The sequence below is a fragment of the Peromyscus eremicus genome, chromosome 17 (genome assembly GCF_949786415.1).
Source record: "Peromyscus eremicus chromosome 17, PerEre_H2_v1, whole genome shotgun sequence".
Lineage (NCBI taxonomy): Eukaryota > Metazoa > Chordata > Mammalia > Rodentia > Cricetidae > Peromyscus > Peromyscus eremicus.
In genome coordinates, this window is record NC_081433.1 from 8,627,071 (window position 1) to 8,765,059 (window position 137,989).

At 44.6% G+C, this 137,989-nt stretch overlaps 5 protein-coding genes across 8 annotated transcripts in view; 4 read left to right on the forward strand and 1 right to left on the reverse strand.

Moving 5' to 3' along the window:
• Cfap97d2 (CFAP97 domain containing 2) overlaps positions 1-2,296 on the forward strand; it is a 16,291-nt gene extending 13,995 nt beyond the window's left edge. Inside the window, exons 2-3 of the mRNA XM_059244195.1 lie at positions 1,035-1,115; positions 2,174-2,296. Of these exons, the coding sequence (XP_059100178.1) occupies positions 1,035-1,115; positions 2,174-2,296 (204 nt within the window). The remainder of the gene's footprint in view (positions 1-1,034; positions 1,116-2,173) is intronic.
• A 28,240-nt stretch (positions 2,297-30,536) lies between these two features.
• Positions 30,537-57,326, forward strand: Cdc16 (cell division cycle 16). The gene is made up of 18 exons (XM_059244915.1): positions 30,537-30,717; positions 31,900-31,954; positions 32,043-32,140; positions 33,655-33,693; positions 34,000-34,140; positions 35,836-35,995; positions 36,835-36,926; positions 37,977-38,110; positions 39,188-39,267; positions 40,575-40,624; positions 41,418-41,491; positions 42,259-42,384; positions 44,691-44,843; positions 46,935-46,998; positions 49,319-49,380; positions 51,529-51,664; positions 53,322-53,412; positions 56,797-57,326. The coding sequence occupies exons 1-18, from the start codon at positions 30,670-30,672 to the stop codon at positions 57,054-57,056; spliced, it is 1,863 nt and encodes a 620-aa protein (XP_059100898.1). The 5' UTR covers positions 30,537-30,669; the 3' UTR covers positions 57,057-57,326.
• Positions 57,327-59,200: 1,874 nt separating this feature from the next.
• On the forward strand, positions 59,201-78,571 carry Upf3a (UPF3A regulator of nonsense mediated mRNA decay). 2 transcript variants are annotated; one of them, XM_059244916.1, is made up of 9 exons: positions 59,201-59,425; positions 59,746-59,852; positions 61,345-61,451; positions 62,995-63,093; positions 63,231-63,341; positions 67,275-67,330; positions 67,419-67,574; positions 69,729-69,862; positions 72,181-72,735. In XM_059244916.1, exons 1-9 carry the CDS (start codon positions 59,225-59,227, stop codon positions 72,476-72,478), a joined length of 1,269 nt encoding a protein of 422 aa, XP_059100899.1. In that variant the 5' UTR covers positions 59,201-59,224; the 3' UTR covers positions 72,479-72,735. The 2 variants fall into 2 exon arrangements, with proteins under 2 accessions (XP_059100899.1, XP_059100900.1); XM_059244917.1 differs by lacking the exon at positions 72,181-72,735 and adding an exon at positions 78,391-78,571 and having other exon boundaries at positions 59,202-59,425.
• An 8,953-nt stretch (positions 78,572-87,524) lies between these two features.
• On the forward strand, positions 87,525-100,367 carry Champ1 (chromosome alignment maintaining phosphoprotein 1). 3 transcript variants are annotated; one of them, XM_059244268.1, is made up of 2 exons: positions 87,525-87,625; positions 97,852-100,367. In XM_059244268.1, the coding sequence occupies exon 2, from the start codon at positions 97,896-97,898 to the stop codon at positions 100,296-100,298; it is 2,403 nt and encodes an 800-aa protein (XP_059100251.1). In that variant the 5' UTR covers positions 87,525-87,625; positions 97,852-97,895; the 3' UTR covers positions 100,299-100,367. The 3 variants fall into 3 exon arrangements, with proteins under 3 accessions (XP_059100251.1, XP_059100249.1, XP_059100250.1); XM_059244266.1 differs by having other exon boundaries at positions 87,531-87,648; XM_059244267.1 differs by having other exon boundaries at positions 87,531-87,648; positions 97,855-100,367.
• A 4,625-nt stretch (positions 100,368-104,992) lies between these two features.
• Positions 104,993-110,285, reverse strand: Coprs (coordinator of PRMT5 and differentiation stimulator). The gene is given in 5 exon segments (XM_059244745.1): positions 104,993-105,306; positions 105,309-105,392; positions 105,850-106,059; positions 107,877-107,943; positions 110,154-110,285. Coding segments are annotated over 5 exon segments (513 nt in total). The 5' UTR covers positions 110,223-110,285; the 3' UTR covers positions 104,993-105,223.
• Between the last annotated feature and the right edge of the window lie 27,704 nt (positions 110,286-137,989).

The window sequence follows — 137,989 nt, forward strand, 5'->3', positions numbered from 1 at the left end:
GGCTGACCCCTGATGTCCTCATTCTCTGGCTACTTCTTTCTCTTCCACATTTCTCCTCCTATATCTTCTTTCTGCCTGCCAGCCCCGCCTATCCTTTCTCCTGCCTTGCTGTTGACCATTCAGCTCTTTATTAGACCATCAGGTGTTTTAGACAGGCACAGTAACCCAGCTTCACAGAGTTAAACAAATGCAACATAAACAAAAGTAACACACCTTAAAATAATATTCCACAACAGCTATCTGCCTCTGCCTCCCGAGTGCTGAGATTAAAGGCGTGTGCCATCACCACCGGCTCTGCTGTCATTTTATTTACTTGGTTGGTTTATTTTTCTGTTTAATTTGCTTTGTTATTATTGTTGGCGGTATCTGCCAGGCCAAGTGCTCTAACACTGAGTCCCACCCCAGCCTTACTGTGAATGGCCATTTTAGAGACATGTTTTGAGTGTGTCCCTTGGTTGGCAGGGTTCCCAGCTCTGTCACCTGCAGATCATCAGCTGATAGGTCCTAGGGTCAGTGATGTCACCAGGGATCTAGAACATAAGAGATTCCTTTTACTGCAAACAAAAATACACGTAGCTCTCATGAATATAATCTGCCACCATTTAAAAGATACACTTTCCCTGTGTTGTGCGTCCCCTAATAGAAACTCTGGAGGAGTTGTTTTGTGGTCAGTCCTGGTATAGGGTACTTCCTGAGCACATTGCTGGGGCTCACACAGCCCTGCAAGTTAGTCACATGGCCTGGCCTGCAGGAGAGTACTTGCCATACAGTGTTGGGCAGAAACGACTGGCTGTTACCACTTCAACAAACCTCATTCTGCATCCATGTGATCCTCTATCCTACCACAGAACATGGGCTCACTTCTGAGGGTCAGCTGGTCCCTCCCAGTGTTGCTGAAACCCAGTCAAACCATGAACCTCGGGAGAGCTTCCTGCTGGGGGCTCTTTGGAATCTTTGGTACAAGGTCCTCATGGGGATGTCAAAGAACCTGCTCAAACTGCCCCAGGAGTCTCACTGCCCACTCTGTGCTGCAGGTCCAGAATGCCCAGCCACTAGTGGACACCCACCCACCCCAGACTTACAGCCACCTCTACCTAAAGTTCAAGAAGCTGAAGGTATGTGCCGCCTCCTCTACTAACCACTTTCCCAGCTTACAAGGGGATATCAGCTCAGAGCCCTTGGACTGTGACTGGACAAGCTCTTTGGCCTTGTCAAAAGCAAGGTGTCACCTAAGAGGCCAAATGAACTGACCCTGCCCCAATGGAGCTGGCTGTTGACTGTACCAGAACCTTCCCTGATATTGCCCCATAATGGCACAGATGCAGACATAACTTTAAGGTGATTTGTACAGTGAAGCTCCAGATTATTAATTAGCATCGTTCCTTTTCATTTTTTGGCCACTTCCAGATTTGTACTTCTTGAAGCGTAGGCCATGGGTGAGAGTGAGCCACACACAGTCATGCATGCAGTGATCCCCCGAGGCAAACTGAAAGTGAGTAACACTGTGAGTCAGCTGAAGAGCAGCTGAGCAAACCAGCGTGTCACCCAGTTTAAAAGCAGGGCTTTTAAAGAGTGGCCCCACCACTCTTTAAACCATGAGCCTCAGGGAGAGCTTCCTGCTGGGGGCTATCTGGAATTTTACAGCAAGATGGGAGGAAAGACAGGAGAATCCCTGGAGGCCTGTGGGCCAAGGAGTGTGGCCTATCTCAAACAAAATAGACCATGAAGGTGGACAGCCAAGGATGTCCTCTGACCTCTACAGGCATGCTGAGGCATGTGAACACATACACACACACACACACACACACACACACACACACACAGAGTGCGGGAGGCTATAGGTATAATGTTTTCTTCCCTCTGGAATTAAGTATACACTTCTGAGCAGCATAAATATCTCCTGAGATAATTTCCTTGCTAGTATGGCCACTGCATGTCAGTTTAACAGGAGACTTAAATGCACAAGATACTATATAGCTCCTTGCTGCTGCAGCCCCATCCCAGTGTATTTCAACCCACAATGTAGTGGTCACCTGCTTCTGTCCCGGTGCCTAGGATTATGGCACACCTTGCTAGCTAGCCGCTGCTGACATCTCGGGGGACCTATGGCATGTGGCTTTGAAAAGTATGTCTGGAGGAACCTTGTGCTACTGAGGGGTCCCTGTGTCCACAGATGGAGGAAGAAAGACTCTCCGTCATCGACAGAGACAACTGTCTACTTCTGCAGAGGGTGGCCTCTGCCATGAGAACCAGGGGACAGACTGACAGCAGAAATAACTTCACACACAGAAGGTAACAGAAGGGCTCTTGACATTGGCCTTGGCCAGCCCCAGGATAGGCCTGGGTTCAAGGGCAGGGGACATGGGCATGGTGATACAGAGGCAAGGCATGCTTTCTTATCACAAGAGCCAAATTCAAAGTGCCCACACACTCCCTGACTCCAAACTCTCCTCGAGGCTCTGAGGTATATCAAGGCACAAGAATGGACCCAGGGTGACAGTTGCCCAGCCACATGCCTGCTGTGTACCATAGAACCTTCGAAACCAGCATCCTCACAAGGACCAGGCAAAGTGGAGGCTGAAGAGCTTTTCATTTCACAGTGGGGAAACTGAGGTACAGTGAAGCTGCACAACAAATTTGGCCAAAATTGCCATCACTGTGGAGGGTGCAGGGTGTGTCCATTTTGCGGAGCACCTGACAGTCTTGCAAAGTGTCAGACCCATGTCTGGAAAAGACCAAAGGGCTCAGACCTGATGCCTGGGTGAGATCATGGCTGTCCCCTTTATGCTGGCAGTGTTCTCTGAAACCTGTGATTTCTTCCAGCTTGGAATTCTGCATCCCAAGAGGATAAAGGGCAGCAGGTCTCCATGTTCCATGAAACCACCCTCTGAACACTCTCATGAGTCCTTTCTCCTCACTCGTGCAAGAGCAGTGCTCCGTCCTTGGTAGTCATACACCCTAGGAGACCTCTGCAGTCTCCCCGTTTGGATGCAGAGTCGTGCTGGGGACTGTACAGGGCCACAGTGATGCAGGCCTTCCTGCTGATGCTCCTGGACTTAATCTTTAACCCTTTAGAGCAGTTTCCAGATTCATATTAAGCTAAACCACAGGCAAGGACCAGGCACCCAAGCCGTCAACTCAGGGAAGAGACAGAGGTGCCATGAATGGATCGTTCATCTAGGGGATCCTCTGTTTCAAGGACACAGAAAACTACTTGATTTAGATAGTATAAATACAGCTGGCTAGCTTCATAAGAAAGAAGCAAAAGCCAACATTTTGAGAGAAACTATACAGTCAATAACTAGAGATTCTGTCTTCATTGAGATACATTTGGCACTTGGTAAACAATATCTTACAGTGAAGGTATACCACTTGATGGATTTGATGTCACACACCGAAGCCCGTCTCTTTAGTGAAGATGGTGGCACATGATTCTTGCCATGAAGATGGGACACACAACCCTTGCTCCCAACTCTTCTAGTGACAGTCAGGAATCCTCATGACAGCCAGGCCCTGGAGGTTGCACCAGATGTGGTTGGCTCTCTTACTGTATGCATGTTCTGCAGAATGACATTGGTTTATTTTCTTGTTATTGCTGTTTGGTTTTCGAAGACAGGGTCTCTACATAGCTCTGGCTCTCCTGGAACTCACTAGGTAACCCTTGAACTCACAGAGATCTTCCTGCCTCTGCCTCCTGGGTGCTGGGATTAAAAGTGGGGGCCACCACACCTGGCTTGATTGACATTGTTGAGTATGTTGTCGGGTCATCCTTGGGCTGCTGAGTGGCACCCTCTCCTATAGGCCACACCCTGTCCATTCACCTATTGATGAGCATTTTGGTTTGTTATTGGTTGCTACTAATAAGGTTACAATGATCATTTAGGTTAAAAACAAAAAACCAAAAGCAACTTAGACCTGTGTCTGCAGAGGTCTACCAACAACTCAGTAGAAAATAGAGAATTCAGTCAAGCCACCCCGAGAGAGACCCCCTGAAGGAAAAGGAGGGACTCCTTGAACATGCACCCCAGAAAAATTGATGATAAACATTGAACAAGAGCCAATCATTTAAAGCAGAGGTTCTCAACCTGTGGGTCATAACCCCTTCAGGAGTTGAAGGACCCTTTCCCAGGGGTCACAGATCAGATATCCTGCATATCAGATATTTTCATGACAGTTCAGAACAGTAGCAAAATTACAATTGTGAAGTAGCAACGAAAGAATTTTATGGTTGGGTGTCACCACAACATGAGGAGCTGTATTAAAAGGGGGTCGCAGCGTTAGGAAGGTTGAGAACCACTGATTTCAAGGTTTTGTAAATTGTCATGAGGACATGTAGCACATGAAGAAATATTTAGTCTAAAGTATCTATTGCAGCAAGGGAAGAAGCTACAGTTTTTGAACTGTGTCCCACCCCAAGCTGGTTCATGCAAGACCCACCTTGGAGGTTGTGTTGGAGCTAAGGCTGGTTCTACACACCCGCCGACCCCACCCCCCCACCCCCACCCCCGCTATGATCTAAAATATGCGCCTCTGCCTGGTTTGTAGCATTTAGCACTTTCAAAACAGACTAGATTCTTCATACCTCTGTCTGTCATGCTTCTCCACATGGCCGCTGGGCCTTCCTCCCCTTCTTGCTATCAACCCTCCTCTCCTTTCAAGACTATTCAGCGTTGCCTCCGCCTGCCACCACTCTTCTCTAGCAGTATGACATCTTTACCTTGTGAGCTCAGTGCCCACTCCCCCCAGTAGACAAAAAGCATCCTGGTATATAGATGGGGAGCAAGGGTTTGTTGAATGTTTCTCAATGGGAAGCAAATGAGAGCCCTGACATTACCCAGAGCCCAGCAGGCCTGATGATCCACGGGCTCCTTTTGTGAATGTGGAGTGAGCTTTCTGTTCCATAACTCTTGGCTGATGAAAGAATGTGTGTATTCCTTCCTGGAGTCTAAACAGGAAGACCAAAGAACAGGCGCACATGAAAGAAAGCGCAGAAACAAAACAAAGTCGTCCTGGAAAGACTCCCAAGCTCAGAGCCCTGCTATGGAGCACAGAGACCGTGGGAGGACTGGGCTGCCGCCGCCAGACGTCCCTGCAAAAGCAGACGCACCTGGAGGAAAGGTATGTGCGGTTCTTGTTGTAAATATACAGCTATCTGAAATTCTTCACTTCGTCAGACTCATCGCACACAGATGCACTGGGTCTTCGCTGCCCGGTGCCTTGGGTACACTTGTCAGTGAATAGATGGCTCGGGTTGTCAAGGGCATAGTGAAGCCTGGGCACTTCTCCTCCAGGGAATTCACCCATCTCTCTCTCTTCCCAGACTTACAAGGAGATAAAAATGAGTTCAGCTGATTGGTTACAGGTTCAGGAGCTAGGGAGAGATTGGTGAAAATATAACTTGGCCAGACAGTATGCTTCCAAACTCGTTTTGTAAATACCTAAATTAGCTGTTCTACACAGAATCCAGGACAAGGGGAAAAAAAAAAAAAAACCTACAACCTGGAAGAGTTTGCTAGAAAATTGTAACTTTTCCTCTTCGCCTAACCCAAATCTCTGGCAAGCTCATCATTCTGAATGAAGGACAATCTAATTCCGACATCATTATTTTTACAAACATCTCAATGAATCAAAGAAGTTAGGGGTTTTAAATCTTCACTCACTGTCCTTATCCATGATGCTGTTTTCAAAATCAAGTCTATTCTAGGGAAATGTGTAGATACCAAACTAATAGTAAGAATTCCAGGACATAGAGCCTGCTCTGATTAAGCCCCAGTCCAAAGATTCCACCCCACAGACACCCTCCCATGACACCTGGTCTTTTAGTCCTCACTGTGCCTATAGGGACTGAATTTGGCTCATATTATTTCCGGTCATATGACCTTCCTATTATTTGCCTCAGCATTTCTTCTAAATTCCTGAGGCATTAGGACAAGTATTGCAAAGATGTACAATAAGAAGCAATTACTAAGTAGAAAAACACTAGGGAAATTGAGTTTGCTTTCTAATTGACATAGAGAACCTGAATGTTTTGGTTCAAACCTTGATTTGAATTACAGAGCCCTGGCATTTGCTGCTGTAGAGAGTAAGGCACTGGCAGCATGGGATGACTAATTATGAAGCAGTGCTCCTTCTCAGATGTCATAGACGTGATCGATGGAGCTGTTTGTGTATACTTCTGTTTATTAGGTGGATCTGTTTGTTCACACAAGCATGCTTTCTGTAAATTGCCCATTTCATTCAATCACATGTCTTGAAATCATTCAATGCCAGGACATAAAGGTCTTTTCTATGTGGCCTTTTTAGCACTTAGTATTTTTGTTCATATATACCTTAATTTATTTATACAGACCCCAAGTTATAAAAAAAATCTGATTATTTTCATTATTCTAAGTGAAACTGTGATAATCACCATAGTGCATGTATATCTGTAACTTTCATTTCTAGATGTAAAATTGTTCAATTGAAAGATGAGCCCAGTAGATACCACTAACTTACTTTCTAGAACATTCTAGGTACTGCCCTCCATTCTTGGTACAGAGCATTGTTTTCTCATACTCTAGCCAACATTGGATGGTATAGATATTTTAAGATTTTGGACTATGAATTTCTGTTTATGTCCTTTTATCTAATTCCCCTGGATAGTTCTTTAAGTTATTTTCAATATGTCAGTATTTACCTTTTTTTCTATTGTTATTGTCACAAGTATTCTTTCTCCCACACTGAACATGTCCCCTGGGGTTATATTTTAGTGGTAAAATCTGCCAAGTTTTTCTCTATGGCCTCTCTTTAGTACTCTTCTAAGGGTGTGACAGTGTTTTCCCATATTTTTTCTTAAATCTGTAATAAACATGGAATTTTTATACATTGTGTAAATTTGTTATCAAAGGATTTTAATTTTTCTTTAAGACAGAATTTCACTATGTAGTTCAGGCTAGTCTTGAACTCGGATCCTTCTGCCTCAGCCTCCCAACTGCTAAGATTACAGGCATGCATACCCTGCCTGGCTTCAGAAAAAAAACAATGCGGAGCATAGTGGTGCACACCTTTGCAGGGGGAGCTCTGTGAGTTCAAGGCCAGCCTGGTCTATAGAGCAAGTTCCAGGACAGCCAGGGCAGCTACACAGAGAAACCCTGTCTTGAAAAACCAAAAATAAATTAATTAATATTTAAGAACCCACTTTAAAAAAAATTAGATTGCTACCTCTGCTAACCTTTATTTAAGTCTTATTATTAACGTTTCTGCATTGGTTTTATTTAAGGTAGCCTTTAAGGACAAAGATGAATTTTGCTTTTTAGCTGAGTTCGGAGCTTTTACTTGCTAAACACTATGTGTGCTCTCATTTCTGATTCTTCCATTTGTTTACACTTTGCTATTCTCCCGATCTTTTCCTATTGTTGATTTTGAGGGGTTATTTTTTGTTTTCCAAGGAAAATGTTTAGAAAATACTTGGAAGTAACACTCCATTCAACCCTTCCATGTTTGCATGGACTGTCTCGCTCTCCCCATAAAAGGAATTGATAAAGCTGATGGCCAAGGGAGATGCTAAGAGACAGACAGAAGGGAAGGCTATTCTGCTTGGAACCGGTCCCCTGCAGCTTCCACCCACCGTCCACACTCCCTGTAGGATGTTGCCAGCTTGGCTCACGGGCAAGTAGAGCCTTGCAGGGATTCCTGGGGTTGCTTCAAGGGCAACCCCCACCTCCTCTCCATCAACCCCACCTCCTCTCCATCAACCCCCACCTCCTCTCCATCAACCCCACCTCCTCTCCATCAACCCCAACCTCCTCCTCTCCAGCATTCAGCTCTGGGCCTATGGGTGCTTTGTCAGTGGCTCTGGACTTTTCCTCTTCGTGAAAGACAGGAAACAGCTGCCACTGCCTTAGCCTGTGGTCGAGAGGCAGCTTCCTGCCAGGAGCCTTTCAATCCATCATATGCATTTCCAGGACCTCCACTCTGTGTGTCCGTGGAAGAGAGTGAGGGACCTAGGGCTCCGGGCTGCAGCTACCTCAGCCCTAAGCCTCTTCCCAGTTTTGGGATGCCTTGCTCTTAGGTGACTTTGCTCTTTGTTGTTGTTGTTTTGGTTTGGGTTTGATTTTGTTTGAGTAAGAGTCTTATCCTATAGTCCTGGCTGGCTTGGAACGTGATAGACCAGGCTAGCTTTGAACTCACAGAGATCTGCCTGCCTCTGTTTCTCAAGTGCTAGGATTAAAGGCATGTGCCACCATGTCTGATGGGTGCCCCAGCCTTTTATAGAAGTAAAATAATATACAAGTAAAATTATGTTATCTGAAAGTGGCAGGTGTAAAAATGGAAAGGACTCCATTTTCTAGGATTAGAAAGCCCAGAAGGCACCTTTCTGGCCGACCCACTTGGTCGGGAACTTCTATTGGCCTTCTACAAACTGGACTTACCTTGAGCCTCTCATGGGCGTGCCAGAGAAGAGCACCCTCTCCCAGACACTGCAGCAGCTTCTCCCTCAGAGCTGCTTGCTTCCTAACTCCAAAGAGAGCAAATGCCGTGCTGTTAGGAAGGTATCTACAAGATCATCTAGGAAAAACCATTGGCCATCCTAGTGCTTACTGGGGCCTACCTAAATGGAAGCACAGGGCCTCTACAATGCACACACAGACACCAAAAAACACACGCACACGCACACACACATACACACACACGTGTGTGTGCACACACATAACCACAATGAGAAAACTAAACAGATGAACTACCCCTCAGTGGTGGAACAGTACACATGCTCCAAGTTCTTCAAGACAGCTCCATGGTTTCAGACAAACACTCAGTTCTCAGCACACACAGTAAAGACAAATGGGTCTCAGCTCCTGCACCCATGTCAGGGTTAAGTGAGCAGCGTTTGCAAAGGGACTATAAGGTTCCTGATTCTGGAAACAACACATTTCAGCTTCTGTCCTTCTTCATTACATGCTTCTATCATATGAGTCAAAACTGGGGTTCAGGTGACACCTAGAAACCAACTGTCAGTTTGCTGATTTGGTGTAAGAAAAGACTCTACAGCAAAATTGAAGTCGCAGAAATTATCATCTGACTACACGTACATCCAAGGAAGATAGGAAGATACGCAGTGACCAACGTGCACATGAAAAGATAGCCAGTGTTCCTGGGGAAGTGGGAATCAATTCCACAGTGAGATACCCTTCACATTCACCCTGCTAGCTGGAATGGCAGATGACAGCGTGTGCTTGCAAGGTGTGCGGAGAAACTAGGAGGCATAGCGGTGATCCACTTACTTTGAAAACATTTTGCGGGGCTGGAGAGATGGCTCAGAAGTTAAGAGCACTGGCTGTTCTTCCTGAGGTCCTGATTTCAATTCCCAGCAACCACATGGTGGCTCATAACCATCTGTAATTTGATCTGGTGCCCTCTTCTGGTGTGTAGGCAGAATACTGTATATATAATAAATAAATCTTTAATAAGAAAGAAAGAAAGAAAGAAAGAAAGAAAGAAAGAAAGAAAGAAAGAAAGAAAGAAAGAAAGAAAAAGAAAGAGAAAGAAAGGAAGGAAGGAAGGAAGGAAGAAAGAAAGAAAGAAAGAAAGAAAGAAAGAAAGAAAGAAAGAAAGAAAGAAACAAAATAGTTTGCTGGTTCCTCTAAAAATTAGACAGCAATTCACACCTAAGGAGAAGAGAATTGGAACTGCAAATCATCATGAAACTATACACACACCTGTGTCTGGAACAGCATTATTAACAACAACCAAATGTCCATAAACTGATGAGTGAGTAAACAAAATGAGCTACATCTGCACAATGGAATATTATTCTGCCATTAAAAAAAACATGAGGTCTGGCATTGCTACATCATTGCTGGAGCTTAAGGACATCGGTGAAAGAGCCAGGTGCAGAGTGGCCTGTGCATGAAATGCCCAGACAGGCAAATCCTAGTGGCAAAAAGACCAGTGGCTATTGGAAACTGGGAAAGGACAATTGGGGGAAAATAGTTATGGAATATGGTTGGGGAGAGTTAGTGATTAAAATGTTCCCAAATTATACCATACATATATTAATATCTCCAAACATCTAAAGTATTCACTTTAAAAGGTGGGTTTTAGATACAGAATTACTGTATTCCAGTCAAGTCATTATGAAAAAAAAAAAAGACATGAGCAGCATGGTGGCACACCCTGGGAGGTAGAGGGCAGTAGGATCTGGACTTCAAGGTTAACCTCAACCACATAGAAGTTCAAGGGCAGCCTGGGCTATATGAGATCTTGTCTCTACAAACAAACAAAAAGCCAGACACAACAATGAAAGATTATCTAGTACATTCTAAATAAAAGACTGTCAATTGAGGTTCTCTGTCCACTGTGCATTCTAAAGAATTGGCATGTTTTTCTGTTCCTGCCTGAAGAAGATGACTGTGGCGGCATTTTCGGTACCACAGGAGCTGAAACTGATGCCCAGCAAGGATACCGCTTCATCTGGATGCCCAACCTGAAGGGATGAAGGTTCAGAATGCAAACACCCTAAGAAGCCCAGGGCCCAGGAGCTCTAAGGAGGCCTTCCTGTGCTCTCCCTGGGGTCAAGCTGGCTTCCGTGTGCCTCCAGAGACAGCCATAAGGGCTGTGACACAGCACTCATGACCTTCGCCAGATGACACAGCACAGCTATTTATTGCATTTCTTGGACTGATAACCAAAAACAAAACATGCAGAGTAACTCTGAAAGTGACTGGATTTTGAATTAGACTGTCTTTTCTAGCTATTAATACTTTTTCTGAGTTACCATGAGTTTGAGTGGCTGTGTGTAATTCCCTTAAAAACTCTGTGACTGTCACTTTACCTAATATGTAAATAAATCAAATTTGAGAACCTTTCACCCAGATCCAGAATACATGACCCAAAAAATAAGGACCCAGCAAGTCTTGCGGAGCAGTTAAGGAGTGTCTAAGACTGCTCAACCTGCGTATTTTCCATTTTCAAGTTAGATCACATTGAAACTATTTTTTATGACTAGTTTACTGCCTCAAGAAGTAACTAAAAAAAATGATGCACACTTTCACCTATTCACCCAGCAAAGTCCTGGGGGGGGGGCCTCAGAAGTGAGGAGGAAGCATGCTCCATGTAAGCTGGTAGCAGCTCTTTCTGAGGAGACGTCTATTTATCTAATTATTCTATGTGTGTGTGTGTGTGTGTGTGTGTGTGTGTGTGTGTGCAAGCTCATTTCTTTTCTTTATGCCCAAACCCTTTAACGTATACTTAGACGTCAGTAGCAAGTCTAATGCTGGCTCCCCAGACTAGAAAGAACCTTCAATACAGAACCTCAGGGCCTTCGGTACACCACACAAACACCATCCTTAAATCACGGAGCTTAGGGTCAGGCAGGATGTGGCCTTTACCTCTTTGGCTGTGTTGCTGGACATTGTAAACTTCTCATCTGAGCCACAAGTACTGCAGGAGTCTGCCTCAGGCGACATACACGTGGACTGTACACACTGTAGCCATGACCCAAGATCCTCCTTAACCGTCTAGATCGCTGTCAGGTATGACAGAAAGGTGACCTCTTAGCAGCTTACAGGCGTCACCTTTGCACCTGCTCCCTAAGGTGGCACCTGCCTGTGTCCCTGCTGCCTCCACACCCTGGGGAACAGAAGGTTCCCAGGAGCACTTGGTGGCATTGTCTGCTCTCAGTGCAGTCTGTCACCAAACTAGAAGAGTTGCCATTTGATCACATGAAGATTCTTCCTGTTCTCCTCCTGCCACTCCAGAGAGTAAGTGGTGGATAAGGACTGCCAAATCATTCCATAGAGCCAAGGCTGAGGCGAAGCCTTCCCATTACAGGAGGACTTCTGCCCTTTGCCCCTCTGAACTTTTTTTTTTATATAATGAAGGATTTTATTTGTTTTCCTTGCCCACCTCTTTGATCACTGCCTTATCAGTCAGCATTCCTCACAGAAATTATACAAGGTTGGCCTCTGTCTACAGCAGGACAAGGTCACCATAAAATAATTTTCTCACTTTAGGCTATGCAGTACACCTAGCCCCTTTGGCTGCCAGTCAGGGTCCTAAATGCGAGAAGACCTTCTGGGGTTTTGATTGGCTCAGCTGGGTGAAGAACCCAGGCCTCCCAGTGCTAAGGCTGTGTGCCTTCTTCCCCTTCCAGACACGACTGGCATGCCCAGAGGTAGGACTTGCTCAAAAGAGAAGCAGACACCTATGAACTGAAGTCCCGTCATGCTGAGAGGATATTGCAAAACACAAAAGCCTGGAAAGTACATGAAACAGCTGGGCAGAGCCTAATGCTCAAGATGGCCGGCACATCTGCCCCGCCTCACACAGGCTCGGCAGCTCGGGAAGCATCTTTCTGCCAAGTGATGCCATCTCTTGGTTTCTAGGGAGCAAGGTGCTTCTTATAACAGTTTGTCTGTTTTCTCCATTGTATCTAGACAAAACATGGTAGACACATGAAAAACACTTCTGTAAGAGCCAAATTAGTTTTCAGGTACCCAACAAGTAGGAAACCACAGCTAACACTGACCCTTAGAAGAGAGCTCCAGAGGAAGAACTAGCAGCACTTTGGCAAGACCGACGGAATACGCCATTAAAGTCCGTCTTGATTTTCAGATCTGTGATCTGGACTTCGAAACAACTTTTTCTTGTCTGTGGCATAACCGAGTTTCTGTCTGAGGCCAAAAACAATGGTGGTAAACCAGTGGCAACATGCGACGAAGATGTGGGAGCCCGCAGAGACCTTCCAAACATCACGGGCCATTACCACTGTTCTTGGCTGCCCATCAGAACTTGATGGTAACGCCCTGTTGCTGAAGACACCAGGTACATTGGTTACATGACATGTAGAAATCTAGCTAGAACTGAGTTGGGAGCTTCCTCCTCACTGGTTAGCTTTCATAGAGCTAGGAGGTGCTATGCAGGCTGTTGGGGGAGAAAAGCCACCAACAATCTTACCCCGTTATAGAGCTTGTGAGCCACAGTTAGGATCTACCAGGCAAGAGTGGCCTGACTGTTATAGGGGCAACCAACTGCTTTCTGATTGGTCTGAGTATGCGTCACAGGACAGAACTTGCTCCAGGTGCTATAAACCTTATCAAGAGCCTGGGATCAGGGAGGTACAGCTGTTATGTTGAATGGCCATGTTGTCAAACTGCCTTCGAAGTATGTTTCTATCTACAGATTTGTGCTACCCTTGTCCTTGTTCAGAGAAGTTTCTTACTGCAACGGGCAGCAATGGAAACGGAATCCTAATTGACCAAAGTGCAGAGAATGAACGATGGTGGCGTGCGTCTCCCTAAACAGAACGTGTACATCGGTTACTCCTAGGTTCAGGGAGCATCATAGGAGGGGTAAAAATACCGTGAGAGCCAGAGGATGGGAGATGTGCAGTAAAAGACATTTTTGGCCATGATGTAACTGCACTCATGAACTCACTACAGCTGTGGTTATCTACACAAGACCTGCATGAGATTGGGCCAGGCAGCATTTCATCAGGGATAGGAAAGGGGCCTCTGAGGCCCCAGCCTTCCCTTAAGGTCTACTGGGAATTTATGGCTGCTGGAGTGTTGTTTTTCTTTCGTGGAGTAGCTCCCGTGAGTAACTTCCCGTGTGTGCTCAGGAAAGTAGCTCTAACTCAACAAAGTGGTTCACACGCAAAGACAAGACATGAAAGGAAGCTGGAGGGATGGCTCGTGGTTAAGAGCACAGTCTGTTTTTCCAGAGGACCCGGGTCCTATTCCCCGCACCCACATAGGAGCTCACAACCCTCTGTATCTCCAGTTCCAGGGGCTCAAACACCCTCTTCTGCCTTCCATGGGCACTCTGCATGTGGTTCAAGATATGCATAACACTAACACACATAAAACAAAAATAAAATATCTTTAAAAAAGAGGAAAGTAGCAAGACTTGTTAGGAAAAAGGGTTTCAGTAGGAGAGAAAGAGGGATGAGAGAGGATAATGGGGGGATAAAACCCCTCAAATGTGTGTGTGTGTGTGTGTGTGTGTGTGTGTGTGTGTATGAAATTGTCAAAGAATAAAAAATGTTTAAAAATTTAAAGAATATATCCAGTCACCAAGTGCACCATTTGCTGAGTCAGGGCCCTTGGCAGCATTAGATATGGATTATTGTGAGAGTCTTCAAACTATGAAATAACTTGAGATAACCTTAGATTTCCCACCAATCTTCATGGGATCACAGTCAGGAAGCAACATGGTAAGATCATCCATCACCCAGTTTTCATGCAAAGTCCTATCTTCGTATCACAGCTCAAACCTGACAGAGTGCAGTGGGGTGCCAGCCAAAGCCACACTGTTCACTTTGCTTTGGGTTTCTGTCTGCAGGTCTGCATGGTAACTCACACCATTGGCACAATGTACGCTTTCTGTATAGTCAAGAACAGAACTCCCCTGTCAAACAGGATGCCTACAGTCCTGGTAACGGTCATTGGTGCTTATCTCCAGGACCCTGCGGCCTTTGACTATAGTGATTCCATCTTTGCTCAGAGGTCTGGTCGCCTCATTTTCCAGCAGAGTGGACTAGCCCGCCCACTCTGCCTTTTGTACTGTCACACTACAGTCTACAGGGAAGAGGGCTCCCTCCAGTGCAGACGCCATCCACAACCTGCCAGGAAGAGAGAGCAAGCACATGGCACACCTCGCTCAGGACAGTCCTTAAACATTCAGTATGTCTCTGTTCTCACCTGCCTCTATGTGTCCGCTGTTCCTCTCTCTCTCTGCCATTTGACAAAGACTCCCTCCCAATACTCTTGGTAGTTCTGCTTCTGCCCCCAGCTTACATCTCAAACTTAACAAAACCAAACGCTAATGCTAAACTGGTCCCTCACCCTAATTAGCAGTTCAGCCACCGTGTTTCCTGAACAGGGTACCTTGTGGGTCCTCCACCACAATGGAGTTGCTAATAAAGTATGTGCTAACAAAATATAACAAATATCTGAGGTGGCAATAGTGGGGCTTGGGTGAGAGTCCATTGTTAATAAATCAGTTTTTATCCATATTACAACTCAATCACTTGGTATATACCAAATTTTCCAGGCTTAACTCCTAATACAGGTGTTTATGGCATGTATTGGGTGTGTTTGTATGTGTGATTTATGTATGTCATGCATGTGTTCTGTGCAGCATTTATGTGTTGTGTGTATTGTACATGTGTGGTATATGTGTTATGTGGTTTATGTACTATGCAGTATGTGTAGTGTGGTGTGGGCAGTACAGAAATGTGTGGTGTATGTGTCAATGTGACTGGTGTGTGTCTGGTGTGATATGTATGCTTAGTGAGTATGTGCTATGTAATGTATGTGGTGTGGGGATATGATGTGTGTCAGTAGATGTTGTGTGTCTGTAGTATGGTGTGGCATACATGTGGTATAGGCTATGGTCTATGTGATAGGAAAAATACGTTGTATGGTATATGTGTCAGTGTATATGGGATGTATTTGTGGTAAGGTGCAGTGTGTGGAGTGTGGTGTATGTGGAGGTGCACATAATATAGGTAAGGATAGTGTATACGGAGTATGGTGTGGGGAGGCATAATGTGGGTGGTATGTGCAGTGAGTGTGTGCAGCATGAAGTCTGTCATGTGTGGCATATGTGATGTGAAATTTTTTAAGGTGATCCATATGTTATATGTGGAGTGTGTGAGGTGTGGATTTGTGGCATGTGTAGTGTAAAGAGTATGATGTCTTTGTATGTGGCATGCATGGATTTAAGGGTACAGTTTATGTCTGAGTACACCTCAGTGATTTTAAGTGTTTTCTAATAGAACCCAGGACCACCAGCCCATGGGTAGCACCACCCACCATGGGCTGGGCCCTCCCACATCCATCACTAATTAAGAAAATGCCCTACAGGCATCTAATGGAGGCCTTTTCTTAATTGAGCTTCCCTCTGCTCAGCTGACTCTAGCTTGTGTCAAGTTGACATAAAACCATCCATCACAACTGACCCTTTGCCAACTTGACAAATGCAAACACATCACTGTTAAGCCACAACCTTTCCCTTTTCATTCATCCCCAAGATCTCACACTAAAAACACAAATAACTTTAAAAGTCCCACAGTCTTCACAAATTCAGACACATTCAAGTTCAGTCTCACTGGGCTGTCTCGTCCAACCTTGCTGTGATAGGGTGTGCCTGGTCTTGTTGTGACATGTTATATTGTGTTCATTTGATGTCCTGGGAGAGCTGCTCTGAGGGTAAGCAGAGGGGGTGTGGATCTGAGGAAGAGAGGAGGTGTGAGGGAAGTACTAGTGGGAGGGGAGGAAGGGGAACTGGAGTTGGGGTGTAATATAGGAGAGAATTATTTTTAAAAAAAGTTCAGTCCCTTTAAAATATCCAATCCCTTTTAAAATCCAAAATCTCTTTTAAAAGTTCAAAGTCTTTTGACTATGGACTCCTGTGAAAATCAAAATTAAGTTAAATACTTTCTTACTTCAGGAGGGGAGAGCCAGGGCACAGTCACAACCAGATCAAAGCAAAACCAAGCTCCCAACAGTGTGAATAATGCAATGCCCAATGTCTGGGATTCACTCACAATCTTCTGGGCTCCTCCAAAGGGCCTGGGTCACTTCTCCGGCCCCGCCCTCTGCAGCACACACAGCTTGTCTTCCAGGCTCCAGATGACTCCACAGCTGCTGCTGTTCTCGGTGGTCACCCCATGGTCCTGGCATCTCCAAAATGCTGGGGTCTTCTGCTGCAACTGGGCTGCACTTTCACCAATAGCCTCTCCTGGGCTCTCTTCAGGGACACCAATCCTGCCACACAGTGCCATGCCTCAGCTGCTCTCCATGACCCCTTCACACCTTCAAAACCAGGACCACCTGGGTGACTCTTACACTACCAAGTTCAGCTGCTAGAACAAGGTAAAACCTTGGCCGCCTCTGGAACACGGCTTCTGTGTGTGGACTCTCAGGAAACATTCCAGAAGATTTCACCTCAGTGATGCTGGTTTCTTCTTAGTTACCGCTAATTTCTTAGCTCGAGCTGACCATCATCTAGTCTCCCAGCAAAGCAAAGGTTTCACCTTAGGAGTTCTGGTGTCTTGTTAACCACAGCTGATTCTTCAGCCCCAGCTGACCAGAACCACGGGATCTTAATTCAAAATAACAAATGGCCCCATAGTGTCTTTTTTTTTTTTTATTGGTTTTTCGAGACAGGGTTTCTCTGTGTAGCTTTGCGCCTTTCCTGGATCTCACTCTGTAGACCAGACTGGCCTCAAACTCACAAAGATCTGCCTGGCTCTGCCTCCCGAGTGCTGGGATTAAAGGCATGCACCACCACTGCCTGGCCCCCATTAGTGTCTTTAAACTTCCCTCTGAAACTTCACAAGCCAGGCCTCCACTGTCTGCACTGCCCTCAACATTCTTGTCTTCCAAGTTCCCACAAAACAGCTCACTGAGACCTCAACACTCGTGGCTTTCCTAGTCGAAAGTTCCAAAGTCTTTCCACAATCTTCCCCAGAACACATAGTCAGGTCTCTCGCAGCAATCCCTACTCTTTTGGTACCAGTTTGTCTTAGGGTTACAACTGCTGTCATGACCAAAGCAACTGGGGGAGGAAAGGGTTTATTCAGCTTACACTTCCACATCAGTGTTCATCATCAAAGGAAGTCAGGACAGGAACTCAAACAGGGCAGGAACCTGGAGGCAGGAGCTGATGCAGAGGCCATGGCGGGGTGCTGCTTACTGGCTTGTTCTCCTGGCTTGCTCAGCCTGCTTTTTTATAGAATCCAGGACCACCAGCCCAAGGATGACCTCACCCACAATGGTCTAGGCCCTCCCCATCAATCACTAATCAAGAAAATGCTCTACAGGCTCACCTCCAGCCCATTCTTATGGAGGCATTTTAATTGAGATTCCCTCCTTTCCAGTGACTCTAGCTTGTGTCAAGTTGACATAGAATTATTCAGCAGGATTTGGATGTGTATAATCACTTTGTGTAATATAATACCTGTGAGGATGTCTCTTTGGGGTGTGGGGTACATGATCAGTATGTGTAGTACAGTATTTGGGGCTATCTCTGTGTTGTATATGATCAATGTGTATGGTATGGTATCTAGGGGAGATTTCAATGCTGTGTGTTTGTGATCAGTGTGTAGTATGGTATCTGGGGGTGTCTATATGACATATGGATTTGTATGATTGGTGTGTGTAGTATGGTATCTGGGGGTGTCTAAAAGGCATTTGGATTTGTATGATCAGTGTGTGAAGTATGGTATCTAGGGAATGTCTATGCAGTATGTATGATCAGTGAGCAGTACTATATCTACGTGTAAGTGGTTTGCCTCTGTGGTGTATGGTATATATGACCAGTATATGTAGTGTGGTATTTGTGGTCAAATGTCTATGTGCTGAGTGATGTGTATAACCATAGTATGGTTGTTCGTGTGTATGAGTTGGTGTGTGTGTGTGTGTGTGTGTGTGTGTGTGTGTGTGTGTGCTCTATCAGTGCTAGTATAGTACCTGTGTGTATGGAGGTCTCTGTGGCCTATATCTTGGTGTGTGTGTGTGTGTGTGTGTGTGTGTGTGTGTGCTCTATCAGTGCTAGTATAGTACCTGTGTGTATGGAGGTCTCTGTGGTATGTGATGTGTGTGATTAGTGTGTACAGTGTGACATCTGTGTGTGTGTCTCTTTGTGATGTATGTGATCAGTAGGTATAACTGTATCTGTGTGAGATGTATTTGTGATGTGGGTTATTGATGGGCAGGACCGTATCTGTGGGGGTAGGGGTATTTGTGAGGTATGTAATCAGTGAGTTGTACCATATGTGTGGAGGGCCATTCTGTGATATGTGTGTATGGTATGGTATATGTCATGTATCTCTGTGTGAAGGTCTTTGTGGTGTGTGTAATCAGCATACATGGTGTGGTGTCTGGGGTGGGGGGGGAGGGCAGGTATCTTTGTGAAGTTTGTGATCAGCATGGCGGCAAGGGTTATCTTTGTGTAAGAACAGTGTATGTCCTATAGTCTCCCTAGAGGGTATGTTTTGTGATGTGTGTGATCAGTGTGCAGAATAGAATAGTGTCTGGGGGTTGTCTTTGTGTGGGAGTAGTGGTGTGTGCGATCAGCATGTGTGGTATAGTATCTTCAAAGGGGTCTATCTATGATCACTGCATAATACTGTATCTGGGGGGGCACACCTCTGTGGTCTATGTAGTGTGGTATAATACTGTATCTGGGGGGCACACCTCTGTGGTCTGTGTAGTGTGGTATAATACTGTGTCTGGGGGGCACACCTCTGTGGTCTGTGTAGTGTGGTATAGTACTGTGTCTGGGAGGCACACCTCTGTGGTCTGTGTAGTGTGGTATAATACTGTATCTGGGGGGCACACCTCTGTGGTCTATGTAGTGTGGTATAATACTGTGTCTGGGGGGCACACCTCTGTGGTCTATGTAGTGTGGTATATGTGTATGGGAGTCTTCGTGATATGACCAGTATGTGTGCCGTGGTATCTGCGCGGGAGCAGGGAATACCTATGTGGTGTGTTATAAGTGTGTGTGGTAGTGTCTGTGGGGAAATATATATATATGGTGTGTGTGGTCAGTAAGTGTGGTACGGTATTTTTGAGATGTACTATGTAGTATGTTTGATCAGGGGGTAGTCCTATATCTGGGGAGGGTCCCTGCGGTGTGTGTTATCAGTGTATGTACAGTATTTGTGGAGTGTCTATGTGGTTAGCTGTTCCATATATATTTATGCCTTTTTCAGTGATGCGCTGATGTCATTTTAGAAAATCATTTAGCACTGCTTTCCACCAGCCATAACGTGTCTTGGCCTAAAACGTCAGCTGCTCTAAACACCATCCACTTCCCACAACCAATCCTTGGTTTTGCATCAGTGCAGGGAACCTCTCAGTGTGGTCCAAAGAACCTGGCCTTCAGGCTGTATGTCCCAGCCAGGTCTGGTTTCTTTCTGTCCCCAGAATGCACTGGGTTTTCTATCACTCCCTCCTTGGATGGACACAAATAACCCTTATATTTTCCGTTCTGTTATTCCTCTCTCACTACCACACACCCCATTACTTCATGTCTATGCCCTGTGGCCCATGACCCAACCCCCTGAGACGCTTCCATTTTTTTTCTATTCTGCAGGGCTGCAGATTTTGTGGGTCACCACTCCTGGAGAGGACTGGCACTCACAACTAAAAATTCTGTAAGAATGGATGGATAACAACACCTTATATTACAAAGTGCTTTCCTGAATTTGCCGTCAAAATCAGGACTAGTGACGACTGACTGATAACAAAGCTTACTTAGGTGGTGTGTCACTCGGCTAATTTGATTTGTTCAGACAGGTAACTAGCTTTTTAAAAATGCTTTTCTGAACTGGCTTTTGCGCCGACACAGCCTCAGGGGTGACCAGACTGGTGGTCTTTGCAAATCTGCTGTGAGAGCATGTATACAGCACCCATCATCATCATCATGGCTTACTAGGATAAAAGGAGCCCTTTGTTATTATTTGGTTTTGCTCTGTGTTGGGGGGTTTTGATCTTTTTTCTATTGGGGGGCCCGACACCCAGCTCCCAAGAAAAACACACAGGGAGATGAATTCTTACTTATGAATGCCTGACCTTAGCTTGGATTAGTTTCTAGCCAGTTTTTCTTAACTTAAATTATCCTGTCTACCTTTTGCCTCTGGGCTTTTCCCATTCTCTTACTTCTGTAAATCTTACTCTTACTCCATGGCTGGCTGTGTGGCTGGGTGGCTGGGCCCCGGAGTCCTCCTCCTTCCTCTCTTGCTCCTAGATCTCTCCCCTCCCAGATTTCTCCTTCTATATATTCTCTCTTCCCACCAGCCCCCTTTTCTCTTTTTCTCTCTCCTGCCTTGCCATTGGCTGTTTAGCTCTATTGGACCATCAGGTGTTTTAGTCAGGCACAGTAACACAGCTTCACAGAGTTAAACAAATGCAACATAAACAAAAGTAACAAGCCTTAAAATCATATTCCCCAACAGCCCTTTGCTTCAAGGAAGGCACTGTGCTATGTCTAGATGGTGTGGCCTGCTCAGGCACTGCCGCAGTTCCATTGGCATGCGGTTTCAGGACGGCAGGGGAATGAAGAGACTAGTAACTCTGCAGGATCCCCACAGCCCAAGAGAATTTCACCTGGACAGACAGCTACCACCACCCCACCAGGGCATCATCCCCAAGAAGTGTGGAGAGGAGAGGCTGCTGGCTAATCCCTGAGGTCCAGGCTGACATTCCTAAGCATTGTTAGCTACAATGTCCTCTCGGCCGTGTGTGTCATCAGGTTAAGCCCAGGAAGCTTAACCCGGGGCTCACATCACAAGAGGGACAGAATATTCTGGGACCTGTTGGTAGAAGTTTTAATATAATCAAGAGCACTCTGTGTGCTGTCAGCGGTGACTCGGAAGCACATGAAGTCCCGATCCAGTCAGCCCCCTCATGCGAAGGCTTGCCCACAAGGCCAGTGCCCCTACAAGATGGCAAGAGTACCCAACAGAATGGTCCATGGAAATGAACTGAGATGCTTTTCTTGTAGGGATGCTGGTCTCTTTGAAGCATCTTAAGATTTTTGAAAAGAGGTGTGATGAAGACACCTCTCATCCCAGATGAATCTGGGATTCTGGATCTCTGTGAGTCTGAGGCCAGCCTGGTCTCCATAATGAGTTCCAAGATAGCCAAGGTAAGGTAGAGGTTTTGTAATGAGACATTCAGAGATTCCGTTGTATCCAATCCAGTCAAATGTTACGTGGTCTCAATGAAATCACGGGAAGGACTCTGTTTGCCACTATCGGAATCAAGAAGGGGAAAGAACTGCGTAATCAATGTGCTCTCAAGATATGTTTTCCCTTTGACTGATGTTTGCAGCAAAGTTAATTGAAGACAAATTCGTTTTAAATGTATGAACTTCAAACATATCTAGGAAATGTCAGCATGATTCAGCTACTAAGGAATTATACTCCAAGCTAAATTCACCATTTAATCTTGCCTTTTCAAAAGTGAGTTGGGGACTGGAGTGACGGCTCAGCAGTTAGTAGCACTGAGAGTCCTTTCAGAGAACAGGGTTTCCATCTCAGCACCCGCAGGGTGGCTCACAACCCTCTTCAACTCCAGTTCCAGGAGACTCAATGCCCTCTTCTGGACTCTGTAGGCACTGCATGCACATGTTGGAATGGGCATACATGGAAGCAAACACCCATACACATAAAAATAAAATACAAATACGAGTCTGACCTAAAACATTAGATTACATGTGTAATCTTATCCATTACTTATCAAATAAGAGGCAGCTGGGACACGGGGTTAATTTTAAATTTCGTAGTGAGAGTCTAGAGATGGCTCAGCAGTTAAGAGCACTTGTTGCTTTCACAGAGGACCTGAATTAAATTCCCAGCACCCACTGGGTGGCTTACAGACATTTGTAACTCCAGTTCCAGAGGATCCATGACAGTTCTGGCCTCTGAAGGCAACTTCACTTGTGTGCACTCAATACACACACACACACACACACACACACACACACACACACTTAAAATACTAAAAATAAATGTTTTTTAAAAGAGTAATTTATCACAGCAACGAGAAAAGAAAATAAGACAAGACTTTTCTCGATTTTCAGCTGTAAATCTGAAATGTTCTAGGAATCTCACCAGAAATTCTGTTTACAGTATGAAAGTGCATGTCCCAACCTCCTTTGGGAAATAGTAATCCCATCTACCACACCTCTGGAGTTACTTTATAATCTTACTCATCACAAAGAGGAAAGAGGGGACTGGAGAGATGTCTCAGCAGTTAAGAGCACGTCAGGACCCTTCCAGTAGGTCCTGAGTTCTATTGCCAGCAACCACATGATGACTCACAACCATCTGTAATGAGATCTGGTGCCCTCTTCTGGCACGCAGGCAGGATACTGTATACATAATACATAAATAAATCTTTTTTAAAAAAAGGAGGAAAGACTACCTGGGAAAGTTTCTTAGCAACCCTTTGAGATGTAAATTTAGTGGTTACTAACAAGGTATTATATGGTGAGCACTAAGAGGCACTTAAGTAACTCTCTGAGAAACCCACACTGGTGTTTCCAGGTCATTATTCTTTCTCTACATGCCTTTCTTTCCATTTTGAATAAATTGGGACTCTGATTCTTAATAGCTCGTCCTGAAATTCTTTTCTGGATTGAAGCCAAGGATCCAGTTTTTATCTGACCTGAGGTCTGGTTAAAAGAATTGAGGCAGCACCAGGCAGTGGTGGTACACGCCTTTTATCCCAGCACTCCGGAGGCAGAGGCAGGTGGATCTTTGTGAGTTTCAGGCCATCCTGGTCTACAGAGTGAGATCCAGGACAGGCACCAAAACTACACAGAAAAACCTTGTCTCAAAAAAAAAAAAACAAAAAAAAAAACAAAAAAAAAAAAACAAACCAAACAACTGAGGCTATTGTGGGCAACATCACAAAACTATGCCTTCGTCCCTGCCACCACCAATAACCTGGTCAACTCCTGCCTGACTGAAGTTCTTCTTGTCAATCTGGTCGCTATCATTTAGTCCAGGGAGAGACAAGCACAGTCAGAACAGAGACTGTGAATGGAAGTGAGTGGGTGGATTGTCAGGAGTCCAGCTTTTCTCTCGGACTTGTTTGTAAGAACAATTACTTTCCATATGAATAACATTACTGATTACAGTATGTTATTGTTTGTTTTTACTTTTTTGGGGGACCCACCACCCAGCTCCCAAATAAATCACACACAGAGGCTTAGTCTCAATTATAAATGTCTGGCCTCAGCTTGGCTTTTTTCTTGCCAACTTTCCTAAACTTAAATTATGCCATCTACCTTTTGCCTCTGGGATTTTCCTGTCCTCTTACTTCTGCAAATCTTTCTCTTACTCTATGGCTTGCTGTGTAGCTGGGTGACTGGGCCCTGGAGTCCTCCTCCTTCTCTGGCTACTTGTCATTTCCCTCCAGATTTCACCTATATATTCCCTCTGCCTGCCAGCCCCACCTATCCTTCCTCCTGCCTTGCTATTGGCCATTCAGTTCTTTATTAGACATTAGGTGTTTTAGACAGGCACAGTAACACAGCTTCACAGAGTTAAACAAATGCAACATAAACAAAAGTAATACACCTTAAAATAATATTCTACAACATTTCCCTCTTTTTATCTAAATAAAAATAAAGGTTTTAACTTTAACATAGTAAAACTACATATAATAAAAGCAATTATTGAGTAAGAATTACATTTACAATATTCTATCCAATTGTAGTTAGCATATTCAGAGAAAATAATGTATTATCTATCCTATCTTAGTGAATACAAAGTTTTATAGCTAATTTACTTTCTATCTAAGGAACACTGCAACTGTAAGCATCTAGTCTTTAACTCTATCAAAGGCCCCAAAAGGATATAATATTACTTGAGTAAACAAAAAAGTTCATTGCAAACAACTTCCAAAACTCTAGAAATGACAGAGACATCTGACTGCCTAGACAGTCACCCAGAGTTCCTTGGCAATGTTGGGGCATCCATTTTCAGCCTACAGGCCCATACTATCTGGCAGACTTTTCAATGAAGCAGGAATTTTGAAAGACTGTCCCATGTATATTGGCAAAGTTTGTCAGTCACTTTCCTCTGTGTCCTGCAGAATGTCTGGCAGTTTCTTCTGTGAAGCAGGAACCCTGAAGGACTATCCTGCCTTGTTTTGGCAAAGTTTAGCAGTCACTTTCCTGTGGGGCCTGCATGTCCAGTTTATACAACATACCGTCAATTAGTCCAGGTAAGAGCAGCTTCTTGCCCAAATAGCTAGCCTTGCCACATTGAAAGCAAACTCCATAAGGAGTTTCTTCGATGCCCATCATCTCTGAAGTGAATTGTTGCTGCCAGGAACAGATGTGTCTCACTGTCATGAAAAACCTTAGGTTAACAAAATATTTTAAATGCCATATTCTGTAGGTCTTTGAAAGGTTTGAAAACCATTTATCTATCTAAAATATATCTCTATATGATCTTGTAAACATACCTAACATATCTACAAATTTGATTGTTATAGATAACTAATTACTAACCTATGTTTTTTTATTATCTTGAATAGTTTATAGTAATAGCTTTCAAAAACTAGAACTTTTCCTTACATTTTTAAATGAACTGCATAGGTACAGTACCTTAAACAAGAGCAGAAACATATATACAGTGTAAAAAATAACTTTAATTTTTATCAATATATTATATTCCCCTAAATGATAACTGTTAGCATTTAAGCATCACCTGTCTGGCCCCTTGGGAACCTTGCCAGTAAGCAGCCAGTACCTTGGCCTGCTCAGGGTCCTGACAACGTTATCCTACATACCCCTGTTTATGCATGCGCCAAGCCCCCTTTAAGCGGTGGGTGCCACCCACCTTTCTCTCTCCCTCTCTCTCTCTCTCTCTCTCTCTCTCTCTCTCTCTCTCTCCCTCTCTCTCTCTCTCTCTCTCTCTCTCTCCCTCTCTCTCTCTCCCTCTCTCTCTCTCTTCCCACAAGATTGATTCTGTACCTCCTCTCTTCCCCTTTTTCCGTCTCTTCTCTCTTCCTCTTCTCTCATCTCCAGAGTTGAACTCTTTGTCTCTTCTTCCCTTCCCTCGATAAACTCCTCCACGTGAACACTGTGTGCACGGTGTGAGTGACTGTCCACTGTGTCCCTTGGCTCCAACTCACCAAGGCTGCCCCCCTCACCATTTTTAAATACAACAATAACAAACATCCATAGCCCAAAAAATAACCAAAACCATCCACCACCCCCTGCCCAACTCTTGGGAATGTGGACATTGTGTTCTCCATACTGCTTCCTGCTGTCTGTGGACAAAGGCATCTTTAGAGTCCCAGAGAAAAAATTTGAGATAATGGCCAAGTCCTGGGAAGACCAGCTATAATCTTTGTTGATGGATATCACCTGTCAAGGTTCAGGAGGTCTCCCTTGATCCAACCTGATCTATATTATTCCTGAAGGATTAAACAGCCTCTTGTCTCCTGTGGGAACAAAAGCAAAAACTCTTCTCCAAAGCACTTTTTGATTTCCATTTGAAAAATACATTTTTTTAAGTTAAGACAGCCCTAAAGTATCTAGGTTGGTTCAATCTGGCAGACCTGTTCACAATTTCGTGTCTCTTAACAGCTCTTTTTGCTTATCAACATTCAAAAAATTCAAAATCAACACAATAATATACAGGATCCAGACTCCTTGTGTATTTCCCATCTTATGTGGCTTTTTCTTTTGTATTACTTTTACTCTCTCTTGAAAGACTTTATTATTTTAAAAACTATTTGTTTCTTTCTATGACTGTCCATACCCTTTTTCTTACTTTAAGCCTACATACATTGTAAAACACACTAGAACCTATTTAGAGGGGTTTTTTTCCATCTGGACATCTTTTACTGCATATCTTTTAGCCTTTTTTGACCTTATGAGCAAACTTTAAACTGCTAAGCAACACCTGATCCTTCATGAGGCTATCTGCGCTGGCTCCACCCGTCTAAAGCTTGAGGCCATCAGAGGTGTGTGCCCAGGAACTGCATTCATCCTTTCTAACTATAGGAAGCGGTTCTTACTAAGTTTGCTGTTTTTATTTAGCACTGTTGGCTGAGAAGCAGCGCCTTTTAAAGGAGACTTGTCCTTTTTCTTTTTTTTTTTTTCCTTTTTTTCAGCTTTCTCAGGACCTACATGGAAATTTGGCACACATTGGTATGCCAAAATGTTGTTGTTTGTTTTATTGCTCATTTACTCTTTGAGGGGGGACCACTACCCAGCTCCCAAATAAATCACTCACAGAGGCTTATTCTCAATTATAAATGCTTGGCCTTAGCTTGGCTTGTTTCTTGCTAGCTTCTCCTAACTTTAAATTATCCTGGCTACCTTTCGCCTCTGGGTTTTTACCTTTTTCTTACTTCTGTAACCTTACTTTGTTTCTTAGGCCATGGCTGGATGGATGGCTTGGTGGCTGGACCCTGAAGTCCTCCTCCTTCTCTGGCTACCTCTTTTCTTCTTCTCCTCCCAGATTTCTCCTTCTATATATCCACTCTTCCTGCCAGCCCCACCTATCCTTTCTCTTGCCTTGCTATTGGCCATTCAGTTCTTTATTAGACCATCAGGTGTTTTAGACAGGCACAGCAACACAGCTTCACAGAGTTAAACAAATGCAACATAAACAAAAGTAACACACCTTAAAATAATATTCTACAACATCATCTCATTAGAGTGTTTTTGCTGTGTGATGTATGGCAAATGTGTTGCTGATTAATCAATAAAACACTGATTGGCTGTTGGCTAGGCAGGAAGTATAGGCGGGGCAAGGAGGAGAATAAAGCTGGGAAGTGGAAGGCTGAGTGAGAGAGACACTGCCAGCCACCACGATGAGAAACAGCATGTGAAGATGCCGGTAAGCCACGAGCCATGTGGCAAGGCATAGATTAATGGAAATGGATTAATTTAAGCTGTAAGAACAGTTAGCAAGAAACCTGCCACGGCCATACAGTTTGTAAGCAATATAAGTCTCTGTGTTTACTTGATTGGGTCTGAGGCTGTGGGACTGGCAGGTGAGAGAGATTTGCCCTGACCGTGGGCCAGGCAAGAAAAACTCTAGCAACATGTTTTGGTCATGGTGTTGCTCACAGCAACAGAAAGACAAACTAGGATAGGTGCCCAAACACTTTTGGCATTTCTGGCCCGAAAAGAAGCAACACTTTTGCCTTCCGGTCAAGGACCAGAACAGAACTGATAGTTTATAGGTCCCTGCCCTAAAACATCTTGACCAGTTTTTAACTCCAGGTCTCATCACTACTACTGAAAGGAAAAGAGAAGTTATAATGCCAACTCGGGGAGCTCAATTTTTTTCCCCTGGAGGAAATGGTCACTGTATGAATTTAGTTTGTCCAGAGAAACAAGAGGAAGGAGGTGGGGAAGAAGAGAGACTTATTAGAAGAAATTGGTTCACACAGTTATGAATGTTGGAAAGTCTTGCATCTATAGTCAGCCAGCTGGAGACCCAGGAGAACTATGATGGCTAATCTTGATTGTCAACTGGTCTGAATTTCGAGTCACCATGGCAACAAATCTCTGTGAAAATATTTCCAGAAAGAATTAACTGAGGAGAGAAAACTCATCCTGAATGTGGGTGGAACCATCCTATAGACTGGGGTCTTGGACTGGACAAAAAAAGAAACAAGTAGGGGGCTGGAGAGATGGCTCCGCACAGTTAAGAGTACTGGCTGTTCTTCCAGAGGATCCGGGTTCAATTCCCAGAACCCACATGGCAGCTCACAATTGTCTGTAACTCTAGTTTCAGAGGATTTGGCACCCTCACAGCAGACATACAGACAGGCAAAACATCAGCAAAACATCAATGCACATAAAAATAAACAAATCTTTAAGAAAAAAGAAAGTAGAGCTGAGCACCTGCATTCATTTAGCTCTCTGCTTTCTGGCTGCAGGTATGTGACTAGCTCCCTCACACCCTTGCCACCACACCTTCCCTACCACGACAGAGTACGTCCTCTCAAAGTGTAAGCTAAAATACACCATTTTCCCCTTAAGTTGCTTCTTAAGTCAAGTATGTGGTCACAGTAAGAAGAAAAGTAATTAACACAAGAGCTGCTGATATAAGTTCCAGCCCAAGCAAAAGCTGAGTCCAAAGCAAGGAGACACTGACATTCCATCTAAAACAGCCGGGCAGAGGTTGAACTGAACTTACTCTGCTTTTCCATCCTATTTAGCCTTTTAATGGGTTGGATGTGGAGGCCCACCCACATTGGAAAGGAATTCTGCTTTCCTCAGTTCGCTGGTTCAAAGTTAGTCACATCCAGAAACACCCACCCAAATAAACTTAGAGCAGTGTTTTCCAAATATCTAGGCACCCAGTGGTCCAGTCCTTGAGCATCATAGCCCCTCAGGCAAGAGATAAAGGATTCATTTGAACTGCACCCTAGCTTAACCTAATCTGACAGATGTGACAAACATTCAGGTGTTGTTGACACTGGGGCACAATGATGTCATCTACAAAGTTCACCCTCGAGGACTGCACAATCGAGTTACAAACAAAACAAACCACCTACAAATTTCATAATGTTTTAAGGAAGTTTATAATCTTCTGTTGGGACACGTTCATAGCTCCCCTCTGTCACATGGGACCCATGGACATAAAAAAAAAAAAAAAAAAACAAGGTGGGTTCTGATGAGGAAAGAGACATCTCGGAATCAAATATTGCACTTTCCACTTTTTTGCAGGAAAGGAGATATATTTGTAAGTATGCATACATATAAAGTACAAGGAGGTAGCAGAGAATGTGCTAGGTGGATATGTGCAGTCATTGTATCGGGGAGACAAGGAAGAAGAGGGACTCCGTAGTACTGAAGTCTTTACAGAGAGATCACTCATGGGAAACTCACACAATTCAGGAAAATACAGGAGTGGCAGATGGGGCACCTTAGTATTCTGTAAGTGTAGGTTTATACTTCGTACGGTAGAAAGGCATCTGCAACACATATTGCAAATAGCTCAGTACATACACACTGCTAATGGTTTCTTTGTTCCATGTTAACCCCAGCCCAAGCGTCTCTGCTGGAAGAATGAAGGTCCCACCAGCCTTGGGACTGCGCAAACCCAGCCGCACAGTGAGGTGATAATAAAGGAAAAATTCAGGACACATGTGGAGACACACACCAACATAACCTCAGGGGTAAGGCTGACCGTTTGACCAGAGAGGCAATACTAAGCTTTGGTATAATTGCCTCTGTTTCCACTCCTTATAAGGCTTCTTGGCTGAAGATGAACTGTAAAACAGGGTGTTAGAATGTTAATCCACTGCCTTCTCTGACTACTGGCTCTCTGAATAACATATAAAGATTCAATCCCCATCTCTGCTCTTTAGCATTGTGTTGACAGTACAAATTGTCTTTATAAAATTATTCTTTTCATAAAATGCATAGAAAAACTGTTAAGTGTGGTAAACTCTACCTTGCCACATACCCACCTCACGTTAACGAGTTAGATCACTACCTAAGAATGGAGAAGACAGAAAGGGAAATGTGGGGGGGAGTAGATACCCCTTAAATATTACATAGTCATACATATATGTATACATTCACAGAAAAGGATGCAGCCAACTGCTCATAGTGGTGAGAGCAGAACCTTGAGTGGTGACATTCTCTACAGTTCCGTTCAAAAGGCAACACACGTGCACGGAATGAAATTTTAAAAACACAAAATGCCCGGCGTGGCGGTGCACATCTGTAATCCCAGCACCCAGGAGGCAGTGGGTGAAGGGGACTGATAGTCAGAGGCCAGTCTGGTACACAGGGCCAGCTCTGGACCACCCAGGACTGCAGAGAGAGAGAAATGCCGTCTCAAAAACATCCCGGGAGGCCGGGGTGTAGCCACAGAAGCATCTCTTCCACTCCCTGAAGGCATGGGATCCCGCTAGATCCCCTGCGCGGCCTCCCAAACGGAGGCGTACGTGGTGGGCACACAGGCGGCTAGCACCCGGGAATACCACGGAACCAATCGAGTGGGCACACCCTAGAGGGGCCTCTTTCACAGGGGACTTCCGGGGTAGGGCCTGTGAGGAGCGGAAGTGCCGTGTGGCGCTCGGGGTCTGGTCCGGGCGGTGGTCGGCAGGCTTCGGTCCCTCGGCACCAGGGTGCGCGCGGACGGTCGAGTGGGTGTCAGGCGCCTGTGTTGGCCTCGCAGCCATGAACCTGGAGCCGCTGCGGAAGCGCGTCCGGCAGTATCTGGACCAGGTGCGCGGCGGGTGGCCGGACGCTGGGTTGCGGGGCGGCGGGGCCTGGCGGGGCCTGGCGGGGCCTGGCGGGGCCTGGCGGGGCCTGGCCGGGATTGCGCAGCTGCTAGCTCAGATCGTGCGTGGACTACAGAAGCGGGGTTGGCTTGGGGGGCGGGGGAGTGGGGTTGCATTGTGGCTTTGGAATGTGGCCGGACGACAGGATGTTTCTGAGAGGATTAGTTGTGGTTCTTACTTGGCTGAATATGTGTGAGTCGTGATACATGCAAGCTGTCTCCAGTTAGGACTTGAAACAATACCTAACACTACATCTGCAGCCTCTGCACCTCCCTCGAGTGGACCACAGGGAGTGTTTAAGGAAAGGTGTGTCTCTGGAGTCCACGTCATTGTGATGTCATTTGGGTTTTTGCTAAAATGCTTGCTCTCCCGATAGATGGGAAACGGAATTGATGTTTACTGATTTGGCCAGTTGTTTGTGCTTTGCTGGAAGGCTGCGTGTTAACCAGCAGTCAGTTTTGTGATTATTTTCTTTGGCACTGAGATGTAGAGAGGATAATGTGGGCCTGGTTTCCACTCTGGGGGCATCTGTTCTGAGCATAGTCTCAGCTCCATAAGGCTTCCTCCTGTCCACCTGTTTGGCAACCCTGTTCTGATTGTATCCTGGGGAACCGAGGCAAAGGCAGTAAGACCGCGATTAACACTTAACACGACAAATTCATGAGTGTCTTTCCGCTGTCATATTATTCTGTTAGAGTTGGCTGTAGGAGATGACTTGCCCATGGTCATTTGAAATATTTGGGAATCTAGTGCGCTATTAAATTCTACTTTGGGGTTCATTTTAGCTTATTGAAAGTATTATTACATAAATGTCAGTACCCTAGAGAGTAGATGACCGCACAATAATCGCTTAAATTATTTACTGTTTTGGATATTAGCTGATACATTTTTGGTAGTGTATGCATTAAACTGCTATCTTGAATTGTATTTATAAAGGTCTTACAGTGATAGACTAAAAGTCATACTAGCTGAGCTGTAACATACCAATAATTGATGGGCCTCTTGCTCCATTTAAGGGCTTACTGTAGTGAGTTGTTGGTTTTGTTCTACGGGTTTAGACTAGTAGGTATCTGTTCAGAACTGTGGGAGCAATGGCAATCACCCTGTGTTTGCTTTTTGTATGCAGCAACAGTATCAGAGTGCTCTGTTTTGGGCAGACAAGGTAGCTTCACTCTCTCATGGTGAGTGACATGCGATTTTTTTCCCCCTAACTAATCTTTAGAAATCTCTCCACGAACCTCTGACCACTTGTGTAATTTTGTCCCTTAGAGGAACCCCAGGATGTTTATTGGTTGGCTCAGTGTCTTTACCTCACAGCACAGTATCACAGAGCAGCCCATGCACTCCGCTCGCGAAAACTGGACAAAGTGAGTACTGAAACTGTGGGCCTCAGAGTGTCCCAACTGTACAAGACGTCATTAGGTTCTTTATTATTATTAATAATAATAATATTTTTTTTATTTATTTTACATACCGAGCACAGTTGCCCCCATCTGTGTGTCATCGTGTCCCATTCCCCCTCCCCCAATCCATTCCTCTGTCTGTCCCCAGTCAGAAAAGGGCAGGCCTCGCATGGGAGTCAACAAAGCATGTCATATCAAGTTAAGGCAGGATCAAGCTCCTCCCCCTGCATTGAGGCTGGGTGAGGCATCCCAGCATGGGGAATAGGTTCCCAAAAGCCAGCTCAAGAGCCAGGGACAGATCCTGATCCCATTGCTAGGGCCACCACAGACAGACCCAGCTACAGAACTGTCACCCACATGCAGAGGGCTTAGGTTGGTCCCATGCAGGCTCCTTATCTGTCAGTCCCACGAGCTCAGGTCATCTGATTTTTTGTTTTGTTTTGTTTTTTATTAATTTTTTTTTGCATTTATTTTACATACTTGTTAGGTTCCTATATTGGGTATGTGCTCTGTTTTTGAGTTAACATTCAAAAGAAATCAAGAGTTAACATTCAAAAGAAATCGAGTTTGTTTGTTTTTATGTGAAGAGATGGTTTTTAAATTTTTTTTGTTTTTATTTGTGGGGTGGGTGAGTGAGTGTGGGTGCCCTGTGAGTGTGTGTGTGTGTGTGTGTGTGTGTGCGTGTGTGTGCGCGCCCTGTGAGTATAGATGCCTCCAGAAACTAGAAGAGGACATTGGATTCCTTGGAACTGAAGTACCAGCTGGTTGTGAGCTGCCCTTTGTGGGTGCTGGGAACCAAACTTGGGCCCTTTGGAAGAGCAGCATGCGCTCTTAACTGCTGAGCCATCTCTCTAGCCCAAGAGAGAGTTTCTCACTCTAAATCTCAATCATTTATTTTCCCTCACTTGCCCACTAATCTAATTTCTAAGTTCTCAATATTGTGTTTTTGTTAGTTTGGTTTAAAATTTTGCTTTTAAATGTTATACTTGTTTATATAATCTGTGTGTCTGTCTGTCTGTGTCCATGTGTCTATGTGTGCAAGCACACACAGTCAGGCACCTGAACCACCTGTGGGATTTTGTCCTCCTTCCGTGTGGGTGCCAGGGCAAGCACCTTTACCTCCTGAGCTGTCCTGACAGCCCTGTTTGCTTGTTTTGAGATCAAGTCTCACTGTTTTGCTTAGTCTGGTTTCCAATTCCTGGGCTCAGGGCAGCTCTGCCTCAGCCTCCTGCATATTTGGGATTACAGGTGCACACTCCTTAGGTCCCCTGCACCTTAACATCTTTTTGATGGATATGGGCTAAAACATCTAAGGGTTTTTTTGTTTTGTTTTTTTAAGCTGTAAAGGAGAAATAAAGCTCTTTAGTTCATGTTTATAGTTTTCTTTTAAAGTATAGATGTATGTTATTTTACATATTACATGCACATGTTATACATGTGAAGTATTTGATTACTTTTTGACTTAATTTCTTTTCTAGTTGTATGAAGCATGCCGATACCTTGCAGCTAGATGCCACGTAAGTGTACTCAGTTCATTTATTTGGTGAAAATTTGACTTATATGAACAGTATGCATTCTTCATGGATGTGTGGCGGTTTGTGTTCTGGAGGCTGAAGCTTGGTGACTTGGTGGAACATTTCATAAAGAATGTCCTTTCCTTCAGTAGTATTTTCTATAAAATATTGATTCTTAATTCATAAAAAGCTGACATGCATGAAGAAAGTTGTAGTGTAGGCATTTAAATTTAAATAATGGATACAGTATTTATTGCCCTTTTAAAGTCTAGACGTAAGTGATGAATGGCACTTCCGTTGTCTTGGTAGTATGCCGCGAAAGAGCACCAGCAGGCTCTTGACATTCTTGATATGGAGGAACCAATTAACAGAAGGCTCTTTGAAAAATACCTGAAGGATGAGAGTGGCTCGAAGGACCCTTCCAGTGACTGGGAAATGTCACAGTCCTCGGTGAGTAATACAGTTAGCATGTTTCAGCAACAGCAGCGGAAAATGCCCGCATCACATGGCAGAAATTCTTCTACGTGTGTATGGTGCATACAAAAGTTACAGTTACCACTTGTGCCAACTAACGGAAGACTGGGACGTTTCTGACTGAGTGCCTGTTTGAAGCTGTGGTCTCATAGATGCCTGGAACCGCACACAGTGGGTGGAAACCTTCCTCTCCTTTCTGTGTTTTGTACATATGCAGGGGATCTTAATTAGCTTTGATTGTTCACAGAAAAGAATTTGCTATTTACTTGATAGCACATAATAGTGTCGTTTGCTATGTTTGAGTTTGTTTTATTCGTAATTCCACACAATTGAAACAGTTAATCACATACTTAAATTAACTTGGCTCATTACTCTTTAGCAGTTTATTGAGATACAGTTACACACATTGAAAGTGTATAGCCCGTGGCTTTTCATGTAGTAAGCCTGTGCCAGCCTTACCTCCAGCAACTTTAGGGCACTTTTATCATTCAGAGAGAGCTATACTACTTGGTTGTTACCTAATCTACCTGTCTCCCTCAGAGCATAGTTATGAGGGAGCTGGGATTGGTCACTGTGCTTTTCAGTAGGACAATGCAAAAATATTACACATCTGGGTATCTCTCCCCCTTCTTTCCTTTCTCTTCCTTTATTAATATAATGTACTTAGTAGTGTATTAATTTTCTGCTAGGAAATGCATAGATTTCGTATCTTGGGATTATTATTTTTGGGTCTTGTCTATTAACTGTTAGGAGTGCATGGCATACCTATAATGCATTATTTGTTTTATGAAGTTACTTTTTAAAAACACCTCAGAGAAAACTGCCCACGTCTAAGACTCTCTTCCAAAGGCCATTATATTTTAAATATTGATTTATGGATTTTTGCCACTTGTGGTTTTAGTTGACTATCGTGAGTCATCAGTGACTCAGTTAGCTTGTTTCTTAAGGTTTAAGGCCTTGATATGAATCAGACTCTACATTCTGTTGGCAGTAGGAAGCAAGATGACCAACACTACAGAGGTATCCACATATCCAGTCCTTACAGAGTTCCATAAATGAGATGTGTCCCTTTTTCACAAATGAGTAAAGGGAACCGGCCAAGACAATGATCAGCACACAGAAGCACATATAATTATCAGGGCCAGTTTGAACCAACTGGGGTCTCTGGGCTCTTCAGGCCACTGCTGACCTTGACCAGGAGCTCTCTTGCTGTCTGGGTCTGCTATTCCCTGGGGCCTTCTCATTTGTTTATGCATCAGACTGTCTTTCATCTTGATTTTATACATTCCCTTCTCACTCTGAACGCACATTGAGGGATGTGCCTAGAAGCCGTACTTCTGAAGTTACCAAGGCTTCATTGGATAGAGTCATCAGTGCTCAGTGTCCAGAGAAGACACACCAGAGAGGCTTTAGTCTAGCCTCAGACTTACTATGTAGCCCAGGTTGGACTTGAACTTGCCATCCTCCTTCCTCGGTTTCCCAGGGCTGGGATTCTGGCCTGCTGAGACTAACGCTTTGCCTTGCTGTTGTCTATGTGTTGGTTTGTGCTGCACTTTGGCAGTTGGGATGACACTGTGGACATAGGAAAAACTTCTCAGTCTTCTACTAGTGAATGTCTCTTAGTCAAAGTTAGTTTTACTTAGTGTGTATCCGGTTGTGTTTTCCCAACAGATAAAGAGTTCGATTTGTCTTCTCCGAGGGAAAATCTATGACGCTCTAGATAACCGCACCCTGGCCACCTACAGTTACAAAGAGGCTTTGAAGCTGGATGTCTACTGCTTTGAAGCATTTGACCTTTTAACGTCACACCACATGTTGACAGCACAAGAAGGTCTGGGAACTCCTGCGTTTGTTGTTGTTGTTGTTGTGAGGAATGGTTAATACTGTTTAGTTTGCCTTATTTTCTGAAATCTGTGTAATTGAGAGCAGGGTACATGATAGGCTGAAGCAGACCTGTGAACTTCCCTGATGCCTTCAGGTATGAAACATATCACGAACACAGTGTAGTGCAGTATCTGTTGCTGAGAGTCTTGGGGCTGTGGTGTCGTGAAGTCTTTTGAGGAGTGATATGAGGGGGACTTGTAAACCACGATTCCCTGATTGTCATCCCGGAATGTGAGAGCATTACATCAACAATCTCTAGAGTTGGGGCTCTGCACGCAGTCGATTTAAAGCTGCCAGGTGACTCTGACTTACCTCAGGACTGAGAGCCACTGATGATATGTGAAGTAGGTAATCAAGGGAACAGGAAAAACAGAGTTGGTATGGTAATGTGTTCATACCAGACATAGCCAAAATAGTGAGTGCCTCTTTAACCGTTGGCCTATTGGCAGTTCTAAAGACCTTGGGACAGGGTAGAGGTAGGAAAATGGCTGCTGGCATCTGGTAGAGGCCAAGGATCCCGACGACCCCCTGCTGTGCTCGGGTGCCTTGCAGAGAGAGCGGCCATGTGTCAGTATTGTCCTCCCTAAGGCCTGTGTTTTCACCTGACTGATGAAGAGGACCAGCTGGAGGGCTCCTGGCCTGGCTCTTCCGGTGTCCAAATTCTCTACTTTGATTTCATTTTCTCCTGGCTTGATCTACGTGGATAGCGAACTATAAAAGTATTTTCAATTTGCTGTTTTCCCTGTGAGTGTTTTGAAGACTTTTTTTTTCCTTACCATTTTTAAGAAAAAGAACTTCTTGACTCACTGCCTCTCAGCAAGCTCTGTGCTGAAGAACAAGAATTGCTCCGATTTGTGTTTGAGAACAAATTAAAAAAGGTAAAAACCTGAGCTGACGTTTCCCTTATGTAAATAACTTCCTTAACATTGGCCTTTTTCTTTCATTAGTTAATTTTGTGTATGTGCACATATGTGCATGTGTGTATATATGTGCTCTTGCCCACACATACAATGGGTGTATGCAGACCTGAGCTGAAGTTGGGGTGTTTTCCTCAGTCACTTTTCCACAGATTCTCTCATTGAACCTGCCTGTTTGACAGAGTAGCTGGCATTGAGCCTGCAACATTCACCTATTGCTTAGTGCTGGGATCACAGGCCTGTGAGCATGCACAGCTTTTATATGGGTGCTGGGGAGTGCTGGGATCACAGGCCTGTGAGCATGCACAGCTTTTATATGGGTGCTGGGGAGTGCTGGGATCACAGGCCTGTGAGCATGCACAGCTTTTATATGGGTGATGCGGAGTGCTGGGATTACAGGCCTGTGACCATGCACAGCTTTTATATGGGTGCTGGGGAGTGCTGGGATTACAGGCCTGTGACCATGCACAGCTTTTATATGGGTGCTGGGAAGTGCTGGGATTACAGGCCTGTGAGCATGCACAGCCTTTACATGGGTGATGCGGAGTGCTGGTATTACAGACCTGTGAGCATGTACAGCCTTTACATGGGTGCTACGGAATGCAGGAATTACAGGCCTGTGACCATGCACAACCTTACACACGTGCTTGGGATTGGAACGCAGGCCTCATGACTGCACAGCAAGTGTGTTGTGCTCAGCCTGATCCAGTTCAAAGAAATGGTTTATTAATGTAGCATTTGCCAAAATAGTCAGATTATTTAAATATATGAAAATGCTTCCTGAGTAGCTGTTTTCTAAACTTCTATGTGAAATATTTACTACTAAGGAACTCTGATGAAATTGAAAAGGGAAACTTCCTGAGAGGAGAACTACTAGAACCTGAAGTTAACCATGTTTTCAGGGCCTCGTGTGTGTCTCATGCAATGTCTTCACGTCTTAGATAAAACATGGATTCATTCTGCCTTTGGCTTTGTTATTGTTCATTTTATGTATAAATTTCTCTGTTTCAGTATAATAAGCCCAGTGAAACTGTCATTCCTGAGTCAGTAGATGGCTTGCAAGAGAATCTGGATGTTGTAGTGTCTTTAGCTGAGAGACATTATTATAACTGTGATTTTAAGATGTGCTACAAGCTCACTTCTGCGTAAGTATACTCACTGTTTTTGTGTAAGAATGTGTGGTTCAGTCCATAGCTGTCTAATTCACAGATGTGTGCTCTGACAGTCTCATATTAGTTGTTGATGGTTGAAGTGACCTTTACCATTTCTAGAGTACTGAACAAGTTGCTGTATTAAAGAACAGGTTACAGACACACAGTTATTGATATGTGTAGGCTTGCTATAGTTACTTGGGAAGAATATCCATGTCTGTCTTCCCAAGCCATCTGCTGACTCGGGAATGACAATTTCCCTGGGCTTACTCTACTGAAACATAGAAATTTATACATCAAATAAACAATAACAAAGCAAAAGGTAGAACCAATCCATGCTACCCAAGAGGTCATAGTTTGAAGATACCATTGTCCCATGGTTTTGTAAAACTCGCCATGTGTTACCATTGGCTCTGACAGTCCTCTGTCTTGCATATTCCTAGCTAAACCATCTCCTCCACATACTAGTTTTCCTTTGTACTTCTTCAGACATCTTAGCTAGATTACATTTTAGAGATTTTTGTGGCGCTTTAGTTTTTTGTTTTTGTTTTTCAATTTTTGAAATCACAAAAATACTAGTCAATAAATACTTGCGATCTATTTAAAAATGTATACTATATATTCTTTTTAACTAGTTAGTCTGTGTATTAAAATTCTGTTGATTTTAAAGTAAGTGGAAAGGCTAAAGTTTATTTTTATTCTTTTCAGCTGAACTAGTTGATAATTTTTATTTTATTTTGTGATAGTGGAGATTGAACCTAGGACTTGTTCATTTTTGGCAAGTGTTCTGCCCCTGAGCCCCAGCCCTTTATATTGATACAGGGTCTTACTGAGTTGCCCAGGCTGGCTTTGAACTTGTGATTCTTCTGCCTCAGCCTCTTGAGTAGCTGGTAATGTAGGTATGCACTGTGAGGCCTGGCTTCCCTTTCCTTTATAACCTAAGCATTGCTCTAACCAAAGTGAAGGGTTACAGGTTGCAGCATCATATGTGACATAACAACTAAGCCTGGTGGGTGATGAGGATGCCGTCCTACCGCCCTCCAGGTAGTAATGTGCTGCTTCTACTTTCAGAGTGATGGAGAAAGATCCTTTCCATGCAAACTGTTTGCCTGTGCACATAGGAACTCTCGTGGAGCTGAACAAAGCAAATGGTGAGGACTTACATCCCCAGTCCCATAATCTTACCAGCTGAGAGTGACCTCAGCCTCCTGATCCTTCTGTTTCTGCCTCCCAAATGCTGGGATTATCGGCATGTGCCACCAGGCCAGGCTTTAATGAAGCAAAAAAAAGAGCATTCTAAACATTGAAATTTTGTATTACAAATCCTGGCTACTTAAGATACAGCATAGCAGAGCCCCACAGCAGGAGTAATACCATCATCAGAATGACTGATGATCTGTTTCCTGGCAGAACAAAGTATTTCCCATCTCCCTGCTTCCTGTTTCCTTTTCTCAAATGTAATTTGTGGTTCAGAGTATATTAGCTTTATTAAGTGTCAGTTTTGACTGTTTTCCTTCCTGTCTTGTGTGTGTGTGTGTGTGTGTGTCTGAATTTTTGAGACAGGGTTTCTCTGTGTAGCCCTGGTGTCCTGGAACTCACTATGTAGACCAGGATGGCCTCAACCCCAGAAATCCGCTTGCCCCTGCCTCCCAAGTGTTGGGGTTAAAGGCTCTGCACTGCCTGGCTCCTATCTTTTTTTTTTCTTTTAGTATAAAATTACCATAGAAAAACAGATAAGTCAATATTTAGAAATTGGAAGGGCATAGATATTTTGCCTGTATTTCCCATGGTGTTTTTTTTTGTTTTTTGTTTTTTTTTTTTTTTTTTTTTTTTGAGAAACATTTAGTATATTGGGCAGTATATTTGCCCTTAAGTCTTGTGAAACTGAATAGTGAGTTTTGTCAAGAGGGGAAAAAAATCCAGAAAAGCTTCAACTCTAAACTCGCTGAGCTCTGTGCCCTGGGGGTGTCTCCTAGAAGCAAAGGTGTAGACTTCCTACCCCCAGAACACTAAGTCCAGAATGCATATATGCCATCATGAGATGCTAAGACATATATACTTCTCAAGAGGAAATTTTCTCACTTCTGTGATAAACATGAAAGTTTGGATAACAGTTTGATTATAGGTGACTGTGATACTCCATCCCAGCCTGTGGCATTAGATGCATGAGTTTCTCAGATGGATGTTTTAGACGAACCTCTGCCACACCTTAAGTGCTCAGGTGGGGCGTCTGTGCTCATGTGACCTACCATGTACCCTTAATCCACTTAGACAGTCTCTCAGCTAGTGCTCAGTGCCTGGATTGGGACTGAAGCAGGGTGTATACCAGGTGGATTTGTACTAGAGGGGAAGAAGGTTTGAGATTGTTGTGTGAGAATGGTTTTATGGGTGGAAGGCCAGATCTGAAATTCAAATTATCATATCAAATTACATTTTTTTTTCCTTTTTCCTAAAACAGAACTTTTCTATCTTTCTCACAAACTGGTGGACTTATATCCAGGCAATCCTGTAAGTAATACAATTTTTTTTTCTTACCTAAACTTTAAGAAAATATTTTGCTAATATATAGATAGTAGCTTATATTTTTAAGTTCAAGCAAGTAATGTTTATGTTAAAGCATTGAGACAGAATCTTCTTGTGCTGGAGATAATAGCAAACGGCTTTAATGTCTTTCCCGTGAAGCCATTTTTACTTACGTTAAATCGCTAATTTAGAGTAAAAACTTTTTCTCTGATTATAGAAGTATACATAGTCCTTTAGTATTCTGTACAGATACACAAAATTCTGAGTTCACCACTTGCTTCCCACTCCTAAGGATATAACTGTTCACAGCCTTCTGTGTGCATGTGTGAATCACCACTGAGCTCGTGTTGATTGCTCCCATACCTCCAGTGTCAGAATAGAGAGCTAAAGAGTGGGAAGTAGAGGCAGGCAGGAAATGTGTCCTTGTAGACAAAAGCGGCAAGCAGAGACTGAGCCTCAGACAAGAAACCAGTGTAGGGGAATCCAACTAACTGAAAATCAGAACCCAGCTAGAAGGCAAGGGAGAGCCAGGGTCAAGCCAGAACTCATAGGCAGGTGCGCTTAGGAGCTTGTCCTCAATAGAAGCCACCTTGAGAAACCTGGAGTATCTGTCCTTATACAGGCCCTCAGTAAATGTATGTGTGATCTCAGAGAATCCCTAATTCAGATGAAAATATGTGACCTGGGAGCATCTAACCCACCCTCTGTCTAGCCTACCTTATTAGATTCCAGTTCAAAGTTAAGCGTCTTTGGTTATAATAAATATTGAACTTTTTAGGTATCTTGGTTTGCAGTGGGATGTTACTATCTCATGGTTGGTCATAAAAATGAGCATGCCAGAAGATATCTCAGGTATGAATTTGTTTTCTTCTTCTCTATGTCGTGACCCTCTGATGAGAAGGGAATTCTTGCTCATAAGCTTTCATGCATAAGTGTAGGTGTGTTGAAAGTAGTGAGGATGAATAAATACTTCCTTGGGCCCGTTCTGTTCACGTGCATTGTTTATTTGTATGACTGTCCATTAGGGTGCTGTGTGGGGAGATAAAGCAGTGGTCCAGGCCTTGCACTCCAAGAGCTTAGATGTGTCTTTAGATGTGTTGTTTTATTTGTAAATGAGAACAGGAAACAGAATGATGCAGTTTGCAAGGGTTCTTGTCCTTTACACTGTCAGCCTTAGCTTTTGCTAATAGTGAAAACACATTCGACTCTGAATGAGTTAGGGTAACGCAGTGTGACCGTTGAGGAAGAGGGTTCTGGGAAGGATCTGCTGTGGTTTCGGCTTATCTTGCCCCGGGGTGCCAACATGGCACCTGGCTCAGAACAGGCCCATATCACGTGGCCATTTGTGCCACCAGTGTCACCCCGGTCACAGAGTGGGCTACTGCACGAGTAGTATTTGTAAGTTGCACACAGTATGCTAATGAGTTCAGCTACATTCTCTGAAAAAGCACAGGACTCCTAAAGTTTCTTAGAATGTGTATATTGTCTTAGTTTAGCTGCATTAACAATTGTACGTTTGTTAGTTTATTCACTTGATGTCATTAATGTTTTGACACCATCTACTTAGAAAGCTAAAGTTGGAGAACAAATACAGTACTTGAATATTGATTTTGTTTCAGCAAAGCTACCACACTGGAGAAGACCTATGGGCCTGCTTGGATCGCCTATGGGCACTCCTTTGCTGTGGAGAGCGAGCATGACCAAGCCATGGCGGCTTATTTCACAGCCGCGCAGCTGATGAAAGGGTATGCACCGCACAGCACCTTGACTAATGCCAGGGAAGGGTTCTGCTTGTGAAGGGAGGCGAAATTTCCCTTAGGAATATTACTGCCATTTGGTTCCTGAATTAAACAAAATTGTCAACACTTGTCCCTTAGGTAACAGTTTGTATTTATAAAATAACTGTGGCTATGGAGGGGACAGGATTCTCTTCAGTCAGTGCAAGAAAACTAGGAAATGAGACCAAGGGGAGAGGTGAACTGGGGAGCCCCCCCCCAGCCCCTTTTATTTACATGCTCATGAAGAATGGAAGTGTTCATAGTAAAATCAGGGTGTCTTATCTGTTACCAAGTTATTTGGTGTGTCTTGGTTGTGCTACAAAACTGCATTTGCTGGTATTTGAGGTGTCAGGATTGTATATGCAGGATCCAGTGATGGTAACTCTCTCCCTCTAATTTCTGACCGTTTTTGCTCTATGTGTTCTGAATTTCTGCTGGTTTTTAGGTGTGGTGTAATTACTGCGTCTTCTTGATCCACTGAGTTATTTACCACTACAGAGTGTCCCTCCTTGTCCCTGGTAGCATTGTCTGAGGGTCCATTTTATCTGGTACTGTGGTCACACCAGCTCTCTGATTTCTTACTTTCTCATCCTTTCAGGTTCCCTGGTAGTTCTGTGAAACTGACTGGTAGTTAGGGAGCTGTGTCCCTTGTAGTGTGTGAGTCGGTGTGTCTCTTGTAGACACCACACAGCTAAGTCATTTTGAACCAGCTGTCCGTGTGTCTGCTGTAGTGTGTAGTCCGTTGGCTTGTGATGTAATCACTGGGAAGCTGGAACGGACTTTCTGCCTGTCGTGTCTTTGTTCCTGCTCCGCATTCCTGCTTCCTTTTGTTAGATACTTCCTGTGTGTGCTTTACTTCTTTACAGTCACGTCCTCAGTGACTGTTGTGTGGGTGAACGACATCTGAAAGCAGTTCTATTCATTCATAGTTCCCTGAGACTGTTCCTGCCTACCTCCTGTGTACTGTGGCTATCATTCAAGTTATGTCTCATACCATCCATTACCACAGCTTGGAGTTTTCTCAGGTGTCTTTCAGCCATATTGAAGAGTTGCAAGTACATTTACACTGCCTTCTATTTGCCACTGTGGTTACCTCTACCAGACTCATTCAGTTTTGATTTTAAATATAAGTTACTAGCAGCATCCTTCTGTTAACACATATGGAACTTGCTTTAGTTTCTCCAGTAGATCTACTAGTGACGGAGTCTCTCTGTTATACCTTGTTCTCGTGGCTCCTTCTACCTATTTAAATGTGTGTATAAACGCTTTTACCAAAGGTTTTTTATTTCATTTGTTGTGCTTTTCGATTCCAAAATTGCTGTTTGGTTCTTTATTACAGTTTCCATTTTGGAGGCCCCAAGAGATGGCTCAGCAGTTAAGAGCACTTAATTTCTCTTGCAAAGACCCAGATTCAGTGTCCAGTACCTACATAGCAGCTCACAGCTGCTTTTAACTCCAGTTTAGGGGCATCTGATGTCTGCTTTTGGCCTTCACGGCTCCTGCACACATGCATACACTCAGTCACAGACATATATAAAATTAATTAATTTTTTTTTGTTTTGTTTTGTTTTTTTGTTTTTTTTTTTTTTCGAGACAGGGTTTCTCTATGTAGCTTTGCGCCTTTCCTGGAACTCACTTGGTAGCCCAGGCTGGCCTCAAACTCACAGAGATCCACCTGGCTCTGCCTCCCAAGTGCTGAGATTAAAGGCGTGCGCCGCCGCCGCCGCCGCCGCCGCCGCCGCCGCCGCCGCCGCCGCCGCCACCACCACCACCACCACCACCACCACCACCGCCTGGCAAAATTAATTAATTTTTTATTGCTATTCTCTGATGGGGCATTGTTCTTACATTTTTCATTAATTTTGTAGCATAATTTTATAAACATAATTCTTTGAATATTAAGCTAGTTTATTTAAAATATTATTTTTTGTTTTGTTTTTTAAAGACAGGGTTTCTCTGTGTAGTTCTGGTGCCTGTCCTGGATCTCACTCTGTAGACCAGGCCGGCCTCGAACTCACAGAGATCTGCCTAGCTCTGCCTCCTGAGTGCTGGGGTTAAAGGCATGTACCACCGCCACCCAGCCTTAAAGTATTGTCTTTTAAGTCCAACATTTCATCTTCTCTTAGGATGGTTTCTGTTGACTGCCTTCTTTTTCTGTTTGGACTATACTTTAGAATTAGAAAGAAGTAAATGATAGAATGTAAAGCTGACAAATTTCCATTGCATTACAAAGTTTTGGGTATTGAATATGTGAAACTTTCAAATATTTTCAGGTGTCACTTGCCAATGCTGTATATTGGACTAGAATATGGTTTGACCAATAACTCTAAACTGGCTGAACGATTCTTTGGCCAGGCTCTGAGCATTGCCCCGGAGGATCCCTTTGTCATCCATGAGGTTGGAGTGGTTGCCTTTCAGAACGGAGAGTAAGTACCAGAGACTTCAGCCCTTGAGTTGGCTCTTTGTAAGTGGGGCCTGGTCCCTGAAAGTGCACTGACCAGACTTGCTCACAGTGGATTTTTATTTTTAGATGTATTATTTTAAGAGGCAGAGAGGAATTCAAAAGTAGAAATTCTCTTCTTGGAGTCTCTTAAAACACTGAACTGTGTTCTGGTCCTCCTTTAATATGAGCTGCCACAGATTCCAGTACCCACGTGTGGCCTGAAGGCTTCTTCAGTCGTCTTGGTCAACTAGATGTTAGATTCATACATTTGAGAAAGTTTTTCACATTATCTTGTGATTAATTATTGTTAGGACAAAAAAATTAAACCACTTAGAGTAATCCAGTCTCTGGTTTACTCATAGTGGCTTTCTGTAGCTGGAATATCTGTAGAATAAGCAATTTGGAGTCATACTCAAAGAGAAAACTATACATTGCATTATATATTATACGTAAATGTAAGCACAGGTCTTCATCGTTGTGTTCTAAAATTTAGGTTATGGGGTTAGGAGAGGTGGCTCAGCAGATTAGAACATTTGCTGCCTTTCCAGAGGACCAGGGTTCAGTTCCGAGCACCCACATGGTGGCTTACAACCATTTGTAACTCCGCTTCCAGAGGATCCAGTGCCCTCTTCTGACCTCTGCAGGCACCAAGCATACACGTGGTGCACTTACATACATTCAGGCAAAACACTTAGATGCATAAAATAAATAAATCTTTGAAAAATTTTCAGTTAGGTTATGTAGGTTTTTTTGTTTTTTGTTTTTTTCCGGTTTTTCGAGACAGGGTTTCTCTGTGTAGCTTTGTGCCTTTCCTGGAACTTACTTGGTAGCCCAGGCTGGCCTCGAACTCACAGAGATCCCCCTGGCTCTGCCTCCCGAGTGCTAGGATTAAAGGCGTGCGCCACCACCGCCCGGCATTTTTTTTTTTTTTTTTAGTTTTTGAGACAGGGTTTCTCTGTGTAGCTTTGCGCCTTTCCTGGAACTCGCTTTGGAGACCAGGCTGGCCTCGAACTCGCAGAGATCCGCCTGCCTTTGCCTCCCAAGTGCTGGGATTAAAGGCGTGCGCCACCACCGCCTGGCTAGTTATGTAGATATTATAGAGAGGGTTTATGACTTTAAAGAAATAAGGATTATTACTTTATGTATATGAGTGTTTTGCCTGCATATTTGCATATCACACGTGTGCCTGGTGTCTACAGAGGCCAGAGGTGCAAGATGGTTGTGAGCCATCTTGTGGGTCCTGGGAGTTAAACCTGGATCCTCTACAATAGAAACAAGTGCTCTTAACTGCTGAACCAGTTCTCCAGCCCCATGGAACTTTGGAAGTAAATAATATCTAATGTATTTCCTCCTCAAATTTTGCAAGCACTTTTTCTGTGAATTGGCCTACAAAAATCCCTTGTTCCCCAAAACCAATACTCAAAGTGATTTTAACCTTAACATGTGGGATGTGAAAAGCCCAAGTCCCCTGAAACTTTGTTCCAGGCTGATCTCACACAGATTGTGCTTAGTGTTTTGTTTTTTGTTTTTCTGTAGTCTGTTTAGTGCTGTGGTTTTCAATGTTTTTGTCGCTAACTTTACTGTCTAAAATAATTTCCAAACTTACTGCTGCGTTTGGTGAGACCTAAGCAGCCATCATGTGCCTCCAAGGGAGTGTGCACTAGCCGAATGGTAGGTGAGTGGTTGTGCTTCTGGCTTAGGTTCAGGGTTAGTGAACCGACAGTGTGTGTTAAAGAAGGGTAGTCATGGTTTACAGTCTAAATACCACTGGTCACGAGACTGACTCTCTCTCTTAAATCCTGAACCTGTGCGATATTAATGTCATACGATTAGCTATTTGTCTGGCTCAATTGTTTCCTTTCTTTCTTGTTTCTTTTGCATTAAATTTTTTTTGAGTTATCGTAAAGTGATGAGTTTCATTATGGTATTGTGTGTATGTGTGTCAGTGTACTTGTTTTTATTCGTGGATTATTTTTAGCAGTTTCCATGTTATCTACTAGAGATATTCAGATTTTCCTCAGTGTTTATCCTTGCAATTTTAAATAACTGTTACCCCCGCCCCCTTCTATTTTAGATGGAAAACAGCAGAAAAGTGGTTTCTCGATGCTTTGGAAAAAATTAAAGCAATTGGAAACGAGGTATTGTATGTAATACCTGCACAGACACACGTAGACACCCCTGAGTACAGTTACTGTTGGACGTGGAAAGTGTGGGCGGGCTTCTCCTGGCAGAGAGCAGCCTAGTGTTTGACCTAACAAGTGACTGACGGTGTTATGCTCATCAGCTGACATTTAGGCCACAGAAAACAGCTCGTTCTGATTAAAGAGCAATTATTGGGTGTGACGGGGCAGCAATCGAAATACATAAGTGGGTTTGTTTTTTTAATGATTTCTGATGGTTGGTGGAAATGCTAGTCGTGTATTTGACATTGCTTCCTAGAGCTTCAGAGAGCTCCTCTTTGATTCAGTAAGGAATGCAGTTTGGCAGGAGACCCACCTCGGTAGAATTAGGTGTCATTCAAATTCAGGCCTTCTGTTGTCTTCTTGAATTAATGTGAATGAATTAACCTTCCAAGTGGTAAAGCTGTACACACTGGTTTTATTCATAAGTGGTTATTTTAAATGTAAGCATGTATACCTAAGAGGTGTGCATGTGGCTGCTCTTCTGATTTCTAGTTTCTTTAACTGGCCTTTCTAGTCTTACTCTGCCAGAGTTCCACACCCTGGTTTTAATTTGTACATTTGTGCTCATGGGCTCCCTTCTTTTGTGTTTGTCTCTATCTGTGACAGACTCAGTTTCATTGGGCTCCACCAGGGACAGTCTGCCTGTCCCCATAGGTTGAGCTCTCCTTGCTTTGGTCTTTTATTGTTTATCATTTGAACTCATAAACATATTTCTGTATGTTCCACAAGTATGTCTGTAAAGCATGTTTTTTCCTCAACTGAGTCATGGATAGTTCTGAGTAATACTAGTGTTTTTGTTAGAGTAGGTTTGCCGCTCACCGCATCCCATCTTTGAGACAATTAAACATCTTGCCGTCCACTGGCCCAGCAGCAGTAGCATCACCTGGAGCTGGTTACAAATACAGTCCTAAGATCTGTTAATACAAGTTACAGTTTTAGCAACGCTCTGAGTAGAGTTTCATGCATAGGAAAATTTGAGAAGCACATTCCTGAGCCACTCCTAAAAATGTGTTTTCTTTCATAGGCAGTTTGCAGTCTTACAGAAACTTAAGTATTAAGAGCATATTATAGTTGAAGTACCAGCATGCCAATTAAAAGCTATAGGAAAGGAAAATTCTGTTTTGCTTTAATAAGAAACTACATCAGATGTCATGCTAGCTAGAGGAACACTCATGCCTAAGAATCTCAAAAGGATTTTTTGTTTGCATGGACTGAGCTCCTAAATCTAGTCCTCAAAGCATTGGAAAAGGTGGGCCAAGTTCCTTTGTTTATTTGCTTAACATGTGTTTAATAAGTACCAGGCATGAGCATGCAACTAAGCGTCAGATACCATAAGAACTATTTCCATATTTCCTGCCCTCGGATCCACTGGAAAATACAAATAGGTAATTTGCAGCAGTAAAGCAATATGATCGAGGATATGAAGATACCACACGCAAGGGTTGTTACCCAAATGTGACAGTGTCCAGGAAGGGTTTGGGGTGTGTCACACACCCCATCCTTAGTAAGCAGACATTAGCTAGACAGAAAGAAGGAGCAATGTATTTCTGAGGCAGAAATGGCGTGTGCAAATATCTAGCTGATTCATTTTGTTTTGGATCTGACATTTCAGAGGATATCAAGAAATGGGGCAGGAAGGTTAAATGGGTTTTTAAAGGCCTTGAAAATGGTGTTGGAGAGTTGGCAAATTATCCTGGAAAAGGCTAATGTGAAGTTCCAGAAGAAGAATCCATAGCTAAGTCCGTAGGGTAGGTGCTCAGGCCAGCCTTCTGATATTGGGAAGCCAAGGTTCACACAGTTGGAATTGTGCCTGCCAAGTAAACTGAACAAGCTCTGGGGAGTCTTAGAAAGGCTGGGATGTCCTGTTCCATTGAGTGGCTGGTTGGATATTTGGGATGAGCTTGAATGACCAGGGAAAGATAAATTGATAAGGCACACTGAATTGGAAGTGCTGTAACATTTCTAGGCAGAAGTATTTAGGAGGCAGATGGCTATAAAGATCCAGGATTTCAAACTGAGCTCTGGGCAGCAAGTACACAATTAAAATGTCTTTGGCATGGGTGGACTTGGGACAGAATTGTGCTAGTTACAGTAAAGTGCTAGGGAGTCTCAGCTGATAGTGAAGAGGATTGGATGACCCAGCCGTGCTGCCTCTGCAGTGGAGGAGGCGCTTGCCAGGAAAGAGCCCAGCCTGTGACTTGTGGGATGTGAAGTGATTCAGTACAAACAAATTAGGCTGAACAGTGACGTGGAGCTTGATGTTGCTCTGTTTTAGGTAACAGTTGACAAATGGGAACCTTTGTTGAACAACTTGGGGCATGTCTGCAGGAAACTTAAGTAAGTGAAGTAGAGCATTTTCTGTTATATTCTTTGTGACTGAAAGTTGGTTGATTTTGAATGGCCTTTTTCTGTGTTTTTATTCCATGCTGTCCTCCAGTCCCTGTACTTGGCTGCTCAAATGCAGCAAGCACCGTCATCCCCTTTTCCTGCTTCAGTTGTAAACTTTTATTTTAGGAACATTCAGAAGTATAGCTATGTCTTTGTCTTTCTTCCCTTACATTAAAAAACTTCAGTGTTCAAAATTAACTTGGAAGCACCTGAGTGATGAAGTCTAATTAAAACCATACCCACATTCTGGCTTTGTTTCTCCCTAAGTTTCATGATATAATAACAGATGACAGTTAAAATGGGTTCTTTGCCTGGAAATGCACTTCAGTTAATAGAGTGCTTGCCAAGCATTTGAGAAGCCCCGGTTCGCTTCCCAGCCTTGCGTAAAACCGGGCATGGTGGCATGTCTGTAATCCAGTCCTAAGTAGGTGGAGACAGGCAGATCCAAAGTTCAAGGTCATCAAGGCTACATTGTGAGTTGGGGGCCAGCCTACAATACATGAGGGGGGCTGTTTTGTTTGAAGTAAGTCTTGGGAGCTCTAGATTGTTCAGCAGCTAGCAAGTTTGCCAGGAATGCCGACACACATCCAACACAGGTGATCTCTGGGACTCGGGGTATGAGCCAGGAGGATTGCTGCAAGGTTAAGGGTCAGCCTGGGCTATAGAGCAAAACTGTCTCAAAAAACCAGACAAATGGAAATGGCTTTGAGAAAGGCTTGAGTAGGAATATCCCTAAATATCCTGTATGTAATACAAGATAGTCTTGCCGCTAAAAATAACTGAAATACAATGGTGGAGGTTGGGCGGGGCAGGAGGGAGTTCTATTGGAGAATTTGAGTATTGACTATTCTTGAAGCACTAACATTTCCCAGACTTTAACTAAGTGTGAAACCTTTCCACAAAAGATTTTTACAGAGCAAATATTCCAAGAACTTTGGAAAATGCTATTCCAAGTAATTTATCTTTTAAAGTGTGGTAGTTTGAATGTAATTGCCCTCATAAACTCATAACGAGTGGCACTATTAGGAGGTGTGGCTTTGTTGGAGTAGATATGGCCTTGTTGGAGGAAGTATGTCACTGTATGTCACTTTGAGGTCAAGCTATGCCCAGTATCTCAGACCACTTCCTGTTTCTTCTAAGTCAAGATATAAGAACCCTCAGCTCCTTCTCCAGCACCATGTCTGCCTGCATGCTGCCATGCTCCCCGCCATGACGTTAATGGACTGAACCTCTGAAGCTGTAATCCAGCCTCAATTATTTTCCTTTATAAGATTGCCATGGTCATGGTGTCTCTTCACAGCAATAGAAACCCTAACTAAGACATAAAGTGAAACTCTCTTAGTTGTTTTTGATTGCCTGGGTATATATCAGGAAATATGGTGTGTGGTGAAGCTTGGTCTGAGAGTCGGGGACTTTCTGACTGGTGTCCCCTCAAATGGCACAGAGGACAGCTGCTTTATGCTGGAATTTCTCATCCAGCTAAGGGGCATGCCAAGAAATGAATGAATGGATGACATGCCAGAAAATGAATGAATAAACAAACAAGCATCCTGATTTGTTTTTTGAAACACTAGGTAGCCTTGGCTGTCCTGGTACTCACTATGTAGACCAGGCTAGCCTCAAACTTAAAAGATCTGCCTGCTTCTGCTGCTGCTTGAGTCCTAGGATTAAAGGTGTGCGGCACCATACTCCACAGGAAAATGTATTTTAAGATGTTGAAATCTATAAAAGTAAATATGGATTAGTTAACATTCTAGACTATATCTCTGAGGAAAGTCTGTGGATTCACAAAGACAAATAGGAATTTTTTTTCTTTTTTTTTTTTTAAGATTTACTTATTTATTATGTATACAATGTTCTGCCCGCATGTATGCCTGCAAGCCAGAAGAGGGCACCAGATTTCATTATAGATAGTTTTGAGACATCATGCGGTTGCTGGGAATTGAACTCAGGGCCTCTGGAAGAACAGCCAATGCTCTTAACCTCTGAGCCATCTCTCCATCCTGACAAATAGGAATTTTTTAATTAGCTCTTTTATTGTACCCAATAATTATTGTCTTCCCTCCTTCTCGTCTTCCCTGTGTCCTCTTTCAACAGAAAATACGCTGAGGCGTTGGATTACCACAGGCAGGCACTGGTGCTGATCCCTCAAAATGCATCCACCTATTCTGCTATAGGATACATCCACAGTCTGATGGGCAACTTCGAAAATGCTGTGGACTATTTCCACACAGTATGTCTGTAACTTACTTACATCTTACTCTGAATATGGTTAATATGTGCTCCTTGTTTTCAAAAGATCTTTCTTAGGCAACATTTTACTTATTTACAGGTTTAAACTTCTTTAGTAACCCTGTACTTATTCTTTTCTCTGCAAAGAAAGTATGCATATTCTATAGTATTCAGCAAATTAGTAGTAAATATGATGCTGGTCCTGCATATGCACTAGGGTATTTGTCATTCAGTCTCATCTGGATTTTGTCCAAGGAAGAAGAGCAGAAATTCCCATTTACATAAAAGCCTTTGAGAACTCCCTGTCTTCCTTCTTAGAACTTGTACCATTAACTCCGTGTTCCCTTTGGAGATGAACAAAAACAGTCCACACATTTATCACAACAAAGAGTCTTGTCTTAGATCACATACCTTACTTCATGAAGATCTGGAGCTTGAGGTAGGTCTTTTTGAAAGTCCATAAAAAAAGAGGGGGAGTGATAAACTGAGCTTTAATAAATAAGCACAATGACTTTATCATCATCTCCTCCTATCATTTTTGTACTCTTCTGTACCAAGTCGTTAAGTTTTTATTGGCACTCTGGTATATGCATTACATGCACACACACACACACACACACACACACACACACACACACACACACACAAATGAAATAAGTGATTTCCGTCTTCAGCCTAGGCAGTCGGCGTCATTTCTTCCTTACATGGGGTCCTGGTGGCAGCACACCTAGCTCTTCTTGAGTCTGGGTTTCACGAGCTGCAGATCCTGCTTTGCAACCCTTATAAAACACTCTCAGATTGCTGATTTGTCAAGAAACACAACCACACGGTTCCTAGGTTACCCTTACATAGTCTTCATGTGGTCTTCTCCCTCCTGACCATGAGCTACACCCTTCCTAGGCAGGGCACCCATATTACATCTGTGCCTGGTCATAGCAGCAGGAGGTACTACCAGCTGTAAGACACCATGGTTTAGAAACGTTAGAATTTGAGACCATGTGGGCCTTAGGCTCAGTTCACTAATGATGTTTGGAGAGACAGTAATATATGAAGCAATGCAATAGTTCTTTTCTTCTTTTAGTTTTTCAAGACGGGGTTTCTCTGTAGCCTTGGCTGTCCTGGAACTCTGTAGACCAGGCTGGCCTCAAACTCAGAGATCTACCTTCCCTCTACATCCCCAGTGCTGACGTTAAGGGTGTGCACCACCTGGCTACAATATTTCAAAGATAGATTCATTGGTGTAATAGGTTCATAACTGGTCTTCAAGGATCAAGTAGCAATTTTCAGGCTACATGAAGTCCTAAAGTTAGTCCTATGGCTATGGGACTGAGCTGGTCAGCTTACCCTCAGAAAGTTTTATGATCTTACATGATCTTTTGGATGTATACATTTGAATATTAATGTAAGTAGCCAATCTTTAATTCAGTTAATGCACAAGGTTCACAGAACTCTGAAGACACAAGAGTGGAAAAGTATGATGAACATCCCTGACCCTCACCTGCTGTTAGCTGTTACTAGCTCATGCCCAGTCTTGTAGCGAGGTACTCACCAGTACCTGTCTGCCCTATCCTGGACCCCTCAGAATGCTTCATGAAAGTATTTGCTAACAAAAGGGAAGGGATAACATTTTAGTAACCATGCTTGGTCTCTTTTGGCAGGCTCTTGGTCTTAGGAGAGACGACACGTTTTCTGTTACGATGCTGGGTCATTGCATTGAGATGTACATTGGTGATTCTGAAGCTTACATTGGTAAGATTAAATCCTTCTCCTGGCAGTGTGTTATACTCTGTCTGTCTGGTCTCTTGAAATCTCACCCAGTGTTTGAAATTTAAGAAATTTATTTGTCAAAATAGTGCAATACGAACGAGTTAGTTGCTCATTTCAAGTTGAGTACTTGCTATACATAGAACATTTGTGAAACATGGTGTACCAAAGAGTCAGTCTTATTACATGGTAGATGAGGGAATCACAGAGATGTTACTCTACAGCAAATGAATGACTTTATTCCTCTTGTATAATAATCTACATGTTAATGGAACATTAAGATGCCTTTTATTTACTAAATAGTGATTTATAATACTTTGAAATACTTTTATAATGATAAACAATAAGACAATTTTAAATACAATTGCTATACTTGGCACTTCTTTAGGAATAAGTATTGTGAGGTCAAGAGAGCACATTGAGGTTAAATGTTAGGATCTGGACCTGGAGGTAGGTAAAGATTTCCTTAAGAGACTTTAAACATGGAGAGGGGGCAATGATAAATTGAGCTTTAAATAAGATGCAGAACTAACACCATTACAAGAGAGAAAGGCATGCCAGTAACTTGAGGAAATGACTCACAGCACTGCATATCAGAAAGTTCATGTGTAGGCCGAAGGTGACGATGCCCCAGCGTGCAGAGAAACCTCGGGTGACTGTCCAGGCAGCTGGCTGTTTTTGTCATAACTCACATTTTTTGGAAGTCGCTTGTTTGCACTTCCTGTTCTACTAGGTAATATTATTTCCTCTCGAGTTTCTGAGGGAATTGAAGATTAGATAGTTATGTTTTTCCTTGTTAAGAAATTTCAGAAAAGAAACTCACTAAGAGGTGTAAAGTGTTTAAGTTTGAAAGACATCATAAGATAGTTTTCTGTTGGTAATACAAGATAGGATAGAAGGTAAATTAGGTACATTTTGGACTCACCAAAATAGGATAGATAATGGATATTTTCGCTGAATTTGTCAAATGCAAATGGACTAGACATTGTTGATGTATTTATTGCTTATATATATTGTATATAGTTATTGTACTTATTGTATATAGTTTTTTATATTAGTTATAAATTTTTTTTATTAGTCAAAAAAGGGGGAAAATGTGATATTTTATTTGTGCAACCTAATAAAGTTTATCTGAGGATCAGAGGAAAAAGCCAGACACTCTATTAAACATAGAAATCAGACGATGGTAGCACACACCTTTAATCCTATCATTTGTGAGGCAGGGATCTGTCTGGATCTCTGAGTTCAAGGCCACACTGGGAACAGAGCCTTAAATTCCAACACTAGTTAACCATAAAGGTTTGGAGGTCTGTACAGACAGACAGGAAGTGACAGAGCTGGGCAGGAAGAGGAAGTGATAATGTAGCTGAAGAGAGACAGCAAATGAGATAGCAGAACAGAAAGGCATATAGGCATGGGTGTACAGGAAGTAGGGCTCTTTTGGAAGCTGAGGGTCGGTAAGGTGAGGTTGGCTTGTGGCTTTTCCTATTCCTCTGATCTCAGCTTTAACCCCGATATCTGGCTCTAGGTTTTTTATTTAATAAGACTGTTTAGAAATTTGTCTACATCAATATCTAGAATAAAACAAAAATCCTGCAAGAAAAAAATGCATTAAAACTGGGCAAATATGCTGGAAGGGCAGTAGTCCGTGTCTGTAGTCTTACCACTTGGACTGCTGCGACAGGAGGATAGTATGATGCAGGTCAGCTTGAGCTACACATACAGTCGCAAATTCCACTGTGTGTGTGTGTGTGTCCGTCTGTGTCCTGCCCATGAAAAGGAGCAAACACTGGAAGAGTGGCATGTTGTTAGGAAGTACATTGAAGGTATTCAGCAACACCTCTTACCTGGGAATGGAGCTGCTGTTGGCATAAGAGGCCACCATGCATCTTCCAAGCAACTAGTGCTCTTAACCACTGAGCCATCTCGACAGTGTTGGTGAGGATGTGGAACAACTGACATTTCTGTGGTTTTGATTATGGTAGAGACAGGAATGAGTAAAATCTGGAAAACTATCCAGTGTGTTACCAAAGTTACCAGTTAAATATTGCTGAGTAATAGGCTACCCACATTCAGTGGTTTAATCAACAGTAATGAATGGTTGAGTTCTGTCGGTCACTTGAGTGACCTTCTCCTGGGCATTCTGGTTCATTATTCATGTGGCTGTGGTCAGCAGATGTATGACTGATTCTATAATGGGCTCACCAGTGGGTGGAGGACTTCAGCTGAGATGGCCAAGTCCTGAGATTTTCATCCAAGGCTACTAAATAGTGTAGGTGCTCTCCGATATTTGACAAGGAATTAAATTTCAAGACCTTGAAAGTTGCACATCATATTCATCATACTCTGTTCATCAAAACAAATCACATAATTAATCTCAGTCACTGTTGGAGGAAGGCTTATCGTAGGTCAAGGATGCTGAACTATATACATTTACACACACACACACACACACACACACACACACACACACACACACACACACTCACAAACCCAAGACCCAAGGTAAAAAGCTAACCACCAATAGTAGGCATCCCCTGTGACTTTGGGGGGCATCTGAGCTCCAGCTTCTATGTCAGACTTTTTGTTACTGTGTCAAAATTACTTGATAGAAACAATTCAGAAAAGTTTTATCGTGGCGCGGTTTCAGGAGTTCCAGGCATGAGGAAGCAGAGCAGATTACAGCCAGGAAGCCGAGGGAGAAAATGCTGTGTTTGCTGGCTGTTTCCTTCTCTCCCATCTGGGCCCCTAGCTTAGGGGTATTACTGCCCACATTCAGAGCAGGTCCTCTGCTCTTAACTATTCCTCCTAAACCTGCCTTTACAGATACACCTCAAGTGTACTTTACAAATCGCTGAGGTATTTCTCAACACATTCAGGTTCCAAGTTATAATCATTTACACTTACTGTTTTTATTTTAGGATGTTTATGTCATCCTCTGCCAAAGTACCTAGTATTGAAAGGTATTAGTATGAAATGTATAATGTTTTCAGTTATGTCAGAAATTACTGAACCTAATCTATCTGATTAGAGTGGCTCAAATATATATTAATCTTAATGTTTTCATAGACTTTGATATAGCTTGACACTATGCATCTGTTTCTATGGGTGACTGCCCAACATGGTTTAAGGAATGGAGTAGTTAGCTATGGAGCCAGGAAGGAGCCATGACTGACTGCATGGGCTTTGAAGACTTCTCTCAGCATCTCCTTTGAGAATGGTGGAAATGAAGAAGGAAAGGAGAGAAGAAGAAGGGCACCCCTTCTGACCTGTGTCCGTGTTCTTTAAAGTACAGTTGGGCTTCAGTGGCAGTAGCATAACTGTTAATGATGGAACTTCACGTTTTCTAATTATGGTGTTTCTTTTTAGGAGCGGACATTAAAGACAAATTAAAATGTTATGACTTTGATGTGCATACAATGAAGACACTAAAAAACATCATTTCACCTCCGTGGGATTTCAGGGACTTTGAAGTAGAAAAACCGACCACAGAGGAAGCAGGACTTGCACCTCTGGAAAACGCCAATAAAACTCCAGATTCCAGGCCTTCCTTGGAAGAAACCTTTGAAATTGAAATGAATGAAAGCGACATGATGTTAGAGACATCTATGTCAGACCACAGCACATAACTCAAGACATTGGTCCAGGACCTAGCCCCCACACCACCCCACACCCTACACCCCACACCCCGCCGCGTGCTATGTAGGTCAGTATTCCCTTGTATCCATGCTAGTCTTAAGAATTTCCCTCTTCCTAATGTGAATCCAAACTACATCTCTACGTTGAGGACCAGTGGCCTGAATTAAGAGATGAGATAGCACACCTTGGCAGCAGATGTTTGCTGATCTTGTGAACCTACAAAGTAGTCATACATAATGGAATAAAGATAGCAAACTGTTTATTGTGTCCTTTTCAATAAATTCATACTTTGAAACAATTTTTGAGAAGTTTCTGAGATAGTAGAGTGTATCAGCTACCTTTCTGTTGCTGTGATAAAATTCTATGATTAAGGCAACTTACTGAAGAAAGCTATTTCTCATAGTTTCAGAGGGCTGAGTTTTATTGAGACAGGGTTTCTCTGGGTAGCATTTGGAGCCTGTCCTGGATCTCGCTCTGTAGCCCAGGCTGGCCTCACACTCACAGAGATCCGCCTGCCTCTGCCTCCCTGATGCTGGAATTTAAAGCATGTGCCGCCATCACTCACTTCCCTGATAGTCTTTATGACCCTGTGATACTTTGTGAATGCCTCTATCACCTGCATTTCTCATTGGTATCTTTCATGTCCCCACAACAACTCATTAAGCTCTGAGTACTCAGTGGCTTTTCCAGCCTCAAGCACCAAACACTTCCACAATCCTCCAAATAACATGGTCAGGCCTGTCAGCAATACCCCACTATCTAGGACCAATTTCTATCCTAGTTTTCTGTTGCTGTGATAAAATACTAAGAGCAACTTGTGGCAGAGAGAGATTTATTTGCTCTTGCAGCTGTTAAGTCAACAATCCATCATTGAGGGGAAGTCAGGGCAGAAATTCTAGTAGGAACCTGGAGGCAAGATCTGCAATAGCGAGCACAGAAGAATCCTGCTTATTGGCTTATTTATTACAGCCAATAACCTGCTCTGGGTGGAACTGCCCACAGTGGGTGGACCCTCCCACATCAGTCATTAGTCAAGAAACTTGTCTGCATAGGCCAATCTGATGAAAGCAGTACCTCAGTTCAACTGAGTGATTGCGTCAAGTTGATATAAACTAATCAAACTAACCCGCAGTTTACAGGACAGTTAAGAGGGTGTTAGGTCAGACACACAGATGGGCAATCAATGCCTTTGTTCAGGGGGCTAAAGCTAGCCTGATAATTTTGGCTCTGAGTTTATAATCCAACTTTGTTTACTTGTGAAGTTACTATCCATCAGCTCTGTACAATCTAACATCTGGGTGTGGGGTTTTGTTTTTTTTCCTGACAACTCATCTCCACATTTTTATCAGCCTCTCAAACACACATTTTCTTCCTAATAAGGTTAACAGGCCAGCATAGCTTTTGGTCAGCATAACTGGCTACTCCAAACTGAGCAGGTTCAAACAGTGGGCTCCGAATCCTAGGCTTCCTTGGAACCATGAAATACTGGGGACTGCTCCTGCTCATGGGTTTTATAGAAGGCTGATGTTTGAGGCCTTGTACAGTTTTTGAGTCTTTGGCCTATTTAAAACGTCACATTTCAAGAGCGTCAGTATCAATACAGGCTTCACAATACAATCTGTAAATATATTTCTGAAATTTTCTCAGTAGAAAGGCGCTGTAACTAGAAACTACAGCCAACGGTATGTAAAATCTGAGCACATAGGAAAACTGTTGCTTGTAGGTCTATAGAAGAAAAATGTTTCTTAGTTTCGGTGCTGCCCCGGAGAGACTGAGTGGGCCAGAAATGGTTCCTGGGGCCTCCCAGTCCCAGACTATCATGGATGCATGCCGTCCACATCGCAGGTCAGCAGCCCACGGGATATCCGGAACGTGCGTTTGTTTTCCGTGCACAGTGTGACGGTATCGATTTCCTGTCGTCGCTGTCGGAGGATGCTGAGGATGTTTGGGTAACGGGTAACCTTGGGGCACCGCCAGCCTTCAGGGCCCGCCCGGCTGCCCACCCCCGGCGCAGGGCAGCATTGGCACCGCCCCTTCCCCCCGGCAGGCCCGGGGAGGGGACGCTGGACACCGAATGCCAAGGGAGGGGCTGCCTAGTCCTCGCGAGGCTTCGTTCTCGCGGTGGAGGCGGCGGTGGGAGGGCGGGCGGCCGGTGGGGATGCGCTCGGAAGAGGGGGCCGGAGGCCTGGGTGAGGCCCTTCCTGCGCGGGCTCCCAGCTGGAGGGAGAAACTGTCGGGCCCGGAGGCCCCGTTCCGCCGCGAGTCGCCGCGGAGGGAGTCGGCGGTGGCGCCGGCCCCGGCCTTCAGCGAGAGCGGGGCGGGCAAGCCTCGCGAGGAGAAGAGGACGGCCCTGAGCAAGGTGGGGGCGGAGCCTCGGGACCTCCCGCGGGGAGACTGGCCCAGGGCACGCCGCGGGGTGGGGCCAGCCGTTCTCGCGAGAGCACGGCTTTGAGCCCGAGGAGGGCGGGGCTTGAGGAGAGTGGGGCGGTGTGCTGGTGTCTTAGGGGCGGGGCCTTGGCCGCGGCGTTCCCATGGGGATGCGAGCCGCCGCCTCCCCAGGCAGGCTAGAGTCGGGGAGCAGCGGTGGTCGGTCTCGGTGGGCCCGGGGCCTGGGTGGGCCGAGCGGGCGGGCGGGCGGGCGGGCGGCAGCATCTAAATGACGAGCCATGGTCATCCCAGGTGGTCCTCCGGCGTCTGCCCCCCGGCCTCACCAAAGAGCAGCTGGAAGAGCAACTGCGCCCCCTGCCTGCGCACGATTACTTCGAGGTGGTGGCTGCGGACCTCAGGTGAGGGCTGCCGCGGGACACGGGTGATGGACTGAGGCGCCCAGGATTGCCATGTGTCCCCCTTCATCTGTCCCCCTTCCAGCTGTCAGTGCACGCCCGTTATGGATGGGCATATACAGGACCGTGGTGCGCCGGTGACACCGCACGTTGTGTCCTTTGTGTTTCCAGGCCTCCCTCCACATAGCTTTTAATAAATTGTATGATGAGAGAAACCAGAGTGCATCCCTTATACACGTGAGTCTGGAGTGTTTTCGCTAGTGAAGGACCAGGAATTGAGCCCGGAGAAGTGGAATTGCCACCGTGTTCCTGTGGGCAGCACCACCCAGTCAGACAGGTTCTCTGTCTGCATTGATTGGAGCAACGCAGGGCTGGCCTAACCAGCAGATGTCAGTGCCATTGAGATTCGGGATTTTTCACCATATTTTTATATCCTTTTATGTTTTCGTTTATGTCATATGCAAATTCCTTTGGGATACCTGTTTTTGTAAAAAGAGAAAAGAAAAAGAAAAATCGTCTTCAAATAAAAATACAAGTAGTTGTTAAACAGGTGGTTTTCGGATAGCTGAAGTTTAGAAAAACAGTTAAAACAACAGGGAGGGACTCAGGGTACAATCCCAGCCCCTCCTTGTAATTTGCACTCTCCCTACGAACAGACTTCTCTGACCTTTAACAGTCTCTGTGAAGTGGAATTGAAGAGTCCTACCTGTGAAAAGAAGTGTGGCTGAGAGAGAGAATGGTTTCATTTTTTCTAAGTACCAACGCACCTGAAACTGGCTTACCCATCTGAAAAGAACCTCATAGTACTACATCCTCATCCATGAAAGAGCCAAGATTAGTCTTCTTCTTGTTCTTGATGTACCAGGAATGACTAAAAATGTCCAAATGTTCATGGCCGTTGGGTGACTTCTGAAGTCTAGTATTTGTTTGTCTTTCGAGACAGAGTTTTCTGTGTAGCCCTGGCTGTCCTGGATCTCACTCTGTAGACCAGGCTGGCCTTGAACTCACAGAGATCTGCCTGCGTCTGCCTCCCAAGTGCTGGGACTAATCACCACTGCCAGGCTGAAGTCTAGTAATTTAATCTTAGTTATGTACAGTAGAGACGCTCCTGAGTAATCAAGGCTTCAGTTAATGGTTGGTTTTGTTTTGTTTTGTTTTTTGCTAAAGAATATCCAGATTGGAGCTGGATATTGGGAGCTGGGTAGTGGTGGCACACATCTTTGGTCCCAGCACTCAGGAGGCAGAGGCAGGTGGCTCTCTGTGAGTTCTAGGCCAGCCTGGGCTATGGAGTGAGTTTCAAGACAGCCAGGGCTACACAGAGAAACCCTGTCTCAAAAAAACAAAGACAAAAAAAGATTATCTAGATTGTTATAATTAGCTGAGAAGTGATTATTTGGCATAAAAAATATTTGCTGTATTAATAAAAGATAAATAAGGCAAAACTAAGGGAGTCCTGCAGTCTTTCTAACATTTTTATTGTTATCTCATATTTCAGTCTCTATCCTCATCTCTACTCAAGAGCATACATTAATTTTCGGAACCCTGATGACATCCTTCTGTTCAGAGATCGTTTTGATGGATATATCTTCATTGGCAATAAAGGTTAGGGCCTGTGTGTGTGTGTGTGTGTGTGTGTGTGTGTACACTCCTCTGTGTGTATATATGCCTCTGTGTGTGTACACTTGTGTGTCTATGGTTGTATATGTACACTCCTGTGTGTGTACACTTCTGTGTGTGTGTGTACATTCCTGTGTGTATATGTCTCTATGTGTGTATGTACACTTCTGTGTGTATACATCTCTGTGTGTATGTACACTCCTCTGTGTGTGTACACTTCTGTGTGTGTGTGCGTACACTCCTGTGTGTATACATCTCTATGTGTGTGTATGTACACTCCCTGTGTGTGTATACTCCCGTGTGTATATGCCTCTGTGTATGTATATACTTGTTATCTGTGTGTGTATGTGTGTGTACACTTCTCTGTGTGTGTGTACACTGGTGTATCTGTGTGTGTGTATGTACACTCCTCTGTGTGTATGTACACTTCTGTGTCGTGTTGTAATTGTGGAGACCAGAAGGCAGCTTGTCAGAGTCAGTTCTCTGCTTTCGGTATGGGTCGCAGGGATCTTCCTTAGGTCATCAGGCTTGGTAACGAGTACTGCTGCCCACTAAACCATCTTGCCAGCCCCAGCCCCTCCTTGTCCCTTGTTCGTTCTGCACAGTTGAGGTTAGCCCAAAACGTATTCCAAGTAAGTTCCACCTTTACCATCAGAGGAGTGCATGACTCACAAGCTTTAAAATGATAGTGCTCAGTGGGTTTAATTCTGAGGCAGAGGGTTCCATGTGTTGGTTAAAGTCTATTAATGAGAACATTTCTTTATATGTTCATCTTCCTTCCCATACAACAATAAAATCAGTTCCTGCTGCTTCCTTTTTCACCTTTTTGTTTGAAACAAACCTTACATAGATCATAGTACATGTCCTTGAAGTTTCCAAGCCCTAAAGCCCTGTGTCTCTTTTAAGCAAAGTAATTTCCTTGAGTCTCTATAACAGTTCAATAGTTGAATTGACATCTTAACATCAATTCTTTTTTAAATTTTATTTTTATTTTATGTGTATGTATGTGTCCATGCCTGAGTATATGTACATATACCATGTGTGTGCAGGTATCCTCAGAAGCCAAAAGAGGGCATCAGATTCCCTGGACGTGGAGTTAAAGGTGTTTGTGAGCCACCTAATGTGAGGTGCTTAGAACCAAATCCTGGTCCCATGTAAGAACAGCAAATGTTTTTAACCACTGAGCTCTCTAGCCCATAACATCTTAAAGTTAAAATAGTTGATTATAACAACAACAAAAACCCAAAACAACAACAGCAACAATAACTGAGTGGTGATACTTCCTTCATAAATTATTTGGAAGTAATATGGAGTAGCTGGGTTTTCTCCCTTTTTAAGGGAGCGGTTTGAGGTTGTGAGTGAGTCCTCAGGGCCATGTCATGTCAAAGTGTTGTTTCTTTGCCTCCTGCTCTTCCCGAAGCAGTTACCTTGATGACATCATCCTTCGACTCCATGTATGTTAGATCATTGTTTTCCAAAGTGAATATAGTAGTTTCACGGTCATCTTTGGACTCTGTCTCCATAAAAGGCCTGGAGTATCCTGCGGTGGTGGAGTTTGCTCCCTTCCAGAAGATTGCCAAAAAGAAGCTGAAGAAGAAAGATGCCAAGACTGGAAGCATTGAAGATGGTGAGCCCTTTTCTGAGCAGAATTATAAACCCACAGATGAAATGTGCTGATCAAACATTGCCTGCAGTTGGAGAGGGGGGGTGTACTCATTCATTCATTCATTGATTCATTTCATCCATTCTGTTTTAAATTTACAGATCCAGAATATAAACAGTTTCTGGAAACATACAGTTTGGAGGAAGAAAAAACCAGTGCTAGTCCTGAGACACTTCTGGGAGAGATCGAAGTGAGGACAAGAGAGCTCCTCGGTCTGTTTGCTCATTTCTTTATTGAGATGCTTATTAATGGATGAGGGTGAAATTTCTTTCTGTTACAGGCTTGATAGAAACAGTATTTTCTACTTTCGACAAAAGAGTGATAGGGCAGGGAAATACTTTTGAGCCTTTGTTGATAAACGCGATGTGTTTAGCGGTTGTATTTAAAATGACGACACTTCCAAAGACAAATGTGTGCTCTTGGCTGGGTCAGAGAGGAGCTTTTGTCACAGTGCTGACTGTCAGCAGCCGTGAGAGTACCTTGGGAGCCTCTGGAGACAAGACGTTTTGCTCAGAAATGAACCTGCTTTGCTGCTTCGGCAGAGTAGCAAGCCTTCCAAGGAAGCTAAGCAGTCAGTCAGTGAATAAGCGCAGCCAGCAGCCAGGGTCTGCTTGAACTCCATTCACGCTTCCTCTCAGAGTGGGGTGGTTAGAAATGTTTGTCTCCTGGAATAGGCCCCAGAAAATGCACGTGCAGACGTGGAACACCTTTATTTTCACCAGGCACACCCGGTTTAGTCTCAAACACACCTGAATGTTCCATTTCCGACTAGTCTCAGGATCAAAAACCTCTTCTCAAGGGGCTGGAGGGATGGCTCGGAGGTTAAGAGCATCAGTTGCTCTTCCAAAGGACCCCGGTTGGATTCCCAGCCCCTTACAGCCATCTATAACTGCAGTACCAGAGGATCCAGTGCCTTCTTCTGGCCTCTGTGGGCACTGCACACACATGGTACACAGACATGCATGCAGACAGAACACCCATACACATTCAAAAAAAAAAAAGATTTTAAAAAAACAAAACAAAACCCTTTTCTTGAGGCCTGGCACCCCTTATGTGTTCTGTTCACCTGTCAAGACTTGTATAACATCTCAGGTATAATTGGTTCGTTAGTCTTTACATGAATTCCCTGCTCAGTTTCCTCCCCCACTCCCATGGTTGAAATACATTGTCATCTTTGTAGTTACAGGAAAGAGACAGTAGAAATTGAGTATCTAGTGAATGAACAGACCACAGAGTCTGGAGCTATAGGAACAGAGTGTAAGCTCGTATAATTGAGAGATGTAAGAAACCCTAGTGTTGAGACTGGAGACCCGGATTCCTGTCAGGGAGTGGATCATTGCTCTGTCCACAGTGGGTGGGGAATGCCAGAAAGAAGCAGGGGACTGGCTGATGGCTCTTGCTCCCCGGGAAAGGCTGTTGTATTATGCTGAGCGTATGTTTTAGAGGTGAAATATTGGGGGAGGAGGGGATGGTAGACAGATTAGTGAGGGGGCTAAGGGGTAGAGAGAGCTAAGGACCAGAGATCTAAGACGAGCAGATGGCTAGTTATATATATATTTGCATATGTAATATGTACATATATAATATATACATAGAGAAGGTGGAGAAAGATACTTTGGGGGCAAAAATCGAGATCTGATTTCAAAACTTGTTATACTTGCAAAGTTAGAAAAGGCAAATTAGGTATTTTTAAAACTCACCTTCCAGCCCCCTCCTCCATCTTTCTTGGTCTGTTTAAGTGTTTCTTGTTACAGGGTCTGTCACTACAGGCCACTTTTGAGACATCGTTTTGTGGGTCAGATCTAGCTCTGTCCCTGCAGAGGGCCTCTGTCCTTGTCATCTTGGTGCCCGTTATATCGCCAGTAGTACTTACATATTGACACAAATGCCAGGCTGACTCTTAGCCCCCAGGCGTTATATTGCCAGTAGTACTTACATATTGACACAAATGCCAGGCTGACTCTTAGCCCCCAGGCGAGCGGTTCACTCACCTCAGACATGGACTCTGGAGGCTGCTGTAGTTGCTGCTCTGCTTCTCAGTTTGAATCTTCACCACGTCATTAATAGGAGTTGCCAATATTTTCTTAGCTTTTAACCTTTTGCGGAGTCTCGTGAACAAGCCTAACAAATAAGGTTTGAATAAGATTATAATAAACTCTCGTTGGCAGGAGGTCTTTGGAATGGACGTACCTAGGATTAGCTCTGAGACTTGGCACTTCATAACCTCAGCAAACCTCATCACCTCCTTGAGCCTTGTAAAATTTTGTGATACAGTAATTAGGGAAGGAGGAGGAAAGTGTATCCATGTTACTAAACTTTATCTTGGGATCCACTGTTTTGTTAGTCTGACAGCCAAAGTATCTCTTTGAAATGAATTCATTTCTGCCAGATTGGTTACTTCCATGGCCACAGCACCTACCATAAAGTGTGGGCCTCTGACCATGTCCACTCTCGAGGCTGAGTACCATTTGATCTGTCAAGTCAGGGTATCAGAAGTCCTTGGTTTGAATTAGGGGCCCACGTCTAGTGGCTTTCTCACAGATTTCTACTAGTTCCTGGACCTCACAATTCTGGAAATGTCATGCCAACTCTCAGGTGTATCCAAGGATTCTTCACAGACCCAGACGATTCCCACCTTCTCACCATGTCCTTACATGTGGAGGTCATGGAACTCCTCCCTTTTGGAGCTGGTCCCTCTGGTGACAGACACCTGTAGGCCTGTAACATGCTGGGGCACCTGACATACCAATCAGATATAAGGGATGAGGAGTAGGAGAAGTGATGTTAAGGTATGTTCTTTAGACAAGTGCAATGGGTGCTTTTGTTGGTCAGCAGTGCTGTAAGGGATCATTTTCTAAGCTTTAGTATTTGGAGTTAATGTCACATTATTCTGGTTTTACTGAGTATAAAAAAGATTGAATATCTGAAATGATAAGGACCAGAAATGTTCTGTTTGGGACTTTGGAATGTTTGTATATATGTAATAAAATATTGTGGAGATGGGACACAAGTCTAAAGATAAAATTGTGTTTTCTGTGTATTTTAAGCACATAGTGCAAAGGCAGTTTTATACATTTGTAATGCATCTCTGACTGACATATCTCATCACATGTAGACTTTTCCACTGTGTCATTATGTCAGTGCTCAAAACTTTGGTTGAAGGCATTTCAGATTTTGGATTTTTGAATTAGATTGGCATGTATTAAAGGCTCTGTGTTGTTGGGGCTGGAGAAATGGCTGGGTGGTTAAGAGCACTTGTTGCTTCTGCAGAGGACCCCAGCAGTTCCCAGTACCCACATGGCAGCTCACTACCATTACTAACCAGTTCCAGGGAATCTGACATCCTGTTCTGACCTCCACAGGCACCAGGCATAAACATGGTACATAGACATACATGCAGACAAACACTCATACAGATAGAGTGAAACTAAATAAACATTAAAAGAAAAACACTAAAAACTGGAAAAGCAAAAACTGGCAATTTGCATAGCATCAAAGTAAGTATATAAATGCTATTTATGATTCTTCAGAAGTATAAAAAGATGTTAGTAACATTTGAGAAGCTTAAGATTATTACACACATACTACTTTTTTTGCCAACTATGTGAGCAATATTAATGACTACTTGAAGAAAAAAGAATCTTGTGTCTTTTTCTTCACTGACACCGGTGCCCCCGTAAATAACCACTTACCTGTAGTCCTATAAACAGCCTAGTTAAACTCCCTGGGTCACCACACCACAACACGGAAGGTAGACCGTGGAAGTCGGGGGGTTAGCTGGGAAGAGAAAGGGGACTGCCGGAGTGGGAGGGTCAAGGGCTGGTCATGGAGTGTAAATGTGATCGAAATGCATTGTGTACATGTATGAAAATGTCAAAATGACCTATTATTGTCTATAATTAACATATGCTAATAAAACGCTTAAAAGAATGGCATGCTTACCATGTGCAAAATTATCAGTACCTCCAGATTACTTACATTTGTCATAATAGAATAAGAGTGCCCCTGGGTACAGTGCATGCCTGTGTAAATTTTAGAGATAGTATTCTTCCCCTAATTATTTTAATATTAAATTGGAAACAAGTATTTAAAATAAATCTCAATTTAGAAGTGATTTGTGATGTATTACAATTTTTGTTCTTTAGCCAGAAGAACCACACCTCTTTTGGAATATATTAAAAATAGAAAACTAGAAAAGCAGGTAGGTGTTGTTTTACCCGGTGACTATCTGTCCTGTGCTCGCTGGTTCCATCCACAAAATCTACATACGTGTTTGTCTATACCTTCAGAGAATTCGAGAAGAAAAGCGTGAAGAGCGGAGGAGGAGGGAGCTGGAGAAGAAGCGTTTACGGGAAGAGGAGAAAAGGAAAAGGAGAGAGGAGGAGAGATGTAAAAGGAAAGAGGCAGATAAGCAGAAGAGAACCGAGAAGGAAGTGAAGATTAAGGTAATATTGGGGAAACATTTCTTCTTTCCCCACAGTGTAGTTCTCCTAGAGTGATGAGGCCATCTAAGTATTTCAACTCTTTAAAAAATGATAAACATTTTCAGTTAATCCAGCCCTTTATCAGTGCTTTATACCCACTCTACAACAGTGGCCTCAGACGTTCCCCTAGGCTCCGGCGTCCTCACACAGCCCGCGTGTGCTGAAGCTGTGGAAGGCGTGAGGCTCTGGCCTCCCAGTGTGGAGTGGGGGTCACGGCACCCAAAGGGTCCCTGCCTTAGAGTCTCCTGAGAACTTCCTGCAGGGCTTCTCCCTGTCCTGCCTCAGCAGCTCAGAACTCAGACTCACACCCAAGGCTCAGCACTAGGCAGCCCCCGTCGCTTTCACCCTCATGTCCAGGTTTTCCCATGACTGATGCATTCATTCACACTGATTGAAGAGATTTCTCTCCTCGATATTGGTCAGCATTGGAGTCAACCCTTCTTAGGACTTTTTTAAACTGAGATTTCAGCCCGGCATGGTTTCACCTTACTCCACGGAAGATTTAAGGTACTTATTAGGGTTCTGAAGAACTGTACAATATAAAGAAAGTATCAACTATCATTAACTGTTACTTTTAATACCTAAGGAACATGTCTATGGTTAGCAAAGTCTGTGTGTACGTACTACATAGTGCCTGGTAACTGCAGAGGCCAGAAGAGAACATTGGATGCCCTGGAGCTGGAGGAGCCACATGTGGGTGTTAGCACCTAATCCAGGTCCTCTTCAAGAGCAACAAGTGCTCTTAACCACTGAGCCAGTTCTCCAGCCCCATGATATCTGTTGTTTTTAAAATTGCATAGTATCATAGTAGCAGTGAAGTCAGGGAACCTGACCAAAGCTGTAAGAGCAGAAGACTAATGGGCAGAGATAGTCTTCAAAAAGCTACTCTCAAGGGTGGAGGTGTAACTCAGTTGGTAGAGTACTTGCCTAGAGTGGGTTAAGCTGTGATTTTAAATCCCAGTACCACATAAACCAGGTGTTTTAGCATAAGCCTATGTTGCTAGCACTGAGAGACAGAGTCAGGGGGCTCAACAGTTCAAGGCTGGGCTGAGTTAGATAGCAAGAATTTGTCTCAAAAAACAAAAGGGTGGGGATGGAGAGATGCTCAGTGGTTAGTTAGGAGCAGGAGAGCCTGTGGGTTCCTGTGGTGGAGGCTTTCACTGCCACATAGACAAGAATTAGAAGACAAAGAAGGAAGATGCAGGACATGACAGAGCTTCCAAGGGCTTGTTTCGAATGACCTAGTTCCAAAATAATACCTCTAGCTGGAGACCAAGGGTTTAACACATGAATTTTTGGGAATATTTAATACTCAGACTGTAACAGTGACTATGAGATTAACTTGTATAGTGACTTCATGTAAGGACACTTTAATGTTGGCACAAGGACAAAACTACCTAATAGAGTGTTGCTCAGAATTAGGCTCCATTAGCAGGGTATGTGTGTACTAACATGTAAATCAAAATTGGATCACCGTGGAGACCCCCAGAGGTTTCCTAGTGAGATCTGAGCTTGCTTTACCCAGCAGAACTCCATAGGGGAATGATTGGACCACAGGTGTGGTTACCAGGTGTTTGGAAGGGTCTGCACTTGGCTGTGTGGTATGCTTTGATCTAGCAAGGGGGAGATCTTTTGCCCTGCCCCTTAGCATTGTTATAAAAAGCCCTTTTGAAGAGACAGAAGGGGCCAGTGGATTTTGATCCAGGCCCTCCCACAACATTGCTGTGTTTCTGTCTGTCTCCTCTCTGCTATCTTTCTATCTAAAAGTTTCTTATTCCTCTCCTCTCCTCATAGGAACCCTTTAAAAGGTGGGAGCTGGCCTCAGATCAGTAGTACACATTTTGTTTTATAGTGTTCTTTTGTTAAATTGGATGCCATTATTTTAACAATCCTACATCATTTTTCATAATTGTAAAGATTTTATTGATAGTGTCATATGTATTAAACCCAAAACAGCTGGGTGGCAGTTGTTCTTGTTTTTGATTTTTGGGCCTTCAACAATTCCTTTGCTATTCAAACATTTGAGCTCAATATTGGTATATATTTTTAATTATTTAACAATTTATTTTATGATATAGCATTGAGTAATATTTTATTAACATTACAATTTCTCAGCTTCTTAAAAAGCTGGAAACAGGAGAAGAAGCAACCACAGAGAAACCCAAAGAAAGAGGTGACTCAGTTGGTCCTGGAGACGAGAAGCAGGAAGCCCGGCCAGTGGAAGGCCTGCAGGAGACGCCTGGGGAAAGGTGAGCATGCTCTTGTTCCCGTGACTGCCTCCTGCCCCAGTGTGGAGTCACAGCATCAATGCAAGTTGTGTGCTCTTCACATTGCCCCTGGAGTATGCTAGCTTGTTTGTTTCTGCTGACCATGCCAGGAGTTAGTAAGCATCGAGTCAGCTGTCTCGGGTGCCTCTTCAAATGAGGAGCAGTTTCTGGGGCTTCCTTAACATCACTTGAGCGGCTTCCTTTTCCTCCATAAGACTTCCTTCCTGGATGTATGTCTCCAGGGTCTGCCTCTGAGTCTTTCTTTCTGTGTGGTTTGTACCTGGTCGTTGCTTCCCTCTGTGTGTTGAGGTTTCCCACACATTTTTATTCCAGCTCCCCTACAGTTAATCCGTGATTAAATCTCAGCTACCTACAACTACAGATTTCAGAGTCCGATCTTTTCGAGCTGGCCAGTTTTGGGAGTTTTGTTTGTTTCTGTGGTGGAGCAGTAGGCCTTCAATAGTGAAATCCCCTCCTTAGGTCTGTCTTTTGTTGGTCTTGCCTCTATCTTTACCTGCTCATGACACGGTTTCATGGGAAGAGCTCAGCTGTGAAGCTGGCAGGCGTAGCCCCCTGCCCTGACTATCTATCATACCTGCCGCACACACCCGGGCTTGCCCCACCTAGGGTTTCTGCCACTCTTGGAATCTCTACCCTTTGATTCGGGTTGGAGTATTTTAGTGTCATTGTTTATGGTACAGCAGTACCTGTTATTGTTGTCATAAGTCCTCACTTGTTCCCATGCCTCCCGTGTGGATAAGCCACAGAGGGGACATGGTGGTGGCTTGTACCCATGGTTCAGGGAAGCAAAGATTTCAAGAACCCCAAACCAAGTAGCCATGTGCTTACTCACTATTCACTTAGCCTTTAGATATGCCTAAGTCAGTCACCTGGCCTTATTAAACCTGAGTTCAGTCGGCTGTGCTTAGAGCAGAATAAAACTGTTGAGGCTGTGTCGCATGCACGCCTGGGAACCTAGACTGTCACTCGTTTAGTTAAGCTGTAAAGTGGGGATCGCATTGACTTTGGGAGAGTTAGGACAGTGTGTCTGCATACCTCAGCATTATGTCACTGCATACTTGTCATTCAGATAGAGTAGCAGATATTTGTCCATCTTTCCATGTCCTTTGTTAGATGCTTACTGTGAGCCCATTGCTGCTAACTCACCCCTGTAGTGATGGACTCAGCTCCTGTGCACCCCTGTAATGATGGGCTCAGGTCCTGTGCACCCCTGTAGTGATGGGCTCAGCTCCTATACACTCCTGTAATGATGGGATCAGGCCCTGTACACCCCTGTAATGATGGGATCAGCTCCTATACACTCCTGTAATGATGGGATCAGGCCCTGTTCACTCCTGTAATGATGGGATCAGGTCCTGTGTACCCCTGTAATGATGGGATCAGCTCCTGTGCACCCCTGTAGTGATGGGCTCAGCTCCTGTGCACCCCTGTAATGATGGGATCAGCTCCTGTACACCCCTGTAGTGATGGGCTCAGCTCCTGTACACCCCTGTAGTGATGGGATCAGGTCCTGTGCACCCCTGTAGTGATGGGCTCAGCTCCTGTGCACCCCTGTAATGATGGGATCAGGCCCTGTACACCCCTGTAATGATGGGCTCAGCTCCTGTACACCCCTGTAATGATGGGATCAGGCCCTGTACACCCCTGTAGTGATGGGATCCGGTCCTGTGCACCCCGTAATGATGGGATCAGGTCCTGTGCACCCCTGTAATGATGGGATCAGGTCCTGTGCACCCCTGTAGTGATGGGCTCAGCTCTTGTGCACCCCTGTAATGATGGGATCAGGTCCTGTGCACCCCTGTAGTGATGGGCTCAGCTCTTGTGCACCCCTGTAATGATGGGATCAGGTCCTGTGCACCCCTGTAGTGATGGGCTCAGGTCCTGTGCACCCCTGTAGTGCTGGGCTCAGGTCCTGTGCACCCCTGTAGTGATGGGCTCAGCTCCTGTGCACCCCTGTAATGATGGGATCAGGCCCTGTGCACCCCTGTAATGATGGGATCAGGTCCTGTACACCCCTGTAGTGATGGGCTCAGGTCCTGTGCACCCCTGTAGTGATGGGCTCAGCTCCTGTGCACCCCTGTAATGATGGGATCAGGCCCTGTGCACCCCTGTAGTGATGGGATCAGGTCCTGTGCACCCCTGTAGTGATGGGATCAGGTCCTGTGCACCCCTGTAATGATGGGCTCAGGTCCTGTGCACCCCATTCAGAGTCTAGAAGGGAGACAGATAATCAGCCATCTACCTACAGTTAGTTATTGACCGTTTGTATTGACTCACAGGTTACAGGATGGCAGTGATAAAGAGCAAAGGGACAAAAGATTTCGAGAGAAAGAACCTGAAACTCCAAGATGTCACCCAGATGGTTGCAGAAAGCACAACAGTCACTCTGAGTTTGCCAGGTTTTCCAGGAGGACCGAAGACGAACCCAAGTGGGGGAAAGCCTTTACCCAGGATAGAGGGAAGAAAGGGAGCCAGGATGGGGGTGTCCCTGTGGACAGGGCAGAGAGAACGAGCAAGGGACAGGAGTGTGACAGCCTGGGCCTAAGAAAGGAGCGCCTGGGGAACAAGGTTCTGTAGTCCCCTGGGCCCGTCTTCCCTGTCGATACGTGCCAAGAGTACGCAGTGTGCCTCTGAAGTCTCATAACGACTTTCCCCAAATAAAAGGAGACAAGAGAAATCTGCCTAGGTGTGTAGAGGTCCAGGGCTGCACTCTGTCAGCTCACACGCCCATGGGGGCTGACTTTGAAAGTCCATTTCTTCTAGAGTATTCTTGCTCTCCTGGGGTACACTGAACTTAAATTCAGAATAAAACATACTGTCATCTTTTTAAAGAATCAAGCTTCTATTTACCAGGAAAAATTGTTTAGCATAAATCATTTACTTGAGATTAATATTGTAAAATGTAGCTTTAAGATAATAAGGGAAACAGCATCTTGTGGAGCTCTCTTGGATGTCATTGACTAATAAATAGTCTCAGAGCCCGTGAGGCAGTTCTGCCTGAGTGTGAAGACGGCCGCGAGGTTCCCTTGAGCCCGGTGAAGAGATGTTTTTTTCAGAAGTGTGACGGTCACTTCTGTTTGGTCACGTGCTCCCAGAGACCCATTGAGAGGGTTAATGCCACTGGGTCCATGTTTAGATTGCTCGTCACTGGAAAGCCAATGTTTGGGAGCCAAGAGCTGAGGGGAAAAGAGTCAGATTAACAGAGGACTGCCATGCTGGGAGACCAGGGGCACCACCCCCAAAGCCTGTCTTAGGGAACTCAGGGACAGAGGTCTTTTATGGCAAGGGAAAGGAAGGATGGTAAGGTGGTGGACAGTGGGGTCTTGTCTTGTGGCCAGAACATCTCAATCAAACTCAGTGTCCTGGGGCTAGTACCTACAGTCTCCTCAGACAGGTGTGGACTTCTTCACTGTAAGTTAACCTCACATCAGTTTGCATGCTCTGTGTGAGCTGACATACAGAACTGAAGGCTAACAGTGAGTCTTCCTTACATGTTCTGAAGTTCTCTGGAGGTAGCCAGTGTTCTGGTTCTCGAAATGTTTCTAAAGGAAGATTATTTAGTAGTTAACATCTTAATCTTTAGCTGTAGCTTCCATTTAGGATGCTAGCAAAGGGATGGCTTTCCGAGGATAACTTCCCTGGAACAGGTATTGAGTGGCACTGTACTTCCGAGCCAGCCTCATGCACATGCTCACCGGGACTGGTGGCTCAATTGCCTCTGATTTGAGCATTTTACCAATGTGAACAAATGGCCACATACCAGAGACCTTGGAGTCTGGCTCTCTTCACTCACTGATTGCCTTTGGATCCATTGACGGCGCAGGGCACTGCTGACGGCCTTTTAAAAAACATATATATTAATTGATTATCTGTGTCCTATGGTGACATCCATTTTAAATGCTTTCGAGACCGGCCAAAAGAAGTGCCCAGAGATTCCTGGAGTCATTGTAACCTAGGGGACCCTAAGCATAACCATGGTCTATTGGAGAGAGGCATTCACCTGGCCTTTCAGCTGCTTCTGTTTGAACAGTGGGGTATTTGAGACCTGTAAATGGTGCTCACCAACTGTGTGCTCATTGATCCCGATCTGCTGTTGGGGTTGCTTTGGACACAGTACTTCGTTCCTATGAGGCCTGGCAGTGTGTTGTTTAGAAGGATCAGACTGCAGTCTCCATGTGTACATGCGGATGTCATCTGAGAGTGAGGCTAGCCATATTGGCTCCCAGAGCCCCCCATCTGCCTCAGGGATTCAGACCAGTGTCCACTTCCTACCTCAGGCCTTTTCCGTTCTTACAGGCCAGAGAGTCTTAAGCTGAACTCCTGGCAGGATGTACCAATAAAGTTATCCTCATGAAGAGGACACTGGACAAGGACCCTACCCCTACATGACAACAAAATCATCTTCATGAAGAGGACACTGGGAAGGGTCCCTGCCTGAAGTTGTCAGCTACCAGGGAACAGGGTCTGTCTCCCTCTGTCACTCCTTCAATGCTAGCTGACCTCAGGGACTGCTGTTTTTGGCTAGGGTGTCTTTGTGCCCTAAAGCAGTTGCTTGTCAGGTCTGTCAGTGAGAATTATAGATGTATGGGGAGACGTTCCCAGTTTTCATTTGAATTCATAAAACTATGAGGAGATGGCCTCCTGTTTGGATTTTTAGTAATTCCTTAACAAAGTATTTCTCTAAAGTTTCTGTTATTTCTTGTTTTCAGTCCTGGCCTTTTGACTCCTTGATAGTATCAATAATTTTATTCTAAACATAAACATCACAAAGGAGAACAGTTAGCTATCAGTGTCAATTGCTTAGCCTGGCAGTAAGTGGCATCTGGCAGTGGATTAAAGGGGTTTTCTCTTCTGTTGTGAAATTTCACATTTACTGTCTTTGAAAATAGTTTTTTACCTGCTGACATAATAGTGCTCACCAAGTGATCTCTCCATACTTCATGATTCTCCCGGCAGTGAGGTGCCTCTGGTGACAGAGACGATTGGGTTGATGGGGGATCAGGCTCTCAGTAGCCAGGAGGTGTCTCCAGTGTCCAAGGACGAGGACCTTTCACTGACAAACACTTGGTCCCCAAGCTGTAGTAGGTATGGCCCTTGGGCTGAATTCTGCTGGTGTGGGTAGATTCTGTAGAAAGAGGCGAGATGGGAGGGCATAGCTTTCTCCACACCACGCTGGTGAAAAGAATTTACTGTCTTCGTCTTTTATCACGGAATTCTTGTGTTAGTATGTTAGCATGTTTGCCTTCTATGAGAGGATGGGATTCCTACAGAAGCACTTTGGATTTCTGTTTCTTATCTTTGGAACTAAAGCCATGTTAGAGCTAAAAGTTGAGAATTGATCAACCATTTGCTCTGTGTTAATAGATTATTAAGACTACAAAAGGGCCAGGTGGTGGTGGTGCATGCCTTTAATCCTAGCACTGATAATAAACTTTCCTTTTGTATGTTTGTTTGTTTGTGTTGTGTTGTTTTCCCAGACAGGGCTTCTCTGTGTAGCCCTGGCTGTCCTGGAACTCACTCTATAGACCAGGCTGGCCTCGAACTCACAGAGATCCACCTGCCTCTGCATCCTGAGTGCAGGGATTAAAAGTGTGCATCACCACCACCCAGTGAAAATCTTATGGTTGGGGGTCACCACAACGTAAGGACCTGTATTAAAAGGTCACAACATTAGGAAGGGTGAGAACCACTACTCTTAATGGTTACATGTAAATTCAATTTCAATTCTTTTTATCTTGTCAGTTTAGTTAAATTTCGAAAAATGCTGTCTACTGTCTCTTGGTGAGTTTTTGCTAGACTCTGTATTTTGGTATAAATCTAGCCACTTCTTGCAAGTTGTCACCCCTATTTTAGTATCAAGAGAACATTTGTAAGATTCTGAATTTCTCCCAGAATACTTCACTGTTACACATCTAAGAACAGACAGCCATGTAAGTAATGTTACATCATAAAAGGACAAGTCTTGGACGGTTTAAACTCAGTTGTCCACTTGTTAAGGGGACAGCATCATCAGTGATAATGGCATTGTCATTTTTCAGTAGTTGTGTGGGACAGTCAGTATGAGTGAAGAGCGGTCTGCCATGAATTACTCTCTGAAGAGTCACAATGGCTATGGCCCTACATGATGAGGTCCAGGTTTTACAGGACTGCCACCATGCACGACAGTCTTGATAGAGGATTCTTGTGTCACTTTGGGCGTCTGGGGACTGGAGGCATTTCTTGCTAACTGCTGGTAGTTTAGGGCTCCTGGGCAGATGACAGAAGCCATGCTATTTTAAGTCAGGCCTTTCTTGAATTGTCTTTGCCTAGATTCATATGTGGAAGTCCTTATCCAATATGGCTGCACTGGAGTAAGGAAGTAATTCAGGTCACATATGCTTAGGACAGTGGTTTGACTGATTGATGACAGCGTAAGTAGAGATCAGAACAGGCCCCTCTGCTGGTGAGAACACAGTGAGAAAGCCTCCTCTGGCGCCACCAGGAGAGAGTTCAGCAGAAGCCACATTGGCAGAGCAGGAGTCCTGTGCAAGTAGGGAGTCTTTGAGCCCATCCCCCACCTCTAGCCTCCTGGATTAGTCATATGTTGCTGTGACACAAGCATCGTAAGGGGTTATTCTGGTTCACCATTCCAGGATACAGACTGTCACAGAGGGGAAGGCGTGAGGGCAGGATCGTGAGGCAGCTGGTCACATGTGTCCACAGTCAGGAAGCGCAGAGAGATGAGGGCTGATGCTAGCTAGCATCCTTTTGATGCAGTCCAGACTCAAGTCCTGGGAGCAGTGTTGTTGACCCGTCCCACCTCAGTTATCTAACCAAGATAATCTCTCACAGGCGTCACCAGGGACCCCTCTCAGGTGATTCTAGGTTCTGTCAAGTAGATAGTTAACATTAGCCACTGCACCTCCTCTCAACATGGGGACCTGCAGCTGCACTCCAGCCCAGTGTTAGGTCCAGGAGACCCCAGAGCGTTTCCATTCACCCACAGTCTCCCTTGTCCCTTGTTCATGGAGTGTCCCTCCATAACAGCGTGTTTATTTTCTGTGGGGCACTGTTTATCGGGTTAGCCTGTCCGTGAAATTAGTAAACTCCATGAAGTTCGGGACTGAGTTTTTCCGTGGCTGAGTGTGCCCTCTCCTCACAGGGTATCTAGCACCCAGAGAAATGGTAGTAGCTGCTGGGAGGTGAGGCATGAGCAGAAAGGCAGTGTCTTCTGGGCATACATCAGAAAACCTGAACAAATATTTGTCTTACAAATACTATGGGTTTTGTCTAGAATTTCTCATCAGCTGGATGTTTTTAGTTAAACCACTTAAATCTCAGTGAATTTTTGTGTGTGTGTGAGTGGGGATAGTGGGTGGAGACGGTCTCGTATATTCCTGGCTAGCTTCAAGCTTGCTGTATGGCCAAAGAGGTCATTGAACTGATCTGGCTTCTTTCCCAAGTGCTGGATTTACAGATGTGTGCACCACCATGAGTGGCTTTTTTAATTAATTTCTATTTTATGTGTGTGTGTGTGTAGCCTACATGTCTGTGTACCATGTGCACGTTTGTTACCTACAGAGGACAGAAGATCTAAATGGATCCACAGCCTAATCACACTGACTCAACACAAGTGTCTGAAATAACCAGTCCAATCAGGAATTTGAGACCTTCTTCTTTCCACACAGTTCTCTACTAGTCAACAGATAGCCCAAAGAAATACACGGGGAAATCTACAGTTAAAACTCTTGTACAGTTTCTTTTTTCTCCCTTCCTGTCTTTCCAGCTTACACTGAGTTCAGAACGATAGATTCTCTGTGTCTGTAATTGCCTTTGCTTCAAACAAACCTTCTTTTACTTTATGCTTTACACATTACATGGGGATATTTTATTTTTTAGACAAGCTCTCATTGTACCTTCCTGGCTGGCCTTGAACTCACCTCCTGAGTGCTGATATTAAAAGCATGGGTCACCATTCCCAGCCCCGCCCCCTTTTGTAACCTTTAGTAAAAACTACAATATTGTGTTTCCATCTGCTTATGCTAGGAGTTCTTCTCAAGATAACCAGTTCCTTTGGTCATGGGTTAACAGCAACAAAAATAGTGACATTATATGAAGTTAGAATCTACTTGCTTGTTTGTTTATATATATTTGTTTATTTTGGTTTTTGGGACAGGGTCTCTCCATGTAGTCTTGGCCAGCCTGGAACTCACTGTGTAGATGAGACCAGGCTGGCCTTGAATTCCCAGAGATCTGCCTGCCTCTACTTTCTTAGGGCTGGTATTAAAGGCATGCACCAACATGCCTGGCTTTTTGATGCTGGCTATTGAATCTACAGTCATTGTACATATTAAAAATGATATATGGCCACTGAGCTACAATCTCTGCCCAGAAGTGAAGGTTTTTTTTTTACGTCATTCCCTTCCTCCTTGATATTTATTCTGTATGATAATCAGCAAGGAAAAAAAAACCAAACATGTTAAGGGTTTACCTTTTGGAATTTCTTGCAGGTTTTGACAGCTGCCGAACATCATCAGAATTAAGAAGAGAGACTATCCATGTGATTATGTGGCCAACCAGGCATTTGAACCAACAAATCGTTTTCCCTGTCACAGGTTCAAAGAATAATCCAAAACTTTTTTTCTAATCAAATGCTTTGTGTATTTTCCCTAAAGATCAGAGACAAACAGACACTAGATTGTGACAAGCTAACACTTTTCCCACCTGCTCCTTAAAAACAGTAACAACAACCCAAACTCTGGCTTTTAAAAGCCATACACCTGTGCGCATTCACAGGGCTTTTTTTTTGGTTTTTCGAAACAGGGTTTCTCTGTGTAGCCTGGGAGCCTGTCCTGGAACTCACTCTGTAGCCCAGGCTGGCCTCAAACTCACAGAGATCCACCTGCCTCTGCCTCCCCAGTGCTGGGATTAAAGGCGGGCACCACCACCACCTGGCCACAGGGCTATTCTTATCCTTAAGGTAAAGCTGCATTCTCTCAGAGACAACTCTGGTCCCTGAAACATCCTTACTGTGTAAATGAAGTGATGGTGTCTTCAGGTCATGAAGCTCTACTGTCCCCAATAGTGGGTCTTTGAAAACACTGCTGTTCCCTTCAAATGCGATCTCACTGGGTGCCTCTTATGCACTGAGCACACAGTCTCAGATGTCACAGGGCCACACTTACAAGTAATAAGGACAGGAGGGCTGAGGAGGTGACTCTGGATAATCAGTGGGTGTTCTGATTCCTAGCATCCATGTAAAAAAAACTAGATGGGCATGTGTCCTGAGCTATATGGCCAGTGGCAGAGGTGGGGTAGGGGTGAAGGGATTGGAGATAAGGACTCTACAGAGCAAGCTGGCCAGTAAGATTAGCCAAATCAGCATGCTCTGGGTTCAATTGAACGACCTCACCTCAGTGTATTAGTGATCAAGGAAGATACCCAACATCAACCTTGGGCCTACACACATGTGCGAGTGTGCACCTGTGCACACGCCCATGCCTTAACCCAAAAGCCACATTGCGGTGGTGATGCTCTAATGACTATCCAGTATTCCTCAGGTTAGTATTCACAGTGTTGTAAGGAGTGGGGAGATAGCTTAGCTGGTAAAGTTCATGCCACGTAAGCACAAGGACTTGAGTTCAACCCCTGTAGCACGAATCCTAATTGGTCTTATTTTTTTTTTTTTTTTTTTTTTTTTTTTTTTTTTTGGTTTTTCGAGACAGGGTTTCTCTGTGTAGCTTTGCGCCTTTCCTGGGACTCACTTGGTAGCCCAAGCTGGCCTCGAACTCACAGAGATCCGCCTGGCTCTGCCTCCCGAGTGCTGGGATTAAAGGCGTGCGCCACCACTGCCCGGCCTAATTGGTCTTATTAATAAAAACCCAGAGTCAGATATCAGGGTGAAAGCTGAAAGATCAGAGAAGCAGAGCAGCAGCCACTAGTTCTTACCTCTATGAAATCCTCTGCCTGAAAGGGATCTGAGCTCCTGTCTCCTCCCTCCTTATATTCCTCTCTCTGCCCAGCCATATCACTTCCTGTCTCTACCTCCCAAGGGCTGGGATTAGAGCCATAAGATCCCAAGTACTGGGATTAAAGGTGTGTGTCATCACTGCCTGGCTATGTTTCTCTTTTAGACTGGATCAACCTTGTGTAGCCCAGGGTGGCCTTGAACTCACAGAGATCCATCTTCCTCTGTCTCCCAAGTGCTGGAATTAAAGTTGTGAGCCACCACTGCCTGGCCTCTATCGCTAACTAGTGGCTTAGCTCCTCCCTCTGATCTTTAAGGAAAGCTTTATTTGTTAGAGCACAAATAAAATATCACCACAAACCCCTAGGACCTATGTTTTAAAAAAACAGCTGGCATGGTTGTACACACTTGAATCTCAATACTGGGGAGGTAGGGTCAGGAAGAACCCTGGGGCTTGAGCTAGCCTTGCCTACTTGGCAAGTGCCAGGTCCCGGTGAGAGATCCCGTCTCATAAAACAAGGTAGATGGTGCCTGAAAAATGGTATCCATGGTTAATGTCTATCCCATGCATATACACAAAAACGTGCCATACACTTTTCTATAAAGTGCTTCCTCTTACCTTTCATCAGATCCTTAGAGGAATAATCCAAAAAATCACAATGATTCCACATTAGATTATCCATCAATATCTCTCTGACAAAATCAGTGGGACTGTGGTGTAGGAAAAAAACAAACAAACAAAAAACTTATTAGCTAAAACAGGCACCAGAGACCTGTGAGACGTCCTGTCAGGTAAAGGCCCCTGCCGTGCAAGCCTGACAGCCCTCCTGCTGGAAGGAGAGAAGACTCCTGAAAGTGGATGGGCGGGCCTTCAGGACACCGAGCCCCGTCTTCCTAATAATCACTTACCTTCTGTAGTGATGGGACTGGATAGGGAGTCCAGATCAATTAGGGTGTTGAATATAAACTGCCTTAGTGCTAATTTGGCCTGGTGGCTGTCTCTGCCCCCAGGGCAGGGTGTAGGACCTCTGTCATTCTAGGGAGCATTCCTAAGTGTGATCAAGGAAGTGTGACATCTCTTGAATGGAGATGTCAGAATGGATAGAGCCTGGGTCCCCAGTAGGGCATAGGAGCTTGTTGTTGTTTGTTTTATCTGTATGGGTATTTTACCTGCATGCATGTCTCTGCATGCCTGATGCCCAAGGAGGCCAGAAGAGATATCAGATCCTCTGAAACTGGAGTTTTCAGGTGGTTGTGAGCTATGATGTGACCTGGACCAGCAGGTCATTTTTCAGTGACAGGTTCCTGAGAAGGACCAGGGGATGAGAAGACAGGAAAGTTTGGACTCCGGAGGTCCAGCACAAGCTACTTCTTATGGCAAGCAAAGTTATTAAGAAGTGCAGCATCTTGCCGGGCGGTGGTGGCGCACGCCTTTAATCCCAGCACTCGGGAGGCAGAGCCAGGCGGATCTCTGTGAGTTCGAGGCCAGCCTGGGCTACCAAGTGAGTCCCAGGAAAGGCGCAAAGCTACACAGAGAAACCCTGTCTCGAAAAACCAAAAAAAAAAAAAAAAAAAAAAAAAAAAGAAGTGCAGCATCTTATATACTATTAGTAGGAGGGAATGGGCCCCGGTCAACAGAAAGCTAAATCAGTATTGGCAAAGAACACAGGATGTCTCAGACTCAGCTGCCTTAAGACCACAGCCCAAGGGGTGAAGCTGGATTCCCAAGAACTGAAACTTTTATCTCCTTTGAGGTCCTGCCTCCAACCCCAGACCAGACCTTACCAAATTTGCCACTGGACAAGGACTCAGAATAGGTTCTGTTTGTCCTTTCATCAGGGCCTCTGAGAAAGCCTTGAATTGGCCTGGCTCCCAACAATGTAGGTGCTGGGAATCAAACCCAGGTTCTCTGGAAGAGCGGCCGATGTTCTTAACTACTGAGCCATTTCTTGAGCTCTTCATTGTTTTAATATACCGCAGAACCTCGGCTCAAGCAAAACCACTCTGTCCACTGCAGTGTAATCCTCACAGTGGGGTTCTGTACTCGGCAGCAGCTGAGGTGCCTTCTGGGAACTTGTTATCCTCTGACCTGCCTCAGGACTCAGATGCTGTCAGTGGGACTTGAGGAAAGTTCCTGCTTGCCGAAGCACTCATTTTTTTTTTTTAAGAAAGCATTTAATTGAAGGCTTGCTTACAGTTTTAGAGGATGAGTCTATGATCATCATGGCAGAAAGAAGACAGGCATGATGCTAGAGCAGTAGCTGAGAGCTTTGTATCCTAATCTGAATACAGCAGGCAGAGAGAGACTGGACCTGGTGTGGGCTTTTAAAACCTCAAAGCTCACCCCCAGTGAACACCTACTCAAACAAGGCCACACCTCCTAATCCTTCTCAAACAGTTCCATTCTTCAGTGACTAAGCATTCAAATATATGAGCCAGTGGGGGCCATTCTCTCCCATCTCTCATTCAAACCATCACAGGCCATAAAAGGGGCACTCAGGGATACATTCTATTTACCAGTTTATCCTAAGAGAGCCAGATGAAGAGATAAGAGGTACATAGCATGAAGTATGGAAGCACTCATTCTTAAGGCCCTCCATTAACATATGACTGGTGCCTATTGTCAAGGTCAATGCTAGATTCCCCAACCTCCTGAACTGAAGCCACACCCAAGCTCACATGCTCCCTTCTTCCCATTTAATCCTATTAAATTAGTTAATGCGCAACTAACTCTAGAGTATAAAAGGTGTATGCCTTTTTTTTTTTTAAATGCTTTTGGAAGCCATCCAGATTTTGGATCACCCTCAGATCGTGCCCACCCACCTACCCCCACTCCACCACCAATTCCATATATCCACTTTGGGACCTGAACCCCCATCAAAGCAGGACTTACAGCAAACAAGGGTTAGATTTTTTTTTTGTTTGTTTTTGTTTTTTTTGTTTTTTTTGAGACAGAGTTTCTCTGTGTAGCTTTGCGCCTTTCCTGGGACTCACTTGGTAGCCCAGGCTGGCCTCGAACTCACAGAGATCCGCCTGGCTCTGCCTCCCAAGTGCTGGGATTAAAGGCGTGCGCCACCACCGCACGGCAAGGGTTAGATTTTTAAGTGCCTCAAAAATTGAAAACAAAGTGAAATTTAAAAATACAGATTAACTATAGACCCAAAGACAAATAGGTTGGAAATGACTAAAATATTAACCAAAAGAGGTGTTAATCCCAATGACAATAATAAAACCACTCCACATTTTGAAATAAACTTGATTTTTTTTATTGAGGTGTACCCAAGAGCTGGCCAGCAGTTGCCTCCTAAATCAGGTTAAAGAGAGTAGCCCCAAATTCATCTCTTGGGCCCCTTTAAAGAGTAAAATCAACAGTAGTTTTATAGAAGGGAGACAATGGAGCATAAGGAAATAAAAAAAAAAATCTATAAAAAAAATTATGTGATCACCATGTGATTAGGGAGGGGTCAGAGAGGGTCAAGGAGGGTGAGAGTATTCTCAGAAACAAACCAAGGTCATGGGTTGGGGAAGGTCAAATTCCAGGAAACAGAGCAACTCAACTCTCAGTAAATAGAAACTTATTTTTAAAAATACAGCATAATGACTCCTGTCTAAAAACGGAGTAAGGCAGGTTCCTCAGAGGAAGGTCATAAGTAACTAAGAAAGACAGTAAAATTAACAACACTAATAGTATGTAACAATTATAAACAATTACACACCCAGTATATGAAGCAAAGTAATGGTAGAACCCAAGGGAGAATTCTGTGTTAATAATTGGACTATCAATACCTTTTTACCTAAGAATGGGTAAAAATAGCAGACATACATACAAAAAGAGGGGACATGAACACAGTGAATAAAGAGATCTAAAAAACATGGACCAGCCAAAGGAGCAAACATTATTTTAAAATGCATATGAGACTTTTTCCAGGATAAAACGTTAGATGACAAACCAAGTACCAGTAGATTTTAAAAGAAAATATACATCATCTCAGACCACACTAGGATAAGATAGAAGCGATTTGAAATAAAACTAAAAAATTTACACACGTGGAAATTAAACAGTACAAGAGATTAAATTAGGAAATGCTTAGAAATGAAGGAAAAGAAAACACAACCCAAAATTTAAGGGCTGCTGCAAAAGCCGTGTCAAAGGAGAAATACGTAGCCATAAACACATGAAACGGAAGTCTGAATCTACAATTTAACTTTACAACTTTAGGTATTTGGAAAAAAAAAAAAAAGAACAGTGGATCTCTGTGAGTTTCCAGGACAGCCTGGTCTACAGGCTAAGTTCCAGGACAGCCAAGGCTGTTACACACAGCAACCTGTCTCAAAAAAAAAAGAAGAAGAGGAGGAGCTGGAGAGATGGCTTAATGGTTAAGAGCACTGGCTGCTCCTCCAGAGATCCTGAGTTCAATTCCCAGCAACCATATTGTGGATCACAACCACCTATAATGAGATCTGGTGCCCTCTTCTGGCCTGTAGGGACACATGCAGGCAGAACACTATATACATAATAAATAAATCTTTAAAAAAAAAAAAAAAAGAAGAAGAAAAGGAAACAAACTACAAGCTAGAAGCCATAAAGAATAAAGTTGAGAAAAATGAACTAGAAAAACAAAACCCAATAGAGCAAAAGACATTATTTGAAATTATCACCATTTTACCCATTTCCAAAGACTAAATGAATTTTAAAAAGTCCTCTGAACAACTCTATGCCAACAAACAGGAGAACATTGAAAGGGACACAGAACCTGCCAAGACTATATCACAAAGAAATAACATCGGAATAGACCTATACATAATAAGCAGGTTGAAATCAGTATTTAAAAAGCCACCAAACACAACAACTGTGGTCATACATATTTTATTGGTGATTCTAACAAACATAGCAAAATTGAAGAAAATTGTGTTGTTTATAATTTAAACACACAAACAATCTGGAGAGGAGAAAACATATCCTACCTAATTCTATGAGGTTATTCTGATACAAAATTGAGACAATCACATTATTTAAAAAAACAAAAACAAACTACAGATCAATGCCTAATATTATTAGGAGAGGAATATTGATGTCGAATTCCTCAACGAAATACTAGCATATCTAATTCAGCAGCACATTAGATGACTGTACCACAACTAAGTGGGACTTTTGTCTGGAAAGCAAAGATGGTTCAATATATACAAATCAATCACTACAATGCCGCCCGCGCCGGCCCCCCCCCCCCACGCCTTTAATCCCAGCACCCAGGAGGCAGAGGCAGGTGGATCTCTGTGAGTTCGAGGCCAGTCTGGACTACAGAGTGAGTTCCAGGAAAGGCTCCAAAGCTACACAGAGAAACCCTCTCTTGAAAAACAAAAAGAAAAAGAAAACAAAAAAAATCACTACAATGTGCCATATTGTTAGAATGAGCAAAAAGTCACTTAATTGTTTTAATTGATCTAGAAAGACAATTTACTAAAATTCAATTTTCATGATGAATACATTAGAAATGACAAAAAACAAACAAACCAAAAAAAAAAAAAAAAAAAACTAGGAATAGAATCAAACTATTTCAGTCCAAAAATCCACTTGTGAAAAGTCCATCACACTCAGTGGTGAAAAACTGAAAGCTTCTAATGTAAGTGACAGTGCAGAGTCTTGTTTTTACAATTTCTATTTAACAAAAGATTCTAGCTTGAATTTAGGCAAGTGTGATGGTTAATCTTGGCTTTCAACTTGACATACCTTAAAAGAGAGAGCGTCAATTGTGGAATTTTCTATGATGTTTTATGGACATGCTTGTGAAGCATTTTATTGAGGGCTAACTGCTGTGGGGAGAGCCGCTCCCACTGCGGGCTGTTTCATACCTGGACATGTGGCCTGAGTTGTAAGAAAGGTAGCCAAGCAATCCAGGGGAAACAAGCTAGGAATTTCCCCCATGGTCTCTGCATACCCAAGGTTCTTGACTCCAGGTTCCTGCCTTAAGTTCCTCCCTTGACTTTCCTCAGTATCTTACAAACCCTTCCTTCCCCAACTTGTTTGGTTAGTGTTTTATCGCAGCAACCAAGAAACAAGACAGGACATCAAGGAACCTTAAATTGAAATTTAAAAAGCCTCTGCTTTCAGGTTATACCATTTTATATGTCCTTGAAGATTCCAGACATGCACACACAACACTCTCAGGAGCTAATAAAATAAATTAGCAAAGTAGCAGGATATAGGGTCACAAATAAAACCAGCTGCATTTTTATATTCTAACAAGGAACCATATCCAGTACAACTAGGTAGGCAATGAGGTGGTATTGTGTTCCCCAAAATATTGTGCTCCCTAATAAACTTATCTGGGGTCAGAGACAGAACAGCCACAATATTAAACATAAAGGATAGGTAGTGGTGGCACACGCCTTTAATCCTAGCATTCCAGAGGTAGAAATCCATGTGTTCAAGGATACAGCCAAGCATGGTGACTCACGTCTTTAATCCCAGAAAAAGGAGCCTTTAATCCCAGGGAGTGAGGCAGAAAGATATATAAGGTGTGAGGACCAGAAACTAGCAGCATTTGGCCTGGTTAAGCATTTGGCTGGTTAAGCTTTCAGGCTTTGGAGCAGCAGTTCAGCTGAGAGCCATTCAGATATGAGGACTCAGAGGCTTCTATTCTGAGGAAACAGGATCAGCAATGGAACTTGGGAGAACTTTTAAGATTCCTGCTACAAAGCCCTGCTCCTTTTCACCTCATAGGTCCCCCAAATCTCGATTCTCTGCTTCTGTTAGACCCTGCTCTGCCCCACCCCATAGGCTTCCTAGGTTCTCCAGAATCTCACTTCCCTGAGTTGCCAGGTAGCCCTGCTTCTTCTCTACCCCATAGGCTTTCTGACTCTACCTCTAGCTTCTCAAGGATCTCCCAACCCCAGTGATTGACAAGAGTTGATTCCAAATGTGGAGAGAGCCACACCAGAAGGTGGTGGTGAAGAGGAACAACAAGAAGTGAGCTGACCCTTGGATGACTCAGTGAGGACAGTAGTGGATTCTCAAAAGTGTCAAGTGCTTTTGACCCCAGCACCTGGCAGGCAGAGACAGGTGAATCTCAGGCTACTTAACGAGAGACCCTGTCATTAAAAAAGTAAACTAACCAACCAAAAATCATGATTTTTTTTGTTTTGTTTTTTTTGTTTTTGTTTTTGTATCTGACAGCATGGGCTGCTTAAATGAGGAAGCCCTGGGTTCATTTCTATCAACATCCAAAACCAGAACATAAGAAACCAAAATAAAAAATAGCAAAAACTTAAGAAATTACATAGGTGTATTAAGTAATGTAAGCCAGGTCACTTCACAATCTTTCAGACAAACATTAAGAAGAAAGGCGAATGCATTGCAGTCGCATTGAAGGTGATTTCTGGAGTTTTGAGTTTGGAGCTAGGAAACCTGTTCACTGTCTTCTAAAAGCATTGTGTTTGTCTTGTATTTCTATGATGGACAGTATGCCAACGAATGCGTCCTTCATCAGAAGGAACAAAACAAAAGAGAAAAGAGAAAAGGGAAAGGAAAGAAGACGTGGAGACAGTAGCCAGCCCATGCCTGGGGTTGCACCGCCTGCGTCCCCCAGCCCAGCCCAGCCAGGGAACCTTCGGGGCCGGGGGAGGGGGAGACCCGGAGGCACGCGAAGGCACTTCCGGTGCGGGCGTGCGAGACTTCCCGGCTGGTCTTGAGTCCGGCCGCCATTGCCGAGGCCGTGTGGCCGGGCAGGCGTTTCCTGTGGGCGTTTCCTCCTCTTCACTCTAGGACACCTTGCCGGAGGGTGAGGAGCTGGCGGACGCCTCGGTACGGGCTGCAGGGTGCGGCGGGCGGGCGGGCGCCTTGGTGAGAGCGGGCGCCTTGGTGCGCTCTGCGCGGCCTGGAGGCCGGGCATACGGTGGGCTCTTCCTGCTCTCCGCCTCGGTGGCCGGTTTGTTTTTTCCCCTTCTCTGGTCGCTCGCGGTCTGGAACGGGTCTGTGTCGCTCTCGAATTTGCTGTAGGGCTACTACTCTCCGAAGTCCCCCAGGCTCGGTGACCCACAGCAGAAGCCACACCCCCGACGTGGACCACGAATAGGGTTAGCCTTGTCCAGGGGAGCCTTTCGGATGGTAGCAATCGAGCTCGGAGTTTCCAAGTAAGGGTCAACGCTTTGGCACTTGGCCGTGGAGTGTGTCAGCTGGTACCACTCTAGCGTGCCCTCACATTTAAACTGAAGGGCGCTCGGTGCCCAACAGCTCTACCCCCAGGTGAACAGATCGTGCTTGTCTGGAACATGAGGAACTCAGCGGTGAAGTTAATTTCTCTGAGGATCCTAATGGTGCACAGGTGATACGCACCTCTGCAGCATCAATAGCGGCCTCTCCTGTAAACTGTAGACGTCCTAAGTTAGGCTGGGCTTGCAGCTCGGCGGTGAGCGCTTGCTTAGCAAGAGCGTGGCCTTGGGTTCCATCCCGGCTCTAGGGAACAAAAAGTATCAGTCGTTACAAATTACCCCATAATTAACGCAAATTGTTAATAGAATCGGAAAGTATGTAGAAACGTGGGAGTTCTTCGTGGTTTCTGTTCAGTTTTTCTTTAAACACAAAGCCAGTCAAGTTTGTAACCTTAAAAAAATAAAATAGAGCCGGGCGGTGGTGGCCCACGCTTTTGATCCCAGCACTCGGGAGGCAGAGGCAGGCGGATTTCTAAGTTCAAGGCCAGCTTGGTCTACAGAGTGAGATCCAGGACAGGCTCCAAAGCTACACAGAGAAACCCTGTCTCAAAAAAAACAAAACAAAAGCTTCTCATAAAGAACAATGGTATGTAGTGTGTATGTAGACTAGTAGAACCAATGTCCTGGTTTGCTTTCTGTTGCTGTGATCAAAAGTAATTTGGGGGAGGAAATGGTTCATTTCATCTTACAGATTATAGTTCATTGTGGAGGGAATTGTGGGCAGGAACGCAACAGAAAACATGGAGTAGAGCTGCCTTCTGGCTTGCTCCCAGCCTCACAATTCGGCTCCCTTTTTTTTGTTGTTGTTGTTTTGTTTTTCGAGACAGTTTCCCTGTGTAATTTTAGAGCCTGTCCTGGATCTCACTCTGTAGACCAGGCTGGCCTCGAACTCTGCCTTGCTCTGCCTCCCGAGTGCTGGGATTAAAGACGTGCGCCACCGCAGCTCAGCTCGTTTTTCTTATACAGCAAAGGCCTACATGTCTAGGGATAGTACCTCCTATATCAATTAGAAATTAAGAAAATGACCCACAGACATCCACAACCAGTCGGAAGCAGTTCTTAAGTTGAGGCTCCTTTTCCCAGTATGTCAAGTTGACAGCCAGTATAGCTTACATAGCCAGTTAGCTTACATGTGTTTTGTGTTGATTTTTTTGGGGGGGGGGGCGAGGCGGGACTTTGAGACAGGGTTTCTCTGTGTAGCTTTGGAGCCTGTCCTGGAACTCACTCTATAGGCCAGGCTGGCCTCAAACTCACAGAGATTTGCCTGCCTCTCGAGTGCTGGGATTAAAGGCATGTGCCACCACACCAGGCTCTGTGTTGAAGTTTTAATATCAAAATATATTTTAAAAAGACTATCAATAAGGCTGGGCGGCGTGGCGCACACCTATAATGCCAGCACTCGGAAGCAGGTTCAGGTGGATCTCTTGAGTTCGAGGCCATCCTGGTCTACATAGTGAATTCCAGGACAGACAGAGCTATGTAGAGAGATCTTGTCTTTTAAAAAAAAAAAAAAAAAAAAAAAAAAAAAAAAAAAAAAAAAAGTATTAGGTCTTAGGAAGAAAGTGTGTGGGAGTAGAGGTGTAATAGATACCTTACAGTACCACTGCATTGAAGAATACTGTGTGGTCAGCTGACCAACAGCACCCGTGGTTAGAGCTCATACTGTAGTGAGTTATTTTTACAGTTAGTCTTAGGAGTGCTGAATCTAGACTGAAGCCTGGATGCATTGTTAGCAAGGGTTTCAGGAATCAGGCCTTTAAGAGTTACTTTTCCTCAAAGTATATGGAGTTGGGTTGGTGGGGAGGGTCTGAGAGGAGTTGGGGGAAAGCAAATTGTGATTGGAATATATTATACGAAAACAATTTATTTTTTCAGCTAAAAAGCCTGTAAGAATGTTAACAAAATTTAAAAAGATGGAGTTACTTTCAACGTTTTCCTCCTTTGTAAAATGAAGAGGTTGGGCCCATGTCCTCTATGCCATTTTGGTCCTGTATTGATTGCTAATTTCTCATTGTGGTACTACTTGATAAAACACTGAGTTGCAATTTATGATAAAGCATTTTATAAAACTATTTTCTAGGGCTGGAGAGTTGGCTCAGTTGTGGTTGATATATTGTGCACCCCAATAAACTTACCTGGGGGTCAGAACAGAAAAGCCACTATATTAAACATAAATGTTAGGCAGTGGTTGCACACGCCTTTAATCCTAGCATTCTTGGAGGCAGAGATCCATCCAGATCTGTGAGTTCAAGGCCACACTGGAAACAGCCAGGCATGGTGGCACAGACCTTTAATCCCAGGACTTGAGATCTCATGTCTTGCTTGGGAAAGACACATGCCTTTAATCTAAGGAAGTGATGGCAGGAAGCAGAAAGATATATAAGGCCTGAGGACCAGAACTAGAAACTTTTTAAGCTTTTAGGCTATTGAGCAACAGTTCAGCTGAGATCCGTTCGGATGAGGACTCAGAGACTTCCAGTTTGAGGAAACAAGATCAGCTAAGAAGTTGGCAAGGTGAGGTTGGATGTTGCGTGTTCTGTTTCTCTGATCTTTCAGAATTTACCCCAATACCTGGCTCCAAGTTTTTTATTAATAAGACCATCTAGCGATTCGTGTTACACTCAGTGATTAGGAAAACTTGTTCTTGCAGAGAACCAGGGTTCGATTCTCATCACCCACATGGTAGCTCACAACTGTCTGTAGTTATAGGGGGTCCCATGGGCTCTTCTGACCTCCGTGGGTACCAGGCACACATGTGCGCAGACATAAATGTGAGCAAAATATTCAAATACATAAATTTTTTAAGAAGTAAAACTTTTCTATATTATCCATAAGTTTTCCTTAGTGACATGTCTGTGGATAAGTGGTTATTTTAATACTGCTTGTCAACAGGTTTGCATATTTGCTAGGGTCCCCTCCCCCTTTCCTCTTTGCATTGCTGATGATTGACTCAAGCCTGTGGCCTTACACATGCTAGGAAAGTGCCCTTCCTATTTGTTGCATTAAGCCACACCCTGGCCTCTATTAGAGACTTTTAAAAATATTCTTGCCCGCTGTGAGGTGGTGGTGCACGCCTTTAATTTCAGGAGGCAGCGGTCAGCCTGCTCTACAGAGTGAGTTCCAGGACAGCCAGGGCTACACAGAAAAACCCTGTCTTTGTGGCGAGGGAGGAGTGTGTGCTTATCGAGAGCTGGGGACTGCAGGAGTGCCCTGGGTTTGTGCAGGTGATAACCTGAATTGCAAAGCTTGACTGCGCTGACTTTTCCGTACTAGACTGATCTGGTATCCTGGGATACCTTGTTTTGTCAGGTTCTGGTTATTTGCCTGGTGTTGAATAGGGCATTTTTTTTTTTAAAGATTTATTTATTATGTTTACAGTGTTCTTTTTAAAGATTTATTTATTATGTTTACAGTGTTCTGTTTGCATGTATTCCTGCAAGCCAGAAGAGGGCACCAGATCTCATTACAGATGGTTGTGAGCCACCATGTGGTTGCTGGGAATTGAACTCAGGACCTCTGGAAGAACAGTCAGTGCTCTTAACCTCTTAGCCATCTCTCCAGCCCTGAATAGGGCATTTAATGTTAGTGCTAAGTTTCCTCAGCTGTGTATTGGAGTTGTTGCTGCTTTTTTTTGTTTGTTTGTTTGTTTTTTTGTTTTGGAGACAGGTTCTGTGTATCTCAGGCCTGGAACACAATATGTAGCTGAGGGGGACCTTGAACTTCTGATCCTCCTTCAAGCTCTTGGTTCTCGAAACACAGGTCTTCCCTAGATTTAAAGTCTGAGTTTTAAGATTGGGGAGTTCCCAATCTCCACAGGACAGCGTTATGACTGATGAAATACTTTCTGAGCACAAGCTGCCAGGGAAATGAAAGGGTTAGGGAAGTGAACAAATGGATGGCTTGTCCTGCCTCTCCAAGAGCTGTGTGTGGCCTGGCGTGGAGTCAAGCTGAGATGACAGGTGTGACTGGTATGTGGGAAATCTGCATCTGACTGGGATCGAAGGGCCATTGGGAGGAGGTGGGGAATGTGCCTGTGCTTTCCGGTGACAGTCTGAAGAGTCGGGGTTCCATGTGACCAGCACTTGAGAATAGAGAGGAATTAGATGAAGGAACGACGCATGCCATGTTCAGATTGATACCGAACATGTCTAGGAGACTGAAGGAATTGGGAGCAAGCAGTGTACATTGACTGGGTTTTGAGTCTGGGAGGTGACTTAGAGGGGGTGGCAGGTGGGTGAGAAGAAGGGGGTGGGTTGCAGAATGGAGGTGGTGATGGGGAAGGGCTGGGGATGTGCTGTAGCTCGCCGGGTGTGCGCTGGCAGTGGTTGTCTGTGTGGCCAGATAGTGCTTTCCTTTCCACAGTGGGAGAAGGGCCCAGAACAGTCACTGCCAAGAGCTCTTCCTTTCTGTTCTTGGTCCTCTTGATGTCGTGCTCGAAGCTGGATGCCATTGATGGCTGAGGTGAACAGAATCTCTGTGGTCGTCTTTTTTCCCCATCACACCAGCAGTCTGAATGCTTGTCACAAATGTGGGTTAATATTTCCTGAAATGACATAAGCTGAAGTCAGAGGGGGAAGGTAAGAAGAGCCTAATTCTGCAGGTGTTAATAGTTCAAGATTGCCGTATGAAATTAGCTGATAGTATCACAGTTGGTGTCTTCCACAGGCTTGGGATCTGTTTCTGTAAAACCAGTGTCCAGTTGTGCTGGATTTGATCCGATATAGTATCACAGTCGGTGTCTTCCACAGGCTCGGGATCTGTTTCTGTAAAACAAGTGTCCAGTTGTGCTGGATTTGATCCAATATTGTTGGAGGAGTCCTCACTATGAAAGACAGGCACAGGAGTCTGTTATAATAAAATTGAGATTACCTTTTTTTTCAGGTTCAACTTCTCTGTTTATCTTACTATAGTATAGGCTGTTTTCTGTGACGTAGTCAAAAAGCATGTAACTTTCTAGCTGGAAAAGCTGCCATTGTGCTTTCTTTTTAGCTCTGAAAGCATTTGTTGAGGATTTAAAGATACTATTCTGCTAGAATTTATTTGCATATGCGATTTGTCTTTTACGTTTCTCGTTTCTCACCTTTTCAGCAGGCTTGTAAGCCTAGCACTCAGAAGGCTGAGGCACAAGGATGGCTGTGAGTTTGATCCTGTCTTAAAAACCAAACCAAACAAACAAAAAACCCCAATTTTGTCTGGTTTTTCAAGACAGGGTTTCTCTGTGTAGCCCTGGCTGTCCTGAAACTCTCTGTGCACCAGGCTGGCCTTGAGCAATTCATCACCAAGCCCAGCTAACTGCCTTAACTGCCTCCTCCTTCTTTTTGTTTTCCTTTTAATAATGAGAATTTTTTATGATTAGAAAAAAATTTAAAGTGCTTCTAGTTCTTGAGGAAAATGAGAAAAGCATATTCCTGACTCTGGCATTGTAATATTTGTGTGCTAGAGACACGAATAACATTCGATTGTCGAGTGTCTTTGGTACAGTTTCCACACTCAATTCTAGGGTACTGTGCACATCTGCGGTAGAATCTGAGAATTCTGTCACATGCTGTAAAGAACTTGTAAAAGTAGGAAGTTATTGGAGTATAATGGAGACTGTGGGGCTGGCAGGTATGGTAGTGGGTCTTTGCCCTTGGCCAGGAGAGTTGCTGGGAGAGGAGCACAGATGGAAAGTTGCCTCCTCCTTGGCTGTTGACTATTGCCACTTGAAGCCACATGAAATTATTAAGACAGCTTTTGTTTTTCCTCTGACGTCATCTAGTTTTATTGAATATTAGGTGCTGTAGTTAATGCGTTTTTTTTCTACATGTTTTCTTTGTGTTTGTAAGTTAAGGATCATTTTAGAGATGTTTCTCTAGTACTAAATTATTTGTTCTGTTTACAGTCTTTTTAGTCCTAAAAGCATTTTCTAAAAGACAATGTTAACTGCTAGCTGACCAAACCAATCAGGAATTAATGCTTTGTTAAAGAAAAGTATCTGTCTCAATTGTCACCTTTTTTAAAGCTTTTGATCAAAAAGCAAATGAGGTAGCACTAATGCAAGTAACAGAGATCAGTAATGGCACAGCAAAGCCTGACAGGATCCTTTCTTTAGTTCTGGCTCTTACTTGGAAGCCAGGAGGAGGAAGATTCCTGGGAGGTCAAGGCCATCCTGGTCTACATTGAGAGTTCCAGGGCAGTCCAAACCAACAGTACCAATAATATCTTAAAAATAGGACTTATCAAGTTAAAAATGTTATGAAATTGTTCTGTGCACTGTTGTTGAAATGAGGGCTATCCTGTGAGTTTTAAATGCTGCAGTCTGCTCCTCATTGAGGAAGGACATGGAAGGAGCATGGTTGCACCGTTAGCTCTGTCATAGAGCCTGTTACATGTGCTCAGCGGGGACTGGTCCTTTGGTAAATGGGGAATCTCCTTTAATGAGAAGATAGAATTGATTTAGAGACCCGGTCTCAGAGTGTTCCCCAGACTAGCCTCAGAACTCACTCTTAGGTTCAAGTGATCTCTTGCCCTTAGCTTCCTGAATAGCCGGGACTGCAGGCATATACTACTACACTTGACAGTGTGACTGAGCTTACTGTGTGTAATAGTTACAAATCTGTTTTACCAGTTGCTGGCTCCTGTGTTGCGAGTGTAACATGCCCGAGTAGATAATGAAGTATGGTGAGAAATAATAGTGAAGAAAATACTGAAAAACTGGAGTTCAGAATAGACATAAAATTCAGTAAATACTAGATGGATCATCACGCATTAAGTGAAGAAGGGGCTTGTATAGTCAGAGTGGAAACAGCTGACTCGGGATCCCTCTGTTAGTTTTTTGGCTGCGTTGTGTTCTTACCCTGCAAGGAAATGCCACGAAACACGACAGAATCCGCCAACAAAGAGTTTTATTAAAGATAAAGGGACAGAGAGTGAACAGGCCTGCGGGAAACACGTGTGTGGAGAAGAAGGAACCGGGAGCATGGCGCCTGATTTTAAAGGCTGGGCGTGGACAGATCGGCGTCACTACTACACGCAAGCACGTAGATCACATGGCCATGTTGCGCGCTTATGTGGCCAGTGAAACGTCACGCATCTCGGTCACGCGAGATGCCCTGACCTGGAAATGGCTATCCTGACCTGGGCCTGGCTAGGCGGAAGTGTCCGCCAGGCATATGCGAACACGCCTGACCGTGGGGGCGTGTTGTAAATCTTTCACCCTCCCTCCTTCTGCCAGGTAGATTAAAGATGCAGATTTAATGTAGATAAAGGTGGAACTCAGAGTTGAGCATTTACCAGCATGTGCAAGGCCCTGTGTTCGACTTGTAGCACCCCCCAAAACAGCCAAAATGTGGATTGGGGAAATCTCACACAGCTCTACCCTAGTTGAAGAGTTCTAGGCAGTTCTCCCCAGGGATCAACCCCCTAATTGGTTATCCAATATGAAGTGACCGGCCCTAAAAATATACATACATGATACACTAAATGGGCTTAGCAGTTGTATTTATATATTTATTTGTGTGGGGGAGGTAATAATTAAAGAAAAGGCCGTGAATTTGATACAGGGTGCGATAACACTGGAGGGAGTGTAAATATAGTGCATATCTATGAAATTTAAAAATGAAAAACAGCAAGCCAAAAGACAGAAGTGTTTAAAAAGAATAAAACAATCAAAATTAGAAAAAAACGTACTTAATGATTAAAAAAAATAATGGGGTAAGAAAGCATAACTTAAGCCAAGTGTGCTGATTTGTGTTGTGATCCTAGCATGTGGGAGGTCTAGATCTTGAGGCCTAGTGGCACCCACCTTTAATCCCAGCACTCGGAGGGCAGAGGCAGGCGGATCTCTGTGAGTTGAAGGCCAGCCTGGTCTACACAGAGAAGCCTTGTCTCGAAAAAACAAAAAGAAAAAAGAAAAGCACAATAAAGCCAGTGTGGTGGTTTATTCCTGTTATTCCAGTACTCATGAGGTTGAGGCAAGAGGATTGTCCTGAGTTTTCAGGTGGCTAGCCAGTGCTACCTAGCAACACCCTGCTTTAAAAAAAAATTAAAAAAAAAAAAAGGAAGTAAACAAACTCAAAGAAGAAAGGAAAACATTAAGTATCAGTAGTGAAGCCGGACGGTGGTGGCACACGCCTTTAATCCCAGCACTCGGGAGGCAGAGGCAGGCGGATTTTTGTGAGTTCGAGGCCAGCCTGGGCTACAGAGTAAGTTCCAGGACAGGTGCAAAGCTACACAGAGAAACCCTGTCTCAAAAAACCAAAAAAAAAAAAAAAAAAAAAAAAAAAATATCAGTAGTGAGATACTAGTTACCACCTATGTATAGCAAGGAGTTTTAATTTTACTCAGTTATGAGGAGTTGGGGAATTCTTTCTCATCTATACTCTTGGCATATTTTTTTAATTTAACCAAGTACTTTTTGGTTTTTCGAGACAGGGTTTCTCTGTGTAGCTTTGCGCCTTTCCTGGATCTCGCTCTGTAGACCAGGCTGGCCTCGAACTGAACTCACAGAGATCCGGCTGCCTCTGCCTCCCGGAGTGCTGGGATTAAAGGCGTGCGCCACCACCGCCCGGCATTAACCAAGTACTTTGAACCAAGTAATCTACTAGAAATATTCTCTACAGAAACACTTCTTTTTTTTTTTTCAAAAAAAAATTTTTTTTTTAATTTATTTATTTATTATGTATACAGTGTTTTGTCTGCACATATGCCTGTAGGCCAGAAGAGGGCACCAGATCTCATTATAGATGGTTGTGAGCCACCATGTGGTTGCTGGGAATTGAACTCCGGACCTCTGGAAGAACAGACAGTGCTTTTAACCTCTGAGCCATCTCTCCAGCCCCTGGAAACACTCTTGTATACAAAGACTAGAAGGGAATTCTCTGCTTACTCTCTATGTAAAAATGTCCTAGATGTGTTCTTAAAGCAGTTAGACACAAATAGGTTTGGTATGAGCCATGTGTGTAAAACACTGTGTACTTGTATATGTCTGGAACATTGCCTCAGTAACACGACAACAGGGGGAAAACAGCTTAAAATTGTAACCTCCGGGGCTGGAGAGATGGCTCAGCGGTTAAGAGCACTGTCTGTTCTTCCAGAGGTCCGGAGTTCAATTCCCAGCAACCACATGGTGGCTCACACCATCTGTAATGAGATCTGGTGCCCTCTTCTGGCCTGCAGTCATACATGCTGTATTCATAATAAATAAATCTTCAAAAAAAAAATTGTAACCTCCATAATGTTTCCTGTCTGACCGTTGCTGGGACGCTCTGAAGAGCAAGTGCTGTAGGATCTTACTCAGAAGCCTTTCTGACAGCTTCTCTGTTTTTATTCTTAGGATGGATAAGATATTACAAAAAGTGATAGAAAGTCAAGCCAGGTGAAACAACCTTTCCATAGCTAGACTTAATAATTTCCTAGAAAGGATCTAAAGTTTCTTCCTAGGTTAAGATACCTATCATCACCTTTGTGTCTTCACAGCTTGTAGATTCAAGATTTTAGGATCCAAGTGCAAAGCTATAGATAGTTCATTCTTGAGAAACTGAGAGTCCTAAACCTGGGCTAGAGGAAGTCAGTCAGTTGGTTTCTCTAAAAATGCAGTTTCTTCACCTAGAAATGAAAATGATCCTAACGCCATCATCACTCAAGTATTAGGTGAGATCTATAGAAAATAAAACTGAGTGCTGTGACTCGGGTCAGAATCAGTCTCCCTCGGTGCTCCCTGTTTCGTGCCCAAGCGGCTGCCGCCTGGACTTGAAGCTGCAGTGAGAGTTTACTCAATACAGTGTCTGCTGCAATAACTTCTCTCTCTGTGTTGCAGCAGGGCGGAAGCCTTTAAAGTGCAGCCATTTGCATTGACAGAAGATGGAAGTGTTTCAGGAACTGCACAAACCGTCGGTAAGCCTGGAGTGTGACCACTGTGGCTTCAGAGGCACTGATTATGAGACCGTGCAGATCCACATGGGCTCCATTCATCCTGAGTTCTGTGATGAGATGGATGCTGGAGGACTGGGCAAGATGATATTTTATCAGAAGAGTGCGAGGCTCTTCCACTGCTACAAGTGCTTTTTTACTAGCAAGATGTACTCCAATGTGTACTATCACATCACAGCCAAACATGCAGCCTCAGAGAAGTGGAGTGACAAGACAAAGGACCAGTTGAGCAAAGAGACCGAGTCTGTGAAAAGCCCTGCCCTTCCTGAACATCAGAGCACAGCCCTTGACTCAGCAGAAGTGAGGCCCACTCCGACCCTCCCCATAGAAACACAGAAAATTGGTCCGAGTTTGTCTCCAGAATCACAGAAATCTGGTCCTCCTGCTCTGGAGCCTCAGGACTCTGGCCTTGTTGTTTCTCCTGAGCTACAGGCCCCTTGCCTTCCTGCTGAGGCCTCAAAAACTGCTCCTGCTTCTTCCCCTGAATGTCTAGACCCAGCCAGCGTGGTTTCTGAGGTACAGAAACCTGCCCCTGCTTCCCCTGGGTCTGTCAAGTCTGCTCTTGTTAGCTCCAAACCCCAGAAGCACTCTCCCTTTGCAGACACAGGGGCTCCCCCTTCCGCCTTGTCTCCAGAGTCACCAGTTCTGGCCACATCCCCTGAGCCTTGGGGGCCATCCCTAACTGCATCTCCAGAGTCTCGGAAGCCAACACAGACTGCCTCCCCTGAGCCAAGGAAGCCATCCCCATCAGAGTCTCCTGAACTTTGGAAGCCATTCCCTGCCCTCACTTCAGAGCCACGGAGACCAACCCCAGCAGTATCACCAGGTTCCTGGAAGCCAGGGCCGCCTGGTTCTCCTCGGCCTTGGAAATCCAGTCCTTCAGCAACATCAGGACCTTGGAAATCATCTAAACCTGCTCCATCTATGTCGCCTGGACCTTGGAAGCCAATACCGTCTGTATCGCCTGGGCCTTGGAAGCCAGCTCCTTCTGTGTCCACTGCATCTTGGAAGTCTTCAGTCTCATCTGGTTCCTGGAAAACGCCCCCCACATCTCCAGAGTCATGGAAGTCTGGTCCCCCTGAGCTCCGGAAGACAGCTCTAGCTTTGTCACCTGAACACTGGAAGGCTGTGCCCCCGGTGTCTCCTGAGCTACGCAGACCAGGCCCACCACTCTCCCCTGAGATCCGAAGTCCAGCAGGATCTCCGGAGCTCAGGAAGCCTTCAGGGTCACCAGACCTTTGGAAGCTTTCTCCTGACCAGCGGAAAAGTTCTCCTGCTTCACTTGATTTCTCCGAGTCCCAGAAAAGTTCTCGCGTTTCCCCTGACCTCTGGAAGTCCTCCTTCATTACAGAGTCTCAGAAGCCTAGCGTCTTCCCCGAGACACGGAAACATGCTTCTCCAGGCTCATCGGAGCCCCCAAAGGTGGCCTCAGACATATGGAAGCCTGTCCTCTCTATTGATGCTGAGCCTAGGAAGTCCACACTGTTTCCCGAGCCCACCAAAACAGTCCTTCCTGCTTCTCCTGAGCCACGGAAACGTGCACTTTTCCCGGAGTCCCGGAAGCATGTACTTTTCCCTGAGCTTCCCAAATCTGCTGTGTTCTCCGATGCTCAGAAGGCCCCTGAGCTTAGTGATGAGCTACAGCTGGAAGCTGTAGATGATGCAAAATGTGATAGTCTGGTCCAGGAAGGGTTTCTGGCTGCGCCCAAGAAACTGTTAGAGGATGCTTTACTTCCTGCTTCCAAGAAGCTCAAGAAAGACAGCCAAGAGAACTCGGATGCTGAGCTCAGTAGCAGTGAGTACATCCGAACAGATTTAGACAACATAGACATCAAGGGCCAGGAGTCAAGCAGTGACCAAGAACAGGTGGATGTAGAATCTATTGATTTTGGCAAAGAGAACAAAATGGAGATGAGTAGTCCAGAGCAGTCCAAAAATGTGCTTCAGTTCACTGAAGAGAAGGAGGCATTCATTTCTGAGGAGGAGATCGCAAAGTACATGAAGCGTGGAAAAGGGAAGTATTACTGCAAAATCTGTTGCTGTCGTGCCATGAAGAAGGGTGCTGTTTTGCACCACTTAGTTAATAAGCACAATGTCCATAGCCCATACAAGTGCACAATTTGTGGGAAAGCATTTCTTTTGGAGTCGCTCCTTAAAAATCATGTAGCAGCCCATGGGCAAAGTTTACTTAAGTGTCCACGCTGTAATTTTGAATCAAATTTCCCAAGAGGCTTTAAGAAACATTTAACTCACTGTCAAAGCCGGCACAATGAAGAGGTAAACAAGAAGCTGATGGAAGCTCTTGAGTCGCCGTTGGAAGAGCCACAGATGTGATCCAGACAATACTTGCTCTGCAGTGTTTGCCAAACTTGTACTTGATGAGTAGCCTGTGGACTGTGTGTGTGTGTGTGTGTGTGTGTGTGTGTGCTGCACCCTGTCCGTCCGGATAGTGTTACACAGAACAAGCACTTGGTTATTGCTTTTTCCATAGGATCTCGTTGATGTGGCTGGCTGTTTTATAAGTCAATACATTTCTGTTACGTATTCCAGATGGATATAACTCATTATCCTTAAGCTTATGTTAGTCATAAGGAGTGGGGGAAGATAGGCAGGTTCATTTAGTAAACAAGCAAGTTTAAACCTAACTAAAACCTTTCGCCCCCTTTCTCTTTGTGTGTGTGTGTAATTGATCTCAGATCATAACAGTTAGGTAGAGGGCTCTGCTAGGGCCCTTGCCTAGCATGTTTTCCATACTGACTGCCCCAGGGCTCAATCCCCAGTACCTTTAAAAAAAAAAAAAAAAAAAAGACTGTTTGAAAATTGAGCATGAAAAGGAAACCTGAGAAAAATTTTGTTAACCACAAATGTACTTTTAAATCATGTTTTATATTCTTTTTCTTCATGTAAAATGAGTTTAAGAATCCTTAATACTTTTCTTGATGTTCGTTAACTTTTATGTTGTAGGGAGCTGGAGTGTTAGGGGTCACTGGTTTTCTGCAGACAGGACATTTGAGTAGATATTTAAAGCAGTTTTGATATTTTCTGCAAAGACTGAGAGGGCCATGTGATTAAGGTCATGCTTGCTTATCTGTAGTTCTTTCCAATGGAGTCTTCCCCTCACTTCCCTGCCAGCTCACATTAACACATGATCCTTAATTGCCAAACCGTGATAGAGTTTGTACCTCCTACCCGGGGCCTCCCATGCTCCCTGCGGGGGCTCAAGACCAGGGTAACAGGAGGAGCTGAAAGTCTTCCAGATTCCCAGTTAAAAATGAATGAATGGAGCTAGTGAGACAGTGCACACTAGCCTGTTACCTGAGGCGGAGGTGGAGGGTCACTTGAGCCCAGCCTGGGCAGCACAGTGAAAGCCTGTCTCGGAAAGCATTCCTGTAGAAACATTGTGATTTTGTTTTACAGTTTTGTCATTGTAAATACCTTGTTTCTCTTCATGAATTATTATTCTAACACATTTTGTTAAATGTGTATCAACCAAATTAAAAGGCTTTCATGTTAATATCTTCATACGTGCTTCCGTTTAATGATTGCGGTATAGTCAGACTTGAAATTGTCACAGATATCTGAGGAACGTAGTTTAGGAAAGGCTTGTTTTAGCTCCGAGGTTGGGAGGTTTCAATGGCTTATGGGCCCATGGCAAGGAGGGAGGGTGTGGCAGAGGAATACTGCTCACCTCACAGCATCCAGGAGAAAGAAAGAAAGGAATGAGGAAGGGCCTGGGCCAAGGTACATCCCTCAAAGGTACATCCCCAGTGATGTGCCTTCCTCCAAGTGTGCCACCACCTCCCAATAATGTATTCAGTTTTAATCTGCTAGTGGTTGAAACCATTGGCTGGAGCAGAGCCTTCATGACCCACTCCTGAAAATACCCTCTCAAGTACATCCGGTGTGCCATGAGACTGACGGCCGAATGAGGCTGTGGTGCCAGACCCTCTTAACCAGGGCAGGGCGTCTAGGACCTGCATGGACGGGGACAGCCTAGTGCTGCTGGAGCCACTGCATTGTGAAAACATGGCTTACTGGGGAGATTCTGGTGAGTTCACACAGGCAATCATGGCCATGTTCCGGGGTTGATGGGAGTGTTCAAGAATTAGGAAAGAAGTGCTGTTCTGTTGTTTGCTTGTTTTTTGAGACAGGGTTTCTTTGTGTAGCTTTGGAGCCTATCCAGGAACTTGATCTGTAGACCAGGCTGTCCTCAAACTCACAGAGATCCGCCTGGCTCTTTGCTGGGATTAAAGGCGTGCGCCACCACCGGCCAACTTCTGCTATGGCTTGCTATTAGCTCTGACCCCCAGGCAGACCCCAGGCAACTTTATTAACATACAAATAAAGTCACATTTCAGTACAAATAAAATATCACCATATTAGGGTCCTTGGTAGGAGGAAATACTTCACCAAAAAAACAACTTGTGTAACAATCAATAAATATGCCGTTGTGCAGCTGTTGAAGGTTCAGTTCGTTAGAGGTTGGGACCTTCCTGCCTACCACACAGGCCTTAAAGTTTCTTCTTAGAGTCACCTTTCTTCATTCGACCCATGCAACACAGAACACTCTGACAATGACCAAAGCCATCTTCTTAGATGTTTTGGTTTTGGCAAGAGACAGGGTTTCTCTGTGTAGCTTTGCGCCCTTTCCTGGTCTCGCTGCTGTAGACCAGGCTGGGCCTCGAACGGTCAAGAGATCCGCCTGCCTGCCTCCCGAGTGCTGGGTAAAGCAACTCTTAGAAGAAAACATTTCATTGGTCACTTGCTTACAGTTTTCAGAGGGTTAGTCCTTTGTTTAAATATTCTAGATTCTTTAATTTTTAGAAGAGCAGTTCATTTGAATTTGAATTATTTTGATAGTTTTAATGTAATTGGCCCCCATAATCTCACAGGGAGTGGCACTATTAGGAGGCATGGTCTTGTTGGAGGAAGCTGTGTCACTGTGGAGGTAGGCTTGAGGTCTCATATATGCTTAGAGAATACCACTCAGTGTCTGAGTTGACTTCCTATTGCATGCAAGATGTAGGACTCTCAGCTACTTCTCCAGCACCATGTTTACCTGCACACCGCCATGCTCCCCACCATGATGATAATGGACTGAACCTCTGAAACTGTAAATGAGCCACCCCAATTAAATGTTTTCCTTATAAGGGTTGCTGTGGTCCTGGTGTCTCTTCACAGCATAGAAACTCTTAAGACAGAAGTTGGTACCAGGGACTGGGGTATGGCTGTGATAAGGCTGACCATGCTTTTGTTTGAAGAAATGTGGACCTTGGGACTGTGGATTAGAAAAGCCGTTGAACACTTTAAGTGCTGCTTAATGGGCCATCTTTGTAGGAACACGGAAGACAGTGGTGTTGAGAGTGATTTGAACCGTGGGGGCTGGATCAAGGGGTTTCAGAGGAGAAGAATGTTAGTGTGGTGCCTAGAGATCAGTCTTGCGATATGTTGGTGAAGAATGTGGTTGATTTTTGTCCTTGTCCAAAGTGTTTGGCTGAGGCTGAAGTGAGAGTTTGGGATGAATTCTGTTGGCAGAGGAAATCTCAAAACAGCCTAGTACAGACTTTGTTGTGTGGTTATTAGTGTAACTCTAGTGAAGATTTATAATTAAAAGTAGCAAGCTGAGCAAATAAAAATACAAAATGTAAAGACTAGCCGGGCGGTGGTGGCGCATGCCTTTAATCCCAGCACTCGGGAGGCAGAGGCAGGCGATCTTTATGAGTTCGAGGCCAGCCTGGGTCTACAGAGCAAGATCCAGGAAAGGCGCAAAGCTACACAGAGAAACCCTGTCTCAAAAAACCAAAAAAAAAAAAAAAAAAATTAAGCAAAATGTAAAGACTGAGAAAAGGGGCACCAAGAAGTGGAATAGAGCTAAATCCTGTGTTCCAGGAGATAAACAGATTAAGAAATGGAATAAAGGGAGTGGTGATCTCAGGACAAGATCCCACTCAGCTAAGTTTCCACCTTGTGAAAGGGAACTAAAGAAAAGCTTAGAGCTGGGTGTGGTGGTGCACACCTTTAACCCCAGCACTGGGAAGGCAGAGGCTTGCGGATGAACTCAAAAGCCAGATGCCTAGATTCTCACCTTTCATGGATCACAGCTGGACAGACTTTTGTACCTGCTACTCTTGCTTTATGGTCCTGAACTCTACTTACTCCGGGGCCCCAGTATATGTGATCTTCCCTACATGGCAGTTGTAGCTGCCTCAGAACGCACGGAGAAATGGCTTCTCAGTTCTGCCCCCACCACAAGCCCCATTCTCAGCTCTCACATTGACTTTTCAGGCCAGACACAATCTGGTCTCATCACCATGGCCTCAGGTGGAAGAGGAAGAGAATGGCCTGTGGTGATGTGGGCCTCAACGGCCCCTTCATTGGAGACGGGGAGGGATCTTTTCTCCCCCAGGAAAACCTTGACCGAATGGCTGCCACTTCCTTCCCTCCCCACGATTCTCCTTGTCCACACATCTGTGGGGCTCTGAAACGTAGTTAGGGTGATTGAGTGCTGTGATCCTTATATTCAGACAGGAACTTTTTTCTTTGTTTATCTTCAATCAGGAGAGGGTAAGAAGCCAGCCCTGTCTGTCAAAGTTGGACTGACTCTGGCCGATCACTCCCCATTCCTCCCCTACTCCAGACACCCCCTCCCCTACCACACTTACACACAGAGCCAATGAAGAGAACAGATTATAAAAACAGAACTCTATGCCAACTAAGGATTATGGGATTGCTGGCTTCACATGCCATTTAGTTTCCAGTCTCATTTCCTTGTAAACTGAATGTTTAGCCTTTCCTTCAGGGGAACAGACATAAGCCACAAAGTCACCAGCGACTCCGGGTTCCAATCCCTGCTAAAATGTGCCAGATATACAGAAGCAAAGCTAAGATGCTTTCCTCTCAGAGAGTAGTCTGGGTCTAAATACTTCCATCCTTGAAATGTAATTCAAAGACTTCCAGTGAAGGACAAGCCTTGGTCAGAAGCACACCATCATTAGGAAATGTAGACAAAGTAGACTGAGTTATTTTTTTCCCTTCTTTATTATAAAGAACACAACTCTGACAGACAAAGAGTCCACTAACAACAGCAACAACAGCAGTGACAACAAAACGGGGCAGCAGCAGGACCCAGTTAGCCTGTCTGTGGCCCATACTGAAGGCCACGGGAACATTGCCTGGGATAGGACATTTCACTGAAAACACAGGCAACAACCCTTGATCTGGAGAACACGAGAGCTCCCACAAGGCAGAAAGTGACACCTTTAGTCCTCAGCATCATCAAACTGTCCTGTTTCAAAGACCATCTTAGAATAATGTGGTATCAGTGGAGGTGGATGGTGCCAACTGGGTCATACATCATGTCTCCTTGTGGGGCACAGCACACCCAGGGTTTAATCTCTTGAGAAATGCTCCCCTGGATGTCATCGGCATCTGCAGACAGACAGTTTCAAAAGACAGATTAGAGAAGGGGGAAGTGAACCTGGATTGTAAGAAAAAAATGTCTACAGGGAAGACCTGCAATTATCTTAATAACAGACAGACACACCTCCTTTCCTGAGGCAATACAAACAAGGCGTTCTGAACAACCCATTTATCCTTCTCAAGTTCTCTGAAGTGAAAAGGAAGAAGACAAATGGATAGCAGAGTACTGTTGTCTGCACAGCTCAGCTCAGAGACTTTAGGAGAGAATTTTCTTGTTAAAACAAATCGATGCATTGTGGAGTCAGTGGAATTTGTTTTTAATGTAAAAAAGCAGAAATTCCAGACCTGGACCGAAGATGAGGCTGAGCTCATGTATGTGACCCTACTCGGAAACCATATCTGCCTTTAGGGGCAGTGTGAAGGAGTCTGAGCAGCTGTGGCTCAGCCCCAGACACTCCCCACTTACCGTAAGGATTCCCTTGGTCTGCTTTCAGCTCCAAGTCCCAGTCCTCGCTAAAAAGATCGGCAGCCTGCTCCATGGGTGGTCCTTCTGACAGCTCCCAGCCATATAGTTCCCCATCGGCTTCTTTTTCCTCCACAGCAAAGTCTTCCTCTTCCAAACCTGGGCCCTCCTCACGGGTAGGAATGTCACTAGAGATGCTCTGGGCGCCACTGGCTATGAAATCAACAAAAGAAATTTTTTAAAATTGTTAGAAACTGGATGTCTGCTCATAAGGGTAGAAATTTTCTGGTAGCCTTCTTCTAAGAGGGAGTAACAATCTAGACATAGCTCTTTAGTGACTTGAGCACTTACACTCCCAGTGTTTAGTTTATATTTTAGAAAGGGGGTTGATCATTTTTTTCCAATAAGATGTTTGCCTTAAACAAGTCCACTAAGTACAGGGGCCTTTGCACAGGCAATATTTTCAGGTCATTTACAAGTCAACAAACCCCAAGGCCTCTGGCAAATGATGTCCTTTCATTACTCAAGCCTGTGTTGTACTTTCTTCTTTAAAGCTCGTGAGTAGTGGGTGCTTGTACAAAGGGAAACAGAGAACAGGCCCATCCAGTCCCCACGATCTTTCTCCTCAACTCGGGGAAGCCCCACAGCAATGAGACAAATGCACCTCCAAGGCCCAGAGTCCTGTGGTGATCCCAGGGCTGAGGTAAGGAGTAACCGGCCTGAAAATAGCTGTGGTCTAAGGGTGTCGCGACAACAGTCTCATAAAGCACACGTGACATCAGGGAATTGGAGGATCAACAAAACGCAGTCTACCCAACGGTGGCACTGTTCAGCCAGATGAGCGGTGATGGCTGCTGCCACATGAATGGACCTTGGAAATGTGCTGAGTTGAAAGAAGCCGGACACAAGAGACCGTGTATTGTATAATTTAATTTACTGGACATTCGCATTTGCTTGTTCAGAACAGGTAATCATTAGGAGGGGAAAAGGCTGGTGAGTAGTTGGGCTCAGGAACCAGAGAGTGGAGAGTGTTTACTCACAGGGACAAGATTTCCTTCTGGGGTCATGAAAATATTACAACTAGTGGTGACAACTGTGTAACCCTGTCACTGGCCTGAACACCCCCAGACTGTACACTTCAATACAGCCGAATGGTAAATTTACAGTACTTATCTTTTGCCACATTTTAAGACTTTATTATGTGCCTTAAGTTTCTCATGAGTAAAATAGTAACCAGGTTGTTGTGCGTTTATTTAGGGACAAAAGCACTGGGAACTGTGCCTGACATACAGCAAGTGCTTAGCACCTGCCAGCTGCTGCGATTACACCCATTCCATGCTTCATCTATCTATCGACCAGCACTGTCCATCAGAACTCTCTTCCAGGATACAACAGTACATCACACGTGCTCGCTCAGCATGGTAAAAAGGGACTGAATTTCCTATTTCACTATAATTACACAGTGGCTAGTGCATCACATATCTTCTCCCTCAACACTAGGAAGTATTATCACACTGTTTAAAAAATCACAGAGGGGCTGGAGAGATGGCTCAGCGGTTAAGAGCATTGGCTGCTTTTCCAGAGGACCCGGGTTCAATTCCCTGCACCCATATGGCAGCTCACAACTGTAACTCCATTTCCAGGGGATCTGACATTATTTTATGTCAACACACATAAAATAAAAATAAATAAATAAATAGAAAATATAGAAAGGCTAAGTGACTTATCTAAGGACAAAAAGTTCAAGTCCAAGGATCTAGAACTGAAACAAGCTTTTCTGGCTACATGCTCTATGCGTTTCTTACTAACTCAAGTTGTTCCTCCCAGTGAAATAGGGTGGTTTGGATCCATACCAAGTCAGTACTTCCTTGAAGCCTCCAAATGAAGGGTCCCTTTGAAACAGTTGGCAAAGGAGGTAACTCACTGGCAAAGAGGACTGGCTAGCAAGAAAAGGTACATAAGACAAAGAGACTACACTGTCTTCTCTCCATCTCTTCCAGCGTCCACCCCAGTCTCTGCCGTCTACTTGCCTAGTCGGTCCATGGCCATCTCAGTCTCCGTCTCCTGACCGGAGAGGTCAGCTGCGGCAAAGCCAGCCTGTGGAAGGAGAAATCATTACCAGGAGCTTGGGTATCTGGGACATGTCATTACCTTGAAGCTCTGAGCCCACCCTCCCACAGTGCCCCTCCCACTGCAGCAAGACCAGAGAGAGCAGGGCCTGTGGGCATCACCCCAGCAACCTCTCCCTCCCCCGCCCCCCCCCCCCCACCACCACCACTGAGAACGCTTTCTTGCACTGGCAACTGGGAGCTGCCAGTTTTGCTCTCATCCTTGGACCCTCTTCAGAAGTCTGGGTAGCAGGACTTCTCCAGGACAGCTCCTGGCTCTCAGGGATTGTAGTTTCAGGTCTGGGTGTAATGTAAACCCTTTCCTCTGCCACTGTTACTACTCTAACCTCGTCCCTTTTTCTTGGCCAGCACTGGAAGCTGTTTCCTGCACCTGCTACTTCTCTGCAAACCTTCCCCCTTTTCAGTGACTTAACCTCAAGGAAACAGCTCCTTCTAACGGTGTCTCCCCAGGGGTATGTGGGGAACTAGAGTTTTAGTTCCTAAACACTGGAACCATTCCAACTAGGTAATTTTATGCCCCATTATTTCATTGTTCCCAAAACTTTATTGCCCCCAAGATCGCTCTCCAGTTCATGTCCACAGCTTGGACGGTTAGGCCAGACTTCGATCTTGGCCCTGCCATGTGCTCAGGGCATGACCCCTGGAAACTGGGGGTGGTTGTTCTGAGCTTGCAGGGCCCTATGTTGACAGAACATTTAGGAAGACACCTAATACAGGCTGGAGATGTAGCTCAGTTGGTAGAGTGTTTGCTTAGGGTGCTCAACGCCCCAGGTTGACTTTCCAGCACTACGTAAAACCAGGCCTGGTGGTGCATGTCCGTAATCTCAGCATTTGGGAAGTGGGGGTGGGGCAGGGGACCAGAAGTTTAAGGTCATTCGTGGTCACAGAGTCTACATGAGACCCTGTCTCAAAAACTATAATTAAATAAAGGCAACAACAATAACAAAAGCACCTGTTAGATTGCAGAAAAATAACATTTGACTTAAATTCACTTTATTTTTTAAAAATTTTTATTTATATACTTATTTACGTATATTTGCGTGTGTGAGTGTACCAGGAGGTGTTGGAGAGGGAGTTATGGATGGCTGGGAACCAAACCAAACTCTGTAAGACCACCACCGTGCTAGCTCTCCAGTCTTACATGGACATTTCATCCTACACTTGTACTTGGCACACACCCTAATCAGCATTCATTACCTAGTCATGCCTGGACTTTTAATGATTCAATTCTGACTCCTGTGGTCAGTGATAACCCAGAACAGCAGCTCACTGCTGCCCCCCACCCCAAGGTGTCAGACCTCTTTCTTGAACTCCACTCCTGCTCAGTCTTAAAAACGGCAGTCACTACTCTACCCCAAACCTTCGTGGACCCGCCACAGCCATCCACAGCCCAGCAATGCCATTCATATTGCCTCTCACATTCGCCGGCTTGCTGAACATAGATCTCTTTCTGTGAAAGGCCTGCTCTAGGACCCAAGCTCCAAGGCCATTTGCCTGGCGATTTCTGACCTCCCGGCCCTTACTGGGCCACTACCCTCTATCTAAGAACATCCTTTCCCGCTCCACCCTGATAAAATTAGTGCCCTCCTATTCTAAAGAACTAATTTTCTTTGCGAATCTATTGCTACTGTTGCTGCAAGTACCATCTTTGATGCGCAAGCATTCCATTCACACACGCAATTAGCATATACGTTGGGTCAGGCACAAGGCGTGGCTTCTGGTGAATAGGATGCCTACAGTCAAGCTCACTGTAGAGGTGGGCGCCGAATAAGGACGGGTCATAGGAAAAGGCTGTATTGTGGCCACTTGCAAAGATGTTTCTGGAAATCCCGTGTCACTAGGGGCCTTTCAATTTCATCAAATGGGAAAAAGCACCGGTGGCATCTGGCGTCCAAGGTCAGTTGCACATCCCCACCACTGGCCAGAGGTCCTCAAGGTTAAAAAAAAAAAAAAAAAATCCGTTTCCTCGCCGCTCCCACCTGACCCCGGCCCCCAGCTCCACCTTCCTTCCTTCCATTCACTCCCGCCGTTACCGGCCAGGCTCGGCGCGTGCTCGCGGGGCCCCCCGAGCGTTGCCCGGGTGAGCGGCCTCTCGGCAGCGCGCGAGCCCCGCGGCTGCCGGCCGGCCGGCCCGGGTGGTGGCAGGTGCCCGCGTTCCCCCGACCCCGCGGCGCTCACCTCCGCGCTGGGGACCTCCCGCGCACTTGGCTCGCCAGACCCCTGCCCGCTGGCCGCCCGAGGGTCCATGCCCCGCCGCCCACAGCCAGGCGCCCGGGACGCTCCGGCACGTGACGGCCGACGGGCGGCGGAGCGGGCCAATCGGAGCGGCGCTGCCACCGAGGGGGCGGGGCGGCGCAGGGGCAGCGGCGCCGGACGACACGCCCACCTGCGTCCAGCCCGGACCATCGGCTCCCAGGCTCTCTGTCTGACATCCAGCGCTGGTTGGGAGCCGCCGTAGGCCACACTGGGCTTTCTTCACCCATGGCAGTATTAAATGGCTGTCAGAGCCACTGCAGCTCCATTCCTTTCGCTCCACCCCATCACAGGGTTTTCCAGATTTCAGGCTGCAGCTGGACTACAGCATCCAACAATGAGTGAAGGAACTCGGCAGCCTGGAGACTTGCCACCTTGGCTTAATGATCATGTTTGAAGTCAATCTATTAGGAGGCAGGATAAACGACCAAAACAACCAACGTAACCGCCCAGAAACATTCTGCGGTTGTGTTATCGAAGTCACAACCTGTGCTCCAAGTCAGCAATGTGACTACGTTGGATAAGTCTCCATTTCCTTCTTTCCACGACTAGTTTGGCTGTTTTTATTGGCTTATTGAGTATGGGTAGCTGGACCTGACTCGGGGCACAGGTTGTTACCCCGGAGTTCAGTAACAGTTGGGCAGTAGAAGCTGACCAAACCTCCATCTTTCAATGGGCAAAGTCTCCAATCTGTTTATTTCCCGGTTTCTTCAGAGACATAAGTCAGCAGCTAGCCGTGGATAGAGTGCATGTGTGTGTGTGGATGGATGGATGGATGGATGGATGGATCTGAATAACCCAGCTGTAAAGACAGCCTTTACTGCCTCCCCCAGCACAACCTAAACTCAACAAACTAGTTCAAGGCATGGTTACCAGGAAAGCTGGGATTCCTTGCTCATCAAGTCACCTTATAACATTGTTTGGAACACAAGTCTCTTCATCTCCCTTAAATAGTATGTTGTTTGTAAACGACATAAGGCATTAAACATACTTTTTTTCAGGTAAAGTTGATTCATAATATTTCGTTCTTTTTTCTTTCCGTAGTCGTTCCTATGGAGGGAGGAATATGACCAGTTAATGTGTGTTCTGTTCCGTTGTCCTGTCTTCAAATCTAACAGACTCTAGGTCAGCGCTGCCCAAAGAATCTTCTGCTATGATAGAAATAAAGGCTCTTTATCTGTGCTGTCCGCCACGGTAACCACGTGTTTACTGAGCATTTAAAATACAGTCAATGTGAAAAGAAACTCAGAGGAGGCAAACCACCAGCAGATCTACCCAACTATGAAGCCTGTGGACCACAGCAATGACCAGCGCGGCCCAACAACCCTCAGGGAGCAGCAGCGGCCTGCATTCCTTGGCAGTAACCAACCACTCTCTAATTGGACCTACGATCTGCTCAACAAAAGGGAAACCATGCTTGGCACTGGAAACCCAGCCAACTGCCCAGCGTTAGTGAAGTCGTGGATCTTGGAAGAGAACCTACAACCACCACCTTTTTAAACCAGCACAATGCTTAGCTACACTCTAAATATCTGTCCTCATAGCCACAGGAAAGTACAGTTTTCATCCCTCATCAAAGAAACTCTTTGTAACAGACAGAAGCCATTACAGAAAACCACAACCAATCAAAATGCAGGGTTTTGGAACCCAGTCCCAACTGATAACATTTCCAACACGACTCCCACACCTAAGGCTCAGGGGTCATCTCAGAAGAGGGAGTGAAAAGATTGTGAGAGAAAGAGAGACTGAAAGTTTTCTGTGAGATTGTGTTTCTTAGGGATGTCAGACGCTACATCCATAAACCTTCACCGACATGACTGCCTAACCATGAGCTGCACGAAGATGATAGCTGTAGACACACTAAGGTAGATCCATGGGGAAAGGCTCACAAGGCCTCAGCCCTACACAAAGAACTACAGGCAGCTAAGGAATGCAGAGAGTGGGAGAAATAGTGTTCCCCAGGAAACAGCTCACCATTGGTTGTCCGGTACTAAATGGTCTGCCCTGAAAGCATGTACATACAAGTAGCATTACATAGACTGAGCAGATTGTATTTAGGTACACACACACACACACACACACACACACACACAACACCACAACCAACAACAACAATTAATGAAAACAGAGGCCATGAATTTGGTAGAGAGTAAGGAGGGGAACATGGATTTGGAGGGAGGAAAGGGAAGGGGGAAATTATGTAATTATAATCTCAAAAAATGATTTTAAAATGACATCACTTTTACTTATTAAAATGGTAAAAGTAAAAAAGAAAAATATATACTCAATGTAGTCAAGGATGTTGCCCCTTCCATACATTGCTTGGAGAAAGGAGCAAACTGGCAGTGTGCATCAATATTCCTTGTTACATATTTTGGTCTAGTAATTCTGTCAAATGTGATTTTTTCTAGGAAAGCATCAATGAAGGTGACCAAAGATCAAGAAAAATCTTTACCAACAGCATTCTTAACAAAAAATTAAAAGTGACAAGGTCCAGCCACAGAGGCTAACTCATCACTTACTTTTATGATGGAATATTATGTTTAGAAGGCATGAATGTTTTTAATGTGTGTGCAGGGGTGTGTGTGTGTGTTATGTGAGTTCTTGTGTGTGTGCATGTGTGAAGAGGCTAGAGGTCACGATAGGGTGTCTGTCTTAGTTACCATTTTATTGCTGTGAAAAGACACCATGACCAAGGCATTTCGTTGAGGGCTTGCCTACAATTACAGAGGTTCAGTCCATCACCACCATGGCAGGAAGCATGGCAGTGGGCCCAGGAAGCATGGTGCTGGAGAAGTAGTTGAGAGCAGCATCCTGATCCGCAAGCAGAAAGATAGATACACTGGGCCTGGCAGGGGCTTTTGAAACTCAAAGCCCACCCCCAGTGACACACTTCCTCCAACAAGGCCACACCTTCTAATCTTTCCTTAGTGACTAAGCGTTCAAATCCGTGATCCTATGAGGACCATCTTATTCAAGCCACCAACCACAGGATCTTTATGGCTCTCCACCTTAAATGTGACAGCATCTCTCGCTGATCCTGGAGTTCACTGATTAGGCAAGACTGTCTAGCAAGACTCAGACACCGTCCTGCCTCAGTCTCTCCAATGCTCTGTTACTGGTGTGCCGGGCTCTTCATACGGCTGCTGGTGATGAAACTCAGGTCATCATTCTTGTATGGTAAGCATTTGCTTACTGAGCCATCTCCCTAGCCCCTGAGATTCTTCAGTGATATACAGAAACAACATATTGGGTTGTTTTATTTTAATTTTGATGTGCATTGCTGTTTTGCCTGCATGTATGTCTGTGTGAAGCTGTCAGATCTTGGAGTTACGGAGAGTTGTGAGCTGCCATGTGGGTGCTGGGAATTGAACCTGGGTCCTCTTAACTGCTGAGCCTTCTCTCCAGCCCGAGAAACAACATACTGTTATGTGAAACATTTTTTTAAAGATGTATTTATTATGTATAGTGTTCTGCCTGCATGTATGCCTACATACCAGAAGAGGGCACCAGATCTCATTATAGAAGGTTGTGAGCCATGGTGTGGTTGCTGGGAATTGAACTCAGGATCTCTGGAAGACAGGACCTCTGGAAGAACAGCCAGTGCTCTTAACCTCTGAGCCATCTCACCAGCCCCAGTAAGTGAAACTTCATGCTAAGTAAAACTGCATTGAATGTTCCTCCAGTGACAGCGCGATGTTAAGTTAAAGGATAAAATTCAAACACATGAATGCTTCCTCCACGATATCAGAATACCCTTCTCTGCTCACAGCTGTGTCTAAGCCTCCCCGCGAGGCCCTTCTTTACTGCTCCAATCCACTCCTCTCCTGGTGCTCTTCTTTTATTGCCAAGCCTGTAAATGTAAACAACCCTTTGTGGATCAGTCCTTGGGATAAATAAAATACACTTTACACTGTCTACACCTTCTTCAAGGATGCTCTCCCAGTACCTCCATTTCTGCTGTTTGAACCAGCTCTCTTGGAATATTTAGCTGTCTTACCAATTCCCAACTCCCACCCTGTAGATGTAACAAACCGTCTTTTTAAATAAGAAACACAGAACCAATGCAAAGAAGAAAGCCAAGAGGTCAGAGCTAAGAGCTAAAACCTTACCCTTCCTCCTGCGATGGTCCTACCTCTCCAAACCAGAGCTACCCCTGTGTTAAAGTCTTTATATAGACTTTCTGTTCTGCCTTCTCATTGGTTGTAAACCCAACCACATGACTGCCTCGTCACGGCCTGTCTGTATAGACCTCCAGGTTTTCTATGATTAGTATTGAAATTAAAGGCATGTGTATCCAATACTGGCTATATCCCTGAATACACAGAGACTTACCTAGCTCTGCCTATCAAGTGCTGGGATTACAAGCGTACGCCACCACTGCCCTGCTTTCCTGTGGCTTGCTAATAGCTCTGACCCCCGGGCAACTTTATTTATTAACATACAAATAACATTTTAATACAAATAAAATATCACCATACCACCCCTTAGAGTTTTCCTTCTTTTCTTTCTTTTTTTTCGAGACAGGGTTTCTCTGTGTAGCTTTGCACCTTTTCTGGAACTCGCTTTGTAGACCAGGCTAGCCTCGAATTCACAGAGATCCACCTGCCTCTGCCTCCCGAGTGCTGGGATTAAAGGCATGCGCCACCACCGTCCGGCTTCCTTCTTTTCTGTATGCGATGAACTCTCAGCTATTTCTTGAATGATCTAAAAGAACCAATCCAATTCTCAATAAGAAAATCAAACGGGCCAGGCAGTGGTGGCACACGCCTTTAATCCTAGCACTCGGGAGGCAGAGCCAGGTGGATCTCTCTGAGTTCGAGGCCAGCCTGGTCTACAGAGCAAGATCCAGGATAGGCACCAAAACTACACAGGGAAACCCTGTCTCAAAAAAAAAAAAAGAAAAGAAAGAAAAAAAAAACAAAGAAAAGAAAGAAAGAAAGAAAGAAAGAAAGAAAGAAAGAAAGAAAGAAAGAAAAAGGAAAAACGGCTGAGTTCAGCTCTAGGTAGAAAACAGCTTTCAGTTTTCTTCTCTACACGGTCTTATTTCCTCTGTATTTGAATGTGTGTCGCATATGTTTATAACAGGGAAAGATCAGAGACAAGTATACTGTCTCATCCATTTTAGCAGGCTCCACCACACCATGTCTACGTTAGAGATATGTGATGTATATATACATACACACACACATGCACAATGTGGTTCAATAAATGAAAGTCAGTTGTATGACTTCCATGTGTTTTGAGAAAAACATTTAGGAACCATGATAGGACTAGGTTTGGTGGTACTTGCCCCAAATACCAACACCTGGAAGGCTGAGGCAGGAGGATTGGGATCAGGCATTCAAGACTAGCCTAGGCTTCTTAAGACTTTGTCTCAAAAACCAAACCAACCACGACAGAAGCCAACCTAAAGCTGTAGTCTGGCTCAACAGCACATGCTCCATAAGCAGTTCTCTTTCCTAGAACTAACCATTAGCTCTCAAATCCCATTGGCCATCTTGCCTGCTGGCTCTGAACACCTCACCTCAAGGGCCTGCCGAGCAACTGTGTACAAAGCCGCCTGTGCTCCTGATGCACACAGCCAGCTTGGCTGCCAATTGCTCGGCTGAGTCGCCCTGACAACACTTTCATGGCAGTGGGTAGATAGATCTGTTAGCAGTTGTGAGGTCTGCCTAGAGAAGGGTTCAGTTCCTTCCAGAAATCCGTGCAAGGCTCTTTAAAAGAAACCTAAAGTTTACTGTAAACAAAATTAGATCTCTGACAGCCTTATTAAGCAAGCTCAATTATTTAATATTAATTTAAGAGTCCTAAGATATGTCTCTGTTGTTTTCTTCCTAGTACCCTGTGTGAAACAGCGCCTGTCTTGGCTGCTTTACACCAAACTCTAGGAAAATAAGGGTTTTTGTTGTTGTTGTTGTTGTTTGTTTGTTTGTTTGTTTGTTTTTCAAGATAGGGTTTCTCTGTGAAACAGTCCTGGCTGTCCTGGAACTTGCTTAGTAGACCAGGCTGGCCTCAAATTCAGAGAGATCTTCCTGCCTCTGCCTCCCGAGTGCTGGGATTAAAGGAATGTGCCACCACTGCCTGGCCTGTTTTGTTTTAAATTCTGTACCTTTGTGTGGCTATGTGTCCATGTCCTAGAAGGCCAGAGGTTGGCTTCAACTCCCCTGGAGCTGGAGGTACAGGTGGCATGCTTTTAACCCCTGAGCCACCACCTCGCCATCCTCTTAAACGGGTTTCTTAACTAATACATAAACATTGTAAAGCTTCCGGGAGAGGCGGCTCCCCGGTCAGGAGCACTTGTTGCAGAGAGCCTGGGTTCAATTCCTTGCACTGACAAGGTTGCTCACAACACTCCGTTGTGCCAGTTCTGGGGCTCTAACACCCTCCTCTGGCCTCCTCAGTCACCAGGTACATGTGTGGTGCACAGACATAGATGTGAGCCAAACACTCATGCACTTAAAGGAAACAACTCTAAAAGGATTAAAATGAAATTTACACACATTAGTGAGGTAAATGTAGTGTTTTGGTACGGCATATATTGTATCGCATTTGAATCAAGTTAAGCATATCTATCTACTCAATATTTATTTATATAAAAAATTTCACAGTCCTTTCTTCCAGCTGTTTTGAAATGCGTGCTACGTTTATCTTGAGCCATCCTGCTGTGCAATGACATTCTAGAACTTCTTAATACAATTTAACTGTAACCTAGTACCCAGTAACTCCATTTCTCCTCCTCCCTTACTATCTACTATGACTAATGACCGACATTGTTCACCTTTTCCTTATAACTATTTCTTGTAAAGAGAACCAAGCCAAGCAAATCTTTCATACAGAGTTTTTAAGAGAAGAACTTGTGTACATGGGCTTGTGGACTTAGCATTAGAAGTAGAATTATGTTGGCATACATATGCACAAAACAAGGGAGGAGCCGGCGTGATGGCTCAGCAAGGAAAAGCACTTGTGACCATGGCAACCCAAGTTCAATCACCCTACGTGAGATGAGAACGGGGACCAGGGTCTGCTTGGGCTACACGAGACCCTGTCTTTTTTGTTTCAACAAACATTAGAATTTTTATTGCTCCTTGGCACCACTGGGTTTCTTATGATTCGTCTTCTCTCAGTTACAGTCATCCCGCCTTTATTATAAACCGGTGGAAGCTGAGAGCATTCACTAATATAATGGCTGAATGAACTTCCTTGGCACAAGGAACGGAAATACCCAGAGTGAACATTTGGAATGAAATTTCCCATGAAAATGGGAAAATGTTAGTGGACTGAAGCGCGTCCCAAACCAGGGTCTCAGCTCTGGCTCCTGCTGATCCTAGAGCATCACTGCTTGCCCATGTATAAATGGGAGACCCTATCTTTTTTTTTTTTTTTTTTTGTTTTGTTTTGTTTTTCGAGACAGGGTTTCTCTGTGTAGCTTTGCGCCTTTCCTGGAACTCACTTTGTAGACCAGGCTGGCCTCGAACTCATAGAGATCCGCCTGGCTCTGCCTCCCGAGTGCTGGGATTAAAGGCGTGCGCCACCACCGCCCAGCGGGAGACCCTATCTTAACAAAACAGAAGTATATCAATAAAATAAAACTCTCTCTCTCTCTCTCCAATAAATCTTAGAAGAAGCAAACCAACTTTAAAAACAAACAACCACAATAGAGTGTTACGAATTCATCTCAACCCTCCAGTTAGTCACCATCCATTAGGTGTTCGAAAGGGAAGGAGATCCAGAGTGGTGTCAATCATAAAAGCACATGGCTCGATGGCATGGAGAAAATTCCTTCAGTTGAGAACGTGAGCTGCTTCGTGGGAAACAATATTTGAAAGTCTGAAGGATGAGTGGGATCTAAATAAACAAATAAATAGAAAAAGTTCTACTCGCCATAGCCAACAACTTCTTCCTTTCTAGTATCTGAATTCTGGCACATAGTCATTCTGTCCGTCTTAACTGTTACAGCAGTAAGGCATACACCCTAGTAGGTGAGTGTTAGCAAGCTCTTTAAATCTGACGATGACGACCTGCACTTCAACACCTCCTCACCTGGAGAAGAGTGTTGCAGAATATTAATTTAAGATGTGTTACATCATTTATGCTGTGGAACATTTGTTTAACGGTGTTGCGTTCTTTTATGTTGTATTTATTTAACTTTGTGAATCTGTGTTACTGTGCCTGTGTAAAACACCCACATTCAAGGAGCGTAAAGCAGTGAAAGCTTGAGCTTGGGTCACTTTCCCCCTTTGTATAGCCCAGGGCCCCAGCCCAGGACACGACTCTGCACACTCCTGAGCTGGGTCTTCCTACCTTCGTTAACCTAAGGAAGACAACTCCCCACAGATGTGACCAGAGGTTTGCCTCTCAGGTTATTTTTGACTCTGTCAAATGGATAATTAACACAGACCATTCATTATGTATGTGCAAATTGTTGAAAACTGAAAAAGATATTTCGGCCTGGTGCTGCTGGTGCACGTCTTTAATCTCAGCACTCAGAGGCAGAGGCAGGCAGATCTCTGTGAGTTCGAGGCCAGCCTGGTCTACAGAGCAAGATCCAAAACAAGCTCCAAAAGCTATCCAGAGAAACCCTGTCTTGAAAAACAAACAAACAAAAAAAGTTTTTTTTTTTTTTGAAACATATTCTTGCTGGAGTACTGAGTACAGCGGCAAGTAACAAAAGAATCCTGCCTCAAATAAGGTGGAAGGTGAAGACCAACATGCAAGATTATCTTCTAATTTCTACATGTGGGCCAGGGCATAGACATGCTCAGACTCATATACAAGCATGCACCATATACAAACATACATGTATGCATGTGTACACAGACACACAGACACACAGACACACACACACAAGTAACCCACATATGACGCCAAAGTTAGAAATGTAAGTATACATGGGGCTCGGGAGGTAGCTCAGTTAGTTGGTAGAACGTTTGCCTAACAAGCATGAAGCTCTGGGTTAGATCCCTAGTGCGACATAAACTGGGTGTGGTGGCACACACCTGTAATCCCAGCATTTAGGAGGGAAGGGAGTTAGGAGATCAGGGTTCCAGGTCATCCTTGACTACCTAACAAGTTCAAGGTCAGCCTTGGCTACCCGCGACCCTATCTCAAGACAAAACAGAAATATAACAATATAAAACCATATACACCCATGTAAATAGAATTACAGTATGGCTGTAGGAATATGATAGATTGCAAACACATTTGCTTGTTTTCAGACATCCTAAAACTTCCGATCCTCCTGTTACCACCTCCCAAATGCTGGGGTTACGGGTGTACACCACCAGACCAAATTTTATTGAGTCTTGGAAATCAAAGCCGCCCTTCCTGGGTGTTGGTCAATCAGTCTACACTGAAGCTGCAACCTTGACCCCTGCATTTGGATTTCTTGCGCATTAGTGTCTGAGTCATCCCCACCCACCGTCCCATGGATTCAATTCATAAAAACAGAAACGGGCTGGGATGATGACTCAGTGGTTAAGAGCGCTGGCTGCTCTTCCAGAGGATCATGGTTCGATCCCCAGCACCCCCATGGTGGCTCACAACCGTCTGTAACTCCAGTTCCAGGGGATTCTGGCTTCTGAAGGCAACACTACATTGTAGCCAGACCATAAATAAATCTTAAAACAAAGACAAAAAACTAAACAGAAACAGTAGTGAGTGCCCGTTTGCTTCCTCCAGAGGAGACAAGACGAAAGGCGCACGGGGAAGGGGCGGCAGCATCAGTACTTTACCCGGCCTGGCAAGGAAGGCCTGTGACAGGAGACAATGAGTCACGCGTTCCCCAGGGAGCGCCTTGCGCCCCTCTGCGAGCTTACCATTCCTAAAGCCGCTCTACAGGGAGAGGGTTGGACTAAGGGATCAGAAATAGTCACTTTTGTTTTACATTAAGACAGGAGTCTGGCTCTATAGCCCAAATTCAGTTAAAAATCTGGATCTTCCTGTCTGTCTGGGTTTTCCAAGTGCAGGGATTCCAAGTGTGAGCCACCACACTCTGCCTGAAGCAGAAATCTGCACTGAATTATAACAAGGTTTAAAAATAAGCGCTGCCGTAACACAGAAACTCCGAATCCATTTTTCCAGACAAGAAATGCCTAGATCACTTACTTGCTTCTTTTTGAACAACGATTTTCCTGAAAGAGAAAAAAAAAAAAAGACTAAAGATAGACGGTTTTCCTGTAAACTAAAGGATGAAATGTTTTCTTCTACAAGGACAGAAATCCTTGTGCAGCTCATATGTATAAGCCAACACCCAGGCCACTCTGTAGCAGACAGTTTAATGAGGACCCAGCTGCAAATTAGCGTAAAGAATGGGACTGGAAATTGGCCATTCCCCTGCCTCACTCAGTGTTTAGTGACCCTAGCCACCCCTGAAACAATCTGGTCTATTCACTTCTCTTCCTCTTCTCTTCTTGCTCATGTTTAGAATCTTTTTTTTTTTTTGTTTTGTTTTTTTTTGAGACAGGGTTTCACTGTGTAGTCCTGGTTGTCCTGGAACTCACACTGTAGACCAGGCTGGCCTCAAACTCAGAGATCCTCCTGCCTTTGCCTCCTGAGCATTGGGATTAAAAGCATACACCACCGCCTGGCTCATGTTTAGAATCTTAATCCAATTATATTTCAGGGCATTTTTGGGAGACCAATAATTCCATTTCTAAGAATATATTCTAAGGAGTCAATTTCCAATATGGACAAACAGTATTTCTACTTCCTGTGTACAAAGAAGCTATGGCACATCCACAGCCTGTTATAGTATACAGCTGTTTTTGTTGCTGTTCTTTGAGACAGGGTCTCCCAATATCAGCCAAGCTTTCTCAAACTCCTGGATTCAAACAATTCTGCTTCTGTCTACTAAGTAGCTGGTACCTGAGACTGAAGGTGTGTGCCACTATGTGACTCCATATGACTATGTTTAATGAGTGATTCTTGGTTTATTTTTGTTGTAGTAGCTCACTCTGTAGCTCAGGCAGGTCTTGAACTCACAGAAATCCTCCTGCCTAAGCCTCTCTGATGCTGGAGTTACAGGTGTGAGACAACATGGCAGCCATAAATGTTCATCAGAATTCTTACTGGAAGGGGAAAAGGACAGGCAAATGTCCATTCACAACGTAGTATACACAATTGTGATTATTGTGCAATCTCAACCATATAAGACATATCTCAAGATGATATAAATAGTGCTTTTCTCCTTGATAGGATTACAGTGATCAATAACAACAAATTCTTAGTTATCTCCTCTGACAACAATGGAAATGAGTGGCTTTTACTGATCATAAAAAGAAAAATCAAGGAAACAATCTTTTTTTTAAAGAGCCTGAGGGCCTTTCCTTACATACTACCTATGATGCATATACCCTGGTACTGAAGGGCTGAGTGCAGGCAGAAAGACTAGACATGGTTTCAAATGAGAGGACTTTTTCAACCCACCTCTGGCCTGTATTACAGCCACCAACTTGAGAAACAAAATTCAAGTATGTATCCATCAGTTACTACGTTGAAAACCTTGGGGGCTAATACAGCCTTTTACATCTTTTTTTTTTTTTTTTTTTTTTGAGCTGAGGACCGAACCCAGGGCCTTGCGCTTAGTTAGGCAAGCGCTCTACCATTGAGCTAAATCCCCAACCCAGCCTTCTACATCTTAAAAGAAAAAAAGAGAGCCGGTTGGTGATGGCACTCACCTTCAATCTCAGCACTCGGGAGGCAGAGCCAGGCGGATCTCTGTGAGTTCGAGGCCAGCCTGGTCTGCAGAGCGAGCTCCAGGACAGGCACCAAAACTACACAGGGAAACCTTGTCTTGAAAAACCAAAAAAGAAAAAAAGAAAGAAAGAAGAGAGAGAGAGAGGAGAGAGAGAGAGAGAGAGAGAGAGAGAGAGAGAGAGAGAGAGAGAGAGAGAGAGAGAATTTGTTAAGAAACTCACAGATACCAAAGCCCTCTCCTCCACGCCACTTGGTAGTGCTTTGGGGACTCCTGATGATGATCTACACAGCTTGTGTTCTATGAGCGCTGAACCAGGAGCCAATACTTTACACATTGCTTCCACGTCTTGTTGGGCCTTTGGCACCTTTGCCCCACTCTGCCCAAGAAATCTGGAGGGCTGAAGAACATGCTCAAAATAGAAAATGTCAGAAAGTAACCGCCCAGCGTCCTGCTCTGAAGACGTATCACTGTAAAGACAGGTTCCTCCCGAGACAATCAAATATGGCTTCACTTCTAGTCTGTGCTGATTAGGAGAGGATTCTCACTGCCCTGCAGGAAGGACATGTCAGCCTTCTGGCCGAGTCACACTGAGTGACACCGGCCCCATACTATTCTAAGATCCATCCTGGTTGCAGTTCTCTTTTTCGTTTGGTTTTGGTTTTGGTTCGTTTTCTGAGACAGGATTTCACTGGGGAGCCTTGGCTGTCCTGGAACTCACTCTGTAGACCAGGCTGGCCTCCAACTCACAGAGATCCTTCGCCTGCCAGTGACAGTTCTTTTGAGGGGGCTCTGCTGTCACTGAGACCCACAGCTACCCAGCTGTGTCTGCTGTCCGGGACCCATGACACAAGTAACACAAGCAGCCTGGGCTAATGGTCACATGTGTGTCAGAGGCAAACACAGAGGAGCAGTAAATGTTCCCCCACTTTACCTTCTGGAATACTTTCCTCCCACTAATAAAAAGACCTGTAATAACTCAAGGTTTAGAACACTGGTTCTCAACCTGTAGGTCGCGGCCCCTAGGAAACCTCTATCTCCAAAAAAATATTTACATTATGATTCGTAACAGTAGATAATGACAGTTATGAGGTAGCAATGAAGTAATTTTATGATTGGGGGTCACCACAACATGAGGAACTGTATTAATGGGTCACAGCACTAGGAAGGTTGAAAACCACTGGTTTAGAAGTATTTTTTAAATTAAAGTTTGGGTTTGTGATCATTTGTGGATTCGAGTGAAAATAATATTATATTAGTAAATGTAAGCTATCTAAGTAGACCAGGAAGTTTGACATAATTTAGTAAATTATCAGAAACAGGCTATGAAATGAAAGTACATTCAAATCTTGACCCCTGAAGCCATTATCACTTAATATTCTTATTTTTCTTTTTTCTTTTTTTAAATATATATTTTATTTTATTTTTATGTGCATTTGTGTTTTTACCATGGATGTCAGGGTCCCCTGAAACTGGAGTTACAGACAGTTGTTAGCTGCCATGTGGGTGCTGGGAATTGAACTCGGGTCCTCTGGAAGAAGAGTCAGCACTCTTAACCCCTGAGCCATCTCTCCAGCCCCAATATTCTTATTTTTCAAGTTCTCATGAAACATCCCACTGAGTTCTCAACATTCAATGGCTCTTCCAGCCCAAAGTTTCAAAGTCCTTCAACAATTCTCCCAAAACATGGTCAAGTCTGTCACAACAATATCCCATGCTGGTTAGGGTTTCTATTGCGGCTATGAAACATTGTGACCAAGAAGTGTGTTGGGGAGGAAAGGGTTTATTTGACTGACACTTCCACATTGTAGTCCATCACTGAAGGAAGACAAGACAGGAACTCAAACAGGGCAGGAACCTGGAGGCAGGAGCTGATGCAGAGGCCATGGAGGAGTGATGATTACTGACTTACTCACATGACTTGCTCAGCCTGCTTTCTTATAGAACCCAGGACCACCAGCCAAGGGATGGCACCACCCACAATGGGCTAGGCCTTTCTCCATTGACCACTAAATGAGAAAATGCCTTACAGCAGAGTAGTGGTATTTGCTCCTCCTATGACAATGGACTATAGGGCTCACGGGCAGCAATGCTTCTTGCCATTGTACATGACTTCTTAAAGGAAAGGGAGAGGGTCACAAGCCCCTTTTCCCTGCTACTTGCTTCCTGGTCTGATCAAACTGCCAGGTGGATTGACTCCTGGTCAGATTAGAGGATGACTTCAGCTGTCTACTCCCTTAGGTATTCATGAGTATATTTCCTCAATTTACATCTCTTTTTTGTTTGTTTGTTTGTTTTGGACAGGGTTTCTCTGTATAGTTTTGGTGCCTGTCCTGGCATTTCCTCTGTAGACCAGGATGTCCTTGAACTCACAGAGATCTACCTGCCTCTGTCTCCTGAGTTCTGGGATTAAAGGCATGCATCACCATCGACAGGCTCTCAATTTATATCTTAATAAATCCCCATTACCCATTAAATAGACTCACACAGATTGATCTTAACACAGCTGGATCATGTGGAGGCATTCCCTCAGCTGAGGCTCCTGCCTCTGATAACTCTAGCTCGGTGAAGTTGACATAAAAAACATCGAAGTATAGTGGATTAACATGTATAGATTTAAAACACTAACCCGAACCTTACCCTCTAAACCTAAGTCAAATCATAATGCAGAACCCTAGCATAAACCTTAATCCCTTACTCTAATCCTAAACACAACCTTACATGAACCATTAATCCTAACTCTAAGCCTGAACCTAATCATGACCCTAACTCTAACCCTGTCTAAACCTAACTAGAATTAACCCTATACTAACTCTAACCCACTGGAACCCTAACCCTAACCTCTAATCCTAAATCACTGTAACCCTAACCCCTAGCCCAGCCCTAACTCTAACCTCTAACCTCTAACCCTAACACTAACCCACTGTAACCCTAACCTCTAACCCTAACTCTCCATTCTACCCCCAACCCCTGCTAGAATACAAGTTTCCAGAATTATATGCGTTTTCGGTTTTCTGTCTTTCCATTGCTTGCTGTGTTTTTTTCATTACCTCATCTGGGTGGACCATAGTTTACTCATTCTTAACTAAGAGACGTCTTCATTGCTTCTGAATTTCAGCCCATAATCAACCTAATGCTTTCTGTGTAGATATTAGTTTGCTTGCAACTTGTTTACATTACTAACAAGGATATGATTGCTGGATCTTATGGTGAGAGTTTGGCAAAAGAAAAAAAAATAGGGACAGAATTGAAACATCAAGTTTAATTTATAAAATAATCCAGTTTTTAAAAAAAAATAATTTATTTAACTTTACGTGCATTTGTGTGAAGGTGTCAGATCCCCTGGAACTGGAGTTACAGACAGTTGTGAGCTGCCATGTGGGTGCTGGGAATTGAACCTGGGTCCTCTGGAAGAGCAGCCAGTGCTCTTAACCGCTGAGCCATCTCTCCAACCCCAAATAATCCAGTTTTTAAAGCAAGACTGGACACCCTTTGTTTTACCTGGCTTCGTCTATCAAACAGCTAGTGGGTAGGGGATGGCATAGGAGCCCATGAACGGAACAGGGGAGGGGAGCTATGAAGTATGTTTGAGAGGATCCACACCACATGGGTCTGTGCTCCAGGAGCTCTTCCGCAGCTCACTAGCCAACTTCCATTCCTGGGAGTACTTTTCCTTTCTTAATAAGTGTCTTTATTTCTATTCTAAGCAGTCCCTTTCTCTGGAGTACAGGAGCTTGGGATCAAAGGCCCACTGAATTGAGATTCCCCTAAGCATCACTGGGAACGAGGACCCCTCCCTACACTCCATAAAAAGACCCCTGGAGACTCAGTAGCTGATTTTCCAACTTCATAAATTAGGCATCAGACTACAAGGGTGGGCACACCAACTGAGCACAGAGATCCGTATTTACAACGCTAACACAGGTCCCTTCTTTTTTCCTCGCTGACTAACAAGGCACGTACAATCTTACATGCCATCCAGGGCTTACCATTCCCTCTGCCACTCATTTATTTATTTCTTGACGACCATTATGCATGGATTCATCTCTGTGTTTTATATGCCACTTATTTTAAAGCCGATAGCCATATGACATTGTCCATCTGCAGGCAAGCTTTGCCATTAATAGTCTTTTACTCTAAATTTTTGGGTTTGTTTTGTTTTTTGTTTTTTTGTTTCTTTGAGACAGGGTTTCTCTATGTAACCTTGGCTGTCCTAGAATTCGCTTTGTAGAGCAGGTTGGCCTCAAACTCACAGAGATCCACCTGCCTCTGTCTTCCGAATGCTGGGATCAAAGACATGCGCCACCATTGCCTGGTTTAATTTTTAGTTTTGATGGTGAAGAGGGTATTAGTGGAGTTTGAGTTGGGATAGCCAGTTTAGCAAGCTGCCAGTAGGTGGCCAGCGTTTCCTGCTCATTGGTGGCTCTTCTTAAACTAACTGAGTATTTTGACTTAAAAAACGAACCATTCTACTTCATTTCTTGCAGACATTCCCCCCTGACACTCCATATTCTAGCTGTCTGACCATTTATGTCAAAAGACCACCATGCTTTGTTCTTCCACAGTCGGACATTTAATCAACCAGTAAACATTTCAACAGTAGAGGAACACGCTCTCGGGTAGATACAAACAATTAGAAAGCATATCTCAAGAGGGAGGATTAACTATTGGGTTTCTTCCTGACTCTCACATGTTGCTGTAATGCTTGTCTGTCAGAAAAGGTGGCTACTGTTCTCTGACAGCCTGGACCTTTCTTCTGATGTTCTGTGCATTTAGGTGAGTTCTGCTTAAGGAGAGCTCTCCAGTGATCACAATAGTTGATTATTGTGAAGCTGGCAGCTGACTCACTGTGTAAAGTGCTAATTTTAGTAATGTCTTGTACGTGTTTGTCCTTCAGCATTGAGATCTTTTCTAACTGGAGACATCTCAGACCTCGGGCACCTCTGACAACAGATTCGTGTTGGGCTCCTCCACGACAGAGCACAGATGTGTCTAATTTTACTCCAGGAACGTCTCTAGTCTTCCATTCTCAGAACTGCAAGATAATAGATATGTTGCTTTAAGCCATACAGCTCACTGGGGGTTATTACAGCGGCCACCGGAAACCAACAACACATCGCTCAACGGTCTTCTTTTCCTTCTTGACTTATTATCATTATTACATTATCATACTGATTTGTACATGAGACAATAGGTTCAAGTACGAAAAGACGTCTAATATCTGCTGATCCTCAAGACAGACAAATCCAAGCACGTTTCTGAGTGTGCCCAACACCAAACCATTCAACTTAAAAAATGGTGAATTATAAAAACAAATTACTGTTTTTCTCCTAGACTTTAGACAAGGTGTAAGAACTACAATCCTATTTTACATCCAAACCATAGAAACATGCTCAAAATTTGCTTCTTCTCAGCCTCAGGGAGGAAGCAGGTGCCACAGTCGTGTGAGGACAGCAGAGAGAAGCCTCCGTCCACCAGCGTGGCTTGCTGGTCTGGTCACACTGGGTTCTGTCATCGAAGAATGGACCTTATGGTCATCTTTGTCCTATAGCCTCTCTAAGAAATAAAATTGTTTCTGAAAACACATTTCCTGGAGATTTAAAGACTAATGTTGTGAGGAGAGATCTGTGAGCTCTTGAGAAGAGCCGTGGCCCGTAAGCCTAGTCATCAGTAGCTAATGTTGGCAACTACAGGGCTCTGGCTGCCCCTGCGATCCCCTGCTGCTCTAAGAAGGTCTGTGGACATGGCTGCCCCTCCGATCTCCTGCTGCTCTAAGAAGGTCTGTGGACATGGCTGCCCCTCTGACCTCCTGCTGCTCTAAGAAGGTCTGTGGACATGGCTGCCCCTCTGGTCTCCTGCTGCTCTAAGAAGGTCTGTGGACATGGCTGCCCCTCTGGTCTCCTGCTGCTCTAAGAAGGTCTGTGGACATGGCTGCCCCTCCGATCCCCTGCTGCTCTAAGAAGGTCTGTGGACATGGCTGCCCCTCTGGTCTCCTGCTGCTCTAAGAAGGTCTGTGGACATGGCTGCCCCTGCGATCCCCTGCTGCTCTAAGAAGGTCTGTGGACATGGCTGCCCCTGCGATCCCCTGCTGCTCTAAGAAGGTCTGTGGACATGGCTGCCCCTGCGATCCCCTGCTGCTCTAAGAAGGTCTGTGGACATGGCTGCTCCTCTGACCCCCTGCTGCTCTAAGAAGGTCTGTGAACATGGCTGCTCCTGCGATCTCCTGCTGCTCTAAGAAGGTCTGTGGACATGGCTGCTCCTCTGGTCTCCTGCTGCTCTAAGAAGGTCTGTGGACATGGCTGCTCCTCCGATCTCCTGCTGCTCTAAGAAGGTCTGTGGACATGGCTGCCCCTGCGATCCCCTGCTGCTCTAAGAAGGTCTGTGGACAGAGGGTGAAGCGCTCTGGCCTTGTCTCCTAGCGTGGCTCATCCCTGTTGCTTCGTTTCCTCAAGATTCAATCACTATAGTAACAGGCTGGATGGAAAGATGGCTCTGGCATTAATTTTGGTCGAACACGCACCACCGTTCAAATGTCAGCCCAATGCTTCTCCTTTGGTGGGACAGTGCTGTTCACCAGAAAGGCAGCTAAGTATTTCCTGTTTCCTAGCCTAGCTAAGGAAAGAGCTCACCTACAGGTGCATCTGCCTACATAAAGCTACAACGTGCTAAGATGTGCTGATGGCAAGTAAAATAAAAACGTTAAAACATTACTGAACTAATTATGCAGTTTTGTAGAGGGGTCCCATTCCACACTCTCTGATTTTTCTTCCTTCTGACTCTTGAAGTTTTGTGGTAAATAGAAGGAAAGTGCTGTCACGTTCCATGAAGGGGGAGGACCCCTCCCCCCAACCCCGAACAACGGCACCAGACTTGGTTCTTAACTGGAGCTGCTTTCCACAGAAGTTGTTCAACCTCGATGCACCGATACCTGGAAGGTAATCTCAAGGGCTCTTTCTGACTGTGCAGGAGGGTAGGCGCCACCCTGACACTCACCATAATAAAAATGCCACTCTCCTAATCCCAGGGCAGCTGCCTTCCTTATATGGAGCATGCGTGGAGGGGACAGAGATCTCCCCTCTGACCCGAGATTAAATTGCTCATTACACATTCTGCACATTGCCCAGGTGAAAGCCCTAAAAAAAGAACCAAAGTTCACACTTGGCATACAAAGAAACGTAAGCAAATTCCCTGTACTCAGTGTCCATAGGGAAGTGATGTCACCTGCGCTCAGCAGTATCCTTGGCACGTTCGTTCCCCCATTACCCTGATGTGTTTCTGCTTGAGTTCTCTTACAAGGACTGGCCCCGACTGTTCCATTTCTGCCCTACGTTTGTATTTTGTTCCTTTAAAAGGCCTTTTACACATCACCCTAATCTGAGTGTCTGTTGGTTTCCTGCTAAGAGGGCTGCTCCTAAAAAGGCAGAGTTCAACGTGTGACCCAGATCTCTTTGTATTCCATTTAAGGAGCTGTCTGGTTGATCACACATCCATTGGTACTATGGCATGACCTCATTGGCATAAGCATGTGCAATTTCACTGAACTGTGTCCACCTCCTCTTGCGGAAGGGAGAAGGTCAAAGGTGACATCAAAGCCAAAGCCACAAGATACCACACCTGGGCCAGAGCTGGAGGACCGGCGGGAGGCTGTTTGCTATGTTTCAACATCACTCTGCCCTAGACCTGTTCCCTCTTTCTCAATAAAAACACTACCTAAAGCACACGACCATTTTCCTGTTTCTACAGTGAGAGACCTTTTGGAAGGTGGCTGTGGGTCAGCACACAGGGACAGGCAATGTTTAGGTGCTTCAGAGAGTGGTAGGGTGTTACGTGTAGCATCTGCTGGAACTACACTTCTTTGCTCTGGAAACTAATGTTGACAGAGGTGGAGCAAATGTGTTCTACCCGAGGTGTGCACAGTCTAACTGCGATGGCTAATCTGCATCGTCCATTTGGTTGTAGTTAGAATTACATCACTGAGCACGTCTATAAGGGCTTCTCCAGAGAGGTTTAACTCAGGAGGGAAGACATGCTCTGAATGTAGGGGTCACTAATTCATGGCTATGGTCCTGGCCTAAAGAACAAGGAGGCCATGAGCTGAGCATTGGCAGTTCTCTCTGCTTCGTGACTGTAGACACAACATGACCCACTTCACGTTCCCAGTGCCACGACGTCCCCCATCATGATGGGCTATAATGCCCTCTCCACCTGTGACCCCGATAACCCCCACTTCCTTAAACTGCTTTGGTAGAGGTCTTGTCGAAGCACCGAGAAAGTTATTAGTGTCCAAAGCATTGTCATTTTGTCCGTGATGTGTCCTGGCACCATCCTGGCCAGGCTCTAGAACTGGGTGACTCCTAGAGTAAACCTTATTCACTCCAAGTGCTTGTTGCTTAGCTACCCTCCCAGCTTCTACAGGTTTTGTGTGGAGGGTAAAGACTGAGGTGGAGTACAGACTCCAGGAAGGCTGTAGCTCAGCCCTAGCTGTGGGTTAGGGCACGCTGCTCTCATCAACTGTTGACAGCCTCAGAAAACAGCTTCACCTGTGAGGGGAGGGTGAGGGGAGGGTCAGGGATCAAATCTTTCCTGGATGGGTGGGCAGTGGTGGCACACACTTTGATCCCAGTACTTGGGAGGCAGAGACAGGTGCATCTCTGTGAGTTCGGGGAACTCACATAGCAACACAGACCAGCCTGCTCTACAAAGTGAGTTCCAGGAGGGCCAGAGCTGTTACACAGAGAAACCCTGTCTGGAAAAACAAACCTTTCCCGGATAAGCTATCATCCAAACACTAGTTTCCTTTCTTAGATTTTTACTTATGTTTTTATAATTTATTTATTTTAATTTTATATGCATTGGTGTTTTGACTGCATGTATGTCTGTGTGAGGGTCTCAGATCTTGGAGTTATAGACCAGTGTGAGCTGCTATGGGAATGCTGGGAATTGAACGCGGATCCTCTGGAAGAGCAGTCAGTGCTCTTAACTGCTGAGCCATCTCTCCATCCCCAGACTTTTATTTATTTTTTATTTATTTATTTTTTTTAAAGATTTATTTATTTATTATATATACAGTGTTATCCCTGCAGGCCAGAAGAGGACACCAGATCTCATTACAGATGGTTGTGAGCCACCATGTGGTTGCTGGGAATTGAACTCAGGACCTCTGGAAGAGCAGTCAGTGCTCTTAACCTCTGAGCCATCTCTCCATCCCCAGACTTTTATTTTTAATTGTGTGTGTGTGTGTGTGTGTGTGTGTGTGTGTCTGTCTGTCTGTCTGTCTGTCTGTCTGTTTGAGGGTATGCTCATACGAGTGCAGGTGCCCGCAGAGGACTCTGGATCCCTGGAGCTGTAGTGACAGGTAATTAACTGTTCACTGTCTGAAGTGGGTACTGGGAACTGAACTTGGATTCTTTGTTACAGCAATGTGCGCTCTTAACCAATGTGCTCTCTCTCCAGCCCCTTTTCCATTACTTGTTTGTTTTCTTTACATGTCAGTTGAAAACTCAGACACTGGAACAGAGTTTATGGACTTAAAAAGAGGCAAGTATGAGCCAGACATCACAGTGCACACCTGAAATCCTAGCACTCCGGAGACTAAGGCAGAAGGGATTGAGTTGGGACAGCCTAGGGAGACTTGGTCTTAACTTCAACAACAAAACTAAAAAGATGAAAATGAGACAAGAAAGGACGCTCTCACACCGGCTTCCCCTGGAGGCAGAGCTTTCTCCCCCGGAGTCTGTCAGCCTGCCGCTGAGTTTCCCTCCATGACAGGCTAATAGGTGGCAACACAGGAAGACATGTCACTTGTAATAGTAGGAACTGCCACAAGCTGTGATGCCTTCTTAGAAACGCCCTTTCAAAGTACGTTGGCTTTAATGGCTCGATTGCCCTTCAGTCAAAGGAGGAACATCTATACAAAGTATGTTATTTACTTTCTCTAGATTTAAATATAGCTGAGTACTCTTTGTGCACTTTTCTTTTAGCAAGGCGAGATCGTATCTGGAAATACTCATCTTCCTTTTGGCTTTTTGCCTCTGCTTCTTATCACATGACGGGGCTCTCACTATGGACAGAGTAGCCACACTACATGAGAAGAAGTAGACTCCTTAGAGAAATGAAAAACAACTGGGAAAAGGTTAATGTCTCATTCCTTAAGCTTCCAGCCAGGAACAGGTCAACAGGAGGAAGCAAGCCAGCACCCAGCAGGCCAGCCTTTCTCCATACATGGGCACTCCCCGGCCACTTCCTTATTGCACCCTGCTTGTTCTCTGCAGTCCTGAACTTTGGCATTTCCATTAAGTCCCCTCCCAGTAACGGAGGCTTAGGGCCTCTCCCTGTGCTCAGGTGGAACTGGGACGTTCAGAAGCCTGTCCTGATACCAAGAGACACTTATCTGGAGTTCAGCTGGAGAAAATCCAACTTTCTTTCTCCTCCTATTTCTTTGTCTTTTAACATCAGGGGGATGCTCACAGATAATCCTCACATTCAGGTGGAACCAACATATTGTATCAGTCTGCCCATTTCAAGGTGACTCATTAGGAGACCCTGAGTTATGTTCTCAGTGCTCTGCCATTTCCTCTTCGATGGTCAGGGAACAAAGTATATCGTGATGTCAGTGTCCTGAGCAGATCCAGTCATATGCATTTTCTCTCCTTAAACAGGAGTAAATATGGTTTGTTAAAATCATGTGGGAATAAAAAGCAAGAAAGGGAAGACATCTCATAGCTAAATCTCAGCAGATAAACCTACTTCCTCATGGCTAGAGGGAACTGCCACCCCAGTCAGTAGCTAATCAGATATGCAAATTGCTTTAGATGCATTAAGTACAAAAATTAGGCAGTCAACAATGGCAACTGTCATTTCATGCTTCTAGTGTGAGTGTGCTATGTCAGAAACAAAGATCCTCCGTCTTTCAACAATGTTAGAGTTTATTGGATAACAATAAATTCACAAGATACAGCAGTTTGGATGGCATCAATTTCTACTTAATCCTGCTTTCCTGGGTCATCTGGCTTTCAGCACTGACCCGTGTTCTTTCATTCCACTCCTCACATTAACTCTCATATCACGTATCACACAGCAAATGAATCTGTATGTGTGTGGGGTGGGGTGGGGGTGGCTTATACAATGTGTGCAAAACATGAAGAAGGTTCCTGTAAGTTGCATGTGGTTTCAGATGTAGGCTGACTAGTCTGTTTTGATAAGAAAATAATCCACACCGGCTGCGGTGAAGAAGCTGCTCCTCTGGAGTCAGGCTGCTCCTGAAGCACAGCTGTGCTGTTTACTTTGGCTGCAGAGATCAAAGGGAAGGACCTGGACCAAATGAATGTACAGAGAGGAGGAGGAGGATGGATGGATGGATGGATGAATGGACAGATGGATGAACAAATGGATACAGACGGATGGATGGATGGACAGATGGATAGACGGATGGATGGATGGACAGATGGATGAATAATGCATGGATGGATGGATGGATGGATGGATGGATGGGAGGTCCAGAGAGGAAAATAGAAAGGCAGATAGTAGCTGAATAGGCCACATCAGTAGCAGGGTCCAAGAACAGCTAACTTTCCAGAGACACTCAAGACAGTCATGAGTTGCCCTGGATGGTCAGATGACAGGTCGGGGCCATCACTATCATAGTGTTGGGTATCCACCTCTTTATGAGGTCCAGGTGAGGGAGTCACACCATTTCTTCCATCTGATGTGTCCCACAAGTTCCTGGGCCTAATTTCCCGGATACAACTTTAATATGCCCATGTAGTCTTACAGCCTCAATTCACCCTGATAAATTCATAGAGTAGAACCTACTTGACTCTTTTTTTTTTTTTTTTTTAATGGTTTTTTGAGACAGGGTTTCTCTGTGTAGCTTTGCGTTTTTCCTGGAACTCGATTTGTAGACCAGGCTGGCCTGGAACTCACAGAGATCCGGCTGCCTCTGCCTCCTGAGTGCTGGGATTAAAGGCGTGCGCCACCAATGCCCGGCCCTACTTGACTCTTAAAAAAAAAAGTCATTTATCAGTCTCTGCTGCCTGGGTGGTCCTGGACAGACGCTGTTGTTTACCTGTGTGCTCAGGTACATACTTAGTCTCCATCCTTAAAATGGAGTCTCTCAGGGCAGGGTACGGCCTGGAAAACAGTGTTTTATATAAGACAGGGTAACCTGGAGCAGGGTACGGCCTGTGCTCTCAAGAAGTCCTTTGAATGGAGGCTGAAGTTGGTCTAAGTAGCTTCCTGACCTACCGGCAAAGCTCAGTTCCCTGGGTTCTCCAAATTGGCTTGCCTTAAAGTTTTTCTGTGATAGCTAAGAAACATGCAGATGTATTTGGGCCCCTGGCCCAGTGTTGCTTTAGTTTAGGAGAGTGGAAAAGTTCTAGAATATTCTAGCAGAGAACTCACAAAGCTACACTTGGTATTTGTCTTTCTCTAGCCCTACATGCTGGACCTTCAGTAGTAATGCCTTCACTGCTGGACTGTATCACTTATACGCACTGGGTTCTACATTTGGGGCAAAAATAAAGAGACAAAATGGTTGACTTCTTGCTGTTCTTTGTTTTACTTGTGCACCAGAGGTGGATCAAAATACTTAGACAGCGGGCTCTGTGTACTAGAGGTGGAGGGTTGGTTACCAGGCTGGAAGTGCCTCCCTCCGTGCCACTGGCCATAAAAAATGAACTGGGGTCCTATATGCACTGAAGGAAGTTCTGGCCTCATTAAAACAAAACAAGACAAAAAAACCAAACCAAAACAAACAAAAAAAAAAACCAAACCAGCAATAACTTTAGCCACAAAGCCCAGCCCAGGGTGCCAAGTAACTATGTAACAGGAGCAGGCAGGCTCTCATACTCTAGGATCAGTGGCCACAGGGAAGAACCCGTCTGGGGAATGAAGGAAAGAAAGCCACATTTGAAGTGCAGACTCCAGCTCTGAGCAGCCTGCTGTCCCTGAACTCACGTACTCCACTAAGCCAGGAGCTTTATTTGCCACAAGGCTGTACCAATGGTCCCTTTCAGTTCAAAGGAGTCTGCTCCTTAGTTTACTGTTTGTATCTCAAGGCAACACAGTAACAAGATGAGTACATCGCCATGGAAACAATTGTAAACACACAAGTGAACACTGATACCATGTTTGATGTGACCTTGAAATCCAGATGTGATCCTGGCATGTCAGGAACAGGTGTGTTGTTTAGATGGGGTTTCAAGTTGGTGCCATTAGCTAAACATGCCTCAAGAATCCCAGTATGGGGCTCATGGAACGTGGGTCCCTGTCCCATGTCAAGGGGTCAGGGTCATGTGGGTGGTTTATTTCTTGCCACAGCATTAATGTAATATGGAAAGAGGTAGCCTTTGCAAGTCGAGTAAAGACTCCACTGAATATGCTATGCTCTGAGTTCCAGAGAGGAAACACAAAACAAGGCTATTCCCTGAGTCCAGAGGGTACAATCCCACAGGCAAGGATGTGCCCCTGCCTGTGTGCAAGAAAAAAAGGCCAAGAAAGTCCATGCAAAGTCACCCTCAGGACACACAGGTCCTTAGCTTATATACCATGCTAGGAGGCATGAACACCAAGGTACCTGTGCCCAGCAATACCCATCTTGTCACCATGACCCTGACACCTGAGTGTTAGGTGCCCTTTTTCCAGGAGGGAAGATTTTAATTCAGAAGAAATAGCTAGCTACAGAATATATTCAACTTACTTTTTAAAAAAAAAAGCTTTTTAATATCTCTCTGTCTGTCTGTCTGTCTGTCTGTCTCTGTGTGTGTGTGTGTGTGTGTGTGTGTGTGTGTGTGTGTGTGAGAATATGGGCATGTACGAGCCAAGGTGTACAAAGAACAACTTTTGGGAGCCCGTGCTCCGCCCCCCCCCCCCCCCATCAATCCCAGGATTCCAGAATTGAACTCAGATCATCAGGCTTGCAGAGCAAGCTCTGTTACCAGCTGAGCTGTCTCATAGGCTCTAAACTAAGTTTTAAACAGACTTCATTAGATAATAATAAAAACACCGAAGCCGGGCAGTGGTGGCGCACACCTTTAATCCCAGCACTCGGGAGGCAGAGCCAGGTGGATCTCTGTGAGTTTGAGGCCAGCCTGGACTACCAAGTGAGTTCCAGGAAAGGCGCAAAGCTACACAGAGAAACCCTGTCTTGAAAAAACAAAAACAAAAACAAAACAAAACAAAAATCCACAGAGCCATAGGCTAAAGAACTAAACAGAGAATTCTCAAAAGAAGAATCTCAAATGGATGAAAGACATTTAAAGAAATGTTCAACATCCTTAGTCATCAGAGAAATGCAAATCAAAACGACTCTGCGATACCACCTTACACCTGTCAGAATGGCTATGATCAAAAACACTAGTGACAGCCTATGTTGGAGAGGATGCGGAGCAAAGGGAACACTCCTCCACTGATGGTGGGAATGCAAGCTTGTACAACCACTGTGTGGAAATCAGTATGGTGGTTTCTCAGAAAATTGGGAATCGATCTACCTCAAGACCCAGCCATACCACTCTTGGGCATATACCCAAGGAATGTTCAATCATACCACAAAGATACATGCTCAACTATGTTCATAGCAGCACTATTTGTAATAACCAGAACCTGGAAACAACCTAGATGCCCATCAACTGAAGAATGGATTAAGAAAATGTGGTACATATACACAATGGAGTACTACTCAGCAGAGAAAAACAATGACAGCATGAAATTTGCAGGCAAATGGATGGAACTAGAAAATATTATCCTGAGTGAGGTAACCCAAACCCAGAAGGACAAACATGGTATGTACTCACTCATAAGTGGATACTAGATATAAAGCAAAGAACATCAGACTGCAACCCACAGAACCAGGGAGGCCATATAGCAGGGGGGTCCTGGGATGACTGTGACTTATAATAAGTTTTGGTTTTACTCAATTACTGGGCAAGCCTCAATGAAACATTTCACTATTAGGATAAGAATTTGTACTGTATCAAGCTGATAATAGAAAAAAAATAAGTAAAAATAGGTCCCACCCTAAAAAAAAAAAGATGACTGTAAGTGCTGGGAATCAAACCTAGGTCCTCTGCAAGGGCAACAGTGTTCTTAAATGCTGAGTCACCTCTCTAGCCCTGGGGTTATTTTCCTGATTAATGATTTATGTGGCAGAGTCCAGCCCATTGTGGGGGACACCACTATCAGGCAAGTAGTCCTGGAAGGTGTAAGAAAGGCGTTGAATGTGAGCCCTGGAGAGCAAGTCAATAAGTAGCATCCCTCATGCCCTCCACTAAGATCCTACCCTGACTTCCCTTCAAGATGGACTGTGATCAGGACATGTAAGCCAAATAAACCCTTTCCTCCTAAAACAAAACAAAACAAAACAAAAAACAGAGCCATTGGGCATGGTTTAGAAGTGAGAGCCAGATGCCTAAATTAGGTGTGTGGACGGAATAATGCCGACTTCCACCCGTTAATCGGTCTATGATTTTTAAAAGTGTGTAATGAAAAAACACTATGAGAATAAGCACATCAGAAGCGATTTACATAAATACTTTCCAAATATGAATACCTACATCATTCAAAAGTGTAAAAGACTTAAACTGAACCAGACACTTTGAAATGTTTTGCACTTGTTTACTCGGGTAAGAACCATTTCTATCTGGCTTTGCTACTCAAGGGGCACACAGGTGGCTGAGACCTTCCCAGCAACACTCCTGGGCAAGCAAGCCCTGGTTGAGGAGCCCTGGCTTGCAGCCTCTCTAATCTGCAGAGGTCCAGTTTGCCCTCTTCTTCCTACAGACCCCACACTACCTATTTGGAAATCATTCCGCCCGTTGGTTAGTACTGCTTTTCTACTTTTTTTTCAGCTTTCTAGGAATTGAAAGCTATTCTAGGCGGCAGGTCAGCAAGACCTTCTTTGAGCCCCAGGGCTACATGCGGGAAGACACTGGCGTGTATTGGGGCAGCCCAAACCAGGCCTTTGCATCCACAGCTGCCCAGCTAGCAAGGCTGGAAAATGGGACAGTGAGGTGAGAGGTGTGAGTGTATACCAGCGGGTGTCCTTGCTCGCAGCAGCCCTGCGCCGGGGCGG

Excerpts from the sequence above, each read along its gene's own strand:
- Champ1 (XM_059244268.1), top strand. The coding sequence starts at position 97,896 with ATGGAAGTGTTTCAGGAACTGCACAAACCGTCGGTAAGCCTGGAGTGT.
- Cdc16 (XM_059244915.1), top strand. The coding sequence starts at position 30,670 with ATGAACCTGGAGCCGCTGCGGAAGCGCGTCCGGCAGTATCTGGACCAG. Across the intron at positions 40,625-41,417 it reads ACTTATATCCAGGCAATCCT|GTATCTTGGTTTGCAGTGGG; the intron begins GTAAGTAATACA and ends TGAACTTTTTAG. Across the intron at positions 46,999-49,318 it reads TTAAAGCAATTGGAAACGAG|GTAACAGTTGACAAATGGGA; the intron begins GTATTGTATGTA and ends GCTCTGTTTTAG.
- Upf3a (XM_059244916.1), top strand. The coding sequence starts at position 59,225 with ATGCGCTCGGAAGAGGGGGCCGGAGGCCTGGGTGAGGCCCTTCCTGCG. Across the intron at positions 63,094-63,230 it reads GACTGGAAGCATTGAAGATG|ATCCAGAATATAAACAGTTT; the intron begins GTGAGCCCTTTT and ends TTAAATTTACAG. Across the intron at positions 67,331-67,418 it reads ATAGAAAACTAGAAAAGCAG|AGAATTCGAGAAGAAAAGCG; the intron begins GTAGGTGTTGTT and ends CTATACCTTCAG.